The sequence below is a fragment of the Taudactylus pleione genome, unplaced genomic scaffold (genome assembly GCF_031769625.1).
Source record: "Taudactylus pleione unplaced genomic scaffold, aTauple2 ptg000484l, whole genome shotgun sequence".
NCBI classification, from domain to species: domain Eukaryota; kingdom Metazoa; phylum Chordata; class Amphibia; order Anura; family Myobatrachidae; genus Taudactylus; species Taudactylus pleione.
In genome coordinates, this window is record NW_028284886.1 from 2,626,169 (window position 1) to 2,770,347 (window position 144,179).

Consider the following 144,179-nt stretch of genomic DNA (forward strand, 5'->3'; position numbering starts at 1 on the left):
TGCCCAGTTTAAATATCCATTCTGTTTCTTTTTTAAGAAGGGTTGTTCTCAAATCTCCACCTCTTATTCCCAATCTCGCTTTTTCTAAACAGAAGATTTTAAGGCTCTTAGTGTCACTATTGTGTTGTCGTGCAAAATGCCTAGCCACTGAAGTAATTTTTTTCATTTTACTTATATCAGTTTGTGTATTCCTGATATTACCCACATGTTCCAATATGTGGATTTTTAAGGCTCTTGTTGTCATGCCTATGTACTTATAGCCACAGTCACATGTTAGGCAGTAGATGACTCCGACTGTGTTGCAGTTCTAAAAGCTCCGTAAAGAGATATGATTACCATATCTATCTTGAATAGTGGTAGTCAATTTGATATAGCTACAGGTTCTGCAACCTCCACACGGATAGGTGCCCTTCAAGATGGGTTTCTTTCTAAGATTTTGTTCAAAGTGGCTGTGAGTTAAGTAATCCCCTAACTTTTTAGCTCGCCTCCAACTTAGTGAGACATTTGTTTTAAGGTGTGTCCTCAGGTCTGCATCCAGTAAGAGAATTGGCAAATGTTTCTGTAGGATCACCTTTAATTCTTTCCACTCCCTACAAAAATCTCCTACAAATCTCAATTCCTTGTCATCTCCTGTTTCCTTTGGTTCTGGAAACACCAACGCTTCCCTATTGGTTTGAGATACCTGATATTTGGCTTTTTTTGATGGTCCTATTACTGTAGCCTCTGTTTTTCAGCCTCAAAGTTAGGGCCTCACATTGTTTTGAGTACTCCACTTCATTGGAGCAATTGCGTTTTAAAGGGAGAAATTCTCCTTTAGGAATATTGGAGATAGTAGGTGGGAAGTGACAGCTTTGTTCATGCAACAGACTGTTGGTAGCTGTTGATTTCCTGAACAGGGTGGTGGTGATTTCCCCATCGATCTCTTTATTGATGATTAAATCCAAAAAAGTGATTGTTTGTGCACTGATTTCCCATGTAAATTTTAGATTGAGATTGTTAGTATTCAGTACTCCCATAAATTCTGAGAATGTTGACTCATCTCCCCCAGATGATAAATATGTCGTCAATATACCTCAGCCATTGTACTACATGCTGGGTATATCTGTCATTGGTTTCTGAGAAGACCACTTCCTGCTCCCACCACCCCAAAAACAAATTGGCATAAGTGGGAGCGCAAGTGGTCCCCATAGCTGTCCCTCTTATTTGGAGATAGAAACTGTTGTGGAAGGTGAAGTAGTTTCTGTTAAGAATAAATGACAGCAATTTGATCAAAAAATTGTTAAAGTCACTTTTACTGTCCATTTCCAGAAAATATCTCACCGCTTTCAAGCCAACCTGATGTTGAATGGATGTGTATAGAGACTCTACGTCTATGGAGGCAAGTATGTAGTGATCCTCCAATTTAATCCCATGTATTTTCTGCAACACATCCCTGGTGTCCTTCAAATATGATGGAAGGACATATTCTCTCAGATGAATATCCACAAACTTGCTTCCTTGTTCCGATAGGCTGCCTATGCCTGACACTATAGGCCTGCCATGGGGGTTCTCCAGATTGTTGTGTACCTTTGGAAGTGCATAAAATGTAGGTACCTTAGGGGATTTGACTTGTAAAAAGTCAAACTCATTTCTCGTGATGATACCTTCTCTAAGAGATCCCTGAATCATTTTGTTATAAAGTGAATGAAAGTTCTCAGTCGGATTAAGCAACAGTTTAGTATAACATGAGGTATCATTAAGTTGTCTGAGAACCTCTCTCATATACATTTCCATAGGCCACAACACCACATAACCTCCTTTATCTGATGGTTTGATAATTATATGTTTCCATTCTTTCATGGTTTTCAATGCTAGTTTCTCGGTTTTTGTAATATTATGGTTCATTACACGGAACTGTTGCTGTTTCTCCTGTAATATATCCATATCTTTGGAGACCAGTTCCATAAAGACTTGTACCTGTGCGCAAGTGTTATCTGGAGGGAAGAAAGTAGATTTCTTTCTACACAAAGGTCTCATTCTTCCAACCCTGGGTCTGGTTGAAAAAGAAGAAGACTCTTCTGCTAATTCTTCCAGGATATCAAGTGCTTCTTGGTCTTGTATGGTGTTCAAAGTAAGTATTTTGCTAGCTACTCTATTACCTCCTGTTTCCTGTGTAATGGAACAGGGAAATTCCGTGTTTCGTCTTTGGTTTTGGAAAAATTTTGTTAGAAGGAGCTTCCTCCCAAAAAGCTGTAGATCTTTTTCTCACAGGAAACGGTTAATGCTGGTGGTTGGGGAGAAGGTAAGTCCCTTCTTTAATAGAGAGAGTTGTGCTGATGAGAGGGTCTCATCCGACAAATTTATGACTTTAAGTTCATCCTCTTGTACACTATCCCTTATCTCCGCCTGTTGGTTCTCGCTGATTGTCGTAGTGGTAGGGGTGGGTCCCAATTTAGGGTACCTCTTCCTCTTCTTCCCCCTCCGTGTTTTCCTCCTATTTGATATCTTCCTCTTATATCTCTCACTTCCTCTAAAAAAGAGACCGCAGTAGTGGGGGAATCTGACCTAGAGTCTCTTCTTATGTCTGGGTATTCCTCTGTACCGGATGATTCGGCTTCAGATGAAGAATAGTTGTATTTATCTTTCTTCTGGAATGTTTGTTTGGGATGTTGATTCCATTTGAATATTTTCCCGGACGAGAAGTCTCTCTTATCCCTTGAGAATTTGTGTCGTTTGCATTCTATAATCATTTTTTCAAAATTCTCCAGGTCTTTTTTGTGTTTCTCAAAACATCTCTAAAATTGTTGGTCTTGTTCCCACTGTATCAATTTTTTACCTTGGCCCTCTATTTCTTTTTCTAGTTCTTCCAATACTAGAAGATTGTGTTTAATGAGTATAGTCATTAAATCCTGTGAGCATTTTAATATCCTGGAAGAATTAGCAGAAGAGTTTTCTTCTTTTTCAACCAGACCCAGGGTTGGAAGAATGAGACCTTTGTGTAGAAAGAAATCTACTTTCTTCCCTCCAGATAACACTTGTGCACAGGTACAAGTCTTTATGGAACTGGTCTCCAAAGATATGGATATATTACAAGAGAAACAGCAACAATTCCATGTAATGAACCATAATATTACAAAAACCGAGAAACTAGCATTGAAAACCATGAAAGAATGGAAACATATAATTATCAAACCATCAGATAAAGGAGGTAATGTGGTGTTGTGGCCTATGGAAATGTATATGAGAGAGGTTCTCAGACAACTTAATGATACCTCATGTTATACTAAACTGTTGCTTAATCCGACTGAGAACTTTCATTCACTTTATAACAAAATGATTCAGGGACCTCTTAGAGAAGGTATCATCACGAGAAATGAGTTTGACTTTTTACAAGTCAAATCCCCTAAGGTACCTACATTTTATGCACTTCCAAAGGTACACAACAATCTGGAGAACCCCCCTGGCAGGCCTATAGTGTCAGGCATAGGCAGCCTATCGGAACAAGGAAGCAAGTTTGTGGATATTCATCTGAGAGAATATGTCCTGACTCTTCCATCATATTTGAAGGACACCAGGGATGTGTTGCAGAAAATACATGGGATTAAATTGGAGGATCACTACATACTTGCCTCCATAGACGTAGAGTCTCTATACACATCCATTCAACATCAGGTTGGCTTGAAAGCAGTGAGATATTTTCTGGAAATGGACAGTAAAAGTGACTTTAACGATTTTTTGATCAAATTGCTGTCATTTATTCTTAACAGAAACTACTTCACCTTCCACAACAGTTTCTATCTCCAAATAAGAGGGACAGCTATGGGGACCACTTGCGCTCCCACTTATGCCAATTTGTTTTTGGGGTGGTGGGAGCGGGAAGTGGTCTTCTCAGAAACCAATGACAGATATACCCAGCATGTAGTACAATGGCTGAGGTATATTGACGACATATTTGTCATCTGGGGGGGAGATGAGTCAACATTCTCAGAATTTATGGGAGTACTGAATACTAACAATCTCAATCTAAAATTTACATGGGAAATCAGTGCACAAACAATCACTTTTTTGGATTTAACCATCAATAAAGAGATCGATGGAGAAATCACCACCACCCTGTTCAGGAAATCAACAGCTACCAACAGTCTGTTGCATGAACAAAGCTGTCACTTCTCCCCTACTATCTCCAATATTCCTAAAGGAGAATTTCTCCATTTAAAACGCAATTGCTCCAATGAAGTGGAGTATTCAAAACAATGTGAGGCCCTAACTTTGAGGCTGAAAAACAGAGGCTACAGTAATAGGACCATCAAAAAAGCCAAATATCAGGTATCTCAAACCAATAGGGAAGCGTTGGTGTTTCCAGAACTAAAGGAAACAGGAGATGACAAGGAATTGAGATTTGTAGGAGATTTTAGTAGGGAGTGGAAAGAATTAAAGGGGATCCTACAGAAACATTGGCCAGTTCTCTTACTGGATGCAGACCTGAGGACACACCTAAAAACAAATGTCTCACTAACTTGGAGGCGAGCTAAAAAGTTAGGGGATTACTTAACTCACAGCCACTTTGAACAAAATCTTAGGAAGAAACCCATCTTGGAGGGCACCTATCCGTGTGGAGGTTGCAGAGCCTGTAGCTATATCAAATTGACTACCACTATTCAAGATAGATATGGTAATCATATCTCTTTACGGGGCTTTTAGAACTGCAACACAGTCGGAGTCATCTACTGCCTAACATGTGACTGTGGCTATAAGTACATAGGCATGACAACAAGAGCCTTAAAAATCCACATATTGGAACATGTGGGTAATATCAGGAATACACAAACTGATATAAGTAAAATGAAAAAAATTACTTCAGTGGCTAGGCATTTTGCACGACAACACAATAGTGACACTAAGAGCCTTAAAATCTTCTGTTTAGAAAAAGCGAGATTGGGAATAAGAGGTGGAGATTTGAGCACAACCCTTCTTAAAAAAGAAACAGAATGGATATTTAAACTGGGCACTCTCACACCGAATGGTCTGAATGAGTTTAACAGCTACCTGGCATTCTTGTAAGTGTCACAAGGGTACTATTCTTTTTCTCCAACCGTCATATATTTCAGATAGCTTGAATGGATCTATGGGACACCAATAACCCACTACTCTTTGTTAGATTTTTTATTATACTTTCCTTTTTTGGCTTTTCCTCTATCCCATCAAGTATTAATCTATTATGATAAAATTACTTGTGATCTTTACCACTTATACTTTATATATTCACTAATTAATCATAACACACAATTTTTTAGGTTATGTTTATCTTTATTCTCTTATATCAATCATAGTTATCCAAATATTTTAGGCACTATAGTCTAGTAGTAAGGACGTTTTTTTCACTGTTTGACTTAGTTGTAGTTTTACGTATATCACGGACATATGATTAGTTTAGTTTTGCACACATCACATTCACTCGTAATATATTTTTGTCCCAAACTATATTTATAGGTAAATATTCACAGTTCAATTGAGCACATACACAATTATATTATAAATTATTTTACACATACATGACATTATTGAGTTCACTCACACCTGTCACTTTATCTCACACCTTATAAGCACCAACACTTAACATTACTTATTCACATCATTGTTCACTGTATTGAGGAGATTTTAGTTTATACATTAATCACTATATGTAATTTGGGTTGTTTTATTTAATCAAATATAAATATGGTCAATACGGAGTGACTTAGACCATATTTTTTGATCATTTTCATTTGCATAGATTTATGAGAATATATATTTTAGGGTAGGAGTGACCTACAAATATTATTACCTTTCTCAAAGAGTTTATATACGAGGTTATTGCTATTTGAAACAGTGACACTTTAAGGATGCATGGGTGTTACTTAGGGATCACATTCCTTTATCATTAACTTCTATTATGGACAGTCAGTAGTGCAACTGACCTTCACATATACTAGCGCTTACATACTGATATGAGTATTAATTATTCCCTCTAGTGAAACTTTAGATAATTTTTATGTTACGCAATACTAATTTATTTATGTTCAGCTTTGGATTAATCTTAACAACTAAATAAGGTGTTGAAATAATACCAGTGACATATACACCCCTTCTTTTTGATCCCCTCTATCTTAAATCATATATAATATATGGTATTAGGAATATAAACCCATCCCCCTCTTTTTGATCCCCTGAATCATAAATCTTACATAATATAAAGTATTAGGAATTAATATCGCAGTCATATTATTCGTAGGACAGCCCGGCATTAGTAAGAGTTAATTATTAAACAACTTGTCCCGACACTTTATCTTCCACAAACCGATACACTGATAAGCTGTACTACGAGTCAGTCCAAATCCTTGGAATTGATTGGTCAGCCAAACATACACACCTGTATTTAACAGGAACTGTCACATGTGATTACCCTCGTGACCAAGCTCTAGCGGTGAAACGTGCGTCATGGACGGACGGATGGGTGCTCGTGGCTGTACGGCGCAGCATCCTCACCACAAGTTTGTACCCGGTTTGGGAATCTATTGAATGTGGTTTATTTATTTATTTTGCTGGACAGTGCGCGCTTTTTTTTATAATGGACGCGCACGCTCCAAATCTGTCCCAATCCCAGTGACCAAAGCCGAGTTATTACCCCCACAGAGGCTATACCACTAGGATAGGAGCAGGATATTATTCTTATATAGCCTACATATTCTCTCTGCCTTAGAAATAGTCACGTTTACACTCTCTTCTTATGAAACGGCAGTCATGCTATGTACAACTTGTCATTGTTATTTTACATCGTAATAGTACTGCTGAGTTCAGTCCCTCATTCATTTTACAATCAGGCACCAGACTCATGCACTGTGGGGATTAGTACAATTTCCGTTTTCCCCTCCCATCCCCTTTTTTTTGGGTCTGTTTAAGTTAATTAATGACTTATTTATCTTGAATATATATTTTTTCTTTGTGTAATATATGTATCTTTATTTATGTGAAAATGATTCCCAATTTGCATCAGGGGATCCCCGCATATGCATAAATGTCTAATTTAATATAGTGAGTGGAAATAAAAATACTCCTAATTTGCATCAGGGGAGTTCCCACATATGTATCAGTGTCGAATTTATTTTAGTGAGTGGATTGTTTATTTCTTGTTATTCTTGGGCTGAATGTCCAGACACTGCCAGTGAGGCGTTGATTTTGGGAAAGATAGACCATGTCAGCATAATATTTATATATTTTTAATGATGAATATTGAATATTATACATACAGCTGAGTTTTCATGTTTTTTTCATATATCACGTGACTTTTATGATGTGCTAAAAAGTATATAACATGATCTGATGGACGAATAATTCAATTTTGAACGTGCCAACAGGAGTTATAAAACATACTTATTGGATCTGCATACGGTCTGTCCGTATATTCCTATTGTCATTTTCCTTCAGTGTGTTGCTTTGCTTTATCTCTATTAACTGCGGACAATCTCTAGCCAGTAATTCTCTCATTGAGTGTCCAATGCGGGTAGTATGACACCCAAAAGCAGAAATGAAACCCTGTTATTTCTGTTGTTTCTAAGGGTAAACTGCTTTCCGGTAATCTCTCACCCCTCACAAATAGCAATTTGCATAGGTGGGGAGCAGCAGAATGAGGAATACTAGGACTATACTTTCCTAATATTCTATGTTGGTTATGTCCTTATGTAATAAAACGATAGAGGGCTATACTCGGATATGTTCTATATGTCAGCGATTTATGTGCTGAATTGGTCAGAGACTACTATTTAGAGTGTTATAAAATATGAGGGTTCTGATTCAACACTAGATGTATTTGAATATATGACATCAAGGACACTCTATGTATCTACTTTGCATGTTCTAACAGTCCTGATGCCAGATACAAATATATGTATATATGTATGTCTTAAGTCTTGAATATTTCGTCCTCAATTTGGATGGATTAACAAATAATGATGTTTTCACAGTGACACTTTTTAGTTTACTGTTATATGCAGTAAACAAATCTTTCTGTTTTGACTTATTGACCATGTCTACCTAAAGCACGGTCGACCAATTAACTATGGTGATCAGAGCCAGCATCTTTGTTGGACAGTATTGCTCAGCGGCCTTCTCTGCGGCTCTGCAATTCCGTCCATTCCTGAATCAGCCCAGATCTGCTGCTGGCTGCGTGCGCTGTATTATGCCTGCATTGAAGTTACAGAGAGATCCAGATCCATTAAACAGCCTGCCTCAGACCAGTGTAATCGAGTGCTGCTCAGACTGTCAGAGAGGACTGCCGGCTCGGAGGACAGAAGCCCTCGGCAGGTTACAACACTTCCCAGGACACCTTGGAGGGCCCCGTATACTGAGGAGTGAGTGCAGACATTTCTGCTGAGCTAACAGCTTCTCTAGTGATCAGTGCAGCTATGGAGGAGCATTATATCCTGATTCCTGAGCTGGCTGCAGCACTGTGAGCCTGACAGCTGGCTCTTCCTGCTACTGTATTATTAGTATCCACACAGCAGCCAGTATAGCAGTATGGCTTATTGGGGCTGATGGCACATGCTGGCAAATCTGTATCACTGACTTTTAAAATTATATAAGAGAAATGTATGTATGTAGGACTGTACGTAAGTAAGAAGGACTACCTGTATGTGAGGAGGACTGCCTGTATGTGAGGAGGACTGCCTGTATGGAATGGGTATGAAGTCGGCAGCCCGAGGGGAGAAGATCCCGACAGGGCAGGTAAGTACCCTAAGAGCCGTATTCAATTTGAGCTAAGCCGCGATACTTTTCCGCCTCCCGGACTTTTCGCCTGTTTTGCAGGCGGGAAAGTATCACGCGCGTGCCGCGTATCCCCGTATTCAATTTGAAAGTACGCGAAGACGGGACCCGGCGAAACTTAAACAAGCGGAAAGTACTGTCAGATTTGGGGAAATCAGCCTGACACCCCCCAAAAGATGCTCTGACATGGGGGTTCCCTATGGTACCCCCCGATTTGGCTTGCTGAAGGTATTTGGTGTTTTTAAACGGACTCAATAGCTGCTAAATAGCGTTTTTGTATACGTGGTGCAGAATAGTATTCAGAAGGTATTTTTGCAGAAAATAACTTATCCCAGCAAATTTGGGGTATGTGAAAATGGGGGCCAGCATATTTAAAAGTTGGTAAAGTTAAGTTTAAAAAATCTTGAAAAATCCACCTGCCGCAAGTACCTGCAATGGAAAAAACACCTGGGGCATACTTGGGGACCCCTCTGGAGTCTAGTTCGCTAGTTTTTAACTCTGTCCCCCAACTTTGTTTTTTTGGCCACCAAAATGAAAGTGATTTTTTGGGGTGTTCTTAAGTGTTTTTTTCTAAAAATTTTGACGCATCTTACCTTTGAGGGACTGTCTGAAGGCTGCACGGGGGTTCCCGCAACGTTGCACCCCAAAACCCCAATTCTGCACTTTTTTCCGCCTGCTATTCATAGGCAAAACTTTTCTGCCTATTACACTGCATTGACTTTCCGCCTAGGCGGAAAGTCTTTCAGATTGAATACGGCGATACTTTTCCGCCTGGCAAAATAACATAATTGACTAAACTTTTTCGCCGATTCTGGCTTTTCGCTCCAAATTGAATACGGGCCTATGTCTCCCTTAGTGGTGCCTAACCCTAACCTTCCCCCCTAGTGCCTAACCCTAACCCCCCCTTACCGCACCCTAAACCCTAACCTTCCCCCGACTGGTGCCTAACCCTAACCTTAACCCCTAGTGCCTAACCCACCTTACCAAACCCTAACCTTCTCCCCTAGGGGTGCCTAACCTCCCCCCCCAAAAAAACCCTAACCCTGTTACGCTCCCTAAACTTCACACACACACACCCCCGCAGCTAACGCTAAATAGCCCCGGACTTAACTCTTTCATCCTGGCGTCCATCAGTGTTCGGGCATCGGGATTAAGATAGGCGTCAGTATTTCAACACCTATCTTAAGTCCCTTGTCGGGATTCCGATGTCGGCATTGAGACCGGTGGCTGCCGGTGTCATAACTACATCATGTCTGTACGTAAGTAAGGAGGACTGCCTGTACGTAAGTAAGGAGGACATTGTTAGTTTCCTGTTACATGCTCATGAACTGATAGGATAAGAAATACAGGAGTTTCCTATTTTTTTGACACTAGCGCTTGGATTTCTTGAGTTCAGGACGATTTATAAAGGTTAAATCTGGTCTGGCAACCACATTCTAGGATTGTAGCCACTGTATTTTATAGGAATTATTTTATATTGTTTGTGTATGTTATTAAGTTGTATGTGATCTTTTCCACAACATAAGATCCTGCCAGCGCTTCCTTATTTTTGTAGAATGGCTAGTCCGCGTCATGCTCGCAATCCGAATATCGCAAGCACCGCCTGCTTTTTCGAGTCCTCTGAATCAAGAGGACATGCCATTGGGGTGTTGGTGTAATAGACTGGAAGTAGACACCTACTGGGGGAGCTCTGTAATAGTCTGGGGGGGATGTAGATATGAGAGGACGCCGGTCTCAATCCCGACAGTGTCATCCCAGCAAGGGATTTAACATAGATGTCGAGATAACGACGCCTATGTTAATCCTGACGGCGGAACGCCGAAGGACGCCAGACCGATCATCCTCCTGCCGGGTAAGTGTGCACTTAGCCCGGGGATGGGTGGGTTAGGTTTAGGGACCCCTGGGGTGACTTAGGGTTAGGCACCCCCCTGGGTAGGGTTAGGTTAGGGTTAGGCACTAGGGGGGTAGGTTAGGGTTAGGCTTCCCCCCCCGGGAGACTTAGGTTTAGGGTGCGGGGAGGGGGGGGGTTAGGTTTAGGCACCCCTGGGGGGAGGTTAGGCACTAGGGAAGTTAGGGTTATGCACGCATAAGGAAGGGTTAGGGTTAGAGGGGGGAGAGGGGAGGGTTAGTATACTTCCGGGCGCCCGTCGGGATCTTCATCTGTCGGTCTCTCACTGTCGGGATTAGAATCGGCGGCTATTAAGCCGTCGGTATTTCAATCCCATTCCGTCTGGAGAATAGTCACACTTATTGGGAAAGCTCTGTAATAGACTAGACAGTAGTCAAACTTACCGGGAGAGCAATGTAATAGACTGGAGAGTAGTCACACTTTTTGAATGACTTAATAGACTGGAGAGAAGTACTGTAATATACATTACTGGAGAGCAGTCAGAGTTGCTGGGAAAGTGGTTTAATAGGGTAGTTACACTTACTGGTAGAGTGGTTTAATAGACCCCCGGGTTTTTGCAGGGTTCGGCCAAACTACTCAGGTCTTGCTTATGTCTGAAAGGCACCAACCTGGGAATATGTTCCCGGGTCAGCGACGCTGCTATTGACCAGGGTTTTTTTTCCGGGACTTAAGTCCTGGGTAGACAACCCGGGTTAATTCTGGATGGTGCGACTCAGGATTTTATTCCCTGGTCGCACCTAGAGGCCTCTTATTGGCCGTTTGGGGCTGCCTGGAGGGGGCGGGGTGTCCTCCTACAATTGGAAGAAAAATTGTTAGCGCTGGATCTGGGGAGAGAATCAATGGCCCTTCTAACAAGTGGTGAAGACCAAGTACTCCGATGGATTAGAAAGGTGTCTGGTCCGTGCTGCAGTGTAGAGAAGCAGCCAGCGCACACTAGCTACAGATACACTGTCCGTTGTGAGGTCTGGTGGCTGGAGAAGGGGTGTATGAGTGTGCGTATATGACATGTATGTGTGTGTATGAGCGTGACATGGGAGCAGCCTGTCGTGCCCTGGCTATTAGAATGCCAGGGCAGACAGGCTTATGTCTGAATGGGGTCCACCCGGGACATACCTGGGTCTCAGGTGTAGTGTGAAAGGGGGTCTCGAGCAAAAACCTGGGAAATTCCCTGGTCGTACGTTTGAAAGTGATATTACTGGTAGAGTGGTTTATTAGACTGCGGGTATTGGCACTTACTGGTACAGTGGTTTATTAGACTGCGGGTACTGGCACTTACTGGTAGAGTGGTTTATTAGACTCAGGGGTACTGTTACTTACTGGTAGAGTGGTTTATTAGACTGGGGGTACTGTCACTTACTGGTACAGTGGTTTATTAGACTCAGGGGTACTGTTACTTACTGGTAGAGTGGTTTATTAGACTGGGGGTACTGTCACTTACTGGTACAGTGGTTTATTAGACTCAGGGGTACTGTTACTTACTGGTAGAGTGGTTTATTAGACTGGGGGTACTGTTACTTACTAGTAGAGTGGTTTATTAGACTCAGGGGTACTGTTACTTACTGGTAGCATGGTATATTAGATTCAGGGGTACTGTCACTTACTGGTACAGTGGTTTATTAGACTGGGGCGTACTGTTACTTACTAGTAGAGTGGTTTATTAGACTGGGGCGTACTGTTACTTACTAGTAGAGTGGTTTGTTAGACTCGGGTACTGTCACTTACTGGTAGCATGGTATATTAGATTTAGAGGTACTGTCACTTTCTGGTAGAGTAGTTTATTAGACTGGGGCGTACTGTGAATTACTAGTAGAGTGGTTTAATAGACTGGGGTTTCTGTCACTGGGATGGGTACGGGATCCCGGCAGTCAGAATACGAACAGCGGCATCCCGACAGTCAGGATCCTGACAGAATTTAAACATTCTAACCCCTAAGCCACCAGCCTAAAGCTGGCCACACACTAGAACAACTTACATCCAACCAGCCAACTTGTTGATTGGTTGGAATGAAAATCTGGTAAGGAATGGGAGTAAATGATGATCAGAAATTTACTCCTAAATGCCAGAAAACAGATGAAAATGGTCGTCAGACAAGTTTGTTAAATGTTTGATTTAAACTGTTTGTTTATACAACAGTTTTGGTCCATTTTTCAGTGTCTGGGAGCAAGTTGCTGATTGTATTCCTTACCAGATTTTCATTCCAACCAATCTACTAGTTGGCTGGTTGGACAGATAATCTTTAGATGTGTGGCCAGCTTAACACTAAAGCTGCATACACACACAACGATTTTTTGAACAATTTAACTATAACGACGTCGTTATCGTTCAACCGTTGAAAAAATCGTTCAGTTTCTGAGTTCTAACGATGAACGATTATCGTTCATGCGTGTTCCCGTTGGTAGTTCATTCTGACTGACCAACTGAACGATTTTCATTAAGAGAAGTTACAAAAATCATTTGTAGTTCAAAAAATCGTTCATTACACTTTAAAAAATCTGACAGAAAATCTTTTAGGAAATCGTTGGTAACAAAATCGTTACGTGTGTATGCACCTTAAAGGTGCATACACACACAACGATTTTTTGAACGATTAACGATATCGTTTATCGTTCAATTGTTGAAAAAATCGTTCACTTTCTGAGTTAAAACAATGAACGATTATCGTTTGTAGTTCAGTCAGACTTACCAACTCAACGATTTTCAGTAAGGGAATATGCAAAAATCGTTTGTAGTGCAAAAAAATCATTCATTACATTTAGTAAATGAACGATTTTAGTAAACGATTTTCGTTCATTTTTCCCTTGAAAAAGAATGAACGAAAATCGCTTACTAAAATCGTTCATTTACTAAATCGTTGTGTGTGTGTATGCAGCTTTAAGTTGCATACACACACAACGATTTTGTTACCAACGATTTTCTGTCAGATTTTTTAAAGTGTAATGAACGATTTTTTGAACTACAAACGATTTTTGTAACTTCCCGTAATGAAAATCGTTCAGTTGGTCCGTCAGAATAAACTACAAACGGGAATGTGCATGAACGTTAATCGTTATAACTCAGAAACGGAACGATTTTTTCAACGATTGAACGATAACGATGTCGTTATAGTTAAATCGGTAAAAAAATCGTTACGTGTGTATGCACCTATTCACCCCCCCTTTCCCAGCCTAACCATAAGTCTCCCTCTAGTGCCTAACCCTGAAGCTGCATACACACGTAAAGATTTTCTGTCCAACCATCCAACTAGTTGATTGGTTGGAATGAAAATCTGGTAACGTATGGGAGTAACTGATGATCAGCAATTTGCTTCTAAATGCCAGAAAACAGATGAAAATGGTCGTCAGACAAGTTTGTTAAATGTTTGATCTAAACAATTTGCTCAAACAACAGTTTTTATCTATTTTCCGGCGTTTGGGAGCAAATTGCTGATTGTAATTTGCTTTCATACCTTACCGGATTTTCATTCCAACCAATCAACTAGTTGGATGGTTGGACAGAAAATCTTTACTTGTGTATGCACTCTAATACTTTGTCGGGATTCTGGAGCCGGGATTCTGACTGCCAGGATGCTGACAACATCCCCTGTCATTTACTGGTAGAGTGGTTTATTAGACTGGGGGGTACTGTAATTTACTGGTAGAGTGGTTTAATAGACCGGGGGTACTGTCAATTGTAGCGTGTTCTATTAGACTGGGGGGTACTGTCATTTACTGTTAGAATGGTTTAATAGACTGGGGGGTACTGTCATTTACTGGTATTGTGGTTTAATAGACCGGGAGTACTGTCACTTACTGTTAGAATGGTTTAATAGACTGGGGGGTACTGTCATTTACTGGTAGAGTGGCTTAAAAAACTGGAGCATAGTGTTCAGTCTAAAGTAGGAAAGCTTCACTGAGACGACAGTCCTGTGCTTAAGTATAAAAACCCTTGTAGTGTAATTTACCATATAACTGATTGTAAGCCTAACCCCTATTTCCCATTGTTCTCCTAGAATGAGTGCAGAATCCCTACTCGCTCAGTACATTAGCTGGTTACTCAGTGCCTCTACTCCGTGTGGTTCTGCACCGTGTACAGACCTGGAGCTCATCAACCGGCTGAGACAGAGTATCCTGGAAGACCCGGACTTACACAACTCTCTCCACAGTGACGCCTACATCCTGATTGCCAGTGGCCTCCAAAACAAAGCAGATTTGCTTCCAGCCTTGAAAGATCTGGTTGATGCCTTTCAGACTCTTGAGCAGGCCGCACTCCATCTTTATCTTACTCCATGGAGGAAAGAGTTTCATACCATAAAGGTGAGCCAGTTAGTTTTAGTCAGTAGAAAAGATGTTTGGGTAATGCCACTGTGCTTCCATAGACTATCCATCCACGGACAGCCTGTTTTGTCCTTATTAGGACCCATCGGCATAGGATAGAATTCTCTCTCCAGCATGTGAAGCACTTTAGAAACAGCCTCACTGAATTAATAGGATAGATTTTTAGCAGCTATTCTATCTATCTATCTATCTATCTATCTATCTATCTATCTATCTATCTATCTATCTATCTATCTATCTATCTATCTATCACTTCTAGGTAAATGTAAATATTTAATTGAATGGATAAGAGCTGGAACGTCCCTTACACAATAGGGGCCAGTGAGCATAGGCACCCAGATTACGGTTACCCTTACCAGCTAACAGCTTTCTATAAGGAACTGTCTGCGTTTGTTGATGATGTCGGCCGCGATCTATCTCTGCTGGAACCCTCAGTAATGTCATAATGTGTAATGGCATGTTAACATTTGCTATTTAACCCCCATGCTACTGAGGGTTTTTTCTCACCCCTGTGCTGAACCTGTTTTGTCACATTTTTTAGCTGGTCACATTCCAAAATCAATATAATCATTTTTTTTCTTATGGAGTAGCTATACTTTCAGAAGACTTTGAACTCTCTAAAAAAAAATATATATATTTTGGGCCATAGTCTATTAGAGGCGAAAAGTCTGTGGCCGGACTTTTCCCCGTCATCGCAGGTTTTCTTGGGGATAAAGTATCAGGCGCGTGCCCGCGTATTCCTGTATTCAATTAGGAATCGTCGAAAACAGGACCCTGCGGAAAGGTAAGTAGTGAAAAGTCCTGTCACTTTTTGGGGAAATCAGCCTGTCACCCCCCAAAAGATGTACTAACATGGGGGATCACTATGGGTACCCCCGAAAAGAACTGCTAAAGGTATTTAGGGTTTCTAAACAGTCTCTGAAGGTGCTTTAATGCGTCTTTAATAAAGTGGTGAAGAATAGCATTTAGCATCAATTTTTTTTTTTTTTTTAGATAACTAGCCCCATCAAATTTGGGGTACATGAAAATGGGTGCAAGTCCCTAAAGTGAACTTTTAAAATTAATTAAAAATCCCCCTTTCCGTAACCAACCGCATTCTAAAAAACACCTGCCGTATATTTGGGGACTCCTCCCTGAGTTTATTTCGCTAGTTTATAAGTTTGTCCACCAAACAAAAGTAAATTTTTTGGGGTATCCTGTTGAACTTTTTTTTTTGACACAATACCTTTTAGGGGACAATGCAAGGGGTGCAGGGTACTTTTATTTATTTATTTTTTTTACTTTGCACCCCCAAAACACCAATTCTGCACTTTTTATCGCCTAATCATAGGCGAAAAGTTATCCCCAGTTTTTGCCAAAGACTTTTCGCACATGCAAAAAATCTTTGAAATTGAATATGGTGCAAAGTCAAAACGGCGAAGATAACGGCTTTTCGCTGCAAATTGAATACGGCCCTAAGTCTGCTAACTCTTACTAATATGGCAAATAAAATCTACCCAAAATGAGGCAAAAAGTTTTTCTTATTGAAATTGCAAAAAAAAAAATGAATCAAAGATCTATCTGCCATAACAATAAAACCGCCTACAGTAGTGTCCTCGTATGTATTGTGGGCAAAAAAGACGCCTGGCGCTAATAGAATCTCACGGGACATGGCGCACTGAGAGGGGCTGCTTGTCACGACTGCGGCAAACGTGTGAGGACACATCTGTAACTAATATTGTGTAGGTCCCCCCTGTGCCGCCAACACAGCCCTGACTCATTAAGGCATGGACTCCACAAGATCTCTGAAGGTGTCCTGCAGTGTGTGGCACCAAGACCGTAGCTGCAGATCCTTTAAGTCCTGTAAGTTGCGAGGTGGTGTCTCCAAGGCTTGGACTTATTTTCCAGCCCATCCCACAGATGCTCAATCGGATTGAGACCTGGGAAATTTAGAGGCCATGTAAACACCTTGAACTCTTTGTCATGTTCTTCAAAATGCACTCTGAAATGATAATGCAGTCTTGACTGTAACGCTTATAGGTGCCGACTCTGAGTGGCAGACGTAGAGGCTGTAGCTGCCGGCAGCCGCGGAATCCTGATTTACTACCTTATGCTAATGCATGAATCCGTAGGGCTAATGCTGGGGGTTTGTGTGACTGCACCCCTTTTATTTGAAACAACATGGGAGACATCTGGGCTTTAATAAACCCTCTCTGGGAAGCTATTGAAACCCTTTCTATAGTGTTGTCTGTTACTGTCTGATCATCAGAGAATAACTGCTAGAGGGCCACATCATTTGAATCTGTGGATTCCCTTTTTTTAATGAGTGTACCCCTGAGCCAAAAGTGCCAGCATGGGGGAGAAAGTGACCCCCCCTTATCTCTGGAAAACATAACTACTGAGAGCCCACATCATTGGAAACATCTGGTTCCCTTTTTTCAATTAGTGCACCCCTGGGTTTATTGAAGGCAAGATGGGGGAGTTTTCCTGATAGGCTGTCAATGTGATTTCTTTTGTACAGGTAAGCCTAAAGCTTGTTTCAACTCCCCCCCCCTCCCCCCGTCCCCATCCTCTTTCCCCTCTCCCCTTTCCAAAAGTGCTACTAGACTGGTGTTGGAAAAATCTGGGGCACTAAAGGTTGTGAAAAATTGAAAGCAAAAACAAACAAACGGCAAAGTAACTTTCTTCTTCAGGGTCCATAGGCTCCACAGGGAGACCTTGGGGTGTAGGTTGGATCTGGATCCCACGCAGTTAAAGCTTTGCTCCCAGGATGCACTGGTCCATCCTCCCTATACCCCACCCCCGAGCCTAGAGGCACTTCAGTTTACGTTGATGCCTGGCCGGAGTCCGGGTCACTGTTATCGCAGGGGCCCAAAGCTATGTTTATTTTTATGATTTAGGTTTTTTTGTCTATCAGAGCACGCAGCAGTAGACTGTCCATAGGACGTCTGCACTGCTGTTCCGTCCCCCCGCCGGCGCCGCTACGCCAGTACAGATCTGGGGATCCCGGGGGGACCCTGGGGTCTGTGTTAACCGGGCCCAGTGGAACTTCCCGGACTGCGGCCGACCTGATACCAATTCCCTATCAGGTGTAGTTATGGTGGTTCTTTGACCTCACATATGTAGATTCAAGTATTTGTGAAGTCTGTCACATACGGTTGTGTGCTGCATGGTGCCATATTGTTGGACAAGTGAATTGCATATGTTGTGAGTGGGGTCTGACAGCTACTCCTAGCGTTAATCAGAACCAGTTTAGCGCTTCGTGATTTTCCCCCCCAAAAAAAATATTAAAAAAATAAATAAATAAATATATATTTATTTTGTCAGACATGTATTATTATTATTATTATTACCAGTTATTTATATAGCGCACACATATTCCGCAGCGCTGTACATAGAATATTCGGCCATTCACATCAGTCCCTGCCCCAGTGGAGCTTACAATCTATATTCCCTACCAGATGATCACACACACACACACACACACACACACACTAGGGGTAATTTTTGTTAGTCGCCAATTAACCTAACAGTATATTTATGGAGTGTGGGAGGAAACCGGAGCACCCGGAGGAAACACACGCAAGCACAGGGAGAATATACAAACTCCACACAGTTAGGGCCGTAGTGGGTATCGAACCAACGACCTCAGTGCTGTGAGGCAGTAATGCTAACCATTACACCGTCTGTGCTGCCCACAAAATATACGGTACAGGATCTCCCTTGGGCGTTTTTTTCTCAGGTCCTGGCCTCTATTGCGGGTCGTCTGGAGGTCCCGGCTGTTTTACCAAATATGGGGGTTACCGCAGCAAACCATCCTTCCCTCTCAGGGTATCCCGCATTGTTTGCAGTCTACTCCTGTTCCACAGTCTGTTACTCACTACCAGGGATTACTGCAGTATATGCAATCCCCTTTGGTATCACAACAGTCTGTCATTCCCTTCCAAGGATTAACACAAGCCGTACAGCCACCCTGGGTGGATGTTTTCTCTAGTTCAGTTCAGAGTTTGGCAGCTTCCTCTACGCCCTTTCGACCATGTTGCAGAATGAAAGACCTAAGAAGGCATCTAAATGACCTGTATTGTCATCCCAGTCTACACAACTATCAGACACAGAAGTGTTGTCAGATGATGGGGAAGTGGATGATGCATCTGATTCGGATTCCCCTTCACAGGAGGTGGAGCCTAAATCAAGTATTAATGTTCCGGCTTTGGTGCAAGCGGTCCGATCCATACTAGATATAGAAAATGACGTTCCTGCCCCTAAATCAAAATACCCTCAGTTGAAACAGGTGAAAGGAGACTTCGGCAGTTTTACCACTCTCTGACCAGCTGGTAGATCATATGGCGGAGGCTTGGCAAGCACCTGGTAAGAGGTATCAGCCGCGTTTGGCCTCATGTTATCCATTCCCGGAGGGACACTGTAAGAAGTGGGAACCACCTCCTGCGATGGATTCTCATGTTACTTGCTTAATAAAAAGTGCCACGCTGCCTATGCCTTCCATTTCTTCCTTGAAGGATTCTACGGATAGGAAGGTGGAGATGTGCCTGAAATCAATTTACTCTCTCTCCGGAGCAGTTGCCTGTCTGTCCATGGCTATCTTATGGGTGGCTAAGGCGATAGAAGGTTGGGAAAATGTTCTGGAGGACACTTTGCCCGAAGAGATTTCTGAAACTCAGAGGTCTTTGGTGGGCCACAATAGAGATGCGGCTGCTTATATTGGTGAGGCTTCTTTGGATGCTAGTCTGCTGACCTCCAGAGTATGAGCCGCGGCAGTGTCTGCTCGCTGCACTCCTGGAGGGTGGATGCTGATTCTAAAAAGTAAAAAGTCAATGTCTTTCTGCCATTTAATCTTGGATGTCATCTCGCCACCTGAAACTTAATATTTCTAAAACGGAATTAATTATATTTCCACCGGCCAATAACCGTTACCAACCTGATCTCTCTATCACTGTTGATAACTTGACAATCCACCCTGCCCCACAAGCTTGCTGCCTTGGTGTCATCCTTGACTGTGAACTGTCCTTTGTTTCCCACATTCAATATGTCTCAAAATCATGCTACATACTTCTAAAAAATATATCCAAAATTTGACCATATCTCACACAAGACACTGCAAAAACTCTAATCCATGCACTCATTATTTCCCGCATTGACTATTGCAATAGCCTGTTTTTGGGAAGACCAGTAAGGAGACTATTGCCATTACAATCCATTATGAATGCAGCTGCGAGGCTTATCTTCCTTGCCAAACGTTCATCGTCTGCTGCCCCGCTCTGTCAGTCCCTCCATTGGTTGCCGGTTTTCTACCGTATTCAATACAAAATACTTTTACTTACACATAAGGCCATTAACCAAACCACACCAACATACATCTCTTCACTCATCTGAAAATATCTCCCAACCCGACCTCTGCGCTCAGCACAAGATCTGCGTCTGTCATCCCCACACATTACTTGCTCCCATTCAAGGTTACAGGACTTTCTTCGGGATGCACCCACTCTATGGAATGCCTTAACACACCCAATAAGACTTACCTCTAGTCTCCAATCCTTCAAGCGTTCCCTGAAAACTCACCTCTTCAGGCAAGCTTAGCAGATTCCAGAACCGCCCACATAACCTTCATAACTTCCATGTCTAATTACATCCCCTTTCACAGTCCTCAAATAACCTCACGCATTGTCTTTCTTTCACATCCTCCTGACATTTGGCCGACATTCCTGTGTGACTGGATCATGCAGCCTACATGGACCAAAATTGCAATATATAGCACCTATCCTTATATATCAATGCCTATTTCCCTATAGATTGTAAGCTTGCGAGCAGGGCCTTCCTACCTATATATCTGTCTGTTATTACCCAGTTTTGTTCTATTAATGTTGCCAATTGTAAAGTGCAAAGGAATATGCTGCACTATATAAGAAAATGTTAAATAAAATAAATAAATAAAATATAAATCAACATTTCTGCCATCAGCATCTGCACCTTCCAAGGCTAGAACCTCTTCCTTTCAGTCCTTTTGTCCTCAAGGAAAGCCCAAAGGACAGTCTTATCCTAGACAATCAAAGTCCAAAACTACTACCAAGCCTAAGAAACAGGCCTGGAGCGCAAGACGCCCTGCTTCCAAGGCTGAGGAAAAACCCTCAGCCTGATGGGACGGGCCTCCCCAAAACCACCAAGGATGCTTGGGTAAAAGAAGCGGTCTCTCAGGGGTACGCTCTCTCCTTCCGGCAAGACCTCCCAGTTTTTCTGTACAATCCCTCCTTCCGACAAGAACAAGGCCTTGTAGATCCAGGAAGCCATAGATTCCTTGCTGAAAGCAGGGGTAATTGTACCAGTCCCACTTAAAGAGGGACTGGCTATTATTCTACTCTGTTTCTGGTTCAGAAGCTGAATGGGTCTCATCGGCCTATCCTCAACCTCAGGGTGCCCAAGTTCAGGATGGAAACTCTAGGTTCTATTATATTGGCTATGGAATCTGGGGATTACATGGTATCCCTGGACATTCAGGATGCTTAACTGCATATCCCCATAACGTCACCAGCGTTATCTACGGTTTGCTATTCTACACCAACACCGTTTCGGGCGCTGCCCTTTGGCCTATCCACGGCTCCTTACAAAGGTTATAGCTGTCATGGCAGCCCATCTGCGGAGTCAGAGTGTACAACTCCTGTCATACCTGGACGACCTCCTCTTGCTGGCGAGTTCTCCAGAGGTGTTTCACCACCATCTACGCCTGACGATCGCTTGTCGACAAGCACACGGGTGGCTGATCAATTGGAAAAAGTCCTTCCTAATTCCCTCACAAAGGATGGTCAATTTGGGAGCCTTTCTCGATTCTCACCAGCAGAGAATCTTCCTAACTCCAGAAAAGATCTCCTCGCTGCAACCGCGAGTGCGCAGGTTCCTCTGCAGTCATCAGGTGTCAACACTCGGCGATGCAGATTCTAGGGTCCATGGTGTCCACATTCGACATGGTAGAATATGCTCAGTTTCATTAAAGGCCCCTGCAGGGGCTGATCCTCTCCAAATGGAATGGCTTAGCCCACCGGATCAAGGCCCAAATGATGGTGCTCTCTCCGGAGGTGCACCTGTCTCTGTCTTGGTGGCTACTGACATCTCATCTCACCACCGGTCACCCCTTTTGGATCCCGGACTTGGGTACTCCTCACGATGGATGCCAGTCTCCGGGGCTGAGACGCAGTGACCAGTCCGTTGGACACCAGTCGAAGCAGCGCTGCCCATCAACATATTGGAACTTCGGGCCGTGTACAGGGCCCTCATGATGTCAAGTCACATCCTTCACGGAAAGCCCGTGCAGGTTCAGTCCGACAACGCCACCACAGTGGCTCACATCAACCATCAAGGAGGCACTCTAAGTCAGGCAACAGTGACAGAAGTGTCATGCATTCTGACGTGGGCAGAGTGCCACCACCAGACAATTTCGGCAGTGTTCATTCCAGAAGTTCTCAATTGGGAAGCGGACTTCCTCAGCCCTCACGACGTGCATCCAGGGGAATGGTCTCTTCACGAAGAGGTGTTTCAATTCCTGGTGGACCTCATGGCCTCCCGACACAATTACAAGTTACCAGTGTACGGGTCCAGAACGGGATGCCGAGGCAAGCTTGGTGGACGCTCTGTTAGTAAGGTGGACCTTCCAGTTTGCGTACCTCTTTCCTCCGATATCCCTGCTTCCTCAAATTCTTCAGAAGTTCAAGCAAGACGGGGGCACAGTCCTGCTGGTGGCTCCAGTTTGGCCAAGACGTCATTGTTACTCAGATCTTCGGAGCCTCTCCATAGACACTCCGTTCTTGCTGCCTCAGTGTCCAGACCTGTTGTCTCAGGGTCCTTGCCTTTACCCGGACCTGGATCATCTGTCTTTGATGGCGTGGCTCTTCAGACATCCATCCTAAGGTCCAAGGGATTCTCTAGCTCAGTCATCAGCACGATACTCCGAGAACGTAAACCTGCTTCGGCCAGGATATACCACAGGGTGTGGCATACATATTTCCAGTGGTGCCGCTCTCGGGATTATGACCCTCAGGTGTTAAGAATTTCCAGGATTCTAGCATTCCTTCAAGCAGTATTGGACCTTGGCCTTCGCCTGGCCTCGTTGAAAGTACATGTCTCCGTACTGTCAGTGTGGTTCCAACGAAGGATAGCACCGCTCCCGGATATCCACACCTTTCTACAGGGTGTTCTCCGGATTTAACCTCTCTTTGTCCCCCATGTGGCTCCTTGGGATTTGGCGGTTGTTCTTCAGGGCCTCCAGGGTCCTCCATTTGAACCAATAGATTCAGTGGATTTCAAGTGGTTAACAGCTAAGACTTTTTCTCATGGCGATTGCTTCTGCCAGGAGGACGTCAGAATTGGGGGCGCTCTCCTGTCGTCCTCCCTTTCTGATATTTCACATGGATAGAGCTGTGCTTCGCACCCGCCCTGACTTTCTTCCTAAAGTGGTTTCTAATTTCCACATTAATCAGGAAATTATTGTACCGGCCTTTCAGTCACCTGACCTCTCGGCAGGTGAGACCTCATTGGATGTGGTCCGTGCTTTCCGGATTTATGTGGACCAGATCAGTTCCCTTCGGAAATCGGACTCCTTATTTGTGCTCTATGGATTTCACAAGAAGGGATGGCCAGTCAATAAAACAGACATTGGCCAGATGGCTTTGTATGACTATATCAGAGGTTTACACACAGGCAGGCTTGCCTTTTCCGGCATCTGTTACTGCTCATTCTACTCGGTCTGTGGGCCCCTTGTAGGCAGTTCATCGTGGCGCTTCGGCTGTTCAGCATTGTAAGGTGGCCACGTGGTCTTCCATTCAGATCTTTCTAAGGTTCTATGCATTTGATACCTTCGCCTCTCAGGATGCTTCCTTTGGGCGCTGGATTCTCCTCTCAGCGCAGGAGCATCCCCACCCTTAAAAGGACTGCATTGGGACATCCCCAAGGTCTTCTTGTGGAGCCTATGGACCCTGAAGAAGAAAATGAGTTATGGAAAAACTTACCTTGGTTAACTCTTTCTTCGAAATCCATAGGGTCCACAGGGCACCCGCCCTGACGCACCTTGCTTCATATGGGCTGTGTTGCTGGTCACCTGTTTACCATCTCCTTCTCTGTGAGTGTGATTCTTGAGTGTTCCAGTCTTCCTTCTCTCTTTTTTTCCTCCTCCGGCCTTTGGCTACTTACAAACTGAGGTGCCTCTAGGGACGGGGTATAGGGAGGATGGACCAGTGCATCCTGGGAGCAAAGCTTTAACTGCGTGGTGCCCGGGATTCAGATCCCACCTACACCCCAAGGTCGCCCTGAGGACCCTTTGGACTTCGAAGATAGAGAGTTAACCAAGGTAAGTTCTTACCATTACTCTCATGTTTTGGAACAAACAAGTTGCAATGCAAGGGGGGCAACTTGATGTATTATTTTTGCATGCAGGGTAAATACCGGCTGCTTTTGCATGTAGCCCACAAATGCTGGACAGCTTTTATTTTTGCACTGCTCTTTATAGTTCAGTGCAGCATGGTTTTACCCAAGTGCTAACCCCCATGGCGTTACTTTTCCCAAAATTACATAATTGTGAATTATTATTGTTGAAGCAAGGATTCTTGTTTAAAGTGGGACTGTAATCTAGATACAATTGAGGCAGCCATTCTGTGGGAACCAATATTCATTGTAGACACTAGTGAAAGATGTGAATCGCTTTGGGTCCACTTTAGACAATGAGCCATGTCTCGGATACATTCTTACTCGCAAAGTGGAGCTGTTCCAAATATATGATTTAATTATGCTATACAATATATTACATATCCTATATTATATTTCTGCTAGTCCCTGTAATTGACCTCTGATCTCCTTTTTTTATATTTTGTAGCATTAACAGTGGCTAATACTCCCTTTTCTCTCCTACAGACGTACTCTGGACATTATGTACATGTGTTGGAAGCAGCCCTCCCTCAGGACGCAATTCTCTTTGCTCTCAGGAAATTAGGGTATGAACCACAGGAATATGGGGCGTCCCTAACGGTACAGGTCCAGCCTGCTTCACAAACCCTCCTTGAAGCTGCCTTGGGCTTTCTGGCTGCTCAGCTGGAGTGCCGCATTTTAGCCGACATAGTCTCATGTTCGGAACCTACACTGGTGTCTGGGACTGACCTCATCCATGAGAGGAGAAGCTGGCGAGGAGAAGCCAACTGTATCGAGAGGCTGAAAAAACTGACCTTAGAGGCAAGAGCAGCCACGGTCCCCAAGTCCTCGGCCATTCTGGATATTTACGAGAGTAATGGCGGAGGTTCATTCAATGACTCTCTTTTGTACTGTGCAGAGTTCTGTAACCATTGCCCTGAACCTTGGCATCAGCATGTAAATGGGTGTTGCAAAATAGTAGCAGCTGAGCGCCTTGCTCAGATGCAGCACCCAGGAAGTATTCAGCCTGTGGAAGACCACCTAGACCACAGTCTAGGGCCGCTAGTGGATTTCGCCATGCATGACTGTGTGTTCATTGAAAAGTCCCTTCGGCTGCGCTGTGCAGATTGTCACGCGTTTCACAGCTCCTCTTGCTCCATTGTCAGGGGGTGCAAGGACCTTGGACATCAGGTGACCCATCTGACCACATCTGAGAAGTTAGAAGCTGTGAGGGAAGAGGAGGGCAAGAAACACGAGCTGCACTTCTGCCTACAGCCGGGCCAATTGCCCCATTACCGGTGCAGCCATTGCAGACAGCTCCATTACATAAAGTGCGAGGGACTGTTAGAGTGCCGCCGCCAAGGCCATAATGCCAACATGATCATGCTGGAGAAGGATCAGCTCCTATGGTTACAGCGGAGCTTGATGGACATGACACTGCTGTGTGAGGGTGGAAACTGAAGCTATGTCTTGCGTGAACTGAGGGCCGTGTTGTATGTGTTTCCAAAATTAGTCTTTATATTTTTATTGAAGCTGGTCACTAGATAACAGTATGGATGATACAAACTAGCGGGTGGCAATAAAGACCTATGTTATGCAAGCAACGTTTCCTGGTTGATGCCACAAGTTTATCAGTTGACTTCCTTTAGAGACATTTCGAAAACCACAAGTGTACGAGTCATTGTACCGTCTTCCCACGTCTTTTTCTGCTGTCTCTTCCTGTTATTATAGTGCATTGGCTTAAAGGCTGGCGTCATACTTTAAGCTGCTTATAAACTCACAGGAAAATTAGCCGTTTCATGATGGTGTTTATCTGCTAGGGAAAAACTACTTCCTCACGTAGGTTTCCACAGCTTGTGTGTGATCGAACTTCATTCCAGTGGACCTACATTTCTAACACCATTTATTGGTGTTAGGCCAGGTACACATCAGAATGACTTGTAACCACGCAATATACCCTTCCATCCCGCATTCACTGGCCGTCGTCAGCACATCTGATGGGACGACATGAACGCGCGATGGAGAGTACACACTGAGCATTATGGACGATATATTTTATCTGATCCGCGTCAGAACTATATATTATCCAATATATCGCTTGATGTCTACCCGGCCATAGAATCACCTAGTCTACCTAGGCATAGCAGGTCCCATAGGTTTACTGATCAATATACAGCAGACATCTGCTACTGTTGTATAAAAACGATAAGTCCCAAACACAAGTGTGACACCCAACAGTTTCCTCCTGGAGAAACGCATCCAAAAATACATTTAGGTTCAGGATAAATTTTATATTTTTGTTGCAATTGTAAGAATCCTTTAGGGCAGTGGTTCCCAAACTGTGCGCCATGGCACCCTGGGGTGCCTCAGGTTGTTGGTCCAGCACCAAGTCAAATTATTTATAGTCAATGTAAATATGTGGACAAACAGAAGCACAAACCTGTCCACCACCACATAACTGGACCTAAGGATGACAGATGAGCACAATTTACTTCACTTTACTAAAAACTTTTCTGAATTTCTCAATAACAAACTTTTGGTTTAGGGGTGCCGTAAAAACAATGCTGATACTCTAGGGTGCCGTGATTTAAAAAAGTTTGGGAACCACTGCTTTAGGGGAAGATTAGTAGGTGAAACTATATATGAATTTATAATGTTTTATGTACAATATGTGGCTCGAGAGAAGCGTCTATAAACGTAATCACCTGCTGTCATTTTTCAGTTTCCCTGGAAACACTAGGTATAATATAGAGTTCTGTAGGAGTAACCTACAAAAACTCATCCTCCACCCCCCTCCCTACCCTGGAAAGCTCAGTCTTTTTATAATACCCTGCAGAGCTGCCCTATGGCAGGCATGCTTTTACAATGTAAGTTTATTATTTTGACATTCAATGGCATCCCTCAGCCAGGGCTGGAGAAGAAGTGGGGGCTACCTGCTATGGCAGCTGCATATGCTAGGTCCTTGGATGAGGGTGCTATTCCTTCATGGTGGGGCTTCCAAGTTAGGCAAACCCAATAGAGAGAGCACAACAGCCATTGTTTGGGATCAGCCGGCAGTATAAGCTCCTTCTCCCAGTATGTCCTCTCCTAGATTTATTGCTGAGCTGGTTTTTTTTGCGGTGGGCTCGTCCTTTCTCTGGTATGTGTCTATTGCAGTTCCACATCCGCCTGGATTAGGCTACTGTACTGGTCTTCCCTTGTTTATTTCTAGGTACTGCCCTGTGCACTGCATAAGAGGAGGAACAGCAGCTGTGCTCTCCTCTGAGGCCGGTCCTTTGATAGTAGAGCCAATCTGGGCTAAGCCCTTTGCCCAGATCGTGGTAGGCAATATGCGTTTCTCCAGCTGCTGTGGAACTACACATCCCAGTATGCCCTGTCCAAGTTATAGTTAACAGAATGTCCACAATAGTCCTATAGTTAACGTGTTTCAAATTAATAAACAGAAATACATACACCTGTCTGGGAGAGGTCCCACAGTTAGTGCATTTCCAAACACAAGACTACAAATGAACTCTAAGGACTTTGTTCAGCGTAAAGGATGAAGGTGGGAGCACAATGTTGTGGATACACGTCTCTGATTAAGGGACTGGAACAATTGTAAAAATACGTCCGAGGCCAAAAGGACAAGATCTGGACGAATCAGGGATAGAACATGCTGCAGTCTGTAAGACTCAAATATACAGCAGTAGTTACATTTTGGGCCTGATACAGAGGTGAGCGCTATTTCCGCAGTCGATGGACTTCGTACAAAGTCCAATCGGCTGCAGCGCTAATCTGATGCTCTGCATAAAAAAAAAAAAATTATGGGTGTGCAGAATGTCCGACTGTACGTGGCCACTTGAATCAGTGCAACTATGGAGAAAGTTACCTTCCATTAAATTAGCTCTGTGTGTCCCAGCGGTAGCCATCAGGACGCATGTGTGGTCTGAAAACATCGGCCATTTGTGTCCGATGCCACAACAAAATCCACCACCTTTGAATCAGGCCTTCTGTTTCTAAACTTGGTCTATTACCTCAATAAAACATTCTCCATGCTCTTCTCCACAGAAGTGAAAGACTTGCCCATGGGGAAGCTCACAGCGTCAGCCAAGGCCTACGTGGGAGAGAACGAAAGATCTCTCTCCTGCCCCTGGAGCCCCCATAGGCTCAAAGCAGTTTATACCATCTGAAGATGGTGTAAACTACCGAGGCTAAACGCCTTTGCTTTTTGGAGTTTAGTACATAGGGGTCAGATCGTAGTCCTCACTGATAATGGGGGCTGCGATCTGCAGCGCTAATTAGCACGTTGCCGGAGATTTCTGTGATAACGCCTGCATTGTGCGTAGTACATAGGAGCAATACATAAAATTATGCGGAAACTGCAGTTTCTGCACAATTTTATGTATGAAACAGCTTGATACATAGGCCTCTAAATACGGCCTCTCTTCCAGCAAGTACTCCAGGCTTTCTGATATCTGCATGGCTACAATGGGTGTCAATTTCCCAGCTACTGATTCACACTGTGACAGGAGAGTGTACAATTGTCTTCATACAATTTATTTATTCCAAAATATCCAATATCCTATTGTAGATCCAGCACAATATCCTATTATCCGTTTGCAGGTAGGTTTCCCCGCTGCCCTTCAGCTTAATGCGTTCTTTCTGGAAGGCCGCAGTCTGATACCCTAATTATCTTATTCAATGGCCATTTGGAAATCACTAATGTGCCGAGGGGGAAAATACAAACTGATGGGATAACACTGAGATGTCATCATACGTTACATTCACCACTGATAACACATCACAGTAAGATCGCACCTAATACAAACCTAGGTGTAAATGTCAGTTTATTGTAAACCAATAGTCCCATTCCTAGTCCTCGTGGGCTCTCCAGTCTGAAACATTCAAATCCACTGGTAGAAGACACGGCTCTGCTCGCCTGTACCACGATCACTGGCTGCGCAGACACGGATTTAAATGGTAAAGACGCTGAATCATTTCACACAGGAAGCCTTATGCAGCGTGTCGTGACGTCTCGTCAGTTGCTTCCCCATTCGGCTTAGGATAGCCCTGGCTGCTCCGCTGTGTTCTGCAGTAAAAACGAGACAAACCGCGAGCAAGGTGCCTCATTGTTTGCAGCGTTTATTCTGGCTCTCGGCCCCGGAGCTGCTCACTCTCTTGTTACGGTGATGAGGGAATGTTGGCATCAGCTGCGGCTCGCAGGCTATAGGAAACAAAAGAAAGTCATTGATTTTTTAATCTTTACATTTTTTTATTGATTATTAAAATACTAAATCAAACAACCAAAAAGAAACATCATACAATATTGGTTACAAAAATAATAATAGGATCAACCAAAATATACAACAACATAAATTTGCTGCACATATAAAGAACAAAAAAAAATAATAGAACATTTTCAAGTTACAGATCCAACATATTGATGTAGCATCAAATATAAAATTACAACATGAACTAAACATCTCCAAAATATTTGACAGTACTTAAAATAGCAAAAAACAACAAAAAAAGGGGGGTTAAAAATTAACCAAGGATGAAAGTAATTGATTTTTATGTGTACTATTAGACCACAGGTTCTCAAACTCCGTCCTCAGGACCCCAAACCGTGCATGCTTTCCAGGTCTCCTCACAGAATCACAAGTGAAATAATTTGCTCCACCTGTGGTTCTTTAAAAAAAAAAAAAATGTGTCAGCGAGTAATGAATGCACCTGTGCACCTGCTGAGGGACCATAAAAACGGGAACTGTTTGGGGTCCTGAGGACCGAGTTTGAGAACCAGTGTATTAGACTATCCACATGGTATAGTTTTTTGTTTTTGTTATAAAAGACCCAATATTAAAACATCTGATTGTTCCCACAACAATAGTCACATGCACCATGGTCTAGGGCACCTGTGGCTCTTCCATTGTCCTGATGCGGCTCTCCTGCCGACTCCCCACACTGACTGCTGGAGTGACACATCAGGGGCCGCTGGATTGTATTATGTGAATCTGTTTTTGTTTTTTTTCCCCCATTGTATAGTTTGTGGAAGTGGCTTTTTCAGTGTATTTTATGTGGATGTGGCTTTTTCATTGTGTTTCAGTGGATCTGTTTTTTGTTCAATGTTTTTTTTTATATTGTTCTGGCTTTTTCTTTCCCTTTAATAGTTACCTCTATGGTGATTGTGTGCATGTGGTTTTACATACTCCTACAAAAATCGTATTGAATTGGCGCCTTCGACACGCACATGGTCTCGGCTCTTTGACATACCTACAGATATTTTTGGGCTCTTTGATTCTGACTGGTTGGCCACCCCTGGTCTAGGGACATGCACAGCTATGGAATAGGATTTTCACCCCTGCAAACACTTATTTAGTGACTATTACCACCTGAAATTTCCAACTGATCAAAGCAAATCACATACAATGATCGCCCGGCATCTATTCACGGAGAAGCGAGAGCTTGGGGGCAGCTCTGCATGTCCATAAGGGCCGGGCACGCCCCCAGGAGTGATTAAAAGAGGTCGTCTTTTCGAGCGCGAGCGCGCCGGAGTGCCCTTTCTCTAGGTCCGGTGCAGGAACTAGAGTGAACACTAAGTCCCAGCATGCTTTACCAGCTGATTGGTGGGAGGGTATGCTGGGACTTGTAGTTTCACAACAGCTGGAGAGCCACCGGTTGGTCAGGCCGGTCCTATAGCTATAGAATAGAAGTTTCTCCTTTGCTTAGGTCCATCTTACCAAAACCATTTACGTGAAGGATCTGCCTGTACTCACATAAAATCCATATTAGACATAAAGGTGACAATAGTTTGACTTACGTAAAGGTTTTTCCTTGAAATAGGAACTTGCGAGGCTGTCCTCAGCTGTGGCTCTATGGTGAGAAAAGCAAAATGCTGGTTAATGTTGTATTTGATGGGATATCCAGAGGACAGCGATCAGATAGCTATTCATCTCACCTCTTCTTGGGGTCATACATGAACAGGAAGTTGAGGAGTCGCAGACCAGCTTCCGAGAGCCAGGGGAACTTGTGCTTCAGGTTGTTGTAAGGCTGTTTGCGAACGGTGTATTGGCCCACTAGTGGCAGCTTAGAGAAACCCTAAACAGAGAATCTCCCGTTATACCGTCCACGGTCATCAGCAATATGACAGCTGCAGTTGACTACTAATCCCATCCTGCCCGATTTCTATCCAGTTTCATGGGCACCTACTGCTCATGGCGGCTGGAACATGAAACGAGATAGCGCCTGCCACTTCTATAGTTCTCAGTGGGTGTAGGGGAGATGGCTCTAAGCTGTGCAGGTATGAAGGAGGGGGTTGTGTACAAGCAGACAATATTGGTCAAATAAAAGTATATTAGAATATGCTATTAAGAAAAGGCCTAATTGGTCCAAAAATTCACTGAGGTCCATAACGTAATTTAAAAAGTTGTCAGTTTCACCAACGACTTAACAAATCTATAAAATGTTGTCACATTGGGCATTAAATGACCCCCCCCCCCCAAATCATGATCTTAATTTTTTTCCTTTAATAAACTGTCTAGCACTACATCCTCTCCTCTCTGTGTCATAACCCAAGACTTCGCATTACTGAGACCTCATATCCAGATAAGTTATTACAAAACCAAGAACATTTATGTTTCAGAAATTACTTATGGAAACTAGGTCAAAATGTTCTAGTTAAAATAGTAAAACTGGAAGTCGGTAGAGAATACACACGGACCGGCCAGATGTTTTCGTTTGGTGTTCCCAATAGCTGTATGATCAGGTCAATCTGCTGGATTTCCGAGGTGCCTGGAAGTAAAGGCTTGTGGGCCAGGAGCTCCGCCAGTATGCAGCCCACCGCCCTGCAGGGAACAAACTGTTACTAGGAATAACTGTGCTACACAGTATAACCGCAGAGTATCAAACCGTGTAATGGAAGTTACAATCATTTAAATGCACAGGCACATACAATATATTCAGCAAACACCTCTATACAGTCTGCCATCTATATATTTTCCAGAACATGTAGTAATGTAGTCTTTGAAATGTCTATATTTGTTTTTTTATTTGCTAAGTTGAGAATTGTGGAGGTAAGTAGTCAAATATCTGTATAATAATCTTCTAAGGTCTGCCCCGTCTCCAGTCTGCATGCGCAATGGGATTTAGGGGGCTCCCCAACAGCGCCCACTGCTTGGGAGGCAGGACAGACCCTAAAGACCCCCCTACACGGCACGATATGCGTGTCGATCCGACGGATCGGCACGATATAGGTACTATATCATGCAGTGTATGGGCACGATATCGTACCCGATATCATGCTGCAGGATCGTACATCGGATCCCCAGGTCTTCCTTCAAAACCATCTGACTTGGGATGCGATGTACAATCCCATTCAGATGAAGGAGGGGGAGGCCGGCATACCGTGCGGTCTGCGGGGACCGCACGACTGCCGGAGGTGACAGCACGATCCATCTGCAGACGGATCGGCAGTCGCCCTACGTGGTGCTTCGCACCGTGTGTGGGCACCTTAACTTAGCAGAAGAGGAGGAAGGACGTGCTGCCAGGTAAGTAGGGAGTGGGCAGAGTGGGAGGCTGGGGTAGGACAGGGTGGGGAAGAGCTGCAGAGGGGGGGGGGCTGGGCAGAGCAGAAGATAAAGAGGGGGCATAGGCCGGGTGAGGTCCCTTTACAAGTATACAACTAATAGTCTAGTAAGTTGTTTCCTGCAAATATGTAATAGACGTAGAAGGCATCTCACTGGTCCCAGCACTAGAGAGAGGATCCCTTAAAGCTGCCTGTACATGCCGTAATCTGCATCACGCAGTGCAATGGATAGTCACATTGGGGGAGCCGATGAAATCATTTTACCATGTGCCGGCAGCTTTACAAAATCTCAGGACAAATGAATTTATTTCCTCAACCCTGGTGTCAGTATACAAATGAGTTCCCAATGTGAGTGAATAAGGGAAATAACAGAAGCAGCACACAGGGATGAAGCATGTCAGCGCCAAGGTGTAATAGGGGAGGGGTCAGGGCTTTTATTCCAGCTACAAACTCAACCATCCGTGGACCCAATATAGCAGCAAGAGGAACATAATAATGTTACACACAATAAATGCCAGCTTACATTGGCAGGCCACCTTTATCCTGTGTTTCTTGGGCTTGTACATTTTGGGCGGTATTCAATTGTTGCGCCCCTTTACGCGCCCGACAGGAGCTATTCACTTGTTTCTCCAGGGGGGTCCGAGCTGAAATGGGCGAAAAGTGACATGTTTGGGGGCCCAAACATCACTTTTCGCGATCGTGCCCAGCACTTAGGTCGGGGGTAGCTGTTTTACGCAGCTAAACCCAACCACTTTAGGCGCGATCAGTGAGATAATCAGCGACAATTGAATAGCGCCCCGCAATCCCCTGTCACTTTAGACAGGAGATCGGGCGCACTATAACAATTGAATACCGCCCAATGTGTGCATTTTCACTGAACTTCCTGATGAAGGATACTAACACTTAGTGCAATCAAAGTGGTCACATGATACTGTGCGATTATAAAATGCCTTTAGTTAGCAACAAAGAAGCTGGCTGTGCAGAGTTTACGTAATGTCACACGGACGCTCAGTATGTAAATATCCCATTAGTCCACAGGTGGCCATTCAGTTTATAACAGGCAACAATGACAGAGTCCCAGTCTCACCACATATCAATGGCCGTGGTCTGCGTTGTGCTTCCCAAGAGCAGTTCAGGAGCCCTGTACCTGAAATCAGACAAGAGGAGGTAACGGTATGAGGGGACACTGAGCTGTAATGGGCTGTGGATCACATTACACCTGCTGTAATAATAACTGTAAAACTGCAGATAAAAGAAATAGATTTACTTAAGCCGCGCATCCACTTAACAATTAAAATGGATGATTGAACGATAACTATATCGTTATCGTTCATTAATCGTGCATTAAAATGTCGAAAACGACCAGCGATGTGCGCCCTTTCTGGTCGTTTTTCACATCAATCATCACCTGAACATGCCAATCATTCTGCCGATAACGACAGATTGACCATGTTCAGCGATGAGGGAGGGTGCCCAACAACATATCGGTCAGTGTAGGCACTGCAGGGGATGGGGAAAGACTGTACGATTACAATGTTGTAATCGTACGGTCGTTCCACTATCTGCTAGTGGATACGCACCTTTAGTCATGTTAGTTTTAGGCACATGTAAGCAATGCAATATACGCCAGAGAAGTGGCCTTTAGATGCACAGGTATCGGCTATGTAAATCATTGTGAGACACCAGTGTTATATATAAATTACATTCTTTTTTTTTTTTATTTTTAAATCGAGTAAATTATTATTAAAAGTTTTAGAGAGATATATATATATATATATATATATATATATATATATATATACACACACATATATACACACACACACACATATATATATATATATATATATATATATACACACACAAGTTTCTAAGGAAAACTGTGATAGAAATGGTGTCATAGACCAATACAGAATTAGTAGGACATACTAAACTAAATAGGATGTAGACAAACCCCCTGACATACATATATAAAAATGTAACAAGTACCCGAAGGCGCCATTCGGGCTCACGGATAAATATGTTACATTCTTAAACAAACTTCAAATCGAACCAAGGCAAATGTATAATAATTCAGTTTAAATTAAAATATACTTATACACCCTGTACTCTCGCCTGTGTCAGAGCTAACATGAAGGGCCCACCAGGGGAATGCAGTGGTAGGGACCCATGCTTAGCCACCAGAGAGGGTGAGGTCAGCCACCAGAGAGGGTGTGATCAGCCACCAGAGAGGGTGTGGTCAGCCACCAGAGAGGGTGAGGTCAGCCACCAGAGAGGGTGTGGTCAGCCACCAGAGAGGGTGTGGTCAGCCACCAGAGAGGGTGAGGACAGCCACCAGAGAGGGTGAGGACAGCCACCAGAGAGGGTGAGGTCAGCCACCAGAGAGGGTGAGGTCAGCCACCAGAGAGGGTGTGATCAGCCACCAGAGAGGGTGTGATCAGCCACCAGAGAGGGTGAGGTCAGCCACCAGAGAGGGTGAGGTCAGCCACCAGAGAGGGTGAGGTCAGCCACCAGAGAGGGTGAGGTCAGCCACCAGAGAGGGTGTGATCAGCCACCACAGACCTTTAGCTAACCATTAGAGAGAGTGCATGGCCTGGGCTCTTTCGAAATCTATACAGTAAACACAGACAATGCATGCATGATAATGTGCCAGACTGATAACAGCAATGCACTTTAGTAAATACACCAGTCCTGGGAATGCAGTATAATGTAACATATGTATGATAATTAAGCACATGATGATGATCCTGTCTATGTATACCACAGTAATGCACTGTACATGTGATAGGGGAACACGGTACTGACCGGCCAGTGTCTAAGACTCAGTGAGAACTCTGTCAGGTCTAGTAAATGCAAAACACATGTCACTGTAAAAACAAATTGAAGTATTTAACCACTTGTCTGGGATGGTCGCATCTTTTGTGACCACACCAGGCTGTCCGTTATCTTATCTGGCCGCTAACGATGCGAACAGTCAGATACACAGTGAGGGCGGCTGCAGGAAGAGAATCTTCCCGCAGCTGCTGCTCTCAGAGGCACCTTCTGGTCCCTCTGCTTCCCTGCACCAGTGTCTGCCGTGCTGGTCATCACTGCTCATCGGTCGGCACAGCAGGACCCCCCACCCAGCGGCTGCAGAGATTAGCAGTTGCTGGGGGAAAGTAAATTAACCCCCCCACTCAGCCCCATGGTGACTGAAGCCTCTGGAAAAAGTAAAATTGCGATGTTCCGATGGTGGCGTTCCAATGTTTGAAGAAAAAATAATTTTTTTATTTTTTTTTCTTTATAGATAAACTTTTTTTTCTTTTTAAATAGTTTTGGATAAGTTGAAATACATGTTTTTCACCTAATTCACTCATAAAAAATAAAATAAAAAAAAAATATGAGATATGGTAAGAACTTACCCTTGTTATCTCTATTTCTACGAAGTCCATATGGTTCCACAGGATACCTTGGGGTATAGGTGTGACGTCAGTCGCAGGGCACCAAAGAGTTAAGCTTTCAGCCTCCCAGGATGCACTAGGTCCCCCTCCTATACCCCGCCCCCGGGCCAAGGCACCTCAGTTAGTTACCAAGCCATAGGCCGGAGGAGGAGAAGGAAGAGAGAGAACAAAGATCTGGACACATACAAGAATCACATTCTCACCAGAGGGAGACGGAAAACCGGTGACCAGAGCAAAGCCCATCTGCAGCACAGGTGCGACAGGGCGGGAGTCCTGTGAAACCCTATGGACTTCGTAGAAATAGAGATAACAAGGGTAAGTTCTTACCATATCTCATATTTTCTACTTCAGGGTCCATAGGGTATCCACAGGATACCTTGGGGATGTCCCAAAGCAGTATCCTTTAAGGGTGGGGACGCTCCTGTGCAGAAAGGAGAATCCGCCGCCCGAAGGAAGCATCCTGAGAGGCGAAGGTGTCAAACCTGTAATACCTCACGAAGGTATGGACAGAAGACCACGTAGCAGCCTTGCAGATCTGAACTGCCGAGGCACCACGTCGAGCTGCCCACGAAGGACCCACAGACCTAGTGGAATGAGCCTTCAGAGAAGGAGGGACCGGTAGGCCTTCATGAAGATAAGCTTCAGAAATAGCCATACGGATCCAGGCTGCCAAAGTTTGCTTTGAAGCAGGCCAACCCTTTTTACGGAAGCCATAGAGGACAAACAAAGCGTCCGACTTCCTAAACGAAGAAGTGCGGTCAACATAAGTCCTTAAGGCCCGCACAACATCCAAAGAGGCCTCACCCACGGAAAGACCCGGTGAGTTAAAGGCCGGAACAACTATTTCCTCGTTAACATGAAACCGGGAAACAACTTTTGGAAGAAACTCGGGCCGAGTGCGGAGCACTGCCCTGTTCCCATAAAAAACCAAGAAAGGGGGTCTACAAGAAAGAGCCCCTAACTCAGAAACACGTCTGGCCGAAGCAATGGCCAGAAGGAAAACAGTCTTAGCTGTTAGCCATTTAAGATCCACTGAGCCCAGTGGTTCAAACGGCGGTCCTTGGAGAGCCCTCAGGACCACAGCCAAATCCCAAGGCGCCACAGGTGGAACAAAGGGCGGCTGAATGCGGAGAACACCCTGCATAAAGGTGCGCACATCCGGGATTGTAGCAATCCTACGGTGAAACCAGACAGATAGGGCCGAAACCTGTACCTTCAAAGAAGCAAGGCGAAGCCCATGATCTAGTCCCGCTTGCAGGAAGGCGAGAATCCGAGACAGACGAAACTCCCGCGGTGCATAACCTCTCGGTCGACACCACTGGAAGAACGTATGCCACACGCGATGGTATATCCTCGCGGAAGACGGTTTCCGAGCTCGTAACATGGTACGCACCACAGAGCTGGAAAACCCCCGGGACCTCAGCATGGCCGTCTCAACAGCCACGCCGTCAAAGACAGCCGAGTCAGGTCCGGGTGAAGGCAAGGACCCTGAGACAGAAGGTCCGGTCGTAGCGGCAACCGCAGAGGACTGTCCACGGACAGACCCTGAAGGTCTGAGAACCAGTGCCGTCTGGGCCACGCGGGAGCTATCAACAGGAGCGTCCCTCCTTCCTGTTTGAATTTCCGGATTACCCGTGGAAGAAGGGAGACCGGAGGGAACAGGTATGCGAACCGGAACGTCCACCGGACGGACAGAGCATCCACCAGAGACGCCCCTTCGTCTCTTGTGCGAGACCCGTACACCGGCAACTTGTTGTTGTGCCGGGACGCCATGAGGTCGATTTCTGGAAGACCCCACCTGTCCACCAGTAGCTGAAAAACGTCCGGGTGCAGGGACCATTCCCCCGGATGAACGTCCTGGCGACTTAGAAAGTCCGCCTCCCAATTTAGCACTCCCGGGATGAAGACCGCTGATATGGCTGGAAGATTGCGCTCCGCCCAAACCAGGATCCGAGAGACCTCTACGAGAGCCGCCCGACTGCGAGTTCCTCCTTGCCTGTTTATGTAGGCCACGGTGGTAGCGTTGTCCGACTGGACCTGCACCGGGCGACCCTGGAGAAACTGCTGTGCCTGCTGGAGAGCATTGAAGACCGCACGGAGTTCCAAGATATTTATTGGAAGCTCCGCTTCTGTCGGCGTCCACCTGCCCTGGAACAAGTGTGGACCCGAAACTGCTCCCCAGCCCCGAAGACTGGCGTCCGTTGTCAACAGGACCCAATTTGGAACCCAGAACGGACGTCCCTTGTTGAGGTGGGTCGTCTGTAACCACCACGCAAGGGACAGGCGAACCTCCTGGGTGAGCACAATCGTCTGGGACTTCAGAGACCGAGTCAGCCCGTTCCACTTGGACAGGATCAGGTGCTGCAGAGGTCTGGAGTGAAACTGGGCGTATTCCACCATGTCGAATACCGACACCATGGAGCCCAGTAACCTCATCGCCGAGTGTAAGGACACCCGGCGGCTGTGCAGGCAACTGCGCACCCTTGACTGTAAAGCAGAGATCTTGTCCTCCGTCACGAAGATCCTTTGCTGTCCCGAGTCCAATAAGGCTCCAAGATGCAGAATCCTCCGAGACGGGATTAGAGTGGACTTCTGCCAGTTGATTAGCCAGCCGTGCCGTTGCAGCAGTGCAATGGTCAGGTCCAAGTGGCGTAACAGGAGCTCTGGAGATCCTGCCACCAATAACAGGTCGTCCAAATACGGCAACATGCGGACTCCCTGCAGCCGCAGAGAAGCCGCCATGACCGCCATCACCTTGGTGAAAACACGTGGTGCTGTTGCCAGGCCAAAAGGTAACGCCCGAAACTGGAAGTGGTCGCTGCAGATTGCAAACCTGAGGAACTGTTGATGGCGCAAAAGAATAGGGACATGCAGGTAAGCGTCCTGTATGTCCAATGACACCAAGTAGTCCCCAGGTTCCAGCGCCAGAATGATGGACCGTAGGGTCTCCATCCGAAACTTCGGGACCCGCAAAGACTTGTTGAGTGCTTTGAGGTTGAGAATCGGACGATATGACCCATTGGGTTTCTGTACCAAAAATAGATTTGAATAGAAACCCTGGCCCCTCTGGGAGAATGGAACAGCCACTATAACTCCAGCCTGGAGCATAGTGTGCAATACCTTCCGCAGCTCCGTAGCCTTGTTCCGGTCTGATGGGAGACCCGTGGTGAAGAAGCGAGCCGGGGGTCTGTGCCGGAAGGAGAGGGCGTATCCGTGGGAAACCACCTCCAGAACCCAAGTGTCTGTCGTAGTGGTCGACCAACACTGGGCGAACTGTAGCAGGCGGCCTCCCACCCTGGGATCCCCCAAAGGGAGGCCCGGACCGTCAGGCCGCAGGCTTGTCATCTGGCTTGGGGGCCGGACGTCTGGTACTCCATGCCTGCTTCCGGGGCTTGACCGATTTCTTAGGGCCAGCCTGTCGAGGAAACGACTGTGGTTTGGGCCTGCCCTGGGCCCTAGATGACCGAAAGGACGATGGTCCCGAACCAGAAGGAGCAGCGGCCGACGGGAGACAAGCAGATTTGGCTGCCGCCAGCGTGGCCACAATCTTATCCAGATCCGGACCGAAGAGAACTTCTCCGGTAAACGGCAACGCTTCCAGACCTTTCTTGGAATCTGCGTCCGCCTTCCAGGATCGCAGCCACAAGGTGCGACGAGCAGCTACTGCTGCTGAAGAAATTCTAGACACCAGAGTACTAATGTCTAGAGCCGCCTCGTTGATGTAGGTGGCCGAATCACGGAGATTGCCAATCAACTCCGCCTGTTCGGCCGGACAGTCGGATTCAAAAGAAGCCTCTAATGAATCCGCCCAGCGCTCCATCGCTCTGGCAACCCAGCAAATGGCCATAGCCGGCCGTGCTGCCCCCCCTGCAAGGGAATAAGCGGACTTCAGGCAGATTTCTACCTTGCGGTCCGTAGCATCCTTAAGGGAGGACATGGATGGCATCGGCAATGTGGCACTACGGACAAGACGGGTCACGTGAGAATCCACCTGTGGAGGGGATTCCCACTTAGCAAAATAATTATCCGCGAACGGATAAGCCACCGCCAGGCGTCTCTGCGGCTGGTATCTTTTGCCAGGTTGTTTCCACGCCTCCTCTAAATGGTCCACCAACTGACCCGAAAGAGGAAAGACTGTGGCATCGCCCTTCACATCTTTGAAAAAGGCATACTTAGATTTAGCCGCTGGGGGAACTTCGTCCTCAATCACCAAGGCTGTGCGGACCGCCCGAATAAGTCCAGAAATATATACTTTGGACTTAGCATCAGCGTCCTTAGTATGGAGAGATTCCTGATCGTAAGGATCCAGAATCTCCCCATCATCAGACGTCCCTTCGTCATCCTCATAAGGAGCGGAAAGAGACGCCACCGGCCTTTTATGAGGCCGCATCACAGACTCCCCTTGCAACACATCCGACAAGTGCTGTACAGAACTCGTCAGGGAGTTAACCCACGCTGGCTCCTGAGAACCCGGGAGCGGGAAAATAGGGAGACTGTGGGGTACCACCAATTGTCGTGGGAACCCCTGCATGGGTGACGACACCACAGACTGCTGGGACAAACCCATCGGAGTAAACGCGGGCTGCGGAGCTAACTGGCCCACTAAAGCTGTTAACGCCTGAGCGAAACAAGCCCAGGGCGGCTCCTGTACCGGTGCTGTAACCGTAATAGGCCGCGCCATGGACAAACACTGCCGGCAAAGGCCCTCCGCGCTACCCTCCCCCTCCGCTAACGGTACTTTGCACGTGGTACACTGTAGCCGGAGGGGAAAATCACTTTCAGACATGATGGCACCACGTATGTGACCTCTCTCACCAATTAAGTATTAAATAGGCGAGAGACCACCCTGCAGCACCGCACCGCAAGGGCTTTAGCAGAAGAACAGGGACAGTAATAAAGCTGACAGTTTAGAGAAGAAAAGTTACAGGCAGCGCTAGCACAGTCACATACAATGCAGAGAAATAACAATTCCTGCACTAACAGCGCTGATTACTCAACTACACAGACACAGGGCCTGGTAGGCCACAGCGCTGCATACACAGACCTGAGCCACAGCGGAGGAGAGGTATGCGGGGGGACCCAGACCACGATGCTTCCGTCCAGCGCTTCCAGCAGCGTTCACCATGCGTTCTGGAGAAGATGGCCGCCGAGGAGCAGAGAGGAGGCTGGCCTGGGGGAGGAGCGCTGCCACAGGACCAGTCGGCAGCATGCAGAGAGGGCTGTGTGCAGCGGGGGAGGCGCCGGCTGTGAGACAGGGAAGGCGCGCTCCCCTGGCATGCATTTAACCCCTGGGACGCCGCAGCGCTACCGCTCTGCTGCGGTCCGCTGTCCCAGGGGGTAGTGGAAGCGCAGGTTGGTCGCCTGGCTCCACGCTGCAGCCAGTCCCCAGGAAGCCCCCTGCCTGGGGACTTAGGACCATGTGATCAGCGGGGACCCACCGCGGGACCCCGCTGCTTACCTCTGTCCCCCTTGAATCCGGCCATGGTCCGGAGCATCTGGGGTCACCGCTAGCTGTGACCCCAGACGCCCACCAGCATCCCCGGATCAGTACCGGCGTTCTGGTACCGGCGGGGTGTAGGGAAGACAGCATGGACGTCAGGACTGACTGTCCATGCTGTTCATCCAGATAAGCAGCCACAGCTGCATGAAGAAAAAGCTTCAGGGGCTCTTCTAGCCCCCACTCCAACAGGTGCACCCGACTCCGGCCGGGCACCAAACTAAACTGAGGTGCCTTGGCCCGGGGGCGGGGTATAGGAGGGGGACCTAGTGCATCCTGGGAGGCTGAAAGCTTAACTCTTTGGTGCCCTGCGACTGACGTCACACCTATACCCCAAGGTATCCTGTGGATACCCTATGGACCCTGAAGTAGAAAGATCAGTTTTTAGAAAGAAAAAAAAATTATCCGTTAAGTGGTTAAGCACTTACCACTAGGATGACCTAATGGTACATTAGTGAATAAGCGCAGAGCTACAAAGTCTCCAATCACTGGCAGAAGCTCTGCTCATTATGATAAAGCTCGCAGCCACAAAGATAAGACGACGGGTTGATTGGCAGGAGGGTGAAACTTGGTGAAGTTTGCACAAAAGTGAACCAAGCACCCAGTTCACCTGATCCCTGGAGCAGGCCCTTCGGCAGTGGAGATCACCAGGGTTTTCCCCTGTACCGCTGTGGGCCAGTCTGACCCCGACTCCACCCAACACCTCTCTGCTTGTTTTGAAGGTGCTACAGTAATGTGGTATGACAATTTATTACTATGTTTTATTTTGGTGAGTAATTAACCACAGCTGTGATTACTGAAGGGAGGAGAGTCTCAGTGAAGACCGTCGAGGTGTATATATAAACCATGAGGTGTATTGATTTTTTGCGCACTGTGGATCACATGGGACATACACTATGCTTTTGATAGCAGCTGCACATATCAGGGTCCAACCTAATTAGCAAGTATACAAATAAAGAAAAGTGCTGCACTTATCATACATAGAATGTGTAGATGTATATACAGTGACATACCAGATCGCTTTGAATTGATGATGACTAATTCAGATTCAAGAATAATACTATATTTACTGTAAATCCAAAAGACTGTGTATATATATATATATATATATATATATATATACACAAATACATACATATACTATGATCTTGATCAAACACATTTAATGAAATTAAACCATATTATAATAACCAGTAAATTTAGCAGCCTGTTAATAAATGAGAATTAACTGGTTTTGTAGTTAAACACTATTCAAACAAGAAAAATGCATATATGCTGGCAGATGAAAGTTGATATCCTTATTTTGTCAGTCAGTGGTAGTGCATTCAGGCTTCCTTTTGTAATCCAATTGAGTGGATAAGAGGTTAAATGTCCCTCACAAAATGGCTGTGGGTTTTATATATATTGTTCAGATTGATTCAGATAAAAATATATAGTCAATTAAGCGGCGTTCCGCTTGTAGAACAAAACAAAACTAGAGCAAGAAAAATTATATTGGTGTGAGAGGGACTCCCGTTGGTGCACATGCAGCGGTGCGAGGGGTCAGACAGCACACTTGCGCCGAGGGCGGTCGGCGTGGGTGCTGTCAGGCGCTCCGGACTTGGTTCAGCTCCAGACTGCCTAATCACTTAGGCTAACCCGGCTAACAGGGGAGTCTCCGTAGTGGCAGGATACCCGGCGATCGGCCTTCACAAGCTTTGACCCGGCTTACCCCCACGCTAGACACTGGAATCAGCTCCGTAACACCGAACACTGGGGGACGTCCTCAACAAGGCGGACCTAAGTGATTAGACAGTCGGGGACTGAACCAAGTCCGGAGCGCCTGACAGCACCCATGCCGGCAGCCCTCGGCGCAAGTGTGCTGTCTGACCCCTCGCACCGCTGCATGTGCACCAACGGGAGTCCCTCTCACACCAATATCATTTTTCTTGCTCTAGTTTTGTTTTGTTCTACAAGCGGGACGCCGCAAGATCATAATATATATATATAAATATATATATATATATATATATATATATATACACACACAGTCTTTTGTTGGATTTACAGTAAATACAGTATTATTTTTTAATCTGAATTAGTCATCATCAATTCAAAGCGATCTGGTTTGTCACTGTCTCTGTATATATAAACCATGCTTTATTCTCTTTGAAGGTTTTTTTTTTTTTTATTATTCATGATTGTGCAGTTGTTTTTACATTTAATGTAATAAATTAAGTTTCAAAACAATCCTTTTTCATGTGGTCTGCAGTATTAATTATTATGAATGTATAGATGGTTTAAGGTGGTAATTAACGCTGTTCTGAAGTGCTGTTTTTCGTTTAACCCTTCCGTGCCAGTTACTCACCAGAGAGTCACCACTTTAGGAGTCATTTGCTTTGCGGGAACACTGTACGCACGAGCAAGACCAAAATCAGCTGGAAAAAAAAAATTACAATTCATGTTCAGTCTGACAATTTAGAACAAATCCCAACATTTAAATTGACAAATGGACAAGGCTAACTCAATGTAGGCAGCGTATGGGCCATGTTATGGTCATAGCCCTGTGGCCATAGCCATAGCCACGACCCTGGGGTACATGCCAGGTCCATCTGAAGTGCTAGTTCAACCGCATCCCTCCCTGTTAATTTAAAACACCCTTGAATTGCCATAGTGAGCTGGGACATACCCCCAAACGTCCCACAATTCGGGAAAAATTATAATTCACTGAAATCAGGCCAATCCCGCCAGCGTTGGGCCAGTTGGGAGGCATGGTCTAGCCAAGCTAAAAGCAGAAAGGATTTAATGACTGGTGGGAAAAAATGTGGCTTACCGATTTTCACGCAGCCTTTATCGGTCATGAGCAGGTTGGACACCTTCAGATCTCTGTCCAAATAAAATGTAGGATTTAAATATTACAGCAGGCGGAAAGACAGGAAGAATTGAATTAACATAACGTCATTGTAAATTGTAACGTTCACCCTTACACAAGGGCTGCCACTTTGTAGGCTGACCCAATCTTGATGAGAATGCAGCCCATGAATTCACAAGGTGATGCCACTCTTTCCCCAGTAGACTGATAAGCTGCCAACTCTTCAGTTATGTCTGGAAATAGCTGCTTGCCATGGGTGCAAACACTTTAAAGGCGAAGGGCAATTTCAATAAAAATAAAAAACAGGATTTTTGTACTTGCCAGTACAAGCCATTTCTCCGATTCCATGGGGGAAACTGGAGTGACAATGAAGTATAGATGGTGGTATGTGGCGCTTGGCACTTTAAATCCTAGATAATTTGAAATCGGCTCCTCCCTCACTATACCCCACAATACTTCAGAGTTTAACCAAGCCCAAGTAGAGACAGAGGAAGGTACGAAAAGAGGAACACAACAGCCGAACACAACCAAATGTGTCAAAATGATAGAATTAGACAAAATTATGCATTTTAGACAAGGTGGCAGTCAGACACAGCTTAGCAGCCGAAGCCCATGGCGTGCAGCCCACGAGGTACCCACCAAGCAAGTGGAATCAGCCTAAACTTTGGCAGACCCTGGCCAGCCTAGGGCCTGACTGATAACTGCTCAGATCCACCGAGATATGGTTTGCTTTAAAGTTGAATCATAGATGACAAACAAGTCGTCAGTCTTACATATGATCGAAGTACAGTAAACATAATTGGAAAGCCTAGACTACATCCAAAAAATGTGCAGCAGCATCGGTCCTGAACAGAACCAGAACCACACTTAGCTGATTGATGTGGAATTTGGAGACAACCTTCAGCAAGAAGGAGGTTTTAGTACTTCGCTCCGCCAGGTAGTCATGAAATACCAGATAAGGAGAGTGACAAGACAAAAGCACTTAGCTTGGATACCTTCTTGGCAGAGGCAATTATTAGGAGTTTGTCTTCCAAGTGAACTATTTCAACGCAAACAGAGTCAAGCAGTTCAAAGATCTGATTGTAAAAATTGTACGACAAGATATAAGTCTCACAGAGCTGTGGGAGAAAGAAATGGGGTCTGGAGATGGAGAACACCTTGCATAAAAGTTTGCAGTTCAGGAAGCAATGCCAAATTGCACTGGAAAAGACTGACCGCGCTGAGACCTGCACATTCAAGGATCCAGAGCACAACCCTGCATCGAGACCCACTTGAAGAAACAGCAGCAGATGGGAGAGACTAAAAGAAGAAGGAGGGAAAGCATTCTGCTCGCACAAAACCACATAAACCCTGCCAAATGCGGTGGTAATGTGTGGTGGAGACTGGCTTACAAGCCTGTAGCATAGTAGGAATTACCACCTCTGGAATGCCCTTCACTCTCAATATGGAGGACTCCACAGCCATGCCATTAAATGTAGCTGATGTAATGCAGGGTGAACGAAGGAATCTTGTTGCATGAGGTCCGGACAAAGAGGAAGAAGCCATGGATCGTCCTTCAGCAGATATAGAAAGTCCCAGTACTGCCCGCAACGTGGCCAATTTGGGGCAACAAGGATCACTGACACTTGTTCCCATTTTATGCGTTTTAGAACCGGAACAAGAAGACAAATCGTTGGGAACAGATATATCAAACGGAAAGTCCACTGCACTGAAAGACCGTCCGCCGCTAGAGTCTTTAGTTTTAGAGCAATAAAGGGGAACCTTGTTGTTGAGCCGAAATGCTGCAAGATTGACGTCCGGCATCCCCTACCTTGCTACCAGATCCTGGAAGAAATCTGGATGAAGGGACCACTCCACAAAGTGAAGATCCTGACAGCTGAGATAATCTGCCTCCCAATTTTCGACCCCTGGAATGAATACAGCCACTATGGTGGTACATGACTTTCCGCCCACCAAAGGAATGCGTACCGTCTCCTCCATGACTAGGGGACTCTTAACAATCCACCCAAGGGATATGAGTGTGTCAGTAGGAGTGTAGAATGACTACAGACAGAGGGCCTGATTCAGACGCGCTCGCAAGCGGGTCGATGTTGGGCCAGTGCGCATGCGCACGACGGACCCGGCTCCGTTGTGCACATGCGCGAGACCCGGATAGCGACGGGCAAGCCGTCGCTATGGGTCTCGCTACAAAGGGGGCGTGCTGTCGATGGTGAGTGACAGCACGCCCCCTTTGATGGACGTGCCTGGCCAGACGGAGGCGTTCCCATGGGAACGCCTACCATCTGGGGCCGGCCACACTGACATCACAAGTGATGTCAGTGGAAGTGCTTTTGGCTCTGATAGAGCCAAAAGCACTCCAGGGCTTGCGGCAGATGAGACCCTACCACAAGGGTCTCGTCGCAAGCCCGATGGTCGCGATGGTCTTGACCATCCCGACCATCTTTTTGGCCACTTGCTATAGCTGTGGGTGGTCACCCACAGCTATGCGAGCGGCCAGGAGGCCGCTCTAAAATCAGGAAGGACGGCCCTGATTCAGAGCGAGCGCTCTGTCAGAGCGTCCGGCTCTGAATCAGGGCCAGAGCCTTTGGTAAAAATATCGTCGAGATACGAGACAATCGTTACCCCCAACGATTGAAGGTGAGCAATCATTAGCGCCATCACTTGGCGAATACCCGTGGGGCAGAGGATAGGCCGAATGGAAAGGTTCTGAACTGAAAATGGGAGTTCCGTATCACAAAACAAAAGGAGGGTTTGATGGGGTTCCCAGATAGGGATGTGTAAATAAGCATTCCAAGGATACAAGGAATTCCCTTTTCTTCATGTTCCCTATCACTAAGCACAGGGATTCCATTTTGAATTTAGTGATTTTAGATTTAGTATTGGATGTACCAAACAGTCTGGCTTTAGTACTACAAAGAGGTTTGAATAAAATCCCTGTGATCTCCGAACTATCTGGATTGGGAAGACAACCCCTGTGGAAAGAAGTTTTACTGCCTTTTTCAAAGCCAAACGTCTCTGGTGAGAAGCCAGGAGACCTGTGGAAAAGAATATCCAAGAAGGTGTGCCTAGAAATTCTATCTTGTACCCCACCAAGAGGATATTTTGTACCCCACCAAGAGGATCAGCACAAGTCAGGAACCAGATGTATTGTAACCGAAGGAGACGTGCTCCCACTGTAGGATCCCCAATTTGGGCCAGTTACCAATCATGCTGAATGTTTTTCTGCAGGTCTGGCCTCCGAGAGCCTCTCCCAAATAAGTGGATGATTCTTTTATGTGCTCTACCAGAAAATGGGATTAGCCCTGGGAATACCCGAGCGAAGGCCTTCCGCAAGAATGTCTCCCCATTTTTCTACGGCTTTATTTACCCGAGAAGTTTAAAATCTGGCGTACTGTTAATTAAGTCTTCTATGCCCTGTGTGTCAGTTGCGTCTTCATCAGGTACATCTAGTTGTGATTCATCAAGAAGCTCTTTTCCTTAAAATGAGCCGTCCGAATTAGCCTCTTCTCACACCTGGAAAATAGCAGAAAGGCGCCACTTCTGGGGACTGTTCGGACTGCTTGACTCTTCTGAACCTCTGGACGAGGAACGCTTGAGAGAGGAGGAGGTCTTTACCCACCTTTGGACTGAGCTGGCTAAACCTTGGGAACAGGATGGCTCAAGTGACCGAAAAGGCTGAGGTGCCAATTGACTGAGTGCAAGAGAAGGGGCTGATCTCACTTGATTGGGAGCTGCCAGTTTTTGAGACAATTCCACCATGACCCTGGCCAGCATTGCCACCCAAGCCGCAGCATACAGGAGGAGACGCACTCTTGGGCACTGATGCTGTCACAAGCGAAGACGTTTTGAACAGTTCCGCCCTTTTCAGGGACCGCTCCTGCAATATTGCCCTTCCCAGACATATTGTGAAAGGGTAGAGGCAATATAGGAGAATAAATTCAACAGTCAGAACCCACAGTTTGTAATGTTTAGAATATAGCATGCAAATAATAGTGCAACAATGACAAAGTGACAAGTGAACCATTCGCAGCTGAGAGAGAGAGAGAGAGAGAGAGAGAGAGAGAGAGAGAGAGAGAGAGACTAAACCCCAGTAGAGAGATAATATAGTACTATCTTACTGAATAAGGGAGTCATTCAGACCCGCTCGCAAGCGGGTCGATGTTCCCCCACTACGCATGCGCACGACGGAGGGAGCTCCGTCGTGCGCATGCGCGAGACCCGGCGAGCGACGGGCTCTCCATCGCTCCGGGTCTCACACCAAAGGGGGCGTGCTGTCGATGTTGATTGACAGCACGCCCCCTTTGGTGGGCGTGCCTGCCAGACGGAGGCGTTCCCATGGGAACGCCTACTGTCTGAAGCCGGCCCTCTGACATCACTAGTGATGTCAGTGGGAGCGATTTTGGCTGTGATAGAGCCAAAATCACTCCAGGGCTTGCGGCAGCGAGACCCTACCGCAGGGTCTCCGTCGCAAGCCCGATGGTCGCGATGGTCAAGACCATCGCGACCATCATCATGGACGCTCGCATATGCTGTGGGTGGTCACCCACAGCTATGCGAGCGGCCAGGAGGCCGCTCCATTTTCATGGAGGAGGGCACTGATTCAGAGCGAGCGCTCTGGTCAGAGCGTTCGGCTCTGAATCAGGCCCTAAGTCCCCTGCTGACTGGTTACCATATTAGCACACAGATATACAAGTGTGACTAAGAAACTATGGGCTTGATTCAGCAATGCACGCAAGTGCACTGCTGAACGCAGATTTCTGATTAGTGTGCAGATGGGTCCTACTCAATTGCACACAAGCCCTTAAATGCCTCTGCCTGAGGGGCGGTGCGGTGGTGTCCAGCTTTCCCGGAAACGGGGCGTGTCTGCCCTGTTTTCCAGGAGTGGCCAGCCCAGAGACTGCGTGGACGTACGCAGTCTTCTGGGCTCCCAAGCTGACCAGCAAGAGTAAGCTGAGGCTTACTCAGCTGTCCGACCGCCCAGCGCTCTCTACCATCACGACCATCGACCACCGATGGTCGTGATGGTGATCCCAGCCTGCGACCTTCTGCTGCATTTGCATTATTGCAAGGATCGCAATTGCAAAGCTGTCTGCGTGCAGCTTTGCAATTGCGATCCTTGCTGAATCAGGCCCTATATCTGCACCAGGGTCCCCTCCAATGTAATTCACAGACCCAACACCGTATAGGTGGAGTGGATGATAGAGCGGTGTCCATGCACAGTGTCTCTGTAGTGAATCTCTGTGCAGTGAGGGTTGAACCATGCTGTAGCTGCAGGAAGATGGCAGGCTGTCTGCATGCAGACGCGCGTTCAGGAGAATAGGGTGGACCAATCCCTCTCCATTCGAATTAACAGGCATGCTGGGTTCCAATGGGAGCATCTCTGAGGAGGCTCCCAATGCAGCTCCTGATCGAGGGCAACCATGGAGGGCGCTGACAATAAGCCCCGCCTTCATCCCTCCCACCACGGTTGTTCAAATGGTAAAGGCCGCTGCTTGCAGCAGCTGGCATATAGTGCCCGCATGTCCCTAATGGGATGGTAGAGCAAATATAACTTTGGCACCGGTCAGCAGTAGACAGGTCCTACTTACAGCCGCCGCCGTCCCCTCCAGTGCCCGGTGGAGCCGCAGTGTCTGTGGACACTGCGTATTGGGACAAGGATGCTGACTTGTGGCAGGTCCCTCCGGAGGCTCAATATGTGCAGGCAGACTCTGGGGCAGCATAGGGTCTGCCCAGCTGGTTAGTAAGAACTAGTAAAGAAAAAAAAAATTGTACCAGGCTGCCCACAGTCGAACAGGCGCCCGGCTCTAAATTCACTTAAACTAAACTGAAGTCAGACGGGGTTCATTTAAGGTGCCAGGCTCCACACATCACCATCTATACTTCAATGTAACTACAGTGTCCCCCCATGGATGAAGGATAAATAATGTTTTTTAAGGCAGCTGATTGTACTATAATTAATTCTCAACAGAGTTCCCAAACTGCCAACTCTCAGCAAGTCACAGAACCTGTGACCCGTCTCAGTACATTCACGAGTGCTGCCACTGTCCTGAGCTCTCATTCCCAACCAGCCAATGGACTACACACAAAAAATACCACAAATATACATGTATTTATTATTTTGTTATTTAAAATATTCTACCTGTGCACTATGAAATTTTCATGCAGATACTGGAGGCCCGTGAGTAGCTGGAAGCAAATGCATTTTACCTGTGTCAGGATATAAATGACAAAGTCTATTAAAGGACCAAAGGGGGGCAGCTCACTATAGTCAGAGACACTTTGAAAGGACCAATAAAATACAAGCCTTCCTAAACAAAGGAGCTACTTTTACACATATTCAGGAACTTAGAGGAGCACTATTATATTTCAGATGCCTCTGATGAAACAGGAATGTTCCCTGAGAAAACGTGTCATGTGTTATTTTAGCTGACTGAACTACCCGGGAGAATACATACACCATATACTGAGCTGACCATGATCACGGCCTGGTACTCTCTGACTCCCAATACATAGCGGAGTGACAATCCTTTCCTGCTTTATTTATACTGTGACCCCTGCCACCAAGTCAGCATTAGATATTTTATAACACAACACCCTGTGCGGAGAAGACCTATGGACACTATATGCTGACATATTATTCGGCTGTGTGGATTATCTGTATTGGAGTCACACAGTTATAATATATGTGCGAGGTCCCTATCATATAGCAGCTATTATGTGATCACTGGCTCTGTATGATAAGTCATTTACCCTTCACTAATCTAACAGAACTAAACTCACGATTTATGTCACATTACATTATTACTATTATTATCATCATCATTTATTTATATGGCACCACAAGTGTTCGGCAGCATACATATATGACCTTACATATTATAGATCTCTGTGATCTTAGATATATGACTTTACATATTATAGATCTCTGTGATCTTCCATATTATAGATCTCTGTGATCTTAGATATATGACTTTACATATTATAGATCTGTGTGATCTTACATACAGTCAGGTCCATAAATATTGGGACATTGACAGAATTTTCATATTTTGTCCTCTATTCACCACCACAATGGCTTTGAAATGAAACAAACAAGATGTGCTTTACCTGCAGACTTTCAGATTTAATTTGAGGGTAATTACATCCAAATCAGGTGAACGGTGTAGGAATTACAACGGTTTCTATATGTGCCTCCCACTTTTTAAGGGGCAAAAAGTAATGGGACAAACTAAACAATCCTAAATCTAACTTTCACTTTAATACTTTGTTGCAAATCCTTTGCAGGCAATTACAGCCTGAAGTCTGGAATGCATAGACATCACCAGACGCTGGGTTTCATCCCTGGTGATGCTCTGCCAGGCCTCTACTGCAAATGTCTTCAGTTCCTGCTTGTTCTTGGGGCATTTTCCCTTCAGTTTTGTCTTCATCAAGTGAAATGCATGCTCAATCGGATTCAGGTCAGGGGATTGACTTGGCCATTGCATAACATTCCACTTTTTAGCCTTAAAAAACTCTTTGGTTGCTTTTGCAGTATGCTTTGGGTCATTGTCCATCTGCACTGTGAAGCGCCGTCCAATGAGTTCTGAAGCATTTGACTGAATATGAGCATATAATATTGCCCGAAACACTTCAGAATTCATTCTGCTGCTTTTGTCAGCAGTCACATCATCAATAAATACAAGGGAACCAGTTCCATTGGCAGCCATACATGCCCACGCCATGACACTACCACCACCATGCTTCACTAATTAGGTGGTATGTTTTGGATCATGAGCAGTTCCTTTCCTTCTCTTCTCATCACTCTGGTACAAGTTGATCTTTGTCTCATCTGTCAATAGGATGTTGTTCCAGAACTGTAATGGTTTTTTTAGATGTTGTTTGGCAAACTGTAATCTGGTCTTCCTGTTTTTGTGGCTCACCAATGGTTTACATCTTGGGGTGAACCCTCTATATTCACTCTTGTGAAGTCTTCTCTTGATTGTTGACTTTGACACATATACATCTACCTCCTGGAGAGTGTTCTTGATTTGGCCAACTGTTGTGAAGGGGTTTTTCTTCACCAGGGAAATAATTATTTTGTCATCCACCACAGTTGTTTTCCGTGGTCTTCCGGGTATTTTGGTGTTGCTGAGCTCTCCGGTGCGTTCTTTCTTTTTAAGAATGTTCCAAACAGTTGATTTGGCCACACCTAATGTTTTTGCTATCTCTCTGATGGGTTTGTTTTGATTTTTCAGCCTAATGATGGCTTGCTTCACTGATAGTGACAGCTCTTTGGATCTCATATTGAGAGTCGACAGCAACTGATTCCAAATGCAAATGTCACACCTAGAATCAACTCCAGACCTTTTACCTGCTTAATTGATAATGAAATAACGAGGGAATAGCCCACACCTGTCCATGAACTAGCTTTTGAGTTGATAGTCCCATTACTTTTGGCCCCTTAAAAAGTGGGAGGCACATATAGAAACCGTTGTAATTCCTACACTGTTCACCTGATTTGGATGTAATTACCCTCAAATTAAATCTGAAAGTCTGCAGTTAAAGCACATCTTATTTGTTTCATTTCAAAGCCATTGCGGTGGTGAATAGAGGCCAAAATATGAAAATTCTGCCAATGTCCCAATATTTATGCACCTGACTGTATGACCTTACATATTATAGATCTATGTTATCGTACATATATGACCTTTTATAGATCTGTGTGATCTTACATATATGATCTTACATATTATAGATCTGTGTGATCTTACATATTATAGATCTGTGTGATCTTACATATTTGATCTTACATATTATAGATCTGTGATCTAACAGTACAGGGTACACAGAACATATTACAATACAGTAACCAAATTATAAACAGAGCACAAGTAACAATTAGCAACACAATTCTCCATACACCGTACAGCTGGGAAGGTGAAGGCTGTCATAGAAGTGCTAGAGAAGAGGGCTGTGAGACAGTGGGGAGGAGGACCCTGCTCCTAGGAGCTTACAACCTAGGGGAGAGGGGAGACAGACAGATGACATGAGGCATGAGTGTGTAGATGGGGACCTGAGTGCAGGAAGTAGGCAAGTTATAGATGGCTGAGGCAGGAGGGACAGGGACTTGGTGAGACGGTTATATAGTGGAAGGTTATGCTTTGATGAACAGGTGGGTTTTTCAGTAGAAGTTTGAAGCTCTGCAAGGTCGGAGAGAGCCTCATCGAGCAAGAGAGCTCATAATAATAATAATAATAATAATTATAGTTCAGAGTACACTGACTCGGACACCAGTGGTAAGGTGATGAAATGCACACATACCTGCAAAGTTAGCGTGTGCCATAGAAAGCAATCCCCAACTGCGCATATGCTAGACCATGCATACGCTCACAGACAGAGAGTGCAAGTGAGACCGGACTGAGCAGCACGTTGACAGATCACTCACTCCATGAAATTAGCATTTCTGGATGGCGACCATTCAATTACATGGAACTGGGCTGTTCCGTGGGCCGCTTCCGTGCGCCTCTGCAGCGGGTGAATGGCAGTGGGACTCCTGTTTCAGATTGATCTCTTGCACCCAGCATGGGGTGGGTGTAAGTCCAAATACTAATGATGATGGCTGCGGACAGAGGCCCCGATTCAGAGCCGGACGCTCTGACAGAGCGCTCGCTCTGAATAAGGGCCGGCCTTCTTATTTTTTAGAGCGGCCTCCTGGCCGCTCGCATAGCTGTGGGTGACCACCCACAGCTATAGCGAGCGGCCAGGAAGATGGTCGCAATGGTCAAGACCATCGCGACCATCGGGCTTGCGACGAGACCCTTGTGGTAGGGTCTCGTTGCCGCAAGCCCCAGAGAGATTCCGGCTCTCACAGTCGAAATCTCTCCCACTGACATCACTCGTGATTTCAGTGGGGCCGCCCCCAAACGGAGGCGTTCACATGGGAACGCCTCCGTTTGGGCAGCCACTCCCCCGGCCCACCCACCAAAGGGGACGTGCTTTCACTCAACATCGACAGCACGCCCCCTTTGGTACGAGACCCGGAGCGACGGTTTGCCCGTCGCTATGCGGGTCACGCGCATGCGCACTGGGCCACCATCGACCCGCTTGCGAGCGCATAACGCTCGCGAGCGGGTCTGAACCAGGCCCAGAAAACATTGGGCTAGCCAGCCATCCTCATGCTCAGATACAGACAACTGCAACTCTTCCCATGCTGGTGGGGTGCTGGGAGACGATTTGGTTAGAACAGGAGAGGTTAGAAATGAAGGAAGGAGGAATACAGAGCCTTGCAGCGCTGGGGAATAAAGTTACAGTAGTGGAAATAGGCTCCAGAGGAGCTTGTGAAACATTTTGACCAAGTGCAAAAACTGTGGCAATAGAAAGGGGTGAGGCAGAGGATGTAGAGTACAGGAAGCGTTTTACATTATAGTCAGCTAAGCTGTAGTAGCGGGTTTGACAATTTATTACATGCAGTTTTAACACCTAAGGGTTGGAGTCCGGGGCTTTGATGTCCAGATTTCAGTCCATGTTGCTGGAGTTCTGCATTGTTTCAAGGTTTCCTTATGTTTAATACATGTAAAACTAACATCACCAAAACCACTTTGCTTATGAGGGAAGAGGGGGGGGGGGGATTATTTGAAACCGCACTGGACAAAAAAAAAATCAATTATTTAAAGCAATCATTGAAATACAATAATCAATAACCAGCATTATTTATATTGAAAACAGGGTATAATGCCTTAATAATTCACAGAAAGTAGCTGGTGGTGCACCACTGGGAAAGTACAAAAGTGCTCATATAGCGGCTGTCGAGCCATAAGAAAAAAATTACTCAAAAAAGAACATTTTCCATTTTTTGGTGCACTCTTGACATATGATAATACAACATAATACAGTTTAATAATACAGCATAAAACGTAACTTTTAATTAATTAAACAGACAAACATGAAAAGACATACAAAACAACTCTGCTCGCAATTGAAGCATATAATGCTGCAGATCATTTACTCCCGTTAGGAGAATTGAATATAAAACTGGCTCAAAAATTAATATGGGTCTGTTAATATGGCAATAAGCTGTAGTTTTAACTTAATTACCGTATTCAATACACCATTGTCCATTGTAATTTTTCCATATGTACAGACCATCTTCAGAACAAGAAAATAAAAGTGACATATAACAGTAAAAAAAACACTTCAATAAATCAATCCTGTCTCAGACTCAAAATGTGGTCTAAATATAGGTGTGGTTTAAATATAGCAAGACTGATCACATCCTCATAATTATCCCGTCAGATAGTCCACATATAATATATAATCCAGCAATATCCAGTATTACATCACACAAAAAACAGAGCAAATAATTGCCTATATTATTGTTTTCATATCAAAAATTATAATGCAGAGTTAGATCTTGAACATATGAATATATACTAATAGATTGTATGAATTGTATTGCAATATACAATTAGACCAATCCTGGTAAGATAGAGAGAAAAGACCCCTGCCCTATTGGGGGAAGACCACTCACCCCTGCCCCCGTTTACCCTACTGGGTATTGAACGGGTCAGAGGGAGATGTAGACCTCCTAGGTGCAGGGTAAAAATGAAGATAGAAAAAGTGCAGTCGGTTCCTACTTCCCCTGCTGACTCCGGTATCCCCCTGTTGCGATTACACAGTGCAGGGCGGAATCACCGGTGAAAGCGGGATGAGGGGGACGACAGAGTTACCTGGTCGCCTTGCAAGGAGGTCTGGTAGGGGAGGGATGGTTGGGAACAGCGTCCCGCTGAGCAGTCTTGCCGCCGTCGGTAGCCGGGTCACATGGGCACCCTGTGAGACCCGGAGACCTGGCGCTGGCTGATGATGCGCGTTTCACACAGAGAGCTTGTTCACACAGATTCCGATTTTTTGAGCCAGTTTTATATTCAATTCTCCTAACGGGAGTAAATGATCTGCAGCATTATATGCTTCAATTGCGAGCAGGGTGTATCTACCCATTGGCCAGGATGGCACTCGCCAGGGCCGCCAGCCAAAAAGGGGTACTGTATTGTAGGTGGCTGCTACTGGGTGCACTTTATTGGGGGGGGGGGGGTGGCCGCTACTTGGGGCACTGTAGAGGGGGGGGGACTACTACTGGGGCACTGTACAGGGGGGCCGCTACTGGGGCCACTTTATGGGGGGTGTGGCCGCTACTGGGGGCACTGTATACGGCAGACTACTACTGGGGGCACTGTATAGGGGGGGGACTACTACTGGGGGCACTGCATATGGGGGACTGCTATTGGGGGCAATGCAGTATAGGAGGGATTACTACTGGGGCACTGCATAGGGGGGACTGCTATTGGGGGCACTGCATAGGGGGGACTGCTATTGGGGGCAATGCAGTATAGGAGGGATTACTACTGAGGGGCACTGCAGCATAGGGGAGATTACTGCTGGGGGCACTGTATAGGGGGAACTACTACTGGGGGCACTGCAGCATAGGGGAGATTACTACTGGGGGCACCGTATAGGGGGGTGGTCACTACTGGGGGCACTGTATAGGGAGACTACTACTGGGCTACTGGGGGCACTGCATAGGGGGGACTACTACTGGGGGCACTGCCTGAAATTATGAGGGGAGGGGGGCGCCAGTCCATTACACTGCCAGGGGCGCTCGGATACCTAGATACACCCCTGAGCAGATTTGTTTTGTATGTCTTTTCATGTTTGTCTGTTTCATTTATTACTGTATTATGTTGTATTATCATATGTCAAGAGTGCACCAAAAAATGGAAAATGTTCTTTTTTGCGTCATTTTTTCTTATGACTCAACACCCGCTATATGAGCACTTTGCTTATGAGTAAGGTAAGGAACGTCAGCCTGCGAGGCCCTCCATACAGCTATTCTAGTCTACTGCAGACACATAAAGTAACCATGGCTACTGGCACACATTCGGTTTGTTTAGAATTCTGAATCACCGTAGAAAAATGCTATCCAATCATTTGTTTCTACGGTTTACAGAGTTCCCATTGTCCTACACGCAACGGAGGAAGCCATTTTGTAGGCTAAACAAAGATACAGCAGGATGCAACCTGTACAGGGAATAGTGATGTCATCGAGGTCTCAGGCTCTTTGTGCTTCATGAGCCAGTGATGTCACTGGTAATTAATCATTGTATGGGCGGAATGGTGGTTCCATCCACAAAATGGCTGCCCCCACTCTGTGCAGGCTATACATGCACTTTAAGCAACCTATATACAGTACATCATCCCCCTTTATAAAAATACCTGGGCTTCAGAGAATGGGGTCTGCATGTTTTCAAGAAGACTGGCCAAATCCTGCTCACAGTAGCCCATGACCAAGAAAATGCTGCAAAAAACACAGAAATGGCATCAATTATATCCTCCTAACCTGCGACCGGTTCACCCTGACATGTGTAACAGGGTCACCGTTCTCGCCTCTGGCAGAGAAAGGGTTCATCTCACCTCTCCAAATGATGCCCAACAACCACTTCCTTGAGCTCCACAATGTTGGGGTGTCGCAGCTTTAGAAGCAGGGAGATCTCTCGGAGGCTGCTTATCGGGATCCCTGGGGTGATAGGGAGATGGAGATTAATAATTCCAGAACGGATCACCCTGCACAGAACTACCCACCAACCCTGGATTCTGTCACACCTTAGCTGTGCAGCTGTGGATGAGCGACCTGCACCTTTATCAAACACTAAATCATTATATTCTTATACAATATTGCCCAGAGACACATTTAAAAGGGGAAGTAGTCTATAGGTGTCTTCATGCTGCTGTGTTATCAACAACATACGGTTCATACAGAGCATACAACAAAGCTTATGAAGCAGAGTAAGATCGCCCATTAGGTTCTGAGGGCCCTCAGATAATCTTTCCCATCAGTCCAGCATTTTTTCCAGCTCCTGCAGCCGCCTATTGCATTCACAGACTGCTGGCTCTGTTTCATGGCATCGACAGTGCTTCTTGTGGGTGGGTGGGTGTTGTAGAGCTGCTCCACCCTGCTACTAACAGCACTTTAGTTCTTATGGGTAGGAGTAGGAGACACCTCATTACTGATGACACCAGTACCGGACCTCTGTAAGAGGGGACGGTTACGACCTGCAAGTCCTTACACTGTCTGTACTGTGATTAGAAGTTCAGTAACTCGCTGCAAATCAATAACCAATCACAGCAATGCAACCTTCTAAATGACAGAACAAAGGGAGATGGGAGAGTGCCATATTGTGTTGGCTGCTGGCACTCGCTTCTGACCCTATTTAAAATAGAAGATCAACCTATGTTAAAGGTAATGTAAATTACACTTGTGTAGTGGAATGATGGGAGGGGAATACCAGGGAAAAAGCATTTTGACTGAAGGATGCTGCTTAGTATCCTATGAGGTCTTAAGCTGCATACACACGTAAGGATTTTCTGTCCAACCATCCAACTAGTTGATTGGTTGGAATAAAAATCTGGTAAGGTATGAAAGCAAATGACAATCAGCAATTTGCTCCCAAACGCATGAAAATGGACAAAAACTGTTGTTTGAACAAATAGTTTAGATCAAACATTTAACAAACTTGTCTGACGGCCATTTTCATCTGTTTTCTGGCATTTAGGAACAAATTGCTGATCATCATATACTCCCATACATTACCAGATTTTCATTCCACCCAATCAACTAGTTGGATGGTTGGACGGAAAATATTTACATGTTTATGCAGCTTTACTCTGCCTCTGGCCTGCCCTATATCACTGAGGAACTGATTGATACGCACTGCAACGCTCAGTCGCTCTGCCACAGTCTATGGTATCAGGCCGATAACTCTATGTACCCTGAGTGCCATACATTCCTAGCCATCTAAATATTATCTAACAGCTTACTCACCATCCTTCTCTTTGTCCATCCTGACTTTCTTCAGTGCCACAATCTCATTGTTCCTGGTGTCTCTGGCACGATCTGTAACCAGAACACAGCTCTGAGTATCCTGTTCTAGGGAACTACATGACACAACCCATAACGGTCACATTAGCAGTAATGGGAGTACTCGCTTTACTTAGCAAAAAGCAACATAAGGACTGGGACTTGTCATTCTAGGAAATGCAATCTAGGAAATAGAAGCACCCAGAGCATATGGGAGCCTATTTATCAAGGACGGCGGAGAAAATGTCAGGTGGGCTGAAGTACTTGGATCCCTGTGATTATTAGGTAATCTGAATAAAAGCACAGCCATACACAACGAAATCCCATATGTACTGCAACCTTAAGGTGCGTATACACTTGCCAACTGAGGAACGTTTGAACGATTACGATATTGTAATCGTTCAGTCGTTCCTCATCCTGTAGGTGCCCACACTGAACGATATGTCGTCAGTGCAGGCACCCTCCCTCATCCCCGATCATGCCCAACCTGTCGTTATCGGCAGATTGACCGCCATGTTCAGGTGATGATTGATGTCGGAAACTACCAGCGGGAGCTGGTCGTTTCCGACATTAAGATGCCCGATTTATGCACGATTAATGAGCAATTACGATGTCGTAATCGTTCAATCGGCAAGTGAATACGCGGCTTTACACCTAACCAGTTACAAGGCAGAATTTCAGATTCATATCTGTCTTGGTGAAATATGACACATTCTTATGGTCTGCACTTAGATTAGTGAACCAGTTGTGACAGAGGAAATTGTAGACACCGTGAAATGCAGACGGGCTGGATATTGTTGATAGGAGACATGACAGTATGAAATAGTGATGTGCAGAGAGTAGTCTATCTAATCCGTACCTCTAGGGGACAATCAGTGATCAGATGGGAATCATGAATGGGGTGAGTTGGATTCCAAATGCAGAAGGAGAATTTCCACAGGGATGACACAGGATAGGCGCCTCTCCATGCAAAGCCAACCTACACTGATGAGCCAACACACGGAACCTGATTCAGAGGTGGCAGCTGCTGCATCTGTTCTCTCGTCTGTTGCAGAAATCGTGGCAGCGATAAAATGCAAATGTTAGTGTCAGCCTTACCCCGGCCTACCAGCCTGTGCAAGCACTGAGACACCCACTTTCAGCACCTCTGTAACACAGACGGTTATTCTTGACACGCCACTATCGCACTCACCATCTACGCCCTGGTGCAGGTGTGGTGTCTCTGTCTGAACATGGCCTCTGTGGCTGGGGCTCTGCGCCTGGGAATGCAGACGCTGTCACTGACAGGCCTGCGACACTCCCATAACACAAACTTTTTTTTGCGTTCACTTCTAGCCACCTCCCAGCCACCACTCAGGAACGCCCGTCACTTTGCCGCCCTGCATCGGATATCGTCTGTCCCAAACGCAACAGCTTCTTTGTGTGTACACGGTGTGTGACACATGCGCCGTAGGGGTTTTCAGGACTTTTTGCGCTTGCGCAGTTGCACATAATTGCTCAACTACATGAATATCGGCATTACGATTGAATGGCGTGCTCCTTAGAATCAGGCCCATTATGACCACCTACCTAATATGCTGTTGCTTCTTTGTGTGCCACCAAAACAGTTCTGACCTGCCAAAGAAAGGACCCTACAAGGCCTCTCAAGGTGTCCCCTGGTATATGGCACTAGCAGATTCTTTAGCTCCTGTAAATTGCAGGGTGGGGATGCCACGGATCAGACTTGATGTTCCACCACTCATGCTCAATTGTATTGAGATCTGGTGAATTTGAAGGCCAGGGCAACACCGTGAACTCTTCCATATGTTCCTCAAACCATTGTTGAACAATCCGTGCAGCGTGGCAAAGCACAATGGGCCTCATTCAGAGGCGGTCGTAGGATGCAAGCGGTCGTTCTGAAACAGGGCGGCCGCTTGCATCCTGAACGGCCGCCTCCATGTCGGTCGTTAGGCTGTGAGTTAACACCCACAGCTCTAACGACCGCTAAGGGCGATGGTCAAGACCATCAGGGCTAACGACGAGACCCTAAGGTAGGGTCTTGTCCACCTTAAGCCCCAGGGAGTTTCCTGCTCAGTTTGAGCAGGAAGCTCCCCACTGACATCATCAAGAACGCCTCCGTTTGGCCGGGCACGCCCCCGGCCCGCCCAGCAAACGGAGCGAGCTGTCACTCAACATCGACAGCTCGCCCCGTCTACTACGAGACCCCAAACGACGGATCACAAGTCGGCTCCGTCGTGCACATGCGCACTGGAGCAAAATTGACCCGGTTGCGAGCTCGTAGAGCTAACGACCGGGTCTGAATAAGCTCCATTATCCTCCTGAAAGAGGCCGCTTCCATCGAATACAGTTGCTACGTGAGGATTTCCTGGTCCGCAATGAGGTAGATGGTAGGTGTCCAATAACGTCCACATGAATAACTTGACCCAGAGTTTCTGAGAAGAAAATTGCCCAAAGCATCACTCTCCACAGAGTGCATCCTGGCGCCATCTCTTCTCTAGGTAAACAACACACATCCACACAAATCAACAGATAATAGGATTCAAGGGACCAAGCAACCTTCTTCCATTTATCCAAGATCCAGTTCCAAAGCTCACATGCCCATTGTAGGCGCTTTCTACACGGCACAGAGGCTAGCATAGACAATCTGACTGGCCTGTAGCTATGCAAAGGAGTTCAATGCACTGTGTGTCGTGACATATTACTCTCGTCACTATCATTAAACTTTTTATATCATTTGTGCCACAGTAAGCCTTCTGCTGACTCGTACAAGACGGTACAGATTTCATTGACCTCTTGCATCAATTAGTCTTGGTCGTTCAGTACCCTGTTGCAGGTTTATGTTTTTTCCCTCCTCGGAACAACGTGTCGGATGACTCAGTCATCATTTAATCAATTAAGCAGAAAATTTTCACAGCAACAATACCCTGCTCCAGCTTTTCCCACTTATTTTCTAAGTGCAATAGCCTAGGCTGAATAAGTGAAATGATGTTAAAGTTGGAGGGTTTGAACCACAATTCATTAATTCAGCCAAAATGAGTTCAGCTGGAAATAGCTGAGAAAAACAGTAGCAAGAGCAAAAAGAATTTTGTATAGGATGAAATAGGCCCCGTTTGATAGTATAGATACTTACACACAATACCGTAAGTTCCTTCTCCAATTCTGTTTAACTTTTCAAACTCTTTTACACTTCGACACTGTCCAAACTGAAGAGATAAGAGGAGATTATAGACGTACTTATTACTGGACCTATGTTGAAAGACAACTTTATATAAAATACAAGCTGGCTCATATAAAAACACTGCTATTAACAAACACAAACATAGGCAAAAGTTCCGATAGTTTTATAGCTCTTGAGACATTTCACATTCTCTATCTTAGCTGTATAGTGGACTAAAAACTACTGTTTTCTAGCGCATAGTTTTGGCAATAAGCGGCTAAATGCGGATGTACGCAGTATCCCATAATGTGATTACATACAGGAAGCCTGCTGTGCATAGGAAAATAACTCCCCCATAATTGCAACTCTGTTACGTTCTGGAATTTTTCCAAGTGTATTACTCACATAACACATCTTCAAGATTCAACATTCAGGATGCTGGCAGACGGGATGCCGGACATCAGAATCCCGACCGCCGGCATCCCGAAGGTAAATTTGTGGTTGAGGCTTAGGTCGGGGATGGGGTTGTGTGTTAAGGTGCGTACACACTAGGCGATCAGGAAAGACGGCACGATTATGACATCGTAATCGTACCGTCGTTCTTGATCCCCTGTAGTGTCTGCACTGAACGATCAGTCGTTCAGTGCAGGCACACTCCATCATTCCTGAACATGCCAATCTGTCGTTATCGTCACATTGTGCTGCATGTTCAGGCGATGGACAATGTCGGAAATGACCAGTGGGAGTGCGCATCGCTGGTCGTTTCCGACATAAAAGTGCACGATTTGTGCACGATTACTGAGCGATTGCACGATTACGATGTCGTAATTGTGCAGTTACTCAGTAATATCGCCCAGTGTGTACCCACCATTAGGGTTAGGCCCCACCCGAGGAGGGTTAGGTTTAGGCACCACTGGGGGGAGGTTAGGGTTTGGCACCACCAGGGGGAGGGGTGGGTTAGGTTACTTACCGGCCCTTGTCGGGACCTTCACCATCGGGATGTCGCTGTCGTTCCTCTGGCGCCGGCATCCCGTCCGCCGGTATATCATACCGATTCCATTTTTATGATGTAGTTGTTCATTATCGAGGTGGCAGCCATCCTGCCATATACTACACACTAAGACCCGTATTCAATTTGAAGCGTTAAGTCCGGATCCGCGTTAAGTTACAGCCGATGATGTCATTATCGCCTGTTTTGGTTTTACCCCTTATTCAATTTGAAGGACTTTCCGCCTAGGCGGAAAGTCAATGCAATGTACCAGGCGAAAAAGTTTCGCCTATGAATAGCAGGCGGAAAAAAACAAGAGATATGGTAAGAACTTACCTTTGTTATCTCTGTTTCTACGAAGTCCATAGGGTCCACAGGGTTGACCTTGGGGTTATAGCTGGAACAGGATCCATGGGCACCACACAGTTAAGCTTTTAGCTCCCAGTATGCACTTGGGTCCTCCTCTATACCCCGCCCCCGAGCCACAGGCACCTCAGTTGGTAAGCAGCCTAGGCCGGAGGAGAATATGGAACAGAGAGAAGGAAGACTGGAACACACAAGAAACCATACTCACAGCAATGGGAGACGGAAAACCGGTGACCAGCCACACAGCCCATTTGAAGCCAGGTGCGTCAGGGCGGGCGCCCTGTGGACCCTATGGACTTCGTAGAAACAGAGATAACAAAGGTAAGTTCTTATCATATCTCTTGTTTTCTACTTCAGGGTCCATAGGGGGTCCACAGGGTTGACCTTGGGGATGTCCCAAAGCAGTTCAACTAGGGGCGGGGACGCTCCTGTGCTGAAAGGAGCACCCGGCGCCCAAAGGATGCATCCTGAGAGGCGAAGGTGTCAAACGCATAGAACCTCAAAAATGTTTGAATAGAAGACCAAGTGGCCGCCTTACACAGCTGAACAGCAGAAGCGCCACGTCTAGCAGCCCAAGAGGGACCCACAGAACGAGTGGAATGAGCCTTAACAGAGGCTGGCACAGGTAAACCCTCCTGTGCATAAGCCTCACAAATAACGGAACGAAGCCAACGGGCTAACGTTTGTTTGTTGGCAGGCCAACCCCTCTTGTGAAAACCAAAGGAGGATAAACAAGGAATCAGACTTCCTAACCGAAGCCGTCCGGTCCACATAGATTCTAAGCGCCCGGACCACATCTAAGGAAGTCTCACCAGCTGAAATATCAGGGGACTGAAAAGCTGGCACAACAAGTTCCTGATTAATGTGGAACTTCGAGACCACTTTGGGCAAAAACTCAGGACGAGTGCGGAGCACCGCTCTATCCTGGTGAAAAATCAGGAAAGGAGGGCGACAGGAAAGCGCCCGCAATTCAGACACCCTCCTGGCCGAAGCAATTGCCAGGAGAAAAACGGTCTTAAATGTCAGCCACTTGAGCTCCACCGACTCAAGAGGCTCAAACGGAGGACCCTGCAGGACCCGTAGAACCACCGCCAAGTCCCAAGGAGCCACAAAGGGAGGCTGGATCTTGAGAACACCTTGGAAAAAGGTGTGAACGTCCGGCAGCATTGCAATCCGCCGTTGAAACCACACAGACAAGGCGGAAACCTGAACCTTCAGAGATGCAAGGCGTAAGCCGAGGTCCAATCCTGATTGAGTAAATTCCAAGACCCTAGAAACTCGGAACACCTGAGGATCATAATTTCTGGACTCACACCACTGAAAGTAAGTGTGCCACACTCTGTGATAAATCCGTGCTGAAGCAGGCTTGCGTGCCCTGAGCATGGTACCAATAACCGAACTGGAGAAGCCCCGAGACCTCAAGACGGCTGTCTCAAGAGCCACGCCGCCAAAGACAGCCGACCCAGATCCGGGTAAAGACAGGGCCCTTGAGACAACAGGTCCCGACGCTGAGGAAGAAGGTACGGAGCGTCGATGGAGAGGCTCCTGAGATCGGAGTACCAAGGACGTCTGGGCCACGCCGGAGCTACCAGCACTAGCGTGCCGCCGTCCTGCTTGAATTTCCGCAGAACCCGAGGAAGTAGGGATATCGGAGGAAACAGATACGCCAGGTGAAACGTCCATTTCAACGACAGTGCGTCTACCAGACTTGCGCCTGCGTCTCTTGTCCTTGACCCGTAAACGGGCAACTTGTGATTGTGACGGGCGGCCATCTCCGGCAGTCCCCACCTGTCCACGAGTAGCTGAAACACCTCTGGGTGAAGCGACCTTTCCCCGGGATGCACATCGTGACGGCTGAGGAAGTCCGCTTCCCAATTGAGGACTCCGGGGATGAAGACCGCCGAGATCGCTGGAATGTGACCCTCCGCCCAAGTCAGGATGCGAGACACCTCCGACATCGCTGCCCGACTGCGAGTTCCTCCTTGGTGGTTGATATACGCCACCGTGGTGGCGTTGTCGGACTGCACCTGTACCGCCCTTCCGTGAAGAGCGGGGCCGGACGACTGCAGGGCCCTGTATACAGCCCTCAGTTCCAGGATGTTGATGGGAAGAAGAGTTTCTTCCGCAGACCAACGACCCTGGAGAGACAATGAGCCGGTCACTGCCCCCCAACCCCAGAGACTGGCATCCGTCGTGAGCAGGACCCATTCCGGGATCCAAAAGGGGCGCCCCTCGATCAGATGAGCTGTCTGAAGCCACCAAGCCAAAGATTGCCGAACGTCCGGAGACAACACCAGCACCTGAGAGCGGATCCGGTGAGGTAACCCGTTCCATTCCGATAGAATCAGCCCCTGCAGGGGCCGGGAATGGAACTGGGCAAATTCCACCATGTCGAATGTCGACACCATGGACCCCAGAACTCTCATAGCCGAATGGACCGACAGGCGGCAACTGCTCAGGCAACTGCGTATCCGCAGCTGTAGGGAGGCGACCTTCTCCGGAGTCAGGAAGATCCTTTGCTGACGCGAATCCAGCAGGGCTCCCAAATGAACCATCCGCTGTGATGGAATCAGGGAGGACTTTTTCCAATTTATCAACCACCCGTGTGCTTGCAGGCAAGCGATCGTCAGGTGGAGATGTTGAAGCAGTACCTCTGGGGAGCTCGCCAGCAACAGGAGGTCGTCCAGATACGGCAGCAGCCGTACATTCTGGTTCCGAAGATGTGCGGCCATGACCGCCATAATCTTCGTGAACACCCTCGGCGCCGTGGAGAGACCAAAGGGTAGCGCCCGGAACTGATAGTGGTGTTGAAGGATAGCGAACCTCAGATACCGCTGGTGCGAAGGTGCTATCGGAACATGGAGGTAGGCGTCCCGGATATCCAGGGACACCATGTAATCCCCCGGTTCCATCGCCAGAATGATGGAACGTAACGTCTCCATCCTGAACTTGGGAACTCTGAGGAATTTGTTCAGAGACTTCCAGTTGAGGATAGGGCGATGAGAACCATTGGGTTTCTGCACCAGAAACAGAGACGAATAATACCCCGTCCCTCGTTGTGATTGAGGAACGGGAACAATGACCCCTGCTTTCAGCAAGGACTCTATAGCCTCCTGAATCCGTAACGCCTTGGTCTTGTCCTGAGAAGGACTCGTGCAGAAAAACTGGTGGGGTGGTCTGTACCGAAAAGACAGGGCGTACCCCTGGGAGACCACTTCTCGAACCCAGGCATCCGTGGTGGTATTGTGCCAGCACTGGGCAAATAGAAGAAGTCGGCCTCCCACTCTGAGGTCCCCCAGAGGGAGGCCCGTCCCATCAGGCCGCAGGTTTATCTTCCTGCTTGGAAGAAGGGCGCCGTGCACTCCAGGCTTGCTTCTTGGGCTTAGAGGCAGTCTTACTCGCAGATTGTCTCGGGAAGGACTGACCTTTCGCCTTCCCCTGAACCCGAAAGGAACGAAAAGCCGAACCTTAGCAGGCAGTGCCGCCGAAGGGAGGAAGGCTGACTTGGATTTAGCCAGGGTATCCACAATTTTGTCCAAGTCCGGACCAAATAGTAATTCCCCATTGAAAGGTAAGGCCTCCAGGCCCTTCTTTGAATCAGAGTCCGCTCTCCAGGACCGCAACCATAAGGATCGGCGGGCAGACACCGCTGCAGCCGATACCCGCGAAGTCAGCAGACTAGCATCTAAAGAAGCTTCTCCAATGTAAGAAGCAGCGTCCCTCATCTGTCCCAACAACGCCCGCTGGACATCCGGAGCGTCATCCGAGAAGGTATCTTCCAATGCATTGGCCCACCCCTCAATGGCCTTGGCCACCCAGGAGATGGCCATGGACGGTCGGGCCACCGCCCCGGAGAGGGAGTAAATAGACTTTAAACAAGTCTCAACTTTCCTGTCCGTGGGATCCTTCAGCGAGGATATCGACGGTAATGGTAAAGTAGCGCCCCGAGTTAAACGGGTGACATGGGAATCCACCGCCGGTGGAGTTTCCCATTTTTTACAATGTGCCTCAGGGAAGGGATAATTAGAAGCCAACCGCTTCTGAGGAAGGAATCTCTTACTGGGCGCCTGCCAAGCTACCGCCATATGATCCGTCAACTGATCCGACAGGGGAAACACCGCAGAAGCCACCCTAGTTTTTTTGAAACTAGGAAACTTCGACTTAGGAACCGGTGCCTCATCCTCTATAAGAAGAATAGCTCGCACCGCCCTAACCAGTGCTCGCACATTAATGGACGACTTGGTATCCATTTCCTGGACCGAGGCGTCCGAGTCAGTGTCATCAGGGACCTCCCCATCATCTGAGGAACCCTCTGAGTCCGATACCTGAGCAGCCCGTGCCATGAGTGAGCGTTTTGAAACCCTAGAAGGCATGTCAGTCTGCAACATTGACTGAAAAACCGAGGAAGCAGCCGCCAAATTTTGTACTGAGTTGGAGAGCACATCCACCCAGGGTGGAGGAGTCACCATAGGGACCTGAAAAGGTACCACAGGCTGCTGCGGCACAGGGGAAGCCTGTATATACATAGGCAACCCCGCATAGGGACCCACCGACTGAGACCCAGGAGGACTCCGCAATAACTGCGGGACACCCGGGGAATGGGAGATGGTCGGCTGGGGTAACGCCCTAGTAGGGAGAGCAGTCGGGACCGATAGACGGTCCGCAATAGACACCAGCACTTGAGAAAACATCGCCCACGGTGGTTCCTGCGTCAGAGAAGGTCTGGATGGGCCAGGAGCCACCTGGCACCGACTACACAGACCCTCCTGTGACAAATCCTCCCTATCCACTCCTGCAGAACAGCGTCCGCAGGAGGCCAACATCGGAGCCACTGAGCGCTCAACCTCCTCGTCTGACATGACAGAATATATTATATATCTGGCACCAGGGTAGAAGTAAAACGCACTCACCGGTGTGCTGAACAACAGCCCACAATATGGCACTGAGTAGCACACAACTGTATGTGACGGACCTCACAAATACGTGATCTATATAAGTGAGGTCAGTAGAAACGCCCCTCCCCCACACACCTGTAGGGCTTGTAGGAGAAGTAAAGGGATAGGTATAAGCTGACAGTAAGCGGAAAATAAGCACAGACAGGCAGCACTAGCAAAAGTCACATACCATGCAGAAGTAATACTCACTGCACCTTTACACTACAATCAACCTGCCCAGATTCAGTGTCTGGGAGGGCTATAGTGCTGTGTACACTGTCCTTTTGAGGGAGAGGTACACAGGGGGACCGGTCCGCGTGCTCCCTGAGAGTATCTGCGCTGCCACTGTGAGAAAATATGAGATATGGTAAGAACTTACCCTTGTTATCTCTATTTCTACGAAGTCCATAGGGTTCCACAGGATACCTTGGGGTATAGGTGTGACGTCAGTCGCAGGGCACCAAAGAGTTAAGCTTTCAGCCTCCCAGGATGCACTAGGTCCCCCTCCTATACCCCGCCCCCGGGCCAAGGCACCTCAGTTAGTTACCAAGCCATAGGCCGGAGGAGGAGAAGGAAGAGAGAGAACAAAGATCTGGACACATACAAGAATCACATTCTCACCAGAGGGAGACGGAAAACCGGTGACCAGAGCAAAGCCCATCTGCAGCACAGGTGCGACAGGGCGGGAGTCCTGTGGAACCCTATGGACTTCGTAGAAATAGAGATAACAAGGGTAAGTTCTTACCATATCTCATATTTTCTACTTCAGGGTCCATAGGGTATCCACAGGATACCTTGGGGATGTCCCAAAGCAGTATCCTTTAAGGGTGGGGACGCTCCTGTGCAGAAAGGAGAATCCGCCGCCCGAAGGAAGCATCCTGAGAGGCGAAGGTGTCAAACCTGTAATACCTCACAAAGGTATGGACAGAAGACCACGTAGCAGCCTTGCAGATCTGAACTGCCGAGGCACCACGTCGAGCTGCCCACGAAGGACCCACAGACCTAGTGGAATGAGCCTTCAGAGAAGGAGGGACCGGTAGGCCTTCATGAAGATAAGCTTCAGAAATAGCCATACGGATCCAGGCTGCCAAAGTTTGCTTTGAAGCAGGCCAACCCTTTTTACGGAAGCCAAAGAGGACAAACAAAGCGTCCGACTTCCTAAACGAAGAAGTGCGGTCAACATAAGTCCTTAAGGCCCGCACAACATCCAATGAGGCCTCACCCACGGAAAGACCCGGTGAGTTAAAGGCCGGAACAACTATTTCCTCGTTAATATGAAACTGGGAAATAACTTTGGGAAGAAACTCGGGCCGAGTGCGGAGCACTGCCCTGTTCCCATAAAAAACCAAGAAAGGGGGTCTACAAGAAAGAGCCCCTAACTCAGAAACACGTCTGGCCGAAGCAATGGCCAGAAGGAAAACAGTCTTAGCTGTTAGCCATTTAAGATCCACTGAGCCCAGTGGTTCAAACGGCGGTCCTTGGAGAGCCCTCAGGACCACAGCCAAATCCCAAGGCGCCACAGGTGGAACAAAGGGCGGCTGAATGCGGAGAACACCCTGCATAAAGGTGCGCACATCCGGGATTGTAGCAATCCTACGGTGAAACCAGACAGATAGGGCCGAAACCTGTACCTTCAAAGAAGCAAGGCGAAGCCCATGATCTAGTCCCGCTTGCAGGAAGGCGAGAATCCGAGACAGACGAAACTCCCGCGGTGCATAACCTCTCGGTCGACACCACTGGAAGAACGTATGCCACACGCGATGGTATATCCTCGCGGAAGACGGTTTCCGAGCTCGTAACATGGTACGCACCACAGAGCTGGAAAACCCCCGGGACCTCAGCATGGCCGTCTCAACAGCCACGCCGTCAAAGACAGCCGAGTCAGGTCCGGGTGAAGGCAAGGACCCTGAGACAGAAGGTCCGGTCGTAGCGGCAACCGCAGAGGAATGTCCACGGACAGACCCTGAAGGTCTGAGAACCAGTGCCGTCTGGGCCACGCGGGAGCTATCAACAGGAGCGTCCCTCCTTCCTGTTTGAATTTCCGGATTACCCGTGGAAGAAGGGAGACCGGAGGGAACAGGTATGCGAACCGGAACGTCCACCGGACGGACAGAGCATCCACCAGAGACGCCCCTTTGTCTCTTGTGCGAGACCCGTACACCGGCAACTTGTTGTTGTGCCGGGACGCCATGAGGTCGATTTCTGGAAGACCCCACCTGTCCACCAGTAGTTGAAAAACGTCCGGGTGCAGGGACCATTCCCCCGGATGAACGTCCTGGCGACTTAGAAAGTCCGCCTCCCAATTGAGCACTCCCGGGATGAAGACCGCTGATATGGCCGGAAGATTGCGCTCCGCCCAAACCAGGATCCGAGAGACCTCTACGAGAGCCGCCCGACTGCGAGTTCCTCCTTGCCTGTTTATGTAGGCCACGGTGGTAGCGTTGTCCGACTGGACCTGCACCGGGCGACCCTGGAGAAACCGCTGTGCCTGCTGGAGAGCATTGAAGACCGCACGGAGTTCCAAGATATTTATTGGAAGCTCCGCTTCTGTCGGCGTCCACCTGCCCTGGAACAAGTGTGGACCCGAAACTGCTCCCCAGCCCCGAAGACTGGCGTCCGTTGTCAACAGGACCCAATTTGGAACCCAGAACGGACGTCCCTTGTTGAGGTGGGTCGTCTGTAACCACCACGTAAGGGACAGGCGAACCTCCTGGGTGAGCACAATCGTCTGGGACTTCAGAGACTGAGTCAGCCCGTTCCACTTGGACAGGATCAGGTGCTGCAGAGGTCTGGAGTGAAACTGGGCGTATTCCACCATGTCGAACACCGACACCATGGAGCCCAGTAACCTCATCGCCGAGTGTAAGGACACCCGGCGGCTGTGCAGACAACTGCGCACCCTTGACTGTAAAGCAGAGATCTTGTCCTCCGTCACGAAGATCCTTTGCTGTCCCGAGTCCAATAAGGCTCCAAGATGCAGAATCCTCCGAGACGGGATTAGAGTGGACTTCTGCCAGTTGATTAGCCAGCCGTGCCGTTGCAGCAGTGCAATGGTCAGGTCCAAGTGGCGTAACAGGAGCTCTGGAGATCCTGCCACCAATAACAGGTCGTCCAAATACGGCAACATGCGGACTCCCTGCAGCCGCAGAGAAGCCGCCATGACCGCCATCACCTTGGTGAAAACACGTGGTGCTGTTGCCAGGCCAAAAGGTAACGCCCGAAACTGGAAGTGGTCGCTGCTGATTGCAAACCTGAGGAACTGTTGATGGCGCCAAAGAATAGGGACATGCAGGTAAGCGTCCTGTATGTCCAATGACACCAAGTAGTCCCCAGGTTCCAGCGCCAGAATGATGGACCGTAGGGTCTCCATCCGAAACTTCGGGACCCGCAAAGACTTGTTGAGTGCTTTGAGGTTGAGTATCGGACGATATGACCCATTGGGTTTCTGTACCAAAAATAGATTTGAATAGAAACCCTGGCCCCTCTGGGAGAATGGAACCGCCACTATAACTCCAGCCTGGAGCATAGTGTGCAATACCTTCTGCAGCTCCGTAGCCTTGTTCCGGTCTGATGGGAGACCCGTGGTGAAGAAGCGAGCCGGGGGTCTGTGCCGGAAGGAGAGGGCGTATCCGTGGGAAACCACCTCCAGAACCCAAGTGTCTGTCGTAGTGGTCGACCAACACTGGGCGAACTGTAGCAGGCGGCCTCCCACCCTGGGATCCCCCAAAGGGAGGCCCGGACCGTCAGGCCGCAGGCTTGTCATCTGGCTTGGGGGCCGGACGTCTGGTACTCCATGCCTGCTTCCGGGGCTTGACCGATTTCTTAGGGCCAGCCTGTCGAGGAAACGACTGTGGTTTGGGCCTGCCCTGGGCCCTAGATGACCGAAAGGACGATGGTCCCGAACCAGAAGGAGCAGCGGCCGACGGGAGACAGGCAGATTTGGCTGCCGCCAGCGTGGCCACAATCTTATCCAGATCCGGACCGAAGAGAACTTCTCCGGTAAACGGCAACGCTTCCAGACCTTTCTTGGAATCTGCGTCCGCCTTCCAGGATCGCAGCCACAAGGTGCGACGAGCAGCTACCGCTGCTGAAGAAATTCTAGACACCAGAGTACTAATGTCTAGAGCCGCCTCGTTGATGTAGGTGGCCGAATCACGGAGATTGCCAATCAACTCCGCCTGATCGGCCGGACAGTCGGATTCAAAAGAAGCCTCTAATGAATCCGCCCAGCGCTCCATCGCTCTGGCAACCCAGCAAATGGCCATAGCCGGCCGTGCTGCCCCCCCTGCAAGGGAATAAGCGGACTTCAGGCAGATTTCTACCTTGCGGTCCGTAGCATCCTTAAGGGAGGACATGGATGGCATCGGCAATGTGGCACTACGGACAAGACGGGTCACGTGAGAATCCACCTGTGGAGGGGATTCCCACTTAGCAAAATAATTATCCGCGAACGGATAAGCCACCGCCAGGCGTCTCTGCGGCTGGTATCTTTTGCCAGGTTGTTTCCACGCCTCCTCTAAATGGTCCACCAACTGACCCGAAAGAGGAAAGACTGTGGCATCGCCCTTCACATCTTTGAAAAAGGCATACTTAGATTTAGCCGCTGGGGGAACTTCGTCCTCAATCACCAAGGCTGTGCGGACTGCCCGAATAAGTCCAGGAATATATACTTTGGACTTAGCATCAGCGTCCTTAGTATGGAGAGGTTCCTGATCGTAAGGATCTAGAATCTCCCCATCATCAGACGTCCCTTCGTCATCCTCATAAGGAGCGGACAGAGACGCCACCGGCCTTTTATGAGACCGCATCACAGACTCCCCTTGCAACACATCCGACAAGTGCTGTACAGAACTTGTCAGGGAGTTAACCCACGCTGGCTCCTGAGAACCCGGGAGCGGGGAAATAGGGAGACTGTGGGGTACCACCAATTGTCGTGGGAACCCCTGCATGGGTGACGACACCACAGACTGCTGGGACAAACCCATCGGAGTAAACGCGGGCTGCGGAGCTAACTGGCCCACTAAAGCTGTTAACGCCTGAGCGAAACAAGCCCAGGGCGGCTCCTGTACCGGTGCTGTAACCGTAATAGGCCGCGCCATGGACAAACACTGCCGGCAAAGGCCCTCCGCGCTACCCTCCCCCTCCGCTAACGGTACTTTGCACGTGGTACACTGTAGCCGGAGGGGAAAATCACTTTCAGACATGATGGCACCACGTATGTGACCTCTCTCACCAATTAAGTATTAAATAGGCGAGAGACCACCCTGCAGCACCGCACCGCAAGGGCTTTAGCAGAAAGAACAGGGACAGTAATAAAGCTGACAGTTTAGAGAAGAAAAGATTACAGGCAGCAGCGCTAGCACAGTCACATACAATGCAGAAAAATAACAATTCCTGCACTAACAGCGCTGATCACTCAACTACACAGACACAGGGCCTGGTAGGACACAGCGCTGCATACACAGACCTGACCACAGCGGAGGAGAGGTATGCGGGGGGACCCAGACCACGATGCTTCCGTCCAGCGCTTCCAGCAGCGTTCACCATGCGTTCTGGAGAAGATGGCCGCCGAGGAGCAGAGAGGAGGCTGGCCTGGGGGAGGAGCGCTGCCACAGGACCAGTCGGCAGCATGCAGAGAGGGCTGTGTGCAGCGGGGGAGGCGCCGGCTGTGAGACAGGGAAGGCGCGCTCCCCTGGCATGCATTTAACCCCTGGGACGCCGCAGCGCTACCGCTCTGCTGCGGTCCGCTGTCCCAGGGGGTAGTGGAAGCGCAGGTTGGTCGCCTGGCTCCACGCTGCAGCCAGTCCCCAGGGAGCCCCCTGCCTGGGGACTTAGGACCATGTGATCAGCGGGGACCCACCGCGGGACCCCGCTGCTTACCTCTGTCCCCCTTGAATCCGGCCATGGTCCGGAGCATCTGGGGTCACCGCTAGCTGTGACCCCAGACGCCCACCAGCATCCCCGGATCAGTACCGGCGTTCTGGTACCGGCGGGGTGTAGGGAAGACAGCATGGACGTCAGGACTGACTGTCCATGCTGTTCATCCAGATGTGCAGCCACAGCTGCATGAAGAATAAGCTTCAGGGGCTCTTCTAGCCCCCACTCCAACAGGTGCACCCGACTCCGGCCGGGCACCAAACTAAACTGAGGTGCCTTGGCCCGGGGGCGGGGTATAGGAGGGGGACCTAGTGCATCCTGGGAGGCTGAAAGCTTAACTCTTTGGTGCCCTGCGACTGACGTCACACCTATACCCCAAGGTATCCTGTGGATACCCTATGGACCCTGAAGTAGAAAATGGCCCCCAGAGACCTCAGAGGAGGAGTGGCCGTAGAGTCTGCAGCTCAGCGACGCCAGACTGCGTGCTGAAAGACGCGCTGAGCTGAGGGGAGGAGCCGCTGAACAGGGAAGGCTTCCTCCCCTGGCTGGCCATAACCCCAGGGATGCTGGCTTCCCGCTTGCCCCTTTATCCCTGGTGGTCTAGTGGTCCCACGGGTTATGGGGGGGGCCCGCCGCCACTGCCAGCAGCCTCCGGTCTGTCCCCAGGACCGGAGGCTAAAGGACTGCATTTAAGGCATTCCGCGTGCCGCCGCTAGCCAGCGACGCGCGGCTCACCTGCATCCCCGGCGACTCCGGCAGCAGTCCTGGGAGGTAGACAGAGTCCGGCTAGTACGGACTCTGCCCTCCCGCCGCGATCCCCAGATCAGTACTGGCGTCGCGGTGCCAGTCGGGGATCAGAGAGGCAGCGTGGGCGTCTGTACAGACAGCCCCTCGCTGCCGTCTTGAATAAAAGAAACTAAAATAAATAAATAAATAAAAAAGCTTCTGGGGGCTGCTCCTGCAGCCCCCCTGCGCGGTGACCGACTCCGGCCGGGCACCAGCTTACACTGAGGTGCCTGTGGCTCGGGGGCGGGGTATAGAGGAGGACCCAAGTGCATCCTGGGAGCTAAAAGCTTAACTGTGTGGTGCCCATGGATCCTGTTCCAGCTATAACCCCAAGGTCAACCCTGTGGACCCCCTATGGACCCTGAAGTAGAAAGTGCAGAATTGGGGTTTTGGGGTGCAACGTTGTGGGAACTCCCGTGCAGCCTTCAGACAGTCCCCCAAAGGTAAACTGTGTCAAAAAAAAATTCCAAAACACTTAAGGACACCCCAAATATGACTTTGAAAAAGGGGGTGAAAAAAAAAAGTTGGGGTACAAAGTTAAAAACTAGCGAAATCTTGACCCTGGGGGGGTCCCCAAGTATGTCCCAAGTGTTTTTTTGATTGCAAGTGCTTGCGGCAGGTGGGTTTTTCACGATTTTTACAACTATACTTTAGCAACTTTTAAATATGCTGACCCCCATTTTCAAGTACCCCAAATTTGCTGTGAAAAGTTATTTTCAGAAAAAAATACTCCTGAAGCATGTAAGGCTGTTCTACAAACCTAGATAAACCCCCTCCCACCCTCACTTTCTCTTTTTAAAGCCAAGTTACATTACTTGTTTAGAATGAATTGGGTTGAAGTCATTTTAGATAAAGACCTTAAAACTGAGAAATTCTTCCTTATGTGGGAAAGTTATATAGACACACTTTCTACCTCTATGCGTTCCCAAATCCATAATAGTCTACAGAACTCGTCCTGGTATCTGTTACAACTACCTCCGATAAGATTGCAGTATTGATTTTTTCTTTACAATAACTTTTTATATGCATATTTGGTGGAGTATGGGGGGGCGGGGTTATGGCGAGCTATCTAGTTTATTTCTATTTCTATTTCTATTATGTCCTTACAATGATTTTGTTGTACTATTCTAATTTTCTTATGTATGGCAATTATTCCATATGTAAATAGAACCTATTGGTTCTTCTCTTTGCTGTTCAGATAGTATTATACACCATTTGCACTATTGTACAACTATTGTGTTCATTGGATTTGTATCATCAATACTATTCTGCACCACATATTGAAAAACGCTATTTAGCAGCTATTGAGCCCATTTAAAAACACCAAATACCTTCATCAAGCCAAATCGGGGGTACCATAGCTAACCCCATGTCAGAGCATCTTTTGGGGGGTGTCAGGCTGATTTCCCCAAATCTGACAGCACTTTCCACCTGTTTCAGTTTTGCCAGGTGCCATTTTCGCGTACTTTCATATTGAATACGGGGTAAAGCGTGCACAGCCGCGATACTTTTACGCCTGCCAAACAGGCGACAAGTCCGGGCCGCGAAAAAGTATCACGGCTCGGCTCATATTGAATACGGCTCTAAGTTGTATATTTACTAAAGTGCGGGTTTTTAGAAGTGGAATTGTTGCCCATATCTTCTAGAAGGTGCCAGATAAATAGATTCTGATTGGTTGCTACGGGCAACAACTCCAATGCTACCCCTAAGAGGTCACTACAATTACGGGCGATGCCGGCGATATAGTGTATTTTTAATGAGCACCACTGTGTGGCTGCAAGCTAAGATACGCAACGGCTAATTAGGGGCGACTTGGCGTGCCATTGAGGCCGTTCTAACGCCATTGCCACAAGCATTGCCAGCATTTTGGCAGTAATTGAACTGATCCCTACGAGGATGGGATACATTTTATTATAACAACTCCTAGCATTTCCTAATAAAGTTATTTGGAGGTAAATATTGGTTATATATTGCTCTGCTCATGCCCTGGCACATACAGCATGGAGTCATACACTTCTGACCAGAGAAGCCTAGTATCCGCTATTACACCCGCACTCACTCGGTTCTCCTCGGGCACCGTAATGAATTTTTCCTCTCTGACGCTTTTCAGACGAATCTGTTCCAACTCTGAGTCAGGCCCCGGTGCGGTATCCGCCATTGCGAGAGAGCTCCCCGGTCAGCCAGCGTGGGAAAGGCCGGGGATGTGAGGCCTGCTGCCTGCAACTCGGAAGTAGATCTGTGGTAACTGCGCCCTCTGCTGGCTGGAAGTGTTACTGACGGGGAGCGAATAGAGAGATTAGTTTACACTACACTACTACTTGTTACACTTTTTATAGACTTATTTCTTATATGGATCATGGGCTTTCTGTTAAATTATAGGGTATGCAGCCATAGGCAGAGACTATAAGGACAAAGGTGATATCTGTTTTAGACTAAATAAAATAGCTGTTATTGTTCACATTCCTACACCTCATATATTTGTGCTTTGTATAGTTCGCTCGCTCGCTCGCTCGTTCGTTCTGCTGTGGATTCTTAGGTGGGTTTCAGCAGATCTGTTGGGGGTGTATTTTGTAAAGATCACTTTTGATAAAGCCACCGATGATCGGCGACTTTGACTGATAGTTTTAAATGGGCAACAGGATTCGATGCTAAATCAGGCTAGATTAGCAATGATTCCTGTTGCCGCTTTAAAATTATCGGTCAAAGCGACTTTGACAAAATGTCCGTTAATAAATATATCTCCAGATCTCCATACCTGTGAGTAGGATGCATTTGCTGGACTCATGTAGAGTTGGGCGCAATTTATGCAAAACAAAGTAAATTGCACAATCAGTAGGTAATTTATGAATGTTATGCGGATCGTTCATAAGTTACTTCATTGCATAAGAGACGCTTTAAATGTATAAACTCTGTTTTACAGTGGGTACCTCACACCGTAAAGTAGGCAAGTCTCCCGGAATTATTGCCCCTTGGCAGAGCCGGCCCTAGCCAATTTGGTGCCCTAGGCAAGATTTTGGATGGTGCCCCCCCCCCGCATATATTCCCACCACCAATCTTAATGTTAATACAAAGATGCCAAAGATATTTTATATATATATATATATATATATATATATATATATATATATACATACTGTACAATTATGGGCCATATCCATCATGAGATAAATCTCATCTGTGATCATCTAGTTTTCAATTCTAATTTTTTTTACATTATATTATATATTATTGGAATTCATAATCAGACTCTTCTAAAATGATCACTTCCGAAAGACTTCCTCTTTTGCGGAGATGACTTTTCGGAAAAGTGATCATTTTCCCCTACAGCGCTGTCTTTGCAGAAAATTCTATATTGCTATAGCTGTTAAAAGAAATATATATATATATATATATATATATATATATATATATATATATATATATATATAAGCTATAAGCCAGGTAGGGCCACCAGTCTGAAAGGGGTCTCTCCCGGGATGGACGCGTGTATAAAATCTTGGGTGCGAATCGGGTATTACAGATACTTGTTGTAGTTCTATAACACTGTACACTATGACCATATCTTATCTGTAGGGTTTGTTAGAGATATTAAAATTATGTGCATATATATGTATACACTTACATATAAATACATAAATATCCCCTTCAGACCCCACATATTTTAATTCTAAAAAACATGACTAGAATTTAAAGTATCTGTCTCATTCTTCTTAACTCTCTCAGGTGGCAGAGCTCAGTCAGTCAGAGACAAGGAGGCCAGCTTGATGGAGCTGCTCTGTAGTGCCAGATTAACGGCAGGGCAGAGAGAGTGGTCTCCTCAGGGCCCCCACACATAGAGCCCCTACAGCAGCCCACAGTGCAGTACAGCTGTGACACAGAACTACACAGCACAGTGGAAACTGGACGGACAACTGAAAAGATGGGATGGCGAATACAGAGAAAGGGGGATGATCGTCGGTGCCCCCCACAAACCAAATGACTGTGGCCCATATTACTCTTAATCCAGGTCCTGCCGTCCTGCCTGTTTGTGATGACACTGTCCCTTTGGGAGCAGTGGGGTGTGATATCACACAGCGCAGGGGTTGTACTCTATACTACGCAGGAAGGGCTTGTGAAGCCTTACATATCACTCGCCATACCTTCCACTTTCAGCTCTGGTTCTCCTGGTGATACTGCATATATATATATATATATATATATATATATATATAAATTATATTCATTCACAGGCGGCACTGTAATAACTGCACAATCACATAGCTTTAAGGTGCAATGACATAGCTTTAAGGTGCAACGTTCCAGCACCTTTTATTAGCGCTTTTGTCAAGCCAGAATATACAAAATTTGTGTTATGTTTCATTTTTGTATATTCTGGTTTGACAAAAGAGCTAATAAAAGGCGCTGAAACGTTGCACCTTAAAGCTATGTGAATGTGCAGCTATTACTTATCCGGAGTGCCTCCTGTGGATGAATATATTGCGGTGGGCCTCTTATTGTGGCTACCATTTGAGTGCCGGATCGTGGAGGTATATATATATATATATATATATATATATATATATATAATAAAAGTAGAGGATGAAATAAGTAAATTAGAAACTGTAGTTGTGAAATTTGAGAATAGTGAAGAATTTAAAAGGGATGTTAGCGATTTACATTTTAAATTAGATACTTTAGAATATGAAATTATTGTAAGGAAACATAAGAAATTCATCCGTGATAAAAATGATTATGTAAAGGGAAAGGTTCACAATTAGTCAGAAAATGATATGAGACAGGATACAATTTTCCAAACGAATAACCATAGGTTAAAAAATGTTAGACCCTATGACGATTATAATAATAAAAAATCCTCCAATTTTGGAGTAAATCATAGGTCAGAGTGGCAACAGATCAGTTAAGCGAAGGAGGAATTCTTCTAATTATTCACCTCATTTTGGAAATAGAAGGGAAAGATTGATCCCCCACCATTATGAAGGTAACAGAGAACGAGTTCCTTTCCCACAAAGATTAAAATTTCCAACTCATAATAGGTATGAGCTATTAAGATCCCCTTCCCCCAATGGTTACCGACAAAAACATTTTTTAGAGGAGAAGAAGGGTCCAACCCATTCTCAAAGACTAGAGGAACTATTTGTTCATTTGGATTCCCCACAAGGGATCAAAAGGGGTTTTTGGTGAGAGGGGCGGGGGGGGAGTACCCCCAAAAAATAAAGCCTCTATCGTTCCTACAGGACCGCTCCAATCGGGTTATCAACAACTCAAAAACGGAATTATCTGCCCCACAGGTCTCACTATTAGAGAAAGGGCTCAAGTTTGCACCAGATCAACATTTGAATAAATTTTATTTATTTGTGGACCAAAATAAGTATATACGCAACCTAACCATACAGAGACATTTTTTTAAAAACCCAATACCGAAACTGGCTTATACACCACAACAAACCTCTAGTTGCTCCTCCATCTAAGTTTTATCCTGTCGAGTCCTGAGGAAGTCATTTAGACATTTTTTATCAGTCAGTCAGAGATGACTTTAGGTCAATTAAAGTACAAAACCATAAAAATATGAAATATAGCAACTTGGGTATGAATGAAAAACAAGCTTTAAATCTGTTGAAGAAAGATAATAGTATAGTAATAAACTCAGCCGATAAGGGGGGGGGCCATGGTAGTTCAGGATAGACACATTTATCTTAATGAGGGCTATAAAATCCTGAATGACCCCTCTACCTCTGTCGAATTGAAGGATGATCCGATAATTTTATATCAAGAAGAGCTGTATAATCTTTTGCATGAAGTTAAAAGGGATAATGTAATTTGTGATAAAGAGTTTGAATATCTATGTCAAGTTTCCTAAATTACCTATCATTTATCACATCCCGAAAGTCCATAAGGACAGAAAAAGCTCCCCAGGAAGACCCATTATTTCTGGGGTAGATTCTTTAACAGCCAATCTATCACATTTTATTGGCTTAAAATTACAACCTTTTGTGAAACAACAGAAATCTAATTTAAAAGATTCCACTAGCCTTTTGAGAGAAGTTAAGGATTTCTGTTGGGAGTCTGAGTTTAGTTGGGTAACAATCGATGTCCAAGCTCTTTACTCTATCCCTCATGTAAAAGGCCTTGAGGTAGTAAAAAAAGTGTTTATGATGGATTCTGGTAAAACTCCCATTGAGATAGCTTTCATCATTAAAAGCATAAAGTTAATTTTGGACCATAACTATTTTGAATTTGATGGGAAGTTTTTTCTCCAGAAGCAGGGGACTGCGATGGGGACTAAGTTTGCCCCATCATATGCTAACCTGCTGATGGGGGAATGGGAAGAACTTTTCGTATATAATACACGGTTTGAGTCTGAATATATCAAATTTTATAGACATTATATAGACAATTTGATTTTTATTTGGAAGGGTGATGATTTCAGTATTTTAGAATTCATAGCACACATTCATTCCAATGATTATAATCTAAAATTTACCTATAAGTCTGATTGTCTTAAAATGGATTATTTGGATTTAGGACCTCATTCAGAGTCGGTCGAAGCGGCCGCACGGTCGTACGCAGCCAATGTTCGCTAAACTGCGCATGCATACAGTTCGCAATGCACGTGTGCAAACTAGCCGCTATGATCAGAAAGTTCTCTCTCCTTGAACACAGCCAGGTCGGTAGTTTGAGTGACAGATTGCTGCGTTTGTGGGTGGTAACAGGGGAAGGTGCTTGAAAACGGGGGTGTGGAGATCCGAACGCAGGCGTGCCTAATTATGCGAACGGCGTTTTATGGGAGTGCATAAATTACAAAGTAGTGTCATGGTACACGTGACATGGGAGGTTTTACACTGACATGATCGTAGAGCTTAAGAGGGGGTTTGGTCAACCTTTAGCTCTACGACCAGTTCCGATGGTTTCCGATGCTTGGAGATTAATCCTTATATAGCCGGAGATGACGTGCTATGTGTACGACATGTGGGCGTATTTTTAGCGATCCGACCGCGTCCACCCCTTGGTCGGCCAGCTAACGATCCGACCTTAGGGACGCAACATGCGTGTGCATCATTTGCATATCCGGCCCCTTTTCCTATACGACCGTGCGGCCGCAACGACCGACTCTGAATTAAGTCCTTAGTCCTTGAAGGTAGAGTCAGTGAAATTATTAAAACTTGTACCTTCTTTAAAGAGGTCGATGCTAACAGCTTTATTCCTGCTAAAAGTTGTAATAACCCAGTGTGGTTAAACAATGTCCCTTAGGCACAATTCCTAAGATTAAGGAAGAATTGTAGCAACCTGGAAGATTTTTGTGAGCAATCTACCCTTTTAAGGGACAGATTTGTGAATAGAGGTTACGATGTGGTTACAATTGAAGATGCAAGAACTAAAGCTTTAGCAAAGAATAGAGGTGACCTATTGGTTGAAAAAAATCAGAGATGAAGAACCTGAGTTGGATAAAAAGTGGTCTAATAGACCTTTTTTTTACTCAATTTAATAAAGAAAGCCAACTTATTAGGAAGACACTAGAGCGACATTGGGGTATTCTTCTGAAAAATCCAGTATTGGGTCCACATCTTCCACCAAGATCAAACCTCATTTTTAGGAGGGCCAACAATCTAAAAAATATTTTGGCCCTTAGTAGATTAGAAATCAGATCATCAGAGAATTATAAAGCTTTGGCTAATGTGAATACTGGTGGTACTGTATTTTTTTATGCAAAAGGAGTGGCTGCTATCCCTGCAACCGTTGTATCTGTTGTAAATTCATGGAGAAGAAAAGTTTTAGTTGGAAATTTGAAGATAGTACAACATATTCTGTCAAAGGAATTGTTACATGTAATATGGATTTTATGATCTATAGAATTACGTGTAGTTGTAATTTGAGTTATGTAGGTAAAACTAAGAGGTGTTTAAAAATGCGCATTCAAGAACATATGCGAAACATAAAAAATAAGCTTAAAACACATAGCCTACCGCGACATTTTGCTGAAGTCCATAACTCAAATATTAAAGATTTTACTTTTACAATCCTTGAACATGTGCAAAATGATTCTATAGGGGGTAGTAGGGAGTGATCCTTTTCTTTTTTTTTTTTTTTGAGAAATATTTTTATTGAATCGTTTTTTATATTCCATTCCATTTAAAATAGTAACATTACCATAATTGACACAGAAAATAAAATAACATAATCACAGAAAAAACTCTGTGAACTACAATAACATTAGAATTAAGAAACATATATCACAAGATATATCACAAAAAAAAGGAATACATTATATATAGATACAGAAACATATATATAAACATTGAATACAAATATGCAAAAGAATAGGTTATACAGAATAGTAAAAATTAGGAAAAAGAGAAGGGAAGAGGGTGGGGGGGGGGTACCAGTCAATTAGAGAGCAAAATCGCTGAGACAAATTATGTCCAAATAAGACAGAGCTAAATCGTTGTCAGGGGTGGTTCAGCTGAAAAATGTGCGGTCCATGGGGACCATGTTTTAACAAAGTGATCTGGAGTGTCATGTAGGACAGTTGTAATTCGTTCCATTTTATAGGTGTGCCATATGGCGTTAATAGTAGCTAAAACAGAAGGGGGAGTGGATGACTTCCAAAGGGAGGCAATCGTACATTTAGCTGCATTCAATATATGTTTGATTAATTTCAGTTCGGCTCGTGTGGTATTTGGAATAGGCCGAGAAAGGAGGGTATATAAAGGAGTATTTGGGACTTGAATATCAACTACATCCTTAATCAATTTATGTATATCCACCCAATACCTCTGAATACTAGGACAGGACCACCAGATATGCAGCATGGATCCCACCTGGCCACAGAGCCTCCAGCACAAATTAGGGGAAGAGGGGTAAATAGCATGAAGTCGAGTGGGGACCAGGTACCATCTATAGTAAACTTTGTAGGAGTTTTCCTGTATGCGGACTGAAATAGAGCTCTTTGCAATCTCATTCCTTATATCTGACCATTCCTCAGGTGTTAATATCTCGCCCGCCTCTCTCTCCCAGGCCTCCTCATGGGCTTCTTTTACGGGTTGATTATGTTGGATTAATGATTGATAAATTGTGGAAATAAGACCCTTAGTTGAGTGAGGATGTAGACAGAGTGATTCAAGTGTAGTTTTATCAGCTATTATAGAGGTTTGCGTCTGGGAATGAAAAAAATGGCGTAATTGGAGGTACTGAAAAAAAACGTTATTGGGTAGGGAGAATTGAGATTGCAATTCAACAAATTCCGGGAAAGTCTGCAAGGGAGCTAAATCAAATAAAAATAAGATATCAGATTTAGTCCATTGGCGAAAGGATTTATATTGTGTACCTGGGACAAATTCAGGATTGTTCCATAGAGGGACCATTAAGGGATGAGATGAGCGAATATTATAGAGACGGGAGCATTGGTTCCAAATCGAAATCGTAAATCGAACAGTGGAAAGTATGTTTAGCTTAGGTGATCGTGAGAGGGCAGGGCACCAAAGGAAAGAATAGGGAGAATAAACAGATAATGCTCCGGCTTCGATAGATGTCCAAACTCTCTGGCTAGGCGGAGCGTGCCAGAGAACACACGAGACTAAGTGGGTTGCCCGATAATATTTGATTAGATCAGGAATACCCAGCCCTCCATCACTACGAGGTCTTTGTAACAAGCGCATCTTTACTCTGGGTCGTCTCCCAGCCCATATATAATGTGAGATCTCTACTTGAATATTTTTCAGGATTGTGATTGGAATATGTATCGGGAGAGTCTGCCACATATATAGCAGCCGAGGAAGAATGTTCATTTTAATTGAAGCCATACGTCCTATCCAAGAGATTATAGATCTATTCCATGTATGAAGGTCGGACTTAATGGAGGCCAATAGTCTAGGAAAATTGGCTGTGTATAAGGAGGAATACGTCTTAGTTAAATAAACCCCTAAGTATTTTATCTTATCCGTTTGCCAGCGGACAGGGAATGCAGCTTGAAGAATGCGAAGGTCAGCAGGGGGGGTCTGTAAGTCTAAGATCTCCGTCTTATCTGTATTAATTTTAAAATTAGAGAGTGTGCTATATTTATCTATCTCGAAAAAAAGATTTGGGAGGGATGAATGGGGGTCAGTTAAAGTTAGAATCACATCATCAGCGTATAAAGCGATCTTGTGGTCAGTATTGCCAACTCGAATACCAGAGATATTCAAACTCGATCTAATCTTTGAGGCTAGGGGTTCCATCACCAACGCAAATATAAGAGGGGAAAGGGGGCAACCCTGACGGGTGCCGTTATAGATGGAAAAAGGGTCGGAAGAAAGGCCATTAACTAAAACGGAAGCTGATGGATTATGATATAATGAGAATAATCCATTAAAAAACGCACCCGAGAACCCCATGTTAAGCAAAGTTTGCTGAATAAAGGGCCAAGCCACACGGTCGAAGGCCTTCTCAGCATCGAGAGCCACCACCAGGGTCGGGTCTGATCTGCCCTGAGCAATTTGTATTAGATCAATCAGACGTCTCGTATTGTCTGAGGCCTGTCTATTGGAGATAAAGCCCACCTGGTCCGAATGAACTAGGTGGGGTAAAATTGGGGCTAACCGAATAGCTAGGATCTTAGCCAATAACTTCAGGTCTACATTCAGAAGTGAGATTGGTCTATAATTTTTCAACTCCAGGGGGTCTCGATCAGGCTTAGGAATGACAACTATATTGGCCCTGGTGGTGGCCGCATCAAGCGATTTACCCTCCAACAAAGAATTAAATAGTAGCTTAAGCATAGGAAGTAGGGTTATAGTAAATTTTCTATAATAGAGAGCGGAAAATCCATCAGGACCAGGGGCAGCTGACCTACGTAGATGCTTTATAGCTGCTATAATCTCCTCTTCAGTGATAGGGGCATTAAGTAAGGCAATATGTGATTCAGAGAGTTTAGGTAATTGACAAGATTCCAAATATTGGCGTATTCCATTAAGAGTGTGGGGGGTATTTATGTCTACAGGTGGGAGGTTATATAAAGATGAATAGTATTCCCGAAATAGATTAGCCATAGCCTTGGGGTCATGAGTTAGTGAGCCGTTCGAGTCTCTTAAGGAGATAATCCTGTTACGAGTACGTTTGGCTCTTAGTTGGCGGGCCAATAATGTGTCTGCCTTGTTAGATTTCTCATAAAATCTCTGGCGTGTCCACAATAAGGCATTCGCCGCTTTTTTAGAGAGAATCTGAGATAGCTGACCCTTTACAGATAAAATTTTTAGATACGTGCGTTTTTTGGGAAAACGTTGATGGAGCTGCGTGAGGGAGGATAATAAAGATTCCAGTTCATTTATACGCGTGAGTTCCGCCTTTCTCTGAGCAGAAGATAGGCTGATGAAAAAACCTCGCAGTGTGGACTTATGGGCTTCCCAAAGTATTGAGGGGGAGATATCCGGAGTGAGATTAGTGGCGTAAAAATCTTTTAAAGCAGATGTAATTTGTGCTATATGAGCCTGTTTCATTAATAAAGACTCATTTAAGCGCCAACAACGGGTCAAGGGCGTCGGACTTGTAACCAAAAGCTCCATCTCGATAGCTAAATGATCTGACCAAGGGATAGGTAAGGTCTGTGCCCCCAAGAGCCTTTGGGTGGATGCCCGGTCAACTAAAAAATAATCGATTCGTGTATGAATATTATGTGGCGGGGAATAATGTGTATAACCTCTAGCTGAGGGATAAAGAGTTCTCCATGCGTCATAAAGATCGTTAAGTGACATGTGAGAATGCAGTCGTTTGGTGAGTTTAGCTTGAGTGGAATAGATTGAGACGGGACGAGATCTGTCTAGAATGTGATTTGAGATGGTGTTAAGATCCCCCCCAATTATAATGAGGCCCTGTGGGAGTTGGGATATATGATTGAAGAGGCTAGTAAATAGGGATGCCTGCTGCATTGCCGGGGCATATACCGATGCTAAAACAATCGGTGAGTTACTATACGTCCCTGATATGATGATATACCGGCCCTGGTCATCAGATATCACTTTGTCTATATTGATAGGGAAGTCCCTATGTAGCATAATTGCCGTGCCTCTACGCTTAGCTGACATATTCGAATAGTAAACCTGTGAGTATATTTTGCTTGCTAGAGATGGATGAGGGGCTTTAAGATGCGTCTCCTGCAAGAAAACAACATCTGGTCTACGACGATGGAAAAACTGGATGGCCATGGCCCTTTTAGTGGGGGAATTTAACCCGTTGACATTTAACGTAAGAACCTTTAACTTCATGGTGGATATGTATCTAGATAATTCCGTAGTATATGAATTGGACATATTGACTGGTTAGAGATCCAGGGAAAAAAAGAGGACAGATTAGGGGAGAAAGGAAAGAGATCAGGAACTACCAAGGTAGTAGAAAAGAAAAGACCTTGACCAACACAAAGGACAGGCCTAAATTTGAAAGAGAAGGCATTACAAATACCTTCCCTTTGGCGGGGGGCATGACAAAGAAAGAAAATAAAAAGTAGAAGAACTAAAGATGTATAGTACATGTGTACTAGGACAGTATAGAAGCTGTGACCATTTGTCCAGAGAAAGTGTTAGAGGTAACAGACATAAGGAGAATACTGTAGACATCGTGAGCGAAGAATAACAATAAAAAACATAATAATAAATGTAGAATCACTGTAGATACGATAGAAGGGTACTCATTAACGTTCCAACTTAGGAAAGGATGGTTCTACTTGAGAACCCGAACCATCCTAAAATTTAGCTAACATAACAGATGAACTATGACATCTTATTAATAACAATAAACATACAGACATTATACTTTCAGAAGAATGAATAACCCGGGATGATACCAATTTAACTAACAGTGACTTCTCCTAAGAAGAAAGCATTTAGAAAACACAAAAATAGGATATTGACACGATGCCAATTTGAAATAAACAACATCAGTTAGGCCTGAGACCATTTGGGGGATGGTACTGAAGGGCTTTGCTGTGGTGAGGCAATTTGTTTACGGATGGATTCAGGAAGATCATCGATAAGACCGAAAGTTTTTAGAAGCTCGTAGCCTTGTGTAGGGGTTTTAACAATATATGTGCCTCCATTCCTTGTGATTTGGAGTTGAAAAGGAAAACCCCATTTATATCGAATGGAATGATTTCGCAATGTTTTGGTTATATTGATAAGGTCCCGGCGTTTCTTAAGAGTAGACGGAGCTAGGTCTTGGAACACTTGAAGTTGATACTCTGAATAGGAGATTGTAGATAAGCCACGGACAGAATGCATGAACCGGTCTTTTGTTTTATAATAATGAAATCTTAAGATAACATCCCTCGGGGGTTGATTCAGAGGGGGTTTCGGCCGCAATGCCCTATGCGCCCTATCCAAGTGGAGCATATCTTTTGATATATCTGGTAGCAAGTGAAAAAAAAGTCCTTCCAAGAACCCAGGAAGAGTATCTGCCGTTATGTCTTCAGGAATGTTGCGGTTTCGGATATTGTTCCGTCGGTTCCGGTTCTCTAAGTCCTCCAGGTGATCTTTATACGTATCAAATTCCGAGTGCAGATCAGCAAGCTCTTGCTCCACTACGCTTTGGTACTGACAGACTTCGTCCATCTTCTGTTCCAGAACATCTGTGCGGGAACCAAGATCTGCTAATTCAGTTTTAAATTCTGTGAGCACCGACCTCATTTCTGACTGGATAGTTTTAGTAACAATAGCTATAATGTCTTTAGTTGTCAGAACGGCATCCGCAGAGGTATCTTCCTCAACGTCGGAAACAATGTCTGCAATCGGCGTTTGTCGAGTCAGAGAACCAGATTTTTCCCATGCTCTGAGTATGCTAGGCTTAGGAGCGGCAGAGTTTTTGCGACTTTTTTGTGACATATTGGAATGACAAAAACGGATTATTCAATCAACAAGTGTGCCGAGATTTCCAAAGATGAGGGAGGGGAACATTGGCGAATGCTAGCCGAACAGTGCAATGAATTCTCTGGAGCAATCGCAGGTCACAGCATGATTTATAGAAGAAAAAACATCTGGAGAGTCATGACTAGATAAAAAGAAGAAAGTCGGCTAATGGTATATCCATCTATAAGGCAATATATGAAAGCAGCATTAGATGGCGCTGTAATTCCACCTTGTAGGAGATGAAAATGAGATTCTCCAATAGATTATAATCAGTTAACACTCACTAGATTATAGTAAGTAAAAAAAAAATAAAAAAATAATGAGTGTTATAGATGATTGTAGATTATTGCAGTTATATATATAGATGGATCTATAATTGCAGCTGCATCCGGCTTGTACCATCAGAAACTTAATTAGAAAATGGCTCCCTGCTGAGGGCTGGTAGGTTATGTTCCTTAATTACTTCACAGTCCAGGCAGCTAGTGGGCCGTGGAGCGGAGTATGATGGCAAGAAGAGTAATCTGGGTCAGAAAGGGCAGATTAACATCCTCAGTCAGGCAGGTTATAAGAGTGTGTGGATATATACAGCTCTTACCACACACCTCCGGGCGGTGAGTCCCAACGGCGCTGACAGCCAGACAGCAGGCGGCAACAACCTCTCTCCCTCCGGCAGGACAGTCAGGGAGAGTGACAGCAGAGAAGGCAGGGGGGACCACGCTCCCGTATACAGGCGATCAAGCGCCGAAATCTAGCCGCGGCCACACCTCCGGACTTCAGGCCATAAATCGAGGCCCCGGCTTCTGTGGAAGGACCAGGCCGCAATCTGCGGGAGCGTCCAGCGACTCCCCGATTCCGCGACCACGGCACCGGACACGCAGAATAGTCTGAGGGGGTTATTATAGGCAGTGGTGCATCAATTATGGCCCCCTAGAGTGTCACCAGCAGCCGGACAGCAGTATGTTCCTCGGGAGCTGCAGGGAAGCCCAGCTTTCTCAAATGGCTGCCAAGCCACGCCCCCGAGTGATCCTTTTCAATGACGGAAACATACTGGATTTATACATTAAATTCTTTAGATCCCAATGGTCTTATTGAAAATTTTGATATATTGTCCTTTTTGTAAAGCCATGATTATACTGAAGGGTTTTGAATTCATTATCACTAATTTTGTAAAGTCATGATTGTACTGAAAGGTTTCTGAATTTATTACCAATAATTAGAGGGATTGGTGTTTAATGGTTTCATTTATTTATTATTTTATATTTATTATATATTTATATGTGCTACTGATGCTGTCAAATAAGCTAATTTTTGCATATATAACTGCTATATTATTTAGTAAGTCGTTAGGGCCGTTGATATGATGGCCAGCTTCTAAATGCAAGATTTCTTATTATGGCCGCAAGAATGCTTACCTTCCATTAACTAGCTGTGCATAAATTATAAGCCCATTGAAGAAAAGACTTTTGGAACGCATACCACGGAGTGACAGCGGTGAAGTATGGCTGCTGCAACGCACTGGAACGCATGCATGGCTCTCAGGTGACTGGTGGTGTGTCTGCCGGGATGCTCGCGGGCGCATATGTGGTGCGCTGTGGGCACCTCCAGATTGTGGGCTCCTTTGGCCATTTCACACACTATTTGGAGAAATGCCAGGATTGCCTGGCTGACCGGCGCTTCAGGCGACCCTTGGAACGCAAGCCTCCGGTAACTAAGCAATTTACCTGGATATGGTGACCTCTCGGGGTCACCCGGGGAAACAGTGCACTATGTAAATTAAGGTAATTTGTCACTATTTAGAGGTACCCCTTCACTTTATTTACCATAGGGAGAGAGGTAGTCACTTCTGGAAGGCTGGGAAGTCTGTTTGTTGTAAATATATATGGTAAGACAGAAGTTTATTATATTTTATAGATTATTTGGGATAGGAAGTGATGTCACACCCCTAGGGGGTTATAAGGGAGCACTTTAGTGAACAGTCCATTGCAGTTTTGGACTGGACCAGAGCACAGCACAAATTGAGAGTGTAGCTTGTGAGTATGATGAAATATTTCACTACAGTCTTAGTTATTGTTTATAATATGTAATTAATGGTATATTGGGTGTTTAAGCCTGTAATATAAAAGATGTTTGGCCACTCTATAGATCAATATGAAAATTGTATGTTTATTAGTCCTTTTTTATGGCATTATGTTAAATGAGCTATATGCTATATAATATATATATATATATATATACATCATGCATTTCTATGTGATTTGATGAACAATATAGGTTATAAAATGATATAAGGGGATTCCCCTAGAAAAAGTGATTATGATTGTATTAATCTTGATTACATTATAAGATAGTTATTTTGTTAATATATAGGTCCATTATAAGGAATACAGTTTCCAATTTCCTTTTTGGATCTTATATAACTTTCAAGTTTCGGGTATGTACAGAACCATTTTTTATAGATTCATTGTTTTTTTATGAAGACCCCCATCTTTAATGAATTCATTTTTAATTTAAGATTGTTAAAACCCCTGAAGAAGTCCTAAGGGAAGAAACGCGTCGGGTGTGATCCATTTGTCAGAAGGGAGGAATCTGCTTTAAATAAGATCTGGTCCACTAAGGGTAAAAGGGGGGGGATGGGCTGCACAACCTAATTACAACATTATCAGAGGTGCTACCATGCTGAGACCTGTAGTTCTATTGCAGAAAAAAGGGGGAAGCTGATGCACACTCTAAGTACTAAGAATAATAAATATAAAAAATATATAATAAACTATCAATTAACATGGTGTTATATAGAGGTTCTTAGTACATGTTTGGCCAAAGATGTTTGCCCACCTACCACTTCATGGTGACCTCATCAGGTGGGTCCCTAACATTTTATGAAGACCCCCACCTTTAATGAATTAATTTTTAATTTAAGATTGTTAAAACCCCTGAAGAAGTCCTAAGGGACGAAATGCGTCGGGTATGATCCATTTGTCAGAAGGGAGGAATCTGCTTTAAATAAGATCTGGCCCACTAAGGGTTAAGGCAGAAAAATTGTCTTCATCTTCCTATGTTAAGACAATGGAGAATTTATTGTGTAACCATTTTTAATGTTACAAATTTTATGTCATAAGACACACACTTTTTAATAAAATATTTGCCTCTCTCATCTAATGGTTGGCCGTTGTGCCATTCTTTGGGTGTTCTTTTGGTGAGAGGGTCTTTTGTAGAATATCCATTTAGGATCTATAGATTCATCTATCAAGTACTTGGAAGTCTACTTCTGAATACAGTTGAGAAAGGAGAAGTAACCTAAGAATCCAAGTTTACATCTTAATTGGACTTTCTAATGGTGCAACATTGCTGAAAAATGATAATTTATAGAAGATTTAATGGTTTATGCGCCCTCTAATTTTATCTTGTGTGTTTGATTCCTTTGTTCCCACTAACAGGGGTCCAATTAGAGGTGCTGCTCCTATCCTTTAGCGCAAAATAAGGGCATGTTTTGTATTTTATATATATATATATATATATATATATATATACAAACACACACACGCTCTGAAGTTAATAAATGAAGCTGTAAGGTTGTCAAATTATAGAATACAGTATATACAATAATCCCCCAGGAGCTATGACACTCCTGCAAATACAGTACACTTACTATGTGATGCATTTGCATTAATACAAACACCGATTTGATTACTTTATATATAGAGAGAGAGAGAGAGATACAGTACACCCACCTCTGATTATGTAGACTAGTGCCCAGCTGCTGCAGTGTTGATGGAGGGGGTGACTGAGGTGAGGGGGCCCAGGTGAATGGGTGAAGGTTCAGGCTTCCCGGCTAATACAGCTTTGGGGGCAGGGCTTAGTGGGATTTGGAGATGTAGCTTAGCACGCATTAGGGGCAGAGCTTAGCGTGAATGCCAGAAGGGGGAGTTTCAAGCAGGCCTGACTTGGTAGGTGGGCTTTGGGCCAGGGCCGTAACTAGGGTAGTGCAGATGGTGCTATGGCATAGGCCACCACAGGGGACGCTGTTTGGGCCTGTCAGTTTTCTGTTTATTATCATTCTCACTTGTAGATTCCTCTTATTTTATCCCCAGCATCTCCTGGCCTCCCCTATCTCTTCCCTGGCCCTTTCCCATGAGGCCATGCCCCTTTTTAGGGTGTGTTATTTCCCTATTTAAATAATAGGGGGTTCCAATGCTCTCTCTGGCACAGGGCACCAAAAAGTCTAGTTACAGCTCTGCTTTGGGCACTGCAGTTGGTCTTGTGTAGCCAGAATGAGCTTCTGTGCAGAAACTCATTCCAACTGGGCTCTCACCACAGTCACCTGACTGGCTGACTGCTGCATTGCCCGATTGGAGCTGAGCTCCGATCGCAGCAGTGGTGGTGGGGGAGGGGGGGGGGGTTGAGAGCTGCAGGTTGTGGAATGCCCCCAGGCATTCCAGATGCCCTTGGCATTTGCATAGAATGCCTATGCCTAGGGCCGGCTCTGTGTAGAAAAGCAGTGGTATTTAAAACAGTTATTCCAGCAAGGCACAGGTAGATTGCTCAGCATATAATGAATGCACAGGACACACAGCAGTATACTAAGGAGTATATATTAGCAGAGTTCTGAGTTCCCTCAGAAGATTTTATTCTGCTGCCGAGTCACAGTCAAAATTAAAGTAGACATCCACAAGCAGAACCGTAACTGTTTTGCTGGGAATACGTATACTTCACCGATTGGGAAGCCGATTGGTTTCACCAAATCTGAGTTCTCTTGAGATCCATTCTCAGGGAAAGATAATGACATAATGACATGCATCCAGTGGTGATGTATCTAGTTGGAGTCTCCTGTGAGGACAAAGATATACAGTACTAGAACCTTTAAGAAGTCGAGACTCGCTGGCACGCTGGTTCCTTGAGGTTTTAGTAAGCTTAGATTTTGAAAGTTTTTTTGCTGCCAAGGCAGAACTCCCAGAAGGCTCAGCAATCACAATGTCTGGACCACCAAACCTCCTAAGGACAGCATGGATGAATTAATCTAGATTTTGAAGAATGGGGTCATTAGATCTAATGAATGGCTCATACCATTTCTTAGCTTCTCCTGTAAATGCCAAAAGTAAGTATAGAATTATGTCAGCTGGAGTAGAAAGATATGGAGCAACCTCCTGGCACTGAACCATTAGATCCTGAAATTGTTCCTTAACTGGGGTAGCCACCGGAGACTCAGTTCAGACTTGATAGCCGGAGGACCCCTAGATGGACTATTAGAAACATTTATATTTCAATTGGCATCGGCATTGGCTGAGTTCAAATTATTAGACAGAGTCCAATAGGCTGTTTCAGGAATGAACTCTTGATCAAGTGCATGAAAGAGGGTAGAACGATCACCTAGTGATGTGCCTTTAGACTTAAACAAGAACTCAGCCCATTCCAAAGTTATCCATCTCAGGACACATAGGAATTGTTGGACCACATCGACAGACAAGATGCTAGATTCTGGATCACAGAAACAGATAATAGGCGTCTGTTTACACAAGACACCACCAAGCACTTCCCATCTCCACCCATTTCCCATTATTACTATCCTCCCGTGATTACTCACATCACCTGTCCCGGGACGGTGCTCAGCTTCCATGGCTCTGTGTTTAGAACACAGGGCTGATTCAGACCCGTTCGCTAGGCTGCGTTCGCACGCTGCTAGTCGATTTTCGCTATCTGCGTATGCACGTGCTCGAGCCAGTCATTGCGATCGGGAAACGATCACCCAGAACACATAGAAAGCCCGCTAGTTTGAGTGATAAAATGTGCCGTTTGTAGGTGATGACAGGGGAAGGTCCTTGCAAACGGGGGAGTGGTGGTGCGAACACAGGCGTCTCTGAGCTTCAAAACGGCGTTCTTTGGGCGTGCATAATTAAAAGGCAGCTTCACTACCACCGCACGCTAAGACATAGTGGGCGTCCTGTTGTTTTGCTGTGCGATCGTGGGATTTGCATACTCGGCCCCCTGACGGCTGTGTGCAAACGCAGCTTAGTGAGTGGGTCTGAATCAGGCCCCCAGTCAGTGCTGCTGCACACAGCTCATCAGCGTGAGGGTACTCGGGAGCTGCTCTGCGCTGTGTGCAGCAGCACTGATCGTGCTGTAAGAGCCATGGCGGTTGAGCCACCTCCCCAAAACAGGTGCCACTGAGCACCTCTCCTCAGCAGGGTCACTCCGACCCTGTGTGGGGGAGCTAGCATGACCACCCCTGTCACCCATCCCCCCCTTAATCCTGCCCTGTCCTGCGACATTGGCATATTTTAGCATTCCTGCTGCGATAACTCTGAATCAGGCCCTCAGACAACGTTTGGAACGTTGGTAACTATATATGTGCAGTTATCTGTACTATGAATTTCTATGCAGCACATAGACTGTCAAGAGGGAGGATAATGATAAAATCCACACAGTCATATCCACATCATGATCACTGTGCTGTACCCATGTACGTTGTGTCTCACACAGTGTATTGCTGCTCCCATTAACCTTTTTCCTGCAGTAAGGCACACTGAAGGGCATATAAAGGGAATAACTCATTTCCAGGGATTGTCTGGATTTACTGATTTGAGAAACTTGTCACTGTAACAGTCCCTATTTTTCAGTATTGATGAAATGCACAATAATAATAACATATATCAGTGTTAGATACAGACAGTCCTTACCATCTATTATTACTGTCTATGCATTGGAAGCTATATTTACAGAGGTGATAGGCATACTCTCCAACATTGTGAATAAAGGAATGAAATCCCAGCGGGGAAAGTCCATGTCTCCTTGATGGCAGGAGCTATCCACCAATCAGATTGCAGGAAACTGTCTAAGCATACTGAGGGACAAGAAAAGGTTGAATATTTGGGTCCCTACTAGATCTGAGGTCTGTTTAGTAGGGGGCTGGGGTAGGCATTAACACACAATAACTATTCATACAACTTACAGTATGTAGATGCGTATATATATATATATATATATATATATTCCGCCTCCTAAATCCTAAAAGGAAAGTCTAGATCTACCCCTGATAGCTAAGGCCTCAGATGGGTGACCCAGCATTGCCTGGCCAGGCTTACCTCTGTTCCCCATTGTAGCCATACCCTCTACTGATACCCTCTATGAACACTGCGGACATATGACAGGGACCCAGGAGAGGCTAACTGTAAGCACTTTTAATAGTCCTAAAGACAGGAAACATGGTGTGCATCTGACAAAGTATTCCACCACAATCACTGCCTCATGTCACACATACCTCCCAACTGTCCCACATTCAGCAGGACAGTCACATTTTTCTGGGACTGTCCCACCCACGGGCCACAGCGCCCAGTGGTGGGAGGGAAGTTGGGGGGAGAACACACATACTGCAGAGCAGCGTGGAAGCAGAGAGAGAATAGATGATGTGCGCATGTGCACGGCATGTCTTCACAGTGCGGGGGAAAGCCTGGGGCAGCCCAGCTTCTTGGAGATGCTGGGCCCGCCCCTTAATGATGCAAATTTGGGCATGCAGTCAGGCCACGCCCTTTTTACTAGCAGACCACGGCCCTTTTTTTGGGCGTGTGCGCATCTGCCGCATGGAAGACCTGGTTCCCTTAACATAAATGTTGGGAGGTACAGTATGTGTCACATATTATAATTTGTGAGGTGTCCCTGAGATATATATCATAGATATGTAATTGTAAATGTCACTATTAGTTGCGTCATGTAATGCAGAAAGTGAGCTGTAGTGGCCCTTTAAGTCTGGTGGTCGCCATGGCAACGTCAGTTGGTTATTTTCAAACTGGCCGTGAGCTCTGATGCCTGATGGTGACTGATGGTGACGCATCTGCCTGACCACTGAGGAGCTGAACTACTGGCTAATTATCTCCATTTATTACTATATCTATCTATTTCTCTTATCTAATTTTACATTGTATTATATCACTTTTTATTACACAACTAATTATTAATCTAACATTTGTATATAATATATCTATCTATCGCTGTTTGGTGGGGTATAATATATATATATATTACTACATTTAAAAAAATTTACCAGCTAAACAGCTTTTATTTATAATATAGTTTTGCTAATTTAAGATTTAAGTGAATTACACAGTGTAAATCAATGTAAATATTGAGATTTACACTATATCTGTTTATTTAAATTTACTCCTCTATTTATTGCTAATTGTTACCTAAGACTTTTTTTTAAATAAATTTCTTCTGTTTGGAGTCGTTCTCTGTTAGGTGTGAGGGAGGACAGTAGCAGAGAACTGGACAGCGGGTGAGTGCAATAAGCCAGTCACTATGTATAGCGGCTTATAGGAAGAGTAGTGGGGGGGGGATAACACGCTAAGGGGCTAAGGGGTCTGTTTACTAAGCCTTGGATGGAGATAAATTTGAACGGAGATAAATTACCAACCAACCAGCTCCTGTCATTTTTTAAACACAGCCGGTGACATGGCAGTTAGGAGCTGATTGGCTGGTACTTTATATATGTTCACTTTATCTCCATCCAAGTCTTAGTAAATAGACCCAATATAACTAGGGAAGTATGGGGCCTTATTCTGAGACTTACACAATGCTGATATTTAGGCAGATTGAGCACAGAGGATTCACTCGCAAAGTCAGTGGTAGGAAGTCAGCGTTTGGGGGAGGTAACTGGGGGTGGCCAGGCAAACACAGGTGTGTCGGAACCATTTAAACTCCGTTCATGTGCGTGCATATATTAGCAATTGCCATCTCCTTCCCACCATGAGAGCTCCCTGCGTGTCAGGAGAGCTGCAGTGTGTGAGGCAGGTCAGACGTGACTTACTAGCTGCATGGCTGCCCGATCTGTGTCACTGTTATCGATATTTATGCTGCTGCACGGCGTCATACAGATATGAGAAGGCAGCAGTGGGCGTCCCTATGCTTGGCTGAGCTTTGGAAGACATTAGCGTATTATAGCAACTGTGATCTGTAAGAAGATGCGATTGCATTAGCCTAAATCTCGGAATCAGCCCATAGTGTTAGATTTGGACCTAACCTTGTTATAGATATATATCTAATATTTGTTAGAAAAAAAAAACATGCCACGGATGCTTTATGTTTGTTAGTAAGGTGGTTTCTGGCCAGATAATGATGGGTGGGTTTCTGGGTACCGGGACCCCCCTCCCCGAGTGCACCACTGGATTTATAAATATAGTCACACAGAGATAGAGTACACATGATATAAACAGTCTGCTGCCCCCTCATTCTCATAGTTACTGTAACACATACATGAGGCTGGAGCATGTAGGATATTGGGAGGAAAAGATAATATGAGAGAAGTATATAGCTATAGAGTGTTAGTAGGAGCAGGGGCTGGCTGGCAACTTTTAGCCTGGGGGGCAAATGCATGCAGGCAGCCCTGGCAGAGGAGTAGCGTGTAGCCAGGGTGCCCGAAGAACGTGTGTGTTACGGCGCCGCCCGCCTCAAGTGTTTCAGGGAGGAGGCGGGTCCATATAGGATTACTGTAAGGTAAAAATAAAGATATGGGGCAGCCCCCTGTCGTAGTGCCCATATGCAGTGCCCCCGTGTGCCACAGGAGAGAACACCCTTATGCAGGCCTCCAGTAGTGCCCCCAGTAGTGATCCCCCCCTATGCAGTGCCCCTTGTGCCCCCAGTAGTAAGCCCCTTATATAGTGCCCCCAATAGTGGTACCCCCTATGCAGTGCCCCTTATATAGTGCCCCCAGTAGCAGTCCAAACCCCATGCAGTGCCCCCAATAGTGGTAACCCTTATGCAATGCCCCTTAAATAGTGGCCCCAGTTGTAGTCTCCCCCCTATGCAGTACCCCCAGGATTGCCCTTTATAGAGAGCCCCCAGCAGTGGTCCCTCGATGCAGTGCCCCCAGTGGTAGTCCCCTCCCCCTATGTAGTGCCCCTAGTAGTAGTCCCTTCCCCCTATGCAGTGCCCCTAGTAGTAGTCCCCTCCCCTTGTAGTGCCCCTAGTAGTAGTCCCCCCCTTGTAGTGCCCCCAGTAGTAGTAGTACCCCCTTGTAGTGCCCCCAGTAGTAGCCCCCCTTTGTAGTGCCCCCAGTAGTAGTAGTCCCCCCCTTGTAGTGCCCCCAGTAGTACTAGTCCCCCCCTTGTAGTGCCCAAGTAGTAGTAGTCCCCCCCTTGTAGTGCCCCCAGTAGTAGTAGTCCCCCCCTTGTAGTGCCCCCAGTAGTAGTAGTCCCCCCTTGTAGTTCCCCCAGTAGTAGTAGTCCCCCCGTAGTAGTAGTCCCCCCCTTGTAGTGCCCCCAGTAGTAATCCCTCCCTGGTAGTACCCCCATAGTAATCCCTCCCCTGGTAGTGCCCCCAGTAGTCCCCCCCCAGTAAAGAGAGACTTAATAAAAAAATAGTTACCTGAAACTCCCGCTCCTGGTCCCGGCGCTTCTACCGGCCCCTCCGGCCGCTTTGCATTATGGGAGTGACGTCGTCATGACGACGTCTCTCCCATTACCCACTGCGGGAGCCGGAAGATGGCTCCCGCAGTGGGAGCAGCAGCAGCCGATGAGAGTCTGACAGGCTCTCAGCGGCTGCTGATTACAGCAAACACACAGCTGCCGTCTCTTGTGGCTGTGTGTTTGTGCTGTGTAGCGCTGACCGAACTCCGTCCGGTCAGCGCTACACACGGCCCGCATGATGCTGCGGCCCGGGGGGCACATGGCACCCTGCCCCCCCGGCCCAGCCCGCCACTGAGTAGGAGGATATTGAAGTTACATTATTACTCTCTTCCCCCTGCGTGTAGTCAGCTCGGCCTGTAGTCCTGCAAACGTAGCTGTATCCCCATGTTATAGCGCCAGTTCCCCCAGCAGTATGTGGCCTCATGTGCTAGGAGAACATGTCGCTGCATTTCCACATTACACAATGAATTGCAGGTGTACATTTATGATGACAGATCACTTATCTAATCCTTCATGTATAAATAAGTATCAGTATTACCATATATAACAGAGAATCATTTATCACCGCAGGACAAGCGCAGAGATGCAGCCAGCAAAGAAGAGAAGACTGGACGTCGGTGGAGAGGACCAAGGCCGACAGTTTCTCCGACCAACACCAGAGGAGAAAGCGGCCTTTTATGTACTGCTGGGTACGACTTATTGCTTTACCATTTATACACACCACAGACATCGCCTACTGTATAACAGACCCTACTGTTACAGTGACTTTACTAATCACCGCTGTACAGATGTAGGAACCCTCCTCATACCTGCACCCCCATATAACTCATGGGGCCATATTCAATTAGGCTGCGAAAAGTCGGAATCGGCAATAAATTATCGCCGATGACGTCATTTTCGCATGTTTCAATTATCACCGTATTCAATTTCAAAGACTTTTCGCAGGTTCGAAAAGTCTTTGTAATAAAACAGGGATAACTTTTTACCATGTTTAGCATGGCGAAAAAAAGTGCAGAATAGGGGTTTAGAGGTGCAGGCTTAAAAAAAAATAGCCTGCACCCCTGGGAGTATCATTTAAAAAAAAACTGTCAAAAAAAGTTTAAAAAAAAAAATCAGGACACCCCAAAAAAATTATTTTAATTTGGGGTTGAAAAAAAAAAAAATAGGGGAACATAATGCCAAACTAACGAAATTAATTCTTGTGGGGTCCCCAAGTATGCGACAGGTGTTTTCTTCATTGCGCAGAGTAGCGGCAGGTGCATTTTTGCTGAATTTTTTAAATTAACTTTAGGGACTTAAAAATATGCTTACCCCCATTTTCATGTACCCCAGATTTGATAGGAATAACTAATTTATTTATTTATTTTTTTAATCTAAGTGCTATTCTTCATCAATTCTACAAAAAAACACGTGCCGCGGCTATTTAAAAACCACGGAAAAACGGGGGTAACCACAGTGATCCCCCATGTCAGGACATCATTAAGGGGGTCCCAGGATGAATTCCCGAAAATTCCCCTATTTTTCCCGATACTTACCTTTCCAAAGGCTCCTGTTTTCGCCGGCTCCAAATTAAATGCGGGGTTAAAGCGCGCACGCACCCGATACTTTATCCCCGGAAATGCTCCAATGTGGAGCAAAAACTCCAGCACGGACTTTTCGCTCCCTAATTGAATATGGCCCATGGTGGCAGAGTACGCCCATCCCAGCACAATATCATTTCACCTTTACTATGATAAAATTCCCTTGTACTGTTTTGCCTAATATGCTACATTACTACATTTATGGCATAAGGGATAATACTCTATGTGTAATCTGTGTAGAAAAGTCAGTGTCCATTTCATCCAATGAGATTCTGTCATTTTATAGTAGTATGTAAATGAAAGCAAATGTCTGATTGGCTGCTATAGGCAACACCAACTCTTCTTCCCAGTTACCTGCAGAACAGTCTATATAAATATTGGCCACTATATCACATAACATGGCACCATTACTGCTTCTCATTGCAGAGGAAGATTGCACCAAGAGGTTCCTGGAGTTAGACAGCTGCCATGAAATGTCAGATAAGGTATTTACGTTACTGTTACTTATCTATTACTATCTCCTTATATTCATACTCAGTAGTGTGTAATAGGTGGGAAATAGGACTGCTGAGGTATGTACATACACACGCGTTTCTCCATTCTGACTATATGACTGCTATTTCTATCCTAGTACCTGCTGGCAACTACGTTGGTGTATTTCCTGAGATCCGGCCTGACTGTCAGTGAATACACCTGGCTCAACATTTACAGCGCACTGTAAGTATTTCCCCTCTGTGATTGGTCAGATACAGCTGGAGATATAGCCCCGAAAAACGTATTAGCCAAGTAATAGGTTATTTACTGACATAAATACTAGTTACTGTCCACATAATAAAGGAGGCAGGTACAAATGTAATAGGATGTGATCTGTCGATATATATGCAGTTGGATTTAAAGTAGAAAGTTATTGGTAAAAATCTATTCCAGGTTGATTTTGCCTTTAAAAGAATTCCTGCTTTAAGTCTAGTGGCAAAATCAATGAAAAATCTGAACTTTTGATAAATTGCAGACTTACATTTAGCCCAATATGTTCAAATGATATAGCCCACATTATACAGAAACTATGAGTGAGAAACGTTCCGGAGCTCCTGCATGATAGTCAGTGCATTCTGTAGGTGGCGTTACCTATAGGAGCCTATGGGATACTTTACACAGAGAGGGAACCAAAGGCTGATTACACAAGCACAATAGGTGTGGTGACAGCTATGTGCTTCTCTTATACAGCAAATTGGGGAGAGATAGGGACTCATGGATCATAAACCCGGAAGTCAGCACTCAGCAAAAGAGCTGTCCTGGGAGGTAAGTAATGATGCATACTGGTGTTACTACATGTCAGTATGCATGTGATAGGGAGCGTGATAAATCACACTGTATATGTAATACTTGGTACATCCCATCCTATGAGAGATGTATCAAACCTTCTAATGACTGTAGGAGTGCAGAAGTGAACAAGTTGCCCATAGCAACCAATCAGCTTGTACCTATTATTTTATTGAATGTACTTGATAACTGCTAGCTAGAAGCTGATTGGTTGCTATGGGCAACTTCTCCACATGTTTAATATATAGGAAAAAGATTTCTCCCTATCTCTCCCCAATTTGCTGTATAAGAGAAGCACATAGCTGTCACCACACCGGGCAGCACACTGGGGTATATGTATCAGTGAGAGACTGCCCACGGCCGTACCTCTCATGTTTATCACTGTATATCATGGCAGTAATGATGTTCTTATCACACTGACTCCTCCCTCATTTGTCACAGTGACAGCTGAGCAACACCCAGCCGCCATGGAGACATCATCCAGAGCTGTAATAGTTACTGACCGATCTAGAGGCCCCCGTTCTCCTCTGAGCATGTACTGGGCCTGGTGCACGCATGTACAGATGTGTCCTCATACATCTAGCTGTAGTTGGTGACTCTACGGCACAAACCTTATGGTGCATACACACGGTCATATTTTTCTTCAGATCTGAACGATAACGATTTTAAAAATCATTCAATCGTTCATATCTGAAGGAAAATCTGACATGTCTGAACGATGAACCATGAACGATGCGCGTTCCCGATGGTCAGATAACGATATCTGACATCTGATGTGTTTGCAGTCAGATTTGGATGATTCCATTAATTTTAATGCAGTCAAAAATCATTCATAGTTCAAATCGTTCAGATCGTTGGTCAAATCGTTCATCAAATCGTTCAGTTCGTCATCTGACAAATCTGATCGTGTGTATGCTCCTTTACTCCTCATGGTCTGTTTCTGTAGGTACCTTGCAAACCAGATGGAGGAGGATCACCAGCACATGGAACGCCAGATTCTCCGCTTTAAACCACTCATCAAGAGATTCTGGAAAGTAAAGGACATCCTGTGGCACAGAATGGAGCACCGAACATTTGTGACTCAGGAAGAGCTGGACGAGGTGTGTAACACGCAGGGGCAAATGCAGGATTTTTACAGGGGAGTTTACACACACACATATACTGTGTATATAATACATACACAAACATAGATATACACACACATACATATATGTACACACATATACATATGTCACACATACCTTACATACACACACCTACTGTATGTCACACATACATTACACACACACTTACCTTGCAGCAGCTGCGGGTTGTAGACCTGTGATGAGGATGAGACCTGACAGGCTGGCACCATGTCATTAGGCCCCTCCCTGTAGCAACAAAATGCCGCACTTTACATGTCAATCAGAAGGTGGCAGATCCAAATTACGCGATTCTAATGGAATCACATCATACTGGCTCCGCCTCCTCCAAATGACCTGCAAATCGCAGCATTTTTAGAAAGATGGTGCCTGCTCTCCAGTCTGTCATGGGGGTTTCTGGGTACTCAGAAACCCCCCCTGCGTGTGCTAGTGACACGGTACAATGAGTGTTGGATATATGTGTGTACAGGTGCGGTGTATGGCAGAGTTATATACACACCAGCTCCCTTATCAACAATGAGCAGTGTAACGTTTCATGTATCTGAGGAAAAACATTTCATTCCAGTGTAACAAGATGAAGTTCTGAAGCATTTGGGAATAACATATTTATTGTGCTTTATGCAGATTATGGATTCTCTACATCAGCTGCAACATCATTGAAACATAAAAAAAGCTGTTTTCCCTGCTAGTTACAGTATGATAATATAGTTACAGTATGATAATAACCAGATTCATCTGAGGATGCATTGTTTCTGGGAAAGCTATATGGCCAATGTTCTACCCCATGGGGTATTCAGAGTACGCTGAGACAGAATCCGACTTACAGATAGGCTGTGCTTCCTGGTTTTATACTCATCAGTGTAAGGTGGGGAATTCTCTACGTGTGACCTGGGCAACACAATGGCACAGTGGTTAGCATTGTCTTACACCGCTGTCAATATTAGTTTGATTCCTGACCAGCCCCCTATCTGTGCAGAGTTTGTATGTTCTTTGGTAGCTTGTATGGGTTCCCCCTATCTGTGCAGAGTTTGTATGTTCTTTGGTAGCTTGTATGGGTTCCATCCAGGTACTCGTGTTACCCTCTACACTCCAAGAAAGTACTGGTAGTGTAATTGGCTGGCGACGCTGTAAGCTCTGATGGGACAGGGATGATGTGAATGACAAATACTCTCTGTATAGCGCTGTGTAATTGGTGGCGCTATATAAATAAATGGTGATAATAACTATTAAGAAGACACAGTCAGTAAAACAATAAACCTCTACCCAACATTGAAGAACGTTACACAAAAGCTGTCACTCTGTAGATGGGATCTCTCCTAGGGGCCCATTTATTAATTATCTGGTTTTAATTATAATTTCCTATCATGACAATAAGATATTATGTACCAGGATACATTACATACACCTGCAGGGACATGGGCTCTGGTAGGAGTCTGCTCCTATGATGTGTAAAAGTAAAGTGACTACAAACAGAACCTTCTCCTGATAACTTTATCTGACAATGGGCCTGATTCAGACCCACTCGCAAGTGGCTGTCCGCTCGCAAGTGGGTCGATGTTGTGCACTGCACATGCGCACGACGGCGGGAGCTCCGTCGTGCGCATGCGCCAGTCGCGACGAGCGAAGGAAAGTCCTTCGCTCGTTGTGTCTGATCAAAGGGGGCGTTCTGTCGATGTTGATTGACAGCACGCCCCCTTTGGTGGGCGTGCCGGGGGCGTGCCTCCCTGACGGGGGCGTTCCCAAGGGAACGCCTACCGTCAGAAGCCGGCCCACTGACATCACTAGTGATGTCAGTGGGAGTGATTTTGGCTCTGATAGAGCCAAAATCACTCCGGGCCTTGCGGTTGAAAACCTCAACCGCAGGCTCCGGCTCGCAGTTTCGATGGTCGCGATGGTCACAACCATCGCGGCCATCAAACTGCACGCTCGTATAGGCTGTGGGTGGTGACCCACAGCTATACGAGCGTCCAGGAGGACGCTCCAGAATTATGGAGGGCGGCCCTCATTCAGAGCGTGCGCTCTGCTCAGAGCATACGGCTCTGAATGAGGGCCAATGTTTTTTCGTTTCCCCGGGTGATATCCCGCAAATATTCTTTGATAAATAGGCCCCTTATTATATACCAGCATCATGCCCTGAATGTGTATAGGGTAAAGCATTGGCTCACAGGGCTGGACATATTGTCACTGGGGAATAGGTCACACGTGTGTCAGTGAGGTTACATGTAACAGGGAACTTTTTCCATATTATACATGGTAACCATTTCCCAGCATTTCCCTATAGCCAATAGGAACTATTGCAGAGTGCTGGTGCTGAGCTTTTCTAGCTGATAACTCAGGTGTCACATTGCTCTGCAGAAGATGCTCTCTGTCCCCCGGGCATAGACTATCAGTGTTGTCACCGAGTTTAAGCAAAACGTTTTCTCACATGAGTTATGTCTGCGGAGAGAGATCAGCCGTGTTACTGATGTCTGTGATGGGTGCGGTATGGTGGTATGATAGGTCTACCTTCATAATGTTGTCATTAATCATGTCAGCACAAGAATGTTGACATGATCATAATGTCAACGTTGGCCATGTCAATGACTGTTTAACAATGTTGACATCATAAAAATTGCCATTGTGGTGTCGACATTGTATATGTCGACCTACAGTGACTACATCCCGTCTGTGACATCTGCTATAGCTCAGTCTCTGGTATAGGCAGAGATACGTTATTTTTGCACATGCCTTTTATAATAATAATAACACTCTAATTTTGTAGCCAACTCTGCATAAGCCCCAGATAATCATATCGGGCAGTCAGGAGCCCAGAGAACAGATTCTGGGCCACACAAGATGTGTTATTCTAGAGCATCTGACAGCCTGTGAGCTGATTATGACCCTCAGAATCACTTGTGTGGCCTCATCTAACTTACAGTTTTCCTATACTAGGTGATGAGAGATGACAGTCATCCTGCGTGGAGGAGAGAGCGCAAAATCCACCATGGCTGGGCAATAAGAACATATCCTGGGCGTCCAATCCCAGCTTGTCATCTGTGTGACCCTCCTCCTCAGCAGCCCGGAGTCCCCTCCTGCTCACTGCTCTAGAGCTGCTACATCCAGAGGAGGAAGAAAACATCCTGAGAGTAGCACGAGGAGAAGTAGACTGTGACGGGGAGAGGCAGAGACAGGGTGGCAGAGGGCGACAATGAGTGCAGAGGGTGACTGAGAGGTAGAGGGTGGCAGTGGGTGACTGGAGAGGTAGAGGGTGGCAGTGGGTGACTGGAGAGGTAGAGGGTGGTAGTGGGTGACTGGAAAGACAGTGGGTGGCAATGCTAGGTAGTGGGTGGATGGGAGAGGTAGTGGGTGTTAGGTGGTGAGTAGGGAGGCAGTGGGTGACAGTGAGTGGCATAGGGTGACTGAGAAGCATAGGGTGTTAGTGAGAGGCAGTGGGTTTCAGGTGGTGATTGGGAAAACAGTGGGTGACAGGGAGAGGTAGGGGGCAGGGAGAGGTAGTGGGGGGCAGGGAGAGGCAGTAGGTGGCAGGGGAGCAGGGAGAGGCAAAGGGTGACAGGTAGAGGAAGAGGGTGACAGGTTGAAGAAGAGGGTGGCAGGGAGATGTAGAGGATAACAGGGAGAGGCTATGGTAGCAGGGAGAGGGTGACAGGGAATGGCAGTGGGTGATATGGAGAGGTAGAGGGTGACAGGGAGAGGTTGTGGGTGGGAGGGAGAGGTAATAGGTGGTAGGGAGAGGTAGAGGGTGACAGGGAGGTAAATGGTGACAAGGAAAGGTAGAGGATGACAGAGAGAAGTAGTGGGTGGTAGGGAGAGGCAGAGGATGACAGGGAGAGGTAGAGGATGACAGGTAGAGGTAGAGGATGACAGGGAGAGGCAATGGGTGATGGAGAGATAAAGGATGACAGGGAAAGGTAGAGGGTGGTAGGGAGAGGCAGTGGGTGATAGGGAGAGGTAGTGGGTGACAGGGAGAGGTAGTGGGTGACAGGGAGAGGTAGAGGGTGACAGGGAGAGGTAGAGGATGACGGAGAGGTAGAGGATGACAGGGAGAGAAAGAGGATGACAGGGAGAGGTAGAGGGTGACAGGGAGAGGCAGAAGGTGACAGGGAGAGGTAGTCGGTGACAGGGAGAGGTAGAGGGTGACAGGGAGAGATAGAGGATGACAGGGAGAGGCAATTGGTGATAGAGAGATAGAGGATGACAGGGAAAGGTAGAGGGTGGTAGGGAGAGGTAGAGGATGACAGGGGGGTAGAGGGTGACAGGGAGAGGTAGAGGGTAGTAGGGAGAGGTAGAGGATGACAGGGGGGTAGAGGGTGACAGGGAGAGGTAGAGGATGACAGGGAGAGGTAGAGGATGACAGGGGGGGTAGAGGATGACAGGGGGTAGAGGGTGGTAGGGAGAGGTAGAGGATGACAGGGGGTAGAGGGTGACAGGGAGAGGTAGAGGGTGACAGGGAGAGGTGGAGGGTGACAGGGAGAGGTAGAGGATGACAGGGGGGTAGAGGGTGACAGGGTGAGGTAGAGGGTGACAGGGAGAGGTAGAGGGTGACAGGGAGAGGTAGAGGATGACAGGGAGAGGCAGAGGGTGACAGGGAGAGGTAGAGGGTGACAGGGAGAGGTAGAGGATGAGAGGGGGTAGAGGGTGACAGGGAGAGGTAGAGGATGAGAGGGGGTAGAGGGTGACAGGGAGAGGTAGAGGATGGCAGGGGGTTAGAGGGTGACAGGGTGAGGTAGAGGGTGACAGGGAGAGGTGGAGGGTGACAGGGAGAGGTAGAGGATGACAGGGGGCTAGAGGGTGACAGGGAGAGGTAGAGGGTGACAGGGAGAGGTAGAGGATGACAGGCAGAGGTAGAGGGTGACAGGGAGAGGTAGAGGGTGACAGGGAGAGGTAGTGGGTGACAGGGAGAGGTAGTAGGTGACAGGCAGAGGGTGACAGGGAGAGGTAGAGGGTGACAGGGAGAGGTAGAGGATGACAGGCAGAGGTAGAGGGTGACAGGGAGAGGTAGGGGGTGACAGGGAGAGGTAGTGGGTGACAGGGAGAGGTAGAGGGTGACAGGGAGAGGTAGAGGGTGACAGGGAGAGGCAGTGGGTGTATACTATGTCTTTGTTGTCTTGTTCCCCTTTGTCTACCCTACTCGGGGACTAGCTACTGGTCTGGAGGGATTTGGCCTTTTTTTTGCCTGAACTGACGGACTTAATTCGGCTTCATTCGGTTAATTGGCAATAATAATAATAATTAGAATTCTTATGTCCCTCAGCAGGTTTTTGGTTTTACCTCCGGCCGAGTTTACTTGTGTTATCCTTGCTTTTCACTCATACTCTCCCCCTCCCCCACTCTCCTACAATTTCTCCTCCTTATTCCTCCTTTACCCTCATGTGTCTTTATGTTGCTTCTAATTGGCACTGAAGCTTGTCTTGATTCGGGTTGGCATTTCATTCCGACATTTTTTTTTTGGCAGATTCTCCTTTTCATTAGGTTTTAATTTCAAAATAATTTAATGTTTTATTATTTCCTTCCCTCCTTGTAGGTGTTTGACTTTACGCATACTGTATGTCGTCTGTTGTGTAGTCCATTGTTGGGGTGGTAGATTCTGGACGTCCTTTCTTTGCCTCTATACTTTCTATCATTTAGGCTTATTTAAATGGGATGTAGTTATGTAACTGCCGCACGGGATGCCAGCGGTCAAAATCCTGGTGCCGGAATCCCGACCGTGGCCAGAACACCGGCGCCGGAATCCCGACAGCCGGCATCCCAACAGTAGACATCCCGAACACCGAATGTAAGTATAGCGGGCCGGGTTAGCTGTTAGCTGCGGGGGGGGGGTTAGGTTTACTCACCACGGGGGGTTAGGGTAACCGTATGGGAGGGGGAAAGTTAGGGTTAGGCTGCGGACAGGGGGGTTTAGGTTTAGGCACCACCAGGGACGGGGTTAGGCACTAAGGGGGAATGTTTAGGCACTAATAGGGAGAGAGGGTTAGGGTTAGGATGCAGGTAGCGAGGGTTAGGGGGTGAAGATGGGTGAGTTAGAATACTTACGCCCAGTCAGGATTCTGAGCACCGGAATGCCGCTATCTGTTTTTTGACAGCCAGCATCCCTACTTTCGGTCTCCCATACCCAACCCATTTAAATATTCCTTATATGTGTTTAATAAATAGCTAAATAATTATTCTGCCAAAGTTATGTCTCCGAGCCTTTATTTATATTATGGTTACGTTAGAATGCTTTATAATTATATGGTGTATCACAGGACACCACTCAGATGATTGAATGTTTATAAGAATTCAGGTGGTAATACAGAATGTCATGTGACAGGACAAGACCCTTGTCTGTTCATAGGGGGGTCTCCGGAACAATGCAGAATAACTGCTAATGTGTAATTTTAATGACAGATCCCAAATCAAAGCTGTTTTGGGCATAGATAGATTTTCCAATCAAGCACCTAATAATTTTGCTTTGGTAAATATGTTACATAGATTGGATGTATAATCTGCCACCAGGTCTGCAGTAAGATGATATAAACAGTCTGATCTGGAGTCTGATCTCCTGAGGATTGGACATGTGTGTACCCTGTCAGTAACACTTCATTACACCACTCTGGCTATCTCGCTGTAATGCAGGGATGGCCAAACCGGAGATCCCATATTCATATTCTGGAGTGATTCGGGATCGACAATATCATGGGAATAATATTTAGAGTTTTAATACCATGATATTAATAAAATGACATTACTGCCCAGCCTAAACAGGAGACAACAAACGCTGATTTGCCAACATTATGGACTTGATCTTAATCTTGAGACTTAATCAATTATCAATTTATAAGCAAATGAAATGATCCATGCATTTCTGATGGGTATAATCTACAGGAACTGAGTGAATTATTTTGGAGTTTTGCACTATAAAAGTTAAAGGCAATAAAATAGCAACAGCTGCAATAAATACCTACAGCATGTACAGGCATCTTTAATACAGGAATCAATCTTTCCTCCAGAATAAATATTATATGCAATAGTAGATTAAGAAAGGACAATCTGCACCAGGATGTGAATTTGCACAATTAAAAATATACATTGGTTATATACTATCCACAGTACCATACCCGTAACATATGATACCTTGGTCATCTACAGTAAACATACTTGATATTACACATCACAGAAACAGGGTTAATTGTTCTTGAAAGAGAAAACAGAGGACAAATTGCAACATGCAACAAGTGCGATGCTGGTCAAAATAGCCAACATCCATTTCAGCTATGCCATGTCATGTCACCACTGAGGCAATGGTAATTTGTGTATTAATATACAAGCTTGATACTTGTGTATAGAACATACTTGCCAACTCTCCCTGATTGTCTGGGAGACTTCCTGAAATAGTAGCAATCTCCCTGTCTCCCTGAAGAGTCCAGAAATCTCCCTGATTGCACCTTACCCCCATTAAGAAACTGTTTTATAAAAGAAAGAACAGAGATACAGTCAGGTCCATAAATATTGGGACATTGACAGAATTTTCATATTTTGGCCTCTATTCACCACCACAATGGCTTTGAAATCAAACAAACAAGATGTGATTTAACTGCAGACTTTCAGATTTAATTTGAGGGTAATTACATCCAAATCAGGTGAACGGTGTAGGAATTACAACGGTTTCTATATGTGCCTCCCACTTTTTAAGGGGCCAAAAGTAATGGGACAAACTAAACAATCCTAAATCTAACTTTCACTTTTTAATACTTTGTTGCAAATCCTTTGCAGGCAATTACAGCCTGAAGTCTGGAACGCATAGACATCACCAGACGCTGGGTTTCATCCCTGGTGATGCTCTGCCAGGCCTCTACTGCAAATGTCTTCAGTTCCTGCTTGTTCTTGGGGCATTTTCCCTTCAGTTTAGTCTTCATCAAGTGAAATGCATGCTCAACCGGATTCAGGTCAGGGGATTGACTTGGCCATTGCATAACATTCCACTTTTTAGCCTTAAAAAACTCTTTGGTTGCTTTTGCAGTATGCTTCGGGTCATTGTCCATCTGTTCTGAAGCATTTGACTGGATATGAGCATATAATATTGCCCGAAACACTTCAGAATTCATTCTGCTGCTTTTGTCAGCAGTCACATCATCAATAAATACAAGGGAACCAGTTACATTGGCAGCCATACATGCCCACGCCATGACACTACCACCACCATGCTTCAATGATGAGGTAGTATGTTTTGGATCATGAGCAGTTCCTTTCCTTCTCCATACTCTTCTCTTCCCATCACTCTGGTACAAGTTGATATTTGTCTCATCTGTCCATAGGATGTTGTTCCAGAACTGTAATGGCTTTTTTAGATGTTGTTTGACAAACTCTAATCTGGTCTTCCTGTTTCTGTGGCTCACCAATGGTTTGCATCTTGTGGTGAACCCTCTATATTCACTCTTGACACATATACATCTACCTCCTGGAGAGTGTTCTTGATTTGGCCAACTGTTGTGAAGGGGTTTTTCTTCACCAGGGAAATAATTATTTTGTCATCCACCACAGTTGTTTTCCGTGGTCTTCCGGGTCTTTTGGTGTTGCTGAGCTCTCCGATGCATTCTTTCTTTTTAAGAATGTTCCAAACAGTTGATTTGGCCACACCTAATGTTTTTGCTATCTCTCTGATGGGTTTGTTTTGATTTTTCAGCCTAATGATGGCTTGCTTCACTGATAGTGACAGCTCTTTGGATCTCATATTGAGAGTTGACAGCAACTGATTCCAAATGCAAATGTCACACCTAGAATCAACTCCAGACCTTTTACCTGATTAATTGATAATGAAATAACGAGGGAATAGCCCACACCTGTCCATGAAATAGCTTTTGAGTTGATAGTCCCATTCATTTTGGCCCCTTAAAAAGTGGGAGGCACATATTGAAACTGTTGTAATTCCTACACCGTTCACCCGATTTGGATGTAATTACCCTCAAATTAAATCTGAAAGTCTGCAGTTAAAGCACATCTTGTTTGTTTCATTTCAAAACCATTGTGGTGGTGAATAGAGACCAAAATCTTAAAATTCTGTCAATGTCCCAATATTTCTGGACCTGACTGTATATACATTCATAAGGGATCATTAGTATCATTTACCTGCATTGGTTATTATAAGGAACAATGGGCCTGATTCAGAGACGGACGCTCTGAAAGAGCGCTCGCTCAGAATCAGGGCGTTTTTTTTTTTTTTTGGAGCGGCCTCCTGGCCGCTCGCATAGCTGTGGGTAACCACCCACTGCTATTGCGAGCGGCCAGTATGATGGTCACGATGGTCAAGACCATCGCGACCATCGGGCTTGCGACGAGACTCTTGTGGTAGGGTCCCGTGGCCGCAAGCCCCAGAGAGCTTCTGGCCCTAATAGAGCCGGAAGCTCTCCCACTGACATCACTGGTGATGTCAGTGGGGCCGCCCACAAACGGCAGGCGTTTCGCATGGGAACGCCTCCGTTTGTGAAGCCACCCCCCCTCCACGCCTACAAAATGGGGCGAGCTGTAGATCAACATCGACAGCCACCCCTTTTGTAGTGAGCCACGGAGCGAGTGCTTTTTGTGCTCGCTCCGGGGCTCGCGCACGCGCAGTGCGCACGCCGCGCATGCGCACTGGCCCACCATCGACCCGCTTGCGAGGGCTATGCGCTTGCGATCGGGTCTGAATCAGGCCCAATGATCCCTATGGCTACATGCATTTTCAGTAGTATCAGTGTGTTTTCATCTACAAGTAGATCTTACTAACTGCTTTGTGGCTCAATTAAATTTGGATGTAAGTCAGGTTTATGACACGCCCCTCAGATGTAGCAGGACACGCCCACTTTACTGCCGCGCTCATAGGTGCTGCTGTCACAATCTCACTGAAATGCTTTTTTAAAAGTAGGCAAGTATGATATAGAACTCTTTCATAATTGGATAGTGCGAGACACGAGAGTGCTCGTAGACAAATGATGCGAAAAGATTGCACCAAAAGACGCAAATTGTGAGAAAACTTCTCCGATGTTAAGTTTTCGCTTGTTCGCATCTAATTGAATTCCCCCCTGAGTCCCACATGGATGAGATAGGGCACCTATGCTATCCATACTGTCATGTCTAATGTGAGCTGGAATCTTACAGGGGGCTTAGTCTGTCATCCTAACTCAGAGATACAGGGCCTAATTCAGACCCGGTCGCAAGCGCTGAGAGCTTGCAACCGTGTCGATGGTGGCCCACAGCGCATGCGCACGACGGAGCCGGCTCCAACGTGCACATCCGCGAGACCCGGCTAGCGACGGACAATCCGTCGCTCCGGGTCTCGCAACAAAGGGGGCGAACTGTCGATGTTGAGTGACAGCTCGTCCCCTTTGGTGGGCGGGCCGGGTGGGTGGCTGCCCAAATGGAGGCGTTCCCATGAGAACGCCTGCTGTTTGGGGCCGGCCCCACTGAGAACACGAGTGATGTCAGTGGAGAGATTCCGGTTCTGTTAGAGCCGAAATCTCTCTGGGGCTTGCGGCCACGAGACCCTACCACAAGGGTCTCGTCGCAAGCCCGATGGTCACGATGGTCTTGACCATCGCCACCATCATCATGGCCGCTCGCAATAGCTGTGGGTGGTCACCCACAGCTATGTGAGCGGCCAAGAGGCCGATCCAAAAAAAAAAAATGCCCGGCACTGATTCAGAGCGAGCGGCTCTGAATCAGGCCCACAGTCCTGGCAACAGTTGCAGCAGTAATACAAGCAGGTACATAGGCAGTCATTATGCTTGGGAAGAGAGAGGTCACATCTGCAGGCAGTAGGTAACACCATACACCGTCACTTACACTGGAAGGAAAACACCATATGCTAATTTGTTGGCACGAACTCCTTTGTTATTTTATACACAAACAACACTGACAATTGTATTCACACACTAGGAGGAACCGGCCTTTGTGAGCATTGTTTTGGGGTGCAGATGATGGGGGACACCACTGTACAGTGGCCCTGATTCAGAACGCTCGCTCTGAATCAGGGCATTTTTTTTTTTATTGGAGCCGGCCTCCTGGTCCCTCGCTAAGCTGTGGGTGACCACCCACAGCTTTTATGAGCGGCCAGGTGAAGGTCGCGATGGTCTCGACCATCGTGACCATCGGGCTTGCGACGAGATCCTTGTGGTAGGGTCTCGTCTGCTGCAAGCCCCAGTGAGCTTACTGCTCTAATAGAGCTGGAAGCTCACCACTGACATCACTCGTGATGTCAGTGGAGCCGCCCCCAAACAGCAGGCGTTCTTTCGGGAACACCTCTGTTTGCACAGCCATCCCCCTCCCCGCCTACAAAACGGGGCGAGCTGTCAATCAATATCGACAGCCGCCCCGTCTTATAGGGAGCCCAGGAGCGACGGGGCTGCCGTCGCTTGCTGGGGCACGCCGGAGCCGGCTCCGGCGTGCGCATGTGCAGTGGGGGACCATTGACCCGCTTGCGAGCGCTGTGCATATATATAATCCGCCTACTAAATCCTAAATGGAAAGTCTAGATCACAGGTTCTCAAACTCGGTCCTCAGGACCACAAACAGTGCATGTTTTCCAGGTCTCCTCACAGAATCAGTAAAATAATTACCTCTACTTGTGGATTTTTTAAAATGTGTGAGTAATGAATACACCTGTGCTTCTACTGAGTGACCTGCAAAATGTGACCTGTGTGGGGTCCTGAGGACCGAGTTTGAGAACCTCTGGCCTAGATCTACCCGTGAAAGCGAAAGCCTCAGATTGGTGACCCAGCATTGCCTGGCCACCATGTCTGGTATGAGAAGTATTGTGCCACCACATGCATATGGATTTCAGTCTGGTCTTGTTTTCTAAGGGATATTTATCTTATGAAATGGTGCATGGGAATACTAATGAGCTTAATTAGCTAAATCATTGATGTATAAACAGATTACATTATTGTAATTAAGGAATACCCTAACCATTTCTATGATAATTGTTTATGATAGACTACATAGGATGTTATCCAATTATATGTTTCATTACCCTGAGATGTTCTGACACTACTAAATGCTACTATAACTATTAGAATTCAATTAATACAAAGTAATTTTACCTGTATATTTCATAAGAGATATTTTCACTGACAGATTGATAATTTGTATCTGGAATACCCTATCCAATTTATAAGTTATTATTTTGCGCTCTCCGGTCATATTGAACATGTGATTTATTTTACTTCAAATGGCGCACTCCTACATACAAACTTTGTGATGTAAGCAGGGGGTGTTTGTCTACATCCCTGTTGCACAGTGACCATTAATTGTGTAAAGGGATTGATGCAAGAGATTTTCGCCAATAGATGCGAATTTGAGCACACACTATGTAATACCTCTTTTCCACCAAAAACCCAGGTCCTACCTGGGTTTTTGGATATGGTTCGAACCCTAGTCAGACCCAGGTTAGACCCATTTATACCCCTTTTACACCAGAGCTAAAACCCGGGTTTTTGAAGGGTTAACCCAGGCAGCTCCCTGGTGTAAAAGGGGAGAGAGTTGGATCGCCGGGTCGAGTGACCTGGCAATCCAACCCAGGTAACTAGCAGGGTTTAACACGGGCGTAGCCCGTGAAACCCTGCTGTGAGAACAGCGCACTCCGTGTCACGATGACCTGGAGTGCGCTGCTAGCCGGCCGATTTGTCCGGCTTCAGTGGCGCTTGGAGATGACGTCATCTCCAAGCGACCACTTTCACTCCGCAAAGGCCGGGTCTATGCAGACCCGACTGCGGTGTGAGCGGCGCTGACTCGGGAATATCCCGAGTCGGCGCCGGCAAAATTCCGGGTCTGATCCGGATAGGAACTTTGTTCCAACTCCGGGTCAGACCCGGAATTTAGGTGGAAAAGGGGTATAACACTGCACCTTCGATCTGGGTTACTCCCAGGTCAGCCCTGTTCACACTGAACACAGGTCTGCCCTGCTAAACCTGTGAGATCATAAAAAGTGGGAGGTGAATGCCCCACAACCACCAATCAGCTCATTTTAGGCATGACCCAGGTCAGATAACCTGGGTTGCACCATTTACACCGCACCATTACCCGGGTCCATCCTGGGTCCAACCCTGGTAGCTACCTGGGTTGGATTGCTGGGTCTCTTGACCTGGGTTATTTTTCAGGGACCATTTTACACTGAGCAGCGACCCTGGTAGTCCCGGGTTTTTGCTCTGGTGTAAAAGGGGTATTATTTGACACATTCAATTGTTTTTATTGTTATGTGTATCTTTATATATATATTGGACCAATATAATTTTCACTTTTTTTTATCACATTGTTTTTTTTTCAATAAAAGTAGATTTATACCTTCTTTCAATCTTATTAACATTCCATCACATTATTTTGTAAGTAATTAGTTAACAGTGCCCCAAAATAGAGTTTTGTTCTTTGTTTGCCGCTGTGCAATGTGTAACCTCATGCTCACTGCATGATATTACAGAGATTGCAGCCTCTCATTGGTCCTCCTGCTCACTCTATGATATTACAGAGATTGCAGCCTCTCATTGGCCCTCCTGCTCACTCTATGATATTACTGAGATTGCAGCCTCTCATTGGTCCTCCAGATAACTCTGTGATATTATAGCGATTGCAGCCTCTCATTGGTCCTCCAGATAACTCTGTGATAACACAGAGATTGCAGCCTCTCATTGGTCCTCCTGCTCACTCCATGATATTACAGAGATTGCAGCCTCTCATTGGTCCTCCTGCTCACTCCATGATATTACAGAGATTGCAGCCTCTCATTGGTCCTCCTGCTCATTCCATGATATTACAAAGATTGCAGCCTCTCATTGGTCCTCCTGCTCACTCTATGATATTACAGAGATTGCAGCCTCACATTGGTCCTCCAGATAACTCTGTGATATTAGAGATTGCAGCCTCTCATTGGTCCTCCTGCTCATTCCATATTACAAAGATTGCAGCCTCTCATTGGTCCTCCTGCTCACTCTATGATATTACAGAGATTGCAGCCTCTCATTGGTTCTCCAGATAACTCTGTGATATTACAGAGATTGCAGCCTCTCATTGGTCCTCCATATAACTCTGTGATATTACAGAGATTGCAGCCTCTCATTGGTCCTCCAGCTCAATCCATGATATTACAGAGATTGCAGCCTCTCATTGGTCCTCCTGCTCATTCCATGATATTACAAAGATTGCAGCCTCTCATTGGTCCTCCAGATAACTCTGTGATATTAGAGATTGCAGCCTCTCACTGGTCCTCCTGCTCATTCCATGATATTTCAAAGATTGCAGCCTCTCATTGGTTCTCCAGCTCACTCTATGATATTACAGAGATTGCAGCCTCTCATTGGTCCTCCGGATAACTCTGTGATATTATAGAGATTACAGCCTCTCATTGGTCCTCCAGATAATTCTGTGATATTATAGAGATTACAGCCTCTCATTGGTCCTCCAGATAACTCTGTGATATTATAGAGATTGCAGCCTCTCATTGGTCCTCCAGATAACTCTGTGATATTATAGAGATTGCAGCCTCTCATTGGTCCTCCAGATAACTCCATGATATTACAAAGATTGCAGCCTCTCATTGGTCCTCCTGCTCACTCCATGATATTACAGAGATTGCAGCCTCTCATTGGTCCTCCTGCTCATTCCATGATATTACAAAGACTGCAGCCTCTCATTGGTCCTCCTGCTCACTCTATGATATAACAGAGATTGCAGCCTCTCATTGGTCCTCCTGCTCATTCCATGATATTACAAAGATTGCAGACTCTCATTGGTCCTCCTGCTCACTCTATGATATTACAGAGATTGCAGCCTCTCATTGGTCCTCCAGATAACTCTGTGATATTACAGAGATTGCAGCCTCTCATTGGTCCTCCAGATAACTGTGATATTACAGAGATTGCAGCCTCTCATTGGTCCTCCTGCTCATTCCATGATATTACAAAGATTACAGCCTCTCATTGGTCCTCCAGATAACTCTGTGATATTAGAGATTGCAGCCTCTCATTGGTCCTCCTGCTCATTCCATGATATTACAAAGATTGCAGCCTCTCATTGGTTCTCCAGCTCACTCTATGATATTACAGAGATTGCAGCCTCTCATTGGTCCTCCAGATAACTCTGTGATATTATAGAGATTACAGTCTCTCATTGGTCCTCCAGATAACTCTGTGATATTATAGAGATTACAGCCTCTCATTGGTCCTCCAGATAACTCTGTGATATTATAGAGATTGCAGCCTCTCATTGGTCCTCCAGATAACTCTGTGATATTATAGAGATTGCAGCCTCTCATTGGTCCTCCTGCTCACTCCATGATATTACAGAGATTGCAGCCTCTCATTGGTCCTCCTGCTCATTCCATGAAATTACAAAGATTGCAGCCTCTCATTGGTCCTCCAGCTCACTCTATGATATTACAGAGATTGCAGCCTCTCATTGGTCCTCCTGCTCACTCCATGATATTACAGAGATTGCAGCCTCTCATTGGTGCTCCTGCTCATTCCATGATATTACAAAGATTGCAGCCTCTCATTGGTCCTCCTGCTCACTCTATGATATTACAGAGATTGCAGCCTCTCATTGGTCCTCCAGATAACTCTGTGATATTAGAGATTGCAGCCTCTCATTGGTCCTCCTGCTCATTCCATGATATTACAAAGATTGCAGCCTCTCATTGGTCCTCCTGCTCACTCTATGATATTACAGAGATTGCAGCCTCTCATTGGTCCTCCAGATAACTCTGTGATATTACAGAGATTGCAGCCTCTAATTGGTCCTCCAGATAACTCTGTGATATTATAGAGATTACAGCCTCTCATTGGTCCTCCAGCTCAATCCATGATATTACAGAGATTGCAGCCTCTCATTGGTCCTCCTGCTCATTCCATGATATTACAAAGATTGCAGCCTCTCATTGGTCCTCCAGATAACTCTGTGATATTAGAGATTGCAGCCTCTCATTGGTCCTCCTGCTCATTCCATGATATTACAAAGATTGCAGCCTCTCATTGGTCCTCCTGCTCACTCTATGAAATTACAGAGATTGCAGCCTCTCATTGGTCCTCCAGATAACTCTGTGATATTAGAGATTGCAGCCTCTCATTGGTCCTCCAGATAACTCTGTGATATTACAGAGATTGCAGCCTCTCATTGGTCCTCCTGCTCACTCCATGATATTACAGAGATTGCAGCCTCTCATTGGTCCTCCTGCTCATTCCATGATATTACAAAGATTGCAGCCTCTCATTGGTCCTCCTGCTCACTCTATGATATTACATACATTGCAGCCTCTCATTGGTCCTCCAGATAACTCTGTGATATTACAGAGATTGCAGTATCTCATTGGTCCTCCAGATAACTCTGTGATATTACAGAGATTGCACCCTCTCATTGGTCCTCCTGCTCAATCCATGATATTACAGAGATTGCAGCCTCTCATTGGTCCTCCTGCTCATTCCATGATATTACAAAGATTGCAGCCTCTCATTGGTCCTCCTGCTCACTCTATGATATTACAGAGATTGCAGACTCTCATTGGTCCTCCAGATAACTGTGATATTACAGCCTCTAATTGGTCCTCCAGATAACTCTGTGATATTATAGAGATTACAGCCTCTCATTGGTCCTCCAGCTCAATCCATGATATTACAGAGATTGCAGCCTCTCATTGGTCCTCCTGCTCATTCCATGATATTACAAAGATTGCAGCCTCTCATTGGTCCTCCAGATAACTCTGTGATATTAGAGATTGCAGCCTCTCATTGGTCCTCCTGCTCATTCCATGATATTACAAAGATTGCAGCCTATCATTGGTCCTCCTGCTCACTCTATGATATTACAGAGATTGCAGCCTCTCATTGGTCCTCCAGATAACTCTGTGATATTAGAGATTGTAGCCTCTCATTGGTCCTCCAGATAACTCTGTGATATTACAGAGATTGCAGCCTCTCATTGGTCCTCCTGCTCACTCCATGATATTACAGAGATTGCAGCCTCTCATTGGTCCTCCTGCTCATTCCATGATATTACAAAGATTGCAGCCTCTCATTGGTCCTCCTGCTCACTCTATGATATTACATACATTGCAGCCTCTCATTGGTCCTCCAGATAACTCTGTGATATTACAGAGATTGCACCCTCTCATTGGTCCTTCTGCTCACTCTATGATATTACAGAGATTGCAGCCTCTCATTGGTCCTCCAGATAACTCTGTGATATTATAGAGATTACATCCTCTCATTGGTCCTCCAGATAACTCTGTGATATTACAGAGATTGCAGCCTCTCATTGGTCCTCCTGCTCACTCCATGATATTACAGAGATTGCAGCCTCTCATTGGTCCTCCTGCTCACTCCATATTACAGAGAATGCAGCCTCTCATTGGTCCTCCAGATAACTCTGTAATATTATAGAGATTGCAGCCTCTCATTGGTCCTCCAGATAACACTGTGATATTACAGAGATTGCAGCCTCTCATTGGTCCTCCAGACAACTCCGTGATATTACAGAGATTGCAGCCTCTCATTGGTCCTCCTGCTCTCTCCATGATATTACAGTGATTGCAGCCTCTCATTGGTCCTCCTGCTCATTCAATGATATTACAAAGATTGCAGCCTCTCATTGGTCCTCCTGCTCACTCTATGATATTACAGAGATTGCAGCCTCTCATTGGTCCTCCAGATAACTCTGTGATATTAGAGATTGCAGCCTCTCATTGGTCATCCTGCTCATTCCATGATATTACAAAGATTGCAGCCTCTCATTGGTCCTCCTGCTCACTCCATGATATTACAGAGATTGCAGCCTCTCATTGGTCCTCTAGATAACTCTGTGATATTATAGAGATTACAGTCTCTCATTGGTCCTCCTGATAACTCTGTGATATTATAGAGATTACAGCCTCTCATTGGTCCTCCAGATAACTCTGTGATATTATAGAGATTGCAGCCTCTCATTGGTCCTCCAGATAACTCTGTGATATTATAGAGATTGCAGCCTCTCATTGGTCCTCCAGATAACTCTGTGATATTACAGAGATTGCAGCCTCTCATTGGTCCTCCTGCTAACTCCATGATATTACAGAGATTGCAGACTCTCATTGGTCCTCCTGCTCACTCCATGATATTACAGAGATTGCAGACTCTCATTGGTCCTCCTGCTCATTCCATGATATTACAAAGATTGCAGCCTCTCATTGGTCCTCCTGCTCACTCTATGATATTACAGAGATTGCAGCCTCTCATTGGTCCTCCAGATAACTCTGTGATATTAGAGATTGCAGCCTCTCATTGGTCCTCCTGCTCATTCCATGATATCACAAAGATTGCAGCCTCTCATTGGTCCTCCTGCTCAATCTATGATATTACAGAGATTGCAGCCTCTCATTGGTCCTCCAGATAACTGTGATATTACAGAGATTGCAGCCTCTAATTGGTCCTCCAGATAACTCTGTGATATTATATAGATTACAGCCTCTCATTGGTCCTCCCGCTCATTCCATGATATTACAAAGATTGCAGCCTCTCATTGGTCCTCCAGATAACTCTGTGATATTAGAGATTGCAGCCTCTCATTGGTCCTCCTGCTCATTCCATGATATTACAAAGATTGCAGCCTCTCATTGGTCCTCCTGCTCACTCTATGATATTACAGAGATTGCAGCCTCTCATTGGTCCTCCAGATAACTCTGTGATATTATAGAGATTACAGTCTCTCATTGGTCCTCCAGATAACTCTGTGATATTATAGAGATTACAGCCTCTCATTGGTCCTCCAGATAACTCTGTGATATTATAGAGATTGCAGCCGCTCATTGGTCCTCCAGATAACTCTGTGATATTACAGAGATTGCAGCCTCTCATTGGTCCTCCTGCTCACTCCATGATATTACAGAGATTGCAGCCTCTCATTGGTCCTCCTGCTCATTCCATGATATTACAAAGATTGCAGCCTCTCATTGGTCCTCCTGCTCACTCTATGATATTACATACAATGCAGCCTCTCATTGGTCCTCCAGATAACTCTGTGATATTACAGAGATTGCAGCCTCTCATTGGTCCTCCAGATAACTCTGTGATATTACAGAGATTGCACCCTCTCATTGGTCCTCCTGCTCAATCCATGATATTACAGAGATTGCAGCCTCTCATTGGTCCTCCTGCTCATTCCATGATATTACAAAGATTGCAGCCTCTCTTTGGTCCTTCTGCTCATTCTATGATATTATAGAGATTGCAGCCTCTCATTGGTCCTCCAGATAACTCTGTGATATTACAGAGATTGCAGCCTCTCATTGGTCCTCCTGCTCACTCCATGATATTACAGAGATTGCAGCCTCTCATTGGTCCTCCTGCTCATTCCATGATATTACAAAGATTGCAGCCTCTCATTGGTCCTCCTGCTCACTCTATGATATTACAAAGATTGCAGCCTCTCATTGGTCCTCCTGCTCACTCCATGATATTACAGAGATTGCAGCCTCTCATTGGTCCTCCTGCTCATTCCATGATATTACAAAGATTGCAGCCTCTCATTGGTCCTCCTGCTCACTCTATGATATTACAAAGATTGCAGCCTCTCATTGGTGCTCCTGCTCACTCTATGATATTACAGAGATTGAAGCCTCTCATTGGTCCTCCAGATAACTCTGTGATATTAGAGATTGCAGCCTCTCATTGGTCCTCCTGCTCACTCCATGATATTACAGAGATTGCAGTCTCTCATTGGTCCTCTAGATAACTCTGTGATATTATAGAGATTACAGTCTCTCATTGGTCCTCCAGATAACTCTGTGATATTATAGAGATTACAGCCTCTCAATGGTCCTCCAGATAACTCTGTGATATTATAGAGATTGCAGCCTCTCATTGGTCCTCCAGATAACTCTGTGATATTATAGAGATTGCAGCCTCTCATTGGTCCACCAGATAACTCTGTGATATTACAGATTGCAGCCTCTCATTGGTCCTCCTGCTCTCTCCATGATATTACAGACATTGCAGCCTCTCATTGGTCCTCCTGCTCACTCCATGATATTACAGAGATTGCAGACTCTCATTGGTCCTCCTGCTCATTCCATGATATTACAAAGATTGCAGCCTCTCATTGGTCCTCCTGCTCACTCTATGATATTACAGAGATTGCAGCCTCTCATTGGTCCTCCAGATAACTCTGTGATATTAGAGATTGCAGCCTCTCATTGGTCCTCCTGCTCATTCCATGATATCACAAAGATTGCAGCCTCTCATTGGTCCTCCTGCTCACTCTATGGTATTACATAGATTGCAGCCTCTCATTGGTCCTCCAGATAACTCTGTGATATTACAGAGATTGCAGCCTCTAATTGGTCCTCCAGATAACTCTGTGATATTATATAGATTACAGCCTCTCATTGGTCCTCCAGCTCATTCCATGATATTACAAAGATTGCAGCCTCTCATTGGTCCTCCAGATAACTCTGTGATATTAGAGATTGCAGCCTCTCATTGGTCCTCCTGCTCATTCCATGATATTACAAAGATTGCCGTCTCTCATTGGTCCTCCTGCTCACTCTATGATATTACAGAGATTGCAGCCTCTCATTGGTCCTCCAGATAACTCTGTGATATTATAGACATTACAGTCTCTCATTGGTCCTCTAGATAACTCTGTGATATTATAGAGATTACAGCCTCTCATTGGTCCTCCAGATAACTCTGTGATATTATAGAGATTGCAGCCGCTCATTGGTCCTCCAGATAACTCTGTGATATTACAGAGATTGCAGCCTCTCATTGGTCCTCCTGCTCACTCCATGATATTACAGAGATTGCAGCCTCTCATTGGTCCTCCTGCTCATTCCATGATATTACAAAGATTGCAGCCTCTCATTGGTCCTCCTGCTCACTCTATGATATTACATACATTGCAGCCTCTCATTGGTCCTCCAGATAACTCTGTGATATTACAGAGATTGCAGCCTCTCATTGGTCCTCCAGATAACTCTGTGATATTACAGAGATTGCACCCTCTCATTGGTCCTCCTGCTCAATCCATGATATTACAGAGATTGCAGCCTCTCATTGGTCCTCCTGCTCATTCCATGATATTACAAAGATTGCAGCCTCTCTTTGGTCCTTCTGCTCATTCTATGATATTATAGAGATTGCAGCCTCTCATTGGTCCTCCAGATAACTCTGTGATATTACAGAGATTGCAGCCTCTCATTGGTCCTCCAGATAACTCCGTGATATTACAGAGATTGCAGCCTCTCATTGGTCCTCCTGCTCACTCCATGATATTACAGAGATTGCAGCCTCTCATTGGTCCTCCTGCTCATTCCATGATATTACAAAGATTGCAGCCTCTCATTGGTCCTCCTGCTCACTCTATGATATTACAAAGATTGCAGCCTCTCATTGGTGCTCCTGCTCACTCTATGATATTACAGAGATTGAAGCCTCTCATTGGTCCTCCAGATAACTCTGTGATATTAGAGATTGCAGCCTCTCATTGGTCATCCTGCTCATTCCATGATATTACAAAGATTGCAGCCTCTCATTGGTCCTCCTGCTCACTCCATGATATTACAGAGATTGCAGTCTCTCATTGGTCCTCTAGATAACTCTGTGATATTATAGAGATTACAGTCTCTCATTGGTCCTCCAGATAACTCTGTGATATTATAGAGATTACAGCCTCTCAATGGTCCTCCAGATAACTCTGTGATATTATAGAGATTGCAGCCTCTCATTGGTCCTCCAGATAACTCTGTGATATTATAGAGATTGCAGCCTCTCATTGGTCCTCCAGATAACTCTGTGATATTACAGATTGCAGCCTCTCATTGGTCCTCCTGCTCTCTCCATGATATTACAGACATTGCAGCCTCTCATTGGTCCTCCTGCTCACTCCATGATATTACAGAGATTGCAGACTCTCATTGGTCCTCCTGCTCATTCCATGATATTACAAAGATTGCAGCCTCTCATTGGTCCTCCTGCTCACTCTATGATATTACAGAGATTGCAGCCTCTCATTGGTCCTCCAGATAACTCTGTGATATTAGAGATTGCAGCCTCTCATTGGTCTTCCTGCTCATTCCATGATATTACAGAGATTGCACCCTCTCATTGGTCCTCCTGCTCACTCTGTGATATTACAGAGATTGCAGCCTCTCATTGGTCCTCCAGATAACTCTGTGATATTACAGAGATTGCAGCCTCTCATTGGTCCTCCTGCTCAATCCATGATATTACAGAGATTGCAGCCTCTCATTGGTCCTCCTGCTCATTCCATGATATTACAAAGATTGCAGCCTCTCATTGGTCCTCCTGCTCACTCTATGATATTACAGAGATTGAAGCCTCTCATTGGTCCTCCAGATAACTCTGTGATATTAGAGATTGCAGCCTCTCATTGGTCATCCTGCTCATTCCATGATATTACAAAGATTGCAGCCTCTCATTGGTCCTCCTGCTCACTCCATGATATTACAGAGATTGCAGTCTCTCATTGGTCCTCTAGATAACTCTGTGATATTATAGAGATTACAGTCTCTCATTGGTCCTCCAGATAACTCTGTGATATTATAGAGATTACAGCCTCTCAATGGTCCTCCAGATAACTCTGTGATATTATAGAGATTGCAGCCTCTCATTGGTCCTCCAGATAACTCTGTGATATTACAGATTGCAGCCTCTCATTGGTCCTCCTGCTCTCTCCATGATATTACAGACATTGCAGCCTCTCATTGGTCCTCCTGCTCACTCCATGATATTACAGAGATTGCAGACTCTCATTGGTCCTCCTGCTCACTCTATGATATTACAGAGATTGCAGACTCTCATTGGTCCTCCAGATAACTCTGTGATATTAGAGATTGCAGCCTCTCATTGGTCATCCTGCTCATTCCATGATATTACAAAGATTGCAGCCTCTCATTGGTCCTCCTGCTCACTCCATGATATTACAGAGATTGCAGTCTCTCATTGGTCCTCTAGATAACTCTGTGATATTATAGAGATTACAGTCTCTCATTGGTCCTCCAGATAACTCTGTGATATTACAGAGATTGCAGCCTCTCATTGGTCCTCCAGATAACTCTGTGATATTACAGAGATTGCACCCTCTCATTGGTCCTCCTGCTCAATCCATGATATTACAGAGATTGCAGCCTCTCATTGGTCCTCCTGCTCATTCCATGATATTACAAAGATTGCAGCCTCTCTTTGGTCCTTCTGCTCATTCTATGATATTATAGAGATTGCAGCCTCTCATTGGTCCTCCAGATAACTCTGTGATATTACAGAGATTGCAGCCTCTCATTGGTCCTCCAGATAACTCCGTGATATTACAGAGATTGCAGCCTCTCATTGGTCCTCCTGCTCACTCCATGATATTACAGAGATTGCAGCCTCTCATTGGTCCTCCTGCTCATTCCATGACATTACAAAGATTGCAGCCTCTCATTGGTCCTCCTGCTCACTCTATGATATTACAAAGATTGCAGCCTCTCATTGGTGCTCCTGCTCACTCTATGATATTACAGAGATTGAAGCCTCTCATTGGTCCTCCAGATAACTCTGTGATATTAGAGATTGCAGCCTCTCATTGGTCATCCTGCTCATTCCATGATATTACAAAGATTGCAGCCTCTCATTGGTCCTCCTGCTCACTCCATGATATTACAGAGATTGCAGTCTCTCATTGGTCCTCTAGATAACTCTGTGATATTATAGAGATTACAGTCTCTCATTGGTCCTCCAGATAACTCTGTGATATTATAGAGATTACAGCCTCTCAATGGTCCTCCAGATAACTCTGTGATATTATAGAGATTGCAGCCTCTCATTGGTCCTCCAGATAACTCTGTGATATTATAGAGATTGCAGCCTCTCATTGGTCCTCCAGATAACTCTGTGATATTACAGATTGCAGCCTCTCATTGGTCCTCCTGCTCTCTCCATGATATTACAGACATTGCAGCCTCTCATTGGTCCTCCTGCTCACTCCATGATATTACAGAGATTGCAGACTCTCATTGGTCCTCCTGCTCATTCCATGATATTACAAAGATTGCAGCCTCTCATTGGTCCTCCTGCTCACTCTATGATATTACAGAGATTGCAGCCTCTCATTGGTCCTCCAGATAACTCTGTGATATTAGAGATTGCAGCCTCTCATTGGTCTTCCTGCTCATTCCATGATATTACAGAGATTGCACCCTCTCATTGGTCCTCCTGCTCACTCTGTGATATTACAGAGATTGCAGCCTCTCATTGGTCCTCCAGATAACTCTGTGATATTACAGAGATTGCAGCCTCTCATTGGTCCTCCTGCTCAATCCATGATATTACAGAGATTGCAGCCTCTCATTGGTCCTCCTGCTCATTCCATGATATTACAAAGATTGCAGCCTCTCATTGGTCCTCCTGCTCACTCTATGATATTACAGAGATTGAAGCCTCTCATTGGTCCTCCAGATAACTCTGTGATATTAGAGATTGCAGCCTCTCATTGGTCATCCTGCTCATTCCATGATATTACAAAGATTGCAGCCTCTCATTGGTCCTCCTGCTCACTCCATGATATTACAGAGATTGCAGTCTCTCATTGGTCCTCTAGATAACTCTGTGATATTATAGAGATTACAGTCTCTCATTGGTCCTCCAGATAACTCTGTGATATTATAGAGATTACAGCCTCTCAATGGTCCTCCAGATAACTCTGTGATATTATAGAGATTGCAGCCTCTCATTGGTCCTCCAGATAACTCTGTGATATTACAGAATGCAGCCTCTCATTGGTCCTCCTGCTCTCTCCATGATATTACAGACATTGCAGCCTCTCATTGGTCCTCCTGCTCACTCCATGATATTACAGAGATTGCAGACTCTCATTGGTCCTCCTGCTCATTCCATGATATTACAAAGATTGCAGCCTCTCATTGGTCCTCCTGCTCACTCTATGATATTACAGAGATTGCAGCCTCTCATTGGTCCTCCAGATAACTCTGTGATATTAGAGATTGCAGCCTCTCATTGGTCTTCCTGCTCATTCCATGATATTACAAAGATTGCACCCTCTCATTGGTCCTCCTGCTCACTCTGTGATATTACAGAGATTGCAGCCTCTCATTGGTCCTCCAGATAACTCTGTGATATTACAGAGATTGCAGCCTCTCATTGGTCCTCCTGCTCAATCCATGATATTACAGAGATTGCAGCCTCTCATTGGTCCTCCTGCTCATTCCATGATATTACAAAGATTGCAGCCTCTCATTGGTCCTCCTGCTCACTCTATGATATTACAGAGATTGCAGCCTCTCATTGGTCCTCCAGATAACTCTGTGATATTACAGAGATTGCAGCCTCTCATTGGTCCTCCAGATAACTGTGATATTACAGAGATTGCAGCCTCTCATTGGTCCTCCTGCTCATTCCATGATATTACAAAGATTACAGCCTCTCATTGGTCCTCCAGATAACTCTGTGATATTAGAGATTGCAGCCTCTCATTGGTCCTCCTGCTCATTCCATGATATTACAAAGATTGCAGCCTCTCATTGGTTCTCCAGCTCACTCTATGATATTACAGAGATTGCAGCCTCTCATTGGTCCTCCAGATAACTCTGTGATATTATAGAGATTACAGTCTCTCATTGGTCCTCCAGATAACTCTGTGATATTATAGAGATTACAGCCTCTCATTGGTCCTCCAGATAACTCTGTGATATTATAGAGATTGCAGCCTCTCATTGGTCCTCCAGATAACTCTGTGATATTATAGAGATTGCAGCCTCTCATTGGTCCTCCTGCTCACTCCATGATATTACAGAGATTGCAGCCTCTCATTAGTCCTCCTGCTCATTCCATGAAATTACAAAGATTGCAGCCTCTCATTGGTCCTCCAGCTCACTCTATGATATTACAGAGATTGCAGCCTCTCATTGGTCCTCCTGCTCACTCCATGATATTACAGAGATTGCAGCCTCTCATTGGTGCTCCTGCTCATTCCATGATATTACAAAGATTGCAGCCTCTCATTGGTCCTCCTGCTCACTCTATGATATTACAGAGATTGCAGCCTCTCATTGGTCCTCCAGATAACTCTGTGATATTAGAGATTGCAGCCTCTCATTGGTCCTCCTGCTCATTCCATGATATTACAAAGATTGCAGCCTCTCATTGGTCCTCCTGCTCACTCTATGATATTACAGAGATTGCAGCCTCTCATTGGTCCTCCAGATAACTCTGTGATATTACAGAGATTGCAGCCTCTAATTGGTCCTCCAGATAACTCTGTGATATTATAGAGATTACAGCCTCTCATTGGTCCTCCAGCTCAATCCATGATATTACAGAGATTGCAGCCTCTCATTGGTCCTCCTGCTCATTCCATGATATTACAAAGATTGCAGCCTCTCATTGGTCCTCCAGATAACTCTGTGATATTAGAGATTGCAGCCTCTCATTGGTCCTCCTGCTCATTCCATGATATTACAAAGATTGCAGCCTCTCATTGGTCCTCCTGCTCACTCTATGAAATTACAGAGATTGCAGCCTCTCATTGGTCCTCCAGATAACTCTGTGATATTAGAGATTGCAGCCTCTCATTGGTCCTCCAGATAACTCTGTGATATTACAGAGATTGCAGCCTCTCATTGGTCCTCCTGCTCACTCCATGATATTACAGAGATTGCAGCCTCTCATTGGTCCTCCTGCTCATTCCATGATATTACAAAGATTGCAGCCTCTCATTGGTCCTCCTGCTCACTCTATGATATTACATACATTGCAGCCTCTCATTGGTCCTCCAGATAACTCTGTGATATTACAGAGATTGCAGTATCTCATTGGTCCTCCAGATAACTCTGTGATATTACAGAGATTGCACCCTCTCATTGGTCCTCCTGCTCAATCCATGATATTACAGAGATTGCAGCCTCTCATTGGTCCTCCTGCTCATTCCATGATATTACAAAGATTGCAGCCTCTCATTGGTCCTCCTGCTCACTCTATGATATTACAGAGATTGCAGACTCTCATTGGTCCTCCAGATAACTGTGATATTACAGCCTCTAATTGGTCCTCCAGATAACTCTGTGATATTATAGAGATTACAGCCTCTCATTGGTCCTCCAGCTCAATCCATGATATTACAGAGATTGCAGCCTCTCATTGGTCCTCCTGCTCATTCCATGATATTACAAAGATTGCAGCCTCTCATTGGTCCTCCAGATAACTCTGTGATATTAGAGATTGCAGCCTCTCATTGGTCCTCCTGCTCACTCCATGATATTACAGAGATTGCAGACTCTCATTGGTCCTCCTGCTCATTCCATGATATTACAAAGATTGCAGCCTCTCATTGGTCCTCCTGCTCACTCTATGATATTACAGAGATTGCAGCCTCTCATTGGTCCTCCAGATAACTCTGTGATATTAGAGATTGCAGCCTCTCATTGGTCCTCCTGCTCATTCCATGATATCACAAAGATTGCAGCCTCTCATTGGTCCTCCTGCTCACTCTATGGTATTACAAAGATTGCAGCCTCTCATTGGTCCTCCAGATAACTCTGTGATATTACAGAGATTGCAGCCTCTAATTGGTCCTCCAGATAACTCTGTGATATTATATAGATTACAGCCTCTCATTGGTCCTCCAGCTCATTCCATGATATTACAAAGATTGCAGCCTCTCATTGGTCCTCCAGATAACTCTGTGATATTAGAGATTGCAGCCTCTCATTGGTCCTCCTGCTCATTCCATGATATTACAAAGATTGCCGTCTCTCATTGGTCCTCCTGCTCACTCTATGATATTACAGAGATTGCAGCCTCTCATTGGTCCTCCAGATAACTCTGTGATATTATAGACATTACAGTCTCTCATTGGTCCTCTAGATAACTCTGTGATATTATAGAGATTACAGCCTCTCATTGGTCCTCCAGATAACTCTGTGATATTATAGAGATTGCAGCCGCTCATTGGTCCTCCAGATAACTCTGTGATATTACAGAGATTGCAGCCTCTCATTGGTCCTCCTGCTCACTCCATGATATTACAGAGATTGCAGCCTCTCATTGGTCCTCCTGCTCATTCCATGATATTACAAAGATTGCAGCCTCTCATTGGTCCTCCTGCTCACTCTATGATATTACATACATTGCAGCCTCTCATTGGTCCTCCAGATAACTCTGTGATATTACAGAGATTGCAGCCTCTCATTGGTCCTCCAGATAACTCTGTGATATTACAGAGATTGCACCCTCTCATTGGTCCTCCTGCTCAATCCATGATATTACAGAGATTGCAGCCTCTCATTGGTCCTCCTGCTCATTCCATGATATTACAAAGATTGCAGCCTCTCTTTGGTCCTTCTGCTCATTCTATGATATTATAGAGATTGCAGCCTCTCATTGGTCCTCCAGATAACTCTGTGATATTACAGAGATTGCAGCCTCTCATTGGTCCTCCAGATAACTCCGTGATATTACAGAGATTGCAGCCTCTCATTGGTCCTCCTGCTCACTCCATGATATTACAGAGATTGCAGCCTCTCATTGGTCCTCCTGCTCATTCCATGATATTACAAAGATTGCAGCCTCTCATTGGTCCTCCTGCTCACTCTATGATATTACAAAGATTGCAGCCTCTCATTGGTGCTCCTGCTCACTCTATGATATTACAGAGATTGAAGCCTCTCATTGGTCCTCCAGATAACTCTGTGATATTAGAGATTGCAGCCTCTCATTGGTCATCCTGCTCATTCCATGATATTACAAAGATTGCAGCCTCTCATTGGTCCTCCTGCTCACTCCATGATATTACAGAGATTGCAGTCTCTCATTGGTCCTCTAGATAACTCTGTGATATTATAGAGATTACAGTCTCTCATTGGTCCTCCAGATAACTCTGTGATATTATAGAGATTACAGCCTCTCAATGGTCCTCCAGATAACTCTGTGATATTATAGAGATTGCAGCCTCTCATTGGTCCTCCAGATAACTCTGTGATATTATAGAGATTGCAGCCTCTCATTGGTCCTCCAGATAACTCTGTGATATTACAGATTGCAGCCTCTCATTGGTCCTCCTGCTCTCTCGATGATATTACAGACATTGCAGCCTCTCATTGGTCCTCCTGCTCACTCCATGATATTACAGAGATTGCAGACTCTCATTGGTCCTCCTGCTCATTCCATGATATTACAAAGATTGCAGCCTCTCATTGGTCCTCCTGCTCACTCTATGATATTACAGAGATTGCAGCCTCTCATTGGTCCTCCAGATAACTCTGTGATATTAGAGATTGCAGCCTCTCATTGGTCTTCCTGCTCATTCCATGATATTACAGAGATTGCACCCTCTCATTGGTCCTCCTGCTCACTCTGTGATATTACAGAGATTGCAGCCTCTCATTGGTCCTCCAGATAACTCTGTGATATTACAGAGATTGCAGCCTCTCATTGGTCCTCCTGCTCAATCCATGATATTACAGAGATTGCAGCCTCTCATTGGTCCTCCTGCTCATTCCATGATATTACAAAGATTGCAGCCTCTCATTGGTCCTCCTGCTCACTCTATGATATTACAGAGATTGAAGCCTCTCATTGGTCCTCCAGATAACTCTGTGATATTAGAGATTGCAGCCTCTCATTGGTCATCCTGCTCATTCCATGATATTACAAAGATTGCAGCCTCTCATTGGTCCTCCTGCTCACTCCATGATATTACAGAGATTGCAGTCTCTCATTGGTCCTCTAGATAACTCTGTGATATTATAGAGATTACAGTCTCTCATTGGTCCTCCAGATAACTCTGTGATATTATAGAGATTACAGCCTCTCAATGGTCCTCCAGATAACTCTGTGATATTATAGAGATTGCAGCCTCTCATTGGTCCTCCAGATAACTCTGTGATATTACAGATTGCAGCCTCTCATTGGTCCTCCTGCTCTCTCCATGATATTACAGACATTGCAGCCTCTCATTGGTCCTCCTGCTCACTCCATGATATTACAGAGATTGCAGACTCTCATTGGTCCTCCTGCTCACTCTATGATATTACAGAGATTGCAGACTCTCATTGGTCCTCCAGATAACTCTGTGATATTAGAGATTGCAGCCTCTCATTGGTCATCCTGCTCATTCCATGATATTACAAAGATTGCAGCCTCTCATTGGTCCTCCTGCTCACTCCATGATATTACAGAGATTGCAGTCTCTCATTGGTCCTCTAGATAACTCTGTGATATTATAGAGATTACAGTCTCTCATTGGTCCTCCAGATAACTCTGTGATATTACAGAGATTGCAGCCTCTCATTGGTCCTCCAGATAACTCTGTGATATTACAGAGATTGCACCCTCTCATTGGTCCTCCTGCTCAATCCATGATATTACAGAGATTGCAGCCTCTCATTGGTCCTCCTGCTCATTCCATGATATTACAAAGATTGCAGCCTCTCTTTGGTCCTTCTGCTCATTCTATGATATTATAGAGATTGCAGCCTCTCATTGGTCCTCCAGATAACTCTGTGATATTACAGAGATTGCAGCCTCTCATTGGTCCTCCAGATAACTCCGTGATATTACAGAGATTGCAGCCTCTCATTGGTCCTCCTGCTCACTCCATGATATTACAGAGATTGCAGCCTCTCATTGGTCCTCCTGCTCATTCCATGACATTACAAAGATTGCAGCCTCTCATTGGTCCTCCTGCTCACTCTATGATATTACAAAGATTGCAGCCTCTCATTGGTGCTCCTGCTCACTCTATGATATTACAGAGATTGAAGCCTCTCATTGGTCCTCCAGATAACTCTGTGATATTAGAGATTGCAGCCTCTCATTGGTCATCCTGCTCATTCCATGATATTACAAAGATTGCAGCCTCTCATTGGTCCTCCTGCTCACTCCATGATATTACAGAGATTGCAGTCTCTCATTGGTCCTCTAGATAACTCTGTGATATTATAGAGATTACAGTCTCTCATTGGTCCTCCAGATAACTCTGTGATATTATAGAGATTACAGCCTCTCAATGGTCCTCCAGATAACTCTGTGATATTATAGAGATTGCAGCCTCTCATTGGTCCTCCAGATAACTCTGTGATATTATAGAGATTGCAGCCTCTCATTGGTCCTCCAGATAACTCTGTGATATTACAGATTGCAGCCTCTCATTGGTCCTCCTGCTCTCTCCATGATATTACAGACATTGCAGCCTCTCATTGGTCCTCCTGCTCATTCCATGACATTACAAAGATTGCAGCCTCTCATTGGTCCTCCTGCTCACTCTATGATATTACAAAGATTGCAGCCTCTCATTGGTGCTCCTGCTCACTCTATGATATTACAGAGATTGAAGCCTCTCATTGGTCCTCCAGATAACTCTGTGATATTAGAGATTGCAGCCTCTCATTGGTCATCCTGCTCATTCCATGATATTACAAAGATTGCAGCCTCTCATTGGTCCTCCTGCTCACTCCATGATATTACAGAGATTGCAGTCTCTCATTGGTCCTCTAGATAACTCTGTGATATTATAGAGATTACAGTCTCTCATTGGTCCTCCAGATAACTCTGTGATATTATAGAGATTACAGCCTCTCAATGGTCCTCCAGATAACTCTGTGATATTATAGAGATTGCAGCCTCTCATTGGTCCTCCAGATAACTCTGTGATATTATAGAGATTGCAGCCTCTCATTGGTCCTCCAGATAACTCTGTGATATTACAGATTGCAGCCTCTCATTGGTCCTCCTGCTCTCTCCATGATATTACAGACATTGCAGCCTCTCATTGGTCCTCCTGCTCACTCCATGATATTACAGAGATTGCAGACTCTCATTGGTCCTCCTGCTCATTCCATGATATTACAAAGATTGCAGCCTCTCATTGGTCCTCCTGCTCACTCTATGATATTACAGAGATTGCAGCCTCTCATTGGTCCTCCAGATAACTCTGTGATATTAGAGATTGCAGCCTCTCATTGGTCTTCCTGCTCATTCCATGATATTACAGAGATTGCACCCTCTCATTGGTCCTCCTGCTCACTCTGTGATATTACAGAGATTGCAGCCTCTCATTGGTCCTCCAGATAACTCTGTGATATTACAGAGATTGCAGCCTCTCATTGGTCCTCCTGCTCAATCCATGATATTACAGAGATTGCAGCCTCTCATTGGTCCTCCTGCTCATTCCATGATATTACAAAGATTGCAGCCTCTCATTGGTCCTCCTGCTCACTCTATGATATTACAGAGATTGAAGCCTCTCATTGGTCCTCCAGATAACTCTGTGATATTAGAGATTGCAGCCTCTCATTGGTCATCCTGCTCATTCCATGATATTACAAAGATTGCAGCCTCTCATTGGTCCTCCTGCTCACTCCATGATATTACAGAGATTGCAGTCTCTCATTGGTCCTCTAGATAACTCTGTGATATTATAGAGATTACAGTCTCTCATTGGTCCTCCAGATAACTCTGTGATATTATAGAGATTACAGCCTCTCAATGGTCCTCCAGATAACTCTGTGATATTATAGAGATTGCAGCCTCTCATTGGTCCTCCAGATAACTCTGTGATATTACAGAATGCAGCCTCTCATTGGTCCTCCTGCTCTCTCCATGATATTACAGACATTGCAGCCTCTCATTGGTCCTCCTGCTCACTCCATGATATTACAGAGATTGCAGACTCTCATTGGTCCTCCTGCTCATTCCATGATATTACAAAGATTGCAGCCTCTCATTGGTCCTCCTGCTCACTCTATGATATTACAGAGATTGCAGCCTCTCATTGGTCCTCCAGATAACTCTGTGATATTAGAGATTGCAGCCTCTCATTGGTCTTCCTGCTCATTCCATGATATTACAAAGATTGCACCCTCTCATTGGTCCTCCTGCTCACTCTGTGATATTACAGAGATTGCAGCCTCTCATTGGTCCTCCAGATAACTCTGTGATATTACAGAGATTGCAGCCTCTCATTGGTCCTCCTGCTCAATCCATGATATTACAGAGATTGCAGCCTCTCATTGGTCCTCCTGCTCACTCTATGATATTACAGAGATTGAAGCCTCTCATTGGTCCTCCAGATAACTCTGTGATATTAGAGATTGCAGCCTCTCATTGGTCATCCTGCTCATTCCATGATATTACAAAGATTGCAGCCTCTCATTGGTCCTCCTGCTCACTCCATGATATTACAGAGATTGCAGTCTCTCATTGGTCCTCTAGATAACTCTGTGATATTATAGAGATTACAGTCTCTCATTGGTCCTCCAGATAACTCTGTGATATTATAGAGATTACAGCCTCTCAATGGTCCTCCAGATAACTCTGTGATATTATAGAGATTGCAGCCTCTCATTGGTCCTCCAGATAACTCTGTGATATTACAGATTGCAGCCTCTCATTGGTCCTCCTGCTCTCTCCATGATATTACAGACATTGCAGCCTCTCATTGGTCCTCCTGCTCACTCCATGATATTACAGAGATTGCAGACTCTCATTGGTCCTCCTGCTCACTCTATGATATTACAGAGATTGCAGACTCTCATTGGTCCTCCAGATAACTCTGTGATATTAGAGATTGCAGCCTCTCATTGGTCATCCTGCTCATTCCATGATATTACAAAGATTGCAGCCTCTCATTGGTCCTCCTGCTCACTCCATGATATTACAGAGATTGCAGTCTCTCATTGGTCCTCTAGATAACTCTGTGATATTATAGAGATTACAGTCTCTCATTGGTCCTCCAGATAACTCTGTGATATTACAGAGATTGCAGCCTCTCATTGGTCCTCCAGATAACTCTGTGATATTACAGAGATTGCACCCTCTCATTGGTCCTCCTGCTCAATCCATGATATTACAGAGATTGCAGCCTCTCATTGGTCCTCCTGCTCATTCCATGATATTACAAAGATTGCAGCCTCTCTTTGGTCCTTCTGCTCATTCTATGATATTATAGAGATTGCAGCCTCTCATTGGTCCTCCAGATAACTCTGTGATATTACAGAGATTGCAGCCTCTCATTGGTCCTCCAGATAACTCCGTGATATTACAGAGATTGCAGCCTCTCATTGGTCCTCCTGCTCACTCCATGATATTACAGAGATTGCAGCCTCTCATTGGTCCTCCTGCTCATTCCATGACATTACAAAGATTGCAGCCTCTCATTGGTCCTCCTGCTCACTCTATGATATTACAAAGATTGCAGCCTCTCATTGGTGCTCCTGCTCACTCTATGATATTACAGAGATTGAAGCCTCTCATTGGTCCTCCAGATAACTCTGTGATATTAGAGATTGCAGCCTCTCATTGGTCATCCTGCTCATTCCATGATATTACAAAGATTGCAGCCTCTCATTGGTCCTCCTGCTCACTCCATGATATTACAGAGATTGCAGTCTCTCATTGGTCCTCTAGATAACTCTGTGATATTATAGAGATTACAGTCTCTCATTGGTCCTCCAGATAACTCTGTGATATTATAGAGATTACAGCCTCTCAATGGTCCTCCAGATAACTCTGTGATATTATAGAGATTGCAGCCTCTCATTGGTCCTCCAGATAACTCTGTGATATTATAGAGATTGCAGCCTCTCATTGGTCCTCCAGATAACTCTGTGATATTACAGATTGCAGCCTCTCATTGGTCCTCCTGCTCTCTCCATGATATTACAGACATTGCAGCCTCTCATTGGTCCTCCTGCTCATTCCATGACATTACAAAGATTGCAGCCTCTCATTGGTCCTCCTGCTCACTCTATGATATTACAAAGATTGCAGCCTCTCATTGGTGCTCCTGCTCACTCTATGATATTACAGAGATTGAAGCCTCTCATTGGTCCTCCAGATAACTCTGTGATATTAGAGATTGCAGCCTCTCATTGGTCATCCTGCTCATTCCATGATATTACAAAGATTGCAGCCTCTCATTGGTCCTCCTGCTCACTCCATGATATTACAGAGATTGCAGTCTCTCATTGGTCCTCTAGATAACTCTGTGATATTATAGAGATTACAGTCTCTCATTGGTCCTCCAGATAACTCTGTGATATTATAGAGATTACAGCCTCTCAATGGTCCTCCAGATAACTCTGTGATATTATAGAGATTGCAGCCTCTCATTGGTCCTCCAGATAACTCTGTGATATTATAGAGATTGCAGCCTCTCATTGGTCCTCCAGATAACTCTGTGATATTACAGATTGCAGCCTCTCATTGGTCCTCCTGCTCTCTCCATGATATTACAGACATTGCAGCCTCTCATTGGTCCTCCTGCTCACTCCATGATATTACAGAGATTGCAGACTCTCATTGGTCCTCCTGCTCATTCCATGATATTACAAAGATTGCAGCCTCTCATTGGTCCTCCTGCTCACTCTATGATATTACAGAGATTGCAGCCTCTCATTGGTCCTCCAGATAACTCTGTGATATTAGAGATTGCAGCCTCTCATTGGTCTTCCTGCTCATTCCATGATATTACAGAGATTGCACCCTCTCATTGGTCCTCCTGCTCACTCTGTGATATTACAGAGATTGCAGCCTCTCATTGGTCCTCCAGATAACTCTGTGATATTACAGAGATTGCAGCCTCTCATTGGTCCTCCTGCTCAATCCATGATATTACAGAGATTGCAGCCTCTCATTGGTCCTCCTGCTCATTCCATGATATTACAAAGATTGCAGCCTCTCATTGGTCCTCCTGCTCACTCTATGATATTACAGAGATTGAAGCCTCTCATTGGTCCTCCAGATAACTCTGTGATATTAGAGATTGCAGCCTCTCATTGGTCATCCTGCTCATTCCATGATATTACAAAGATTGCAGCCTCTCATTGGTCCTCCTGCTCACTCCATGATATTACAGAGATTGCAGTCTCTCATTGGTCCTCTAGATAACTCTGTGATATTATAGAGATTACAGTCTCTCATTGGTCCTCCAGATAACTCTGTGATATTATAGAGATTACAGCCTCTCAATGGTCCTCCAGATAACTCTGTGATATTATAGAGATTGCAGCCTCTCATTGGTCCTCCAGATAACTCTGTGATATTACAGAATGCAGCCTCTCATTGGTCCTCCTGCTCTCTCCATGATATTACAGACATTGCAGCCTCTCATTGGTCCTCCTGCTCACTCCATGATATTACAGAGATTGCAGACTCTCATTGGTCCTCCTGCTCATTCCATGATATTACAAAGATTGCAGCCTCTCATTGGTCCTCCTGCTCACTCTATGATATTACAGAGATTGCAGCCTCTCATTGGTCCTCCAGATAACTCTGTGATATTAGAGATTGCAGCCTCTCATTGGTCTTCCTGCTCATTCCATGATATTACAAAGATTGCACCCTCTCATTGGTCCTCCTGCTCACTCTGTGATATTACAGAGATTGCAGCCTCTCATTGGTCCTCCAGATAACTCTGTGATATTACAGAGATTGCAGCCTCTCATTGGTCCTCCTGCTCAATCCATGATATTACAGAGATTGCAGCCTCTCATTGGTCCTCCTGTTCATTCCATGATATTACAAAGATTGCAGCCTCTCATTTGTCCTTCTGCTCACTCTATGATATTACAGAGATTGCAGCCACTCATTGGTCCTCCAGATAACTCTGTGATATTATAGAGATTACAGCCTCACAGTGGTCCTCCAGATAACTCTGTGATATTATAGAGATTGCAGCCTCTCATTGGTCCTCCAGATAACTCTGTGATATTATAGAGATGGCAGCCTCTCATTGGTCCTCCAGATAACTCTGTGATATTACAGAGATTGCAGCCTCTCACTGGTCCTCCTGCTTACTCCATGATATTACAGAGATTGCAGCCTCTCATTGGTCCTCCTGCTCATTCCATGATATTACAAAGATTGAAGCCTCTCATTGGTCCTCCTGCTCACTCTATGATATTACATACATTGCAGCCTCTCATTGGTCCTCCAGATAACTCTGTGATATTACAGAGATTGCAGCCTCTCATTGGTCCTCCAGATAACTCTGTGATATTACAGAGATTGCACCCTCTCATTGGTCCTCCTGCTCACTCTGTGATATTACAGAGATTGCAGCCTCTCAATGGTCCTCCAGATAACTCTGTGATATTACAGAGATTGCAGCCTCTCATTGGTCCTCCTGCTCAATCCATGATATTACAGAGATTGCAGCGTCTCATTGGTCCTTCTGCTCACTCTATGATATTACAGAGATTGCAGCCACTCATTGGTCCTCCAGATAACTCTGTGATATTATAGAGATTACAGCCTCTCAGTGGTCCTCCAGATAACTCTGTGATATTATAGAGATTGCAGCCTCTCATTGGTCCTCCAGATAACTCTGTGATATTATAGAGATGGCAGCCTCTCATTGGTCCTCCAGATAACTCTGTGATATTACAGAGATTGCAGCCTCTCACTGGTCCTCCTGCTCACTCCATGATATTACAGAGATTGCAGCCTCTCATTGGTCCTCCTGCTCACTCCATGATATTACAGAGATTGCAGCCTCTCATTGGTCCTCCTGCTCATTCCATGATATTACAAAGATTGCAGCCTCTCATTGGTCCTCCTGGTCACTCTATGATATTACAGAGATTGCAGCCTCTCATTGGTCCTCCAGATAACTCTGTGATATTATAGAGATTACAGCCTCTCATTGGTCCTCCAGCTCAATCCATGATATTACAGAGATTGCAGCCTCTCATTGGTCCTCCTGCTCATTCCATGATATTACAAAGATTGCAGCCTCTCATTGGTCCTCCAGATAACTCTGTGATATTAGAGATTGCAGCCTCTCATTGGTCCTCCTGCTCATTCCATGATATTACAAAGATTGCAGCCTCTCATTGGTCCTCCTGCTCACTCTATGATATTACAGAGATTGCAGCCTCTCATTGGTCCTCCAGATAACTCTGTGATATTATAGAGATTACAGTCTCTCATTGGTCCTCCAGATAACTCTGTGATATTATAGAGATTACAACCTCTCATTGGTCCTCCAGATAACTCTGTGATATTATACAGTGTGCAGCCTCTCATTGGTCCTCCAGATAACTCTGTGATATTACAGAGATTGCAGCCTCTCATTGGTCCTCCTGCTCACTCCATGATATTACAGAGATTGCAGCCTCTCATTGGTCCTCCTGCTCATTCCATGATATTACAAAGATTGCAGCCTCTCATTGGTCCTCCTGCTCACTCTATGATATTACATACATTGCAGCCTCTCATTGGTCCTCCAGATAACTCTGTGATATTACAGAGATTGCAGCCTCTCATTGGTCCTCCAGATACCTCTGTGATATTACAGAGATTGCACCCTCTCATTGGTCCTCCTGCTCAATCCATGATATTACAGAGATTGCAGCCTCTCATTGGTCCTCCTGCTCATTCCATGATATTACAAAGATTGCAGCCTCTCATTTGTCCTTCTGCTCACTCTATGATATTACAGAGATTGCAGCCTCTCATTGGTCCTCCAGATAACTCTGTGATATTATAGAGATTACATCCTCTCATTGGTTCTCCAGATAACTCTGTGATATTACAGAGATTGCAGCCTCTCATTGGTCCTCCTGCTCACTCCATGATATTACAGAGATTGCAGCATCTCATTGGTCCTCCTGCTCACTCCATATTACAGAGAATGTAGCCTCTCATTGGTCCTCCAGATAACTCTGTGATATTATAGAGATTGCAGCCTCTCATTGGTCCTCCAGATAACTCTGTGATATTACAGAGATTGCAGCCTCTCATTGGTCCTCCAGATAACTCTGTGATATTACAGAGATTGCACCCTCTCATTGGTCCTCCTGCTCAATCCATGATATTACAGAGATTGCAGCCTTTCATTGGTCCTCCTGCTCATTCCATGTTATTACAAAGATTGCAGCCTCTCTTTGGTCCTTCTGCTCATTCTATGATATTATAGAGATTGCAGCCTCTCATTGGTCCTCCAGATAACTCTGTGATATTACAGAGATTGCAGCCTCTCATTGGTCCTCCAGATAACTCCGTGATATTACAGAGATTGCAGCCTCTCATTGGTCCTCCTGCTCACTCCATGATATTACAGAGATTGCAGCCTCTCATTGGTCCTCCTGCTCATTCCATGATATTACAAAGATTGCAGCCTCTCATTGGTCCTCCTGCTCACTCTATGATATTACAAAGATTGCAGCCTCTCATTGGTGCTCCTGCTCACTCTATGATATTACAGAGATTGAAGCCTCTCATTGGTCCTCCAGATAACTCTGTGATATTAGAGATTGCAGCCTCTCATTGGTCATCCTGCTCATTCCATGATATTACAAAGATTGCAGCCTCTCATTGGTCCTCCTGCTCACTCCATGATATTACAGAGATTGCAGTCTCTCATTGGTCCTCTAGATAACTCTGTGATATTATAGAGATTACAGTCTCTCATTGGTCCTCCAGATAACTCTGTGATATTATAGAGATTACAGCCTCTCAATGGTCCTCCAGATAACTCTGTGATATTATAGAGATTGCAGCCTCTCATTGGTCCTCCAGATAACTCTGTGATATTATAGAGATTGCAGCCTCTCATTGGTCCTCCAGATAACTCTGTGATATTACAGATTGCAGCCTCTCATTGGTCCTCCTGCTCTCTCCATGATATTACAGACATTGCAGCCTCTCATTGGTCCTCCTGCTCACTCCATGATATTACAGAGATTGCAGACTCTCATTGGTCCTCCTGCTCATTCCATGATATTACAAAGATTGCAGCCTCTCATTGGTCCTCCTGCTCACTCTATGATATTACAGAGATTGCAGCCTCTCATTGGTCCTCCAGATAACTCTGTGATATTAGAGATTGCAGCCTCTCATTGGTCTTCCTGCTCATTCCATGATATTACAGAGATTGCACCCTCTCATTGGTCCTCCTGCTCACTCTATGATATTACAGAGATTGCAGCCTCTCATTGGTCCTCCAGATAACTCTGTGATATTACAGAGATTGCAGCCTCTCATTGGTCCTCCTGCTCAATCCATGATATTACAGAGATTGCAGCCTCTCATTGGTCCTCCTGCTCATTCCATGATATTACAAAGATTGCAGCCTCTCATTGGTCCTCCTGCTCACTCTATGATATTACAGAGATTGAAGCCTCTCATTGGTCCTCCAGATAACTCTGTGATATTAGAGATTGCAGCCTCTCATTG

General features: G+C 45.6%; 4 protein-coding genes across 4 annotated transcripts; 2 read left to right on the forward strand and 2 right to left on the reverse strand.

The window, feature by feature from the left end:
• Nucleotides 1–8,174: 8,174 nt before the first annotated feature.
• SPATA2L (spermatogenesis associated 2 like) lies at nt 8,175–25,981 on the forward strand. The gene is made up of 3 exons (XM_088449425.1): nt 8,175–8,366; nt 14,676–14,979; nt 24,889–25,981. The coding sequence occupies exons 2-3, from the start codon at nt 14,677–14,679 to the stop codon at nt 25,840–25,842; spliced, it is 1,257 nt and encodes a 418-aa protein (XP_088305551.1). The 5' UTR covers nt 8,175–8,366; nt 14,676; the 3' UTR covers nt 25,843–25,981.
• A 2,907-nt stretch (nt 25,982–28,888) lies between these two features.
• On the reverse strand, nt 28,889–77,997 carry CDK10 (cyclin dependent kinase 10). The gene is made up of 13 exons (XM_088449390.1): nt 77,784–77,997; nt 62,747–62,819; nt 59,581–59,652; nt 58,173–58,275; nt 57,975–58,056; nt 50,869–50,936; nt 44,691–44,743; nt 44,226–44,295; nt 34,029–34,088; nt 32,078–32,201; nt 31,316–31,455; nt 31,178–31,230; nt 28,889–29,584 (listed from the first exon to the last, which is right to left on the reverse strand). Exons 1-13 carry the CDS (start codon nt 77,880–77,882, stop codon nt 29,487–29,489), a joined length of 1,095 nt encoding a protein of 364 aa, XP_088305516.1. The 5' UTR covers nt 77,883–77,997; the 3' UTR covers nt 28,889–29,486.
• A 10,632-nt stretch (nt 77,998–88,629) lies between these two features.
• LOC148502755 (uncharacterized) lies at nt 88,630–89,822 on the reverse strand. Its single transcript, XM_088449434.1, has one exon. It carries the CDS (start codon nt 89,563–89,565, stop codon nt 88,630–88,632), a length of 936 nt encoding a protein of 311 aa, XP_088305560.1. The 5' UTR covers nt 89,566–89,822.
• Nucleotides 89,823–100,563: 10,741 nt separating this feature from the next.
• On the forward strand, nt 100,564–104,682 carry LOC148502756 (speedy protein 1-A-like). The gene is made up of 5 exons (XM_088449435.1): nt 100,564–100,669; nt 101,987–102,045; nt 102,192–102,277; nt 103,827–103,980; nt 104,647–104,682. The coding sequence occupies exons 1-5, from the start codon at nt 100,564–100,566 to the stop codon at nt 104,680–104,682; spliced, it is 441 nt and encodes a 146-aa protein (XP_088305561.1).
• Nucleotides 104,683–144,179: the final 39,497 nt, after the last annotated feature.

Coding starts and splice junctions, on each gene's coding strand:
- SPATA2L (XM_088449425.1), top strand. CDS start 14,677: ATGAGTGCAGAATCCCTACTCGCTCAGTACATTAGCTGGTTACTCAGT. Junction 14,980..24,888: donor AAGAGTTTCATACCATAAAG/GTGAGCCAGTTA, acceptor TCTCTCCTACAG/ACGTACTCTGGACATTATGT.
- CDK10 (XM_088449390.1), bottom strand. CDS start 77,882: ATGGCGGATACCGCACCGGGGCCTGACTCAGAGTTGGAACAGATTCGT. Junction 34,089..44,225: donor CCTAAAGTGGTGACTCTCTG/GTGAGTAACTGG, acceptor GTCTGATTTCAG/GTACAGGGCTCCTGAACTGC. Junction 29,585..31,177: donor TTTCAAGGAAAAACCTTTAC/GTAAGTCAAACT, acceptor TGTTTCCTATAG/CCTGCGAGCCGCAGCTGATG.
- LOC148502755 (XM_088449434.1), bottom strand. CDS start 89,565: ATGTCACAAAAAAGTCGCAAAAACTCTGCCGCTCCTAAGCCTAGCATA.
- LOC148502756 (XM_088449435.1), top strand. CDS start 100,564: ATGCAGCCAGCAAAGAAGAGAAGACTGGACGTCGGTGGAGAGGACCAA. Junction 100,670..101,986: donor GGCCTTTTATGTACTGCTGG/GTACGACTTATT, acceptor TTCTCATTGCAG/AGGAAGATTGCACCAAGAGG. Junction 102,278..103,826: donor CTCAACATTTACAGCGCACT/GTAAGTATTTCC, acceptor CTGTTTCTGTAG/GTACCTTGCAAACCAGATGG.